This window comes from Lytechinus variegatus, chromosome 18 (assembly GCF_018143015.1).
Source record: "Lytechinus variegatus isolate NC3 chromosome 18, Lvar_3.0, whole genome shotgun sequence".
Classification (NCBI taxonomy): domain Eukaryota; kingdom Metazoa; phylum Echinodermata; class Echinoidea; order Temnopleuroida; family Toxopneustidae; genus Lytechinus; species Lytechinus variegatus.
Genome location: NC_054757.1, coordinates 1,395,150 through 1,524,751, shown reverse-complemented (window position 1 = coordinate 1,524,751; position 129,602 = coordinate 1,395,150). Strand labels below are relative to the sequence as shown.

Here is a 129,602-nt window from a genome sequence, read left to right as displayed (position 1 = left end):
ACTGGGATATGAGATTTGTGATCTTTCGTAATTTTTCTCTCAAATCACCCCCGCATTCCTTCTACTTGCACCCACATAGTCCTTCTTTCAATAGAAACTTGTTAGTTCGTAATCTCATCGGGAGATCATGTATACATTGGTGAGTATTTTCCCCCACCTTCTAAAATATTCATATATACAAACGTTGGAATCGGGGATGGGGGAGCATTGCTGAACATAGTCTGTAAGCATGCTCAGATGCAAACTTGACCCCAAAATTCGTGTATATATAGAGTGAAGACTGACTCCGAATTGAAAAAAGGGTCTAAGCCTGCACGCCCTATAGACTAAGTGCAGAGTGTGCTGAAGCATTATTGAGCGACCCCCCCCCCCTTTTCTGAATCAAAATCACATTCATTTTGGTTTGAAAACTGTGTTTAGTTTTGTATTGGTCGTTCATTATTTCCGACCAAAATCACCTTCATTCCGCATCCCCTCTTTAAAAATCGTTATGATTTCATGTAATAACACAAGAAAAAGGGAAGTGGGTATGTGACATCATCAGTCCACCTAATGAATATTCATGATTTAAATTAACTTTTTTTAATTAATGATTTTTTAACTTTAAAATTCAATAACGTTTTATTTGTCATCCGATTTTGATTAAATTTTCAGCATTTTGCTTTGTAAATTTTACTCTTTTATTTAGATATAAAAATTTTCAGTCCGGAGTACCCCTTTAACACAGGATAGTTATTGATACGTTGTACCTCTTGTTTATGTTTTATTTTCGCCTGTTTGCTTTGCTTTGTTTTGTTTTGTAATTCGTTGTATCATATCATACGAATCATATTTCCTTTTATGATTTGTTATATCAATTTATCTTGTACTTGCCCCATGGAAGACCAACAACAACAATTATATAGTTGCAGTTGAATATGGGCAACCAGCCGTAACTTTTACCTTATTTTGTAACTTTATATGTTTTGTTTTTTAATATTACGGAAATAAAAACAACCCATCACATCATGACCAAGTCATTATAAATTCCGAGAAATGAGCACATTTTCATTCCATTTTCAAAACTGAAAACATAAGGACCAAAAGAACTTCTTGTTGTTACCATATGATATTTGTTTACGTAATCAAGCTACATGTATTTACATTATATGACAATATCAAATTTGGAAATATATTCCTTTTGACTTAAGTCATTCTCATTCTCACCTTACTTCTTGAGAAACAGTGAAGATTATCATGACGTAGTATTCTTCGAAAGTCAAAGAATCTATGTTATCATCTTATCATGTTGTTTTTATTACTCCCAGATATCATCGAATTTGATATTTTAGTCTCTTTTCAGATAAAAATGCTCTGACAAGATGGTATAGCTAAGAAATAATGACGTCATCAAAGATACACTCGACCAGGCAAGTCCCTCTCAACAAACCCGTTGTCTTGGTAACGGCATAGTTTCGTGAAAGTTTAGACTCGTTGTCTGTCGTTTTCATAGTTTTAGGAAACCTGATGGAATACGTTTAGATTCTGTGATGGAAAGAGAACATGACTGAAATACATTCATGAACAAGTTGAGGGATGAAGAAAATACAATATCAGAGAGAGGGGGGATATAAATGAATTATGCATATTGATAAATTACGCCCAAATTATCTGCATAATAAAAACAACAGCAGCAAACCAAGATTAAAGGAGATATTTGTTAAAAAAACGGATGAGAAAGACTTGGATATCAGATTGTGGTCAAGTGGTCACGACTCTCATCTTTCAAAGAGAAGGTGGGTTCGAATCCCAGTCATGACCTCCTTTCCTACAGAAAGAAAATCTTTCATCTCGACCCAGGTGACGTAAATGGGAACCCAGTACAAGAGGTGGAGAGAGGAATCTAATAAGTGGGAGGGGAGGGACATTAGGAATACTCTATTTGAATTTTTTTATGGAAATAGTAACTGAATAATAATTTTTAAAATATTTTTTTTAATTGTCGTTATAATGTCCATTGTACTATCTGAATCACAACACAATAAAATAACAAATAAACTAATGATAAATTTGGTAAAAAGTTTGGGTTTTTAAGACCATCAGTATATACGGCATGCTGATATGAATTTTGGTCCGACCGTCTATTCTCATCTGTGCCGAAAAGGGGGGTCAAAAGGCAGAAAGATGTCATAAATCATCTTGGAAATATAAAGAAAGAGCAGATTAAGAGGAAAAAGACAAAGAGTCTTATTTACATGGGTTTTCGATGATCAACTTGTATTCTGTTCCGATTTAAAGAGGAATCCTGCCTTGATAAAACAAAAAAGACAAATTGTTTTTCAAAGCAGAAAAATATGAAAGCAGAATGGAAGTTTGAAGGATTATTAAGTCTGAAAAGTGAGATCACTAGAAGCAAATAGTTTTCGAATTGGCACATTAATAATGAAGAGTATACGTTCTAGCAATAATCGATAATCTTCGTTAATCGTTCATCATCGCAAATGCTAAATAATCTCTTTCCTGGCTTAAAAGGCAATTTTTTTAATATAAAAATGTGTACAATATACATATATTTTTTAGCAAACAATATCAAGTTTTAAAAAGGGAAGCGAAATAGTTATTTCTTCCCAGATGTTTTATAGACTGCTTTGGGATGCGACATATGATATCAATATTATTATTTAATTTGTTTCCAACAAGGTATAGTCTTCTCTTTATTTTCATGCTTATTTAACTTCTTGACATGTCAACTGTAATTTTTCTGCTAATCCACCATAAAACGCACCGCAAATCAATTATCCCTTGAATAAAGAAGAACAATAATTTGATGAGACTTTATTTAGCGAACAATGTTGGTAGATAATGTACTAACAGGTCATGTACAGTCGTGATATCCAGAGTTTTCCTGACATACAGGTGGGTGTTTCTGCTCGTATAACGACTGGTGATCCTTTCTTGTCGTAAATTTTTCAAACCGAATTTTCGTTAGTGTTGATTTAGTTCCTGAGAAATGATCACCAGTTATTCGTAAAGTTTCTCGGAACTTACGAACAGCTTTATGATCAGTTAATGCAAAAGGAGTTCCGTTTTAAACAGAATTGTTACACATAGCACAATTCCCTAAAACGCGCTTTTGCTTGCGTTGAATTTCATATTGCGATTGATCATTGTAGTTGCGTTTGATCGCAAGTACTTCTGCAACCGGACCTCGGATTAATATGTGGTGTAGCACTCTGTCGCGGTAGGACCCAACCCGGTACCCCATATATCTGGGCACCGTCTTGTGTTGCAATTGATCCGATCAAACTCAAATATGGATGGCCAGCAACGTCACATTCCAATATGCAAATTTGTTCAAAATACTTATGATACAGTCATGGTTCTCCTGAAGATGAATGTGATTCTCTTTGTTTACTAAGGAGATATCCTCACTTGTTCTTTTGTATTTTATTACATGAAATTAGGTTTATTCAATTTTTTTCACAAGAACTGAAAATTTGGTATTTATTGCTGCAACTTATTTCATTATAAAGGAACATATTTTTCAAACATGTATGAAAAGTTGAAATCAATATAGCTTTATGTTATAACACAAGAAAATAAAAGTTGGGATGTGACATCATCAGCCAACCTAATGGATATTCATGATGACGAGAATATAAATATTTTCACAAAATATTGCTTAACTTTAAAATTCAATAACTTTGTTTTTTGTTGTCCTATTTTGATGGAATTTTCAGCATTTTGTGAATTTTTATTTAGATATAAATACTTTCAGCCCGATACCCCTTTAAAATAATCCTTGAAATAACGCATAAATGATTTGTATTCATTAAAAAAAATAATGTTCATGCTTTATTTTGGAACATACTATATTACTCAATGTAGATTTTATAAATATTTTGTTTTAAGTTACTGATTCCTCCAAAACCACGTTGATCCATTTATCTAAAAAACACGTGAGAACGCTGATATGGCACCCGATAAGCTCACCTGTTTAAATGCCACTATACAGTGCGTCCCACAAAAAAGAAAACCCGTTTTCAGAGATAGATTTCACAAAATGAAACCTTTTGGGCTTGTGTGGAGACAGAAAAATAAAAGAAGAAGAACAAGGAAAGTTTGAGAACAATCGGACAAATAATGATAAAGTTATGAGCATTTGAATATTGCGATCACTATATGCTATGGGGATCCTCCCATTGGCAATGTTGGCAATGTGGCAAAGATGTGTGGTGTCACATGTGAACAACTTTCCCTTTAATTGATGGACTATAAGATACCCCCCAAAATGTCTCTTTTTGTTCTTTCTTATGGTGATACAAACTCTTTATCCATAATGTATTCTTTGAAAATCTGTATTAATGCCCTCATATAGAAATATAGAATACATGATCTACTGATAGATGTGATAAAAGAGGCAGTTTAAGTGAAATATATACTAAAGTAATGGGAAAGTTGTTCACAGTAACATTACACATCTTCGTCGCATTGCCAATTAGAGGATCTCCATAGCATTAGTGATCGCAATATTCAAATGCTCATAACTTTTTTTCATTATATGTCTCAAATATTTTTCTCAAACTTTTTCGTTGATCTGTTTCTTTGATTTTTCTGTTTCCACACAAGCTTTCTTGTTCCACAGCTTTAATTTTCATTTAAACATGTTTTTACAAACTTATGGTAACATTGGAATCTAAACTTTAATTTGAGACCAGCAGCAAATCATTCAAACATGACAGATTACAAATATTGAGGCCTATCAGAAACGATTTGCGCAAAAATTCACGTGTGAATTTGAAATTTGAATTCACTCTCATTTCCAGGGATTAGTGAGAGAAACACAAAAGAAATGCCAATGAGCCAATCGTCGAATAAGCACGGTTGTCGTATCCCAAACCAATCTCGTAAAATTTGTCTGCGCGACCTGATTTTGACGTTAAAATTTCAAGCTCGTCTGATGCGTGAAGTGATCGTCACATTATAAGGTATCAAAATGTAGAGAAGTGATTAAATTGTATGATGATCATGATAAACATGAAATATTATTATTTTGCCTTTGAAAAAAAGAAGATGTGGGAATCCAGGTTTCCTTTTTTATGGGACACACTGTATAATCAATGAATTAACAGGTGATGTCTGTCTGATAGGGTGAGATTACTTTCCTAGAAACACTTGGTATTTTTAGTCAATTTTAATGTCAGATCTATATCAATTTGCCTCCGTCTATCGTACATATAATTATTATATTGATATTGAAGGCAGGAATTGTAATCTGATTCGAAGAAGGCATAGGAAAATTTAAACCAAAAAGAATGATTGATTAAAGAGAAATAAATGGAATATTACTGAAATAAATAAATATTAAGATATAATAAATATTTAAATTAATAAACACACCATATAATAATTAAAGCGGAAGATGATGAATGAATGAATGAATGAATATGATAAGATAGATCAGGGAAGTGTTCCCTGGATAGATAGATAGATCGACAGATAGATAGATAAATAACAAATAAATAAACAAATTAATAAATAGATCAATAGATACTTTTAAAACTCCACAGCCCCAATAGATAAATGTACCCATTCTTTTTACGAAACGTTGAAAATTCAGAATCGAGAGAGAGGGGGGGGGGGTATGCTTGAAGTCTCAATATGTATCGACTTTTATAGACTTCCTCGTCCATTTCCCTAGTGTACAAAGCATAATCTGAAACTGTCACGGTTGAACAATTTACAATGGCGTGGTATGACTCAAATTATAAACCATTGCAACGAGACGGCCAATTCAATAAATAGATAAATCAATATCCTCAACCATGTAAACCGTTTGCTGAATATTTCACCGAATGCATCCTATAATTTGTTTGTTCTGAGCGAAACTGAAGTCAAAATTATCGAGGGATGTTACGATAGAGGAACGATTAGGACATCTGTTGCCATGACAATGAGATTACAATTTACAAATCTATGTGTCTGTCATATAAATTTGTGTTTTATTCTCATTCAAAAGAAAGTATTTAAAAGATGTAAAATCGTATAAGTCATGACATTGATTGTCAGAAAGTTCAAGGTCGGTGGGAGCTTTTCCTTATAAGGGTAATGGGTATGGCCATCGATATAGATGTGTGTGTACATGTATATGTGAAGAGCTCAGTTGCAAAAGGGGTTAGGTCCATTTTTTAAAAATCAAATTTGATTTTGTTTTGGGGTCTCAATGTCTAGATTTTTAGAAGCTCTATAAGATGATGCCAAAGAAAAGTTGAAATTCCCATTAAAAAGTGAACAAAAATTGTAAAGAAAAATATCTTTTTTTCAATATGGGTTAGGTCCACAATTGTAGTTTTTGAAAAAAATATATAGAAAGAAATAGAAGACAGGTAGATTTATTTGATACCCAATTTTATGTTGACATGATAGGGTAGTACATCATGGCAAATTAGAGTCTCATAAGAATATTGCAATAAGTGAGAATAAAAAAAACATGTTTTTTTTCGGAATGGTCCAAAGTGGACATAACCCCCTTTTGCAACCAAACTCTCGTTGCTTGTTGCCGCATACACGACCTTGAAGCTATATACATCAAAAGTTTTATTACACAATATTAACAGGATATGGGACCATTCTGACACGTAAGACACAACACGCACAAAGAAGAGGGGGGGGGGGGGGTCAAACAATGTGCGAGCTTCACCTTTTGGAGTACCTTTGAAAGTCAAGTCCATCCCAGAAAAATGCTAATTTGAATAAAGCATACTTAACGATGAAAATTTCATCAAATTCGGATGTACAATAAGAAAAATATGACAAGTTTCGCTTATTTTATCACAAAGCAGTAATATGCACAATTCAGTGACATGCAAATGAGACAGTCGATGATGTCCTTCACTCACTATTTATTTTGTTTTTTATTGTATGAATTATGCAATATTTCATTTTTTTCATATTTGACAATAAGGACCAACTTGACTGAACCATGAAGTATTAAACAATGTTTATTTCACACGTTCAGGAAGGAATTAATCGTTGTTTTACTTGACAATGAGGAGAAAATTTTAATATTTCATATTCCATTTAATAAAATACAAAGGAAATAGTGAGTGGATGACGTCATCAATCTCCTCATTTGCATACCGACCAGGATGTGCATATAACTGTTTTGTGAAATTCAGCAAAACTTTAAAATGTCATAATTTTCTTATCTTGCAACCGATTTTGATGAAATTTTCAGTGTTATGCTTGTTGGATTTTTCTATTTTTATTCAAAACATTTTTTTGTTGGGGTGGACATAGCGCTGGAGCTCTATCCATTTTGTTAAAAATGTCGATTGTTATGACTTTTCAACCGCTCTTAGTATTTTTTCGAGCATTTTATGGAAAAAGAGGAGACACTAGGAAAGAAAGTAGAAATAAAGGTAAGAGACTGGAAAATAACCACCAATGAGATAAGTAAATAGGCCTGAAGGCCATGTCACCCTGAAATTCATCAAAATCTTTCAATTTCCCCCTCCACGGCCCCATCCATATCAGGATTATACGTTACACATTCTTATCCAAGCGTAACATTCGAACATCGAAAATTCGGAAGAGGGTTTGATATCTGACCTTGTCGTCAATTGATGACCTAAGGTTAAACTGTCATCATTCCCTTTAATTATCCATAGATTTGTGGATTAACGAATATAAAAATTGTTTGGAGTGGAATTTAGGATTAAATGTTTTTAATCCCAAAGTTAGTAGTTACATGACTGTCTAAGAATCGCAAATTGATTCGACCAAGGAGAAATTCCCCCAAATTGGCGGAAAACTGCGGGGCTAGGAAAGGATCATTCTCATCGCTACAACTATTCTATTGGTCAACACATACAAAGAGGAACAAAGACTCACCGACTGTGTGCGCATGCGTACAATGTGCGATACAGTCATCAAAAGTTCTGTCTCCCTCTCGTTCTCCTCTCCAGGTTTTTTCCCATGCACAACCCCTCTCATACCACGAGCGGTGCGAGATACGCAACGGACACACATAAAAACGGTAGCTCGCATCAAATAAAGTTGTGGGTACTTTCGAAACGATTAGCAGAAGAAGATTGTAATATCGACGGTGAAGTACTGGCTTAGGATGCTACTATACGACACTCATTCCGTAATCTCTTATGGGACTATACACACAATCGTCACCATCTTGACTTCGTAACAGGGTGATTAAACAACAAAACACGAGTTTACTCTCCTACTATTCATTGCATCGTGGTGAACTTGAACATTTTTTCCGTGAATGTTTTACAGCCCCATTCAAGCGCCCATGTTGGAACTTTACTGATTTTTTTTTTCGTGTTTCGGTGTTTGGAATATTAATCGATCGAGGATGGAGTCGCTGGGTAAGTTGGAATGAGTTTGACAGACATTCGTAGCACCATTGATGATGGATGGGCTGTGGGATAAGGGACTGGGTTTGTGGTCGACCTTTTTGTTCTCTGTAATTGTTTCAGTTTTGTTCCAGTCAGAATTGGTGATTAGACATGTTAGAAGTTGAACAATGATAAATCCATTTCATTTGCTTCCGAAATATTCCCCGGAAATATTATATATGATTTTACATGGACCACATATTCAGGACTAGTAATAATTCAGTCACTGTCATAAATAATTTATTACGAGTCCATCTGAAGAAAAATTCAGTAATTACTTTACATTGGAGTATAAAAGACTACCATTTTATTGCCTATCTTTACACCATTGATGGTAATATGGGCTTTATATACTTATTACTTATACTAGATTGTCATGATGATTATTATGATGATGATCTTGATCATGACTAGTCGTTGTTACCATCATCGGTATTATCATAATAGTTGCCTTTGGCATTACTCCTCCTGTGGTCTATTTAGCACTATGTGTTTATTGGGTATCGCCACGAAAAAGAGAGAAAATAGCCAAAATAGAAATTACAAACTCATTAATGCAAGTGGATGCATTATATTGTTTTGTCTTTTTAAAGAAAAACACGTTTTTCCTACAATGAAAAAAATCATTGGGCCCGTTCTTCCTCTCTTCCTGTATGGTAACACAGTAAAAGTAAGTGATAAGGCGTTAGTGTTTACTATTGCACGTTACCATGTGAATTAGGGTATTTCCGCTTTGTTTGAAACGTCAATTGACAATCACTATTGCCCTTTCTTTTTATCAATGAACGAGTCGATACCCGGTTTTCCCACGTTATAAAGTAACATATCCCAGTTAGCCGAATAGAGCTTGAATTAATGCGGCGCCGATGCCCTTTGGTATTATTTTAGTTATCTAGGAGGAAAAAATGGTCTTGCTATACTTATTTTAGAAGTCCATAGATATAGGCCTACAGAGCAGAACGCTGTTAAAAATTTTAAACAATGATGTTTACTTTATGTTACTATGCAGTATTTGTTTGACAGTTCAAACATCATGCTTTAATAATCTATTGAAGATTGAATATCAAAATCAAACTTTGTTTGAGATTTTCAACAGTTGTTTAACCTGCTGTACTGTAACATGTCTATAAACATTTCAAACATTTACCGTTTACATTAATGGCCTATTGCACTAAAATGTGTTTTTAAACATCTCTCTTCTTCCAGTTTTTGTGCACGGTTTTAAAAAAAGTGGGGATTGGGGGCTCCCCCCCCGATTCCTCGACCCGTGTCTTTAATAATCTGGGTAAAACTATATTTTAATCGTCGAAAGTTCGAAACATCCTCCAGAAATCTCTCTTAAAATGACGACTGTCCACTTATTTAAACTCGATCGAGGTACGTTCATCCCGTAGGATCTATAAGGATGTTGTATTGCAAACAGGACCTGGCTCGAGTTCAGCTCAAAATGAAGTTATTAATAATTTCCAAGGTCTGTATGACGAGCGTGAATTGGCAAGTTTGGGTTTGACGAGCTTACTTCGGTTGTATAAGGATATACCTGTCCAATTTGTGCACATCTGTTTCCCCAGAACCCCCCCCCCCCCTCTCTCTCCCTCTCTTTTACAACCTCCTAAACTTTACATTATTCTTATATCTTACCTTCAAATTTTCAGATTGTATTCAATAAGCAGTGTTAAAATATCATTTCCAAATTTACCCAAATGTATATATTGGCATTTGGCAACGACATTGGTCGTTTCCCGAAACCTCCGACACCTATTTTTTTTCGTACAACGTTCTAAGTAATTAGCATTATGATATTACGGCTACTTTTTAATTGTAACGATATGCCTTATGAGTTTATACCTTATATACGAAGTCGACATACCTGATGTTGGAAACTAAATGTCCACATCTGATAATTTCTGTTCCGATTTTATATTGAAATGGGGGTACATAATGTTTATAAAAGCTCATGTGAAGCATTTCACTCACATTGGCGGGATTACTCGCCATATCTCGAGGTATCGACGTATGGAAAGCAAAGCAATAGTGAGTTGGGGGTTCACGGAACGATCGGGATATCTTGAAAACTGGAAGATATCCCAAGATGTGATTATGTCACGCCTACTGCCCTCAACTTGACATTAACATGAGCATTGTTCTTTTCCTGACAATCCATTGTTCAACTACACTTGGAATCAGGTTGCGGCAGGAGATGTATACCTCTATAGTTAGGGTCGAAACATTTTTCACCCGCTCTGCCACACGCGATTTCAAAATAATTCGCTGAGATCCAGAGCTTTCGACTGTCAACATGGCCAAGTAAAAGCCAGGTCTCGGGAATGTCCCAAAGATTCATGGCGCAGAAGTGCATGGTTAAAATATATTTATTTTCTTCCACACACGTGTGTTTATTTAACGCACATCAATGTGCGCATTCCTTTATTTCAACGCCCTTGACATTGTATCCAAGACCGGGATCCAAGATTGATGTCAAAAAGTCTATTCCTGAGACTCTTCAAAATCTGAAACTTAATCAAATATGAATAGTGGTGAGAGTGACTAGTTTTTTCAGAGCACTTGATTGCCAGAATTACTCATTTATGCATTTACTCCTTATTCACGATGCATCGCCATCAAATTTTCGGGACAGGCGGTCGGGGGCACATCACTGGATCCCCCTTCCCCTTCTTTTCCCCGAAGCATAGCGATTAGTTTTAATTATGATAATAAGATGGTTTGTCTGAAGAGAACGCGCATTTATATCGCGTAGACTGGACAAATCATCGCTCAATTCAGAAGCAATCATCCTCCAATAACTCTCCAAAAGTTTGAATAGTTCGTCCGATGAGTAATAATGTTTCCCATATAGTGAAACATGAACATGGTGAAATTGGCAAAGACATTAGACCTGTCTGTTTTGATGTAGGATCGTCTCATGCTTGCACATTTTCTAATGCACCGTCAATTATTTACAAAGATCACATTTTCTATGCATCCACCGAATTTGTGTCCCTTGTGGACAAAAAATCGAGATTGATATTGGCAGATTTGATGGAAGAATCATCTGGTTTGCATTGGGGGTCAGTCTTGACAGAAATAAGTGACATTTCAAATTCCCAGACAATAAAAGAATAAATCATATCCCATCCGCAGTGTCAAGGTTAGGAAGAATGACTGCGAAACTCGTCATTTTCTAATTTCATGTCATGGATATGACAAAAGCATATCACTCTTGCTGGCTGAGGCGTCACAACCTCGTATCTCAAAATAGTCTAATGTTCACAATGCGCATTTTGTGATTGATTTCCTGACAAGTTTCGTTTGATGTTCGATAGCAAATCATTCTGCAGACTTCGAGAGAGTGAAAATGAATGATTACCACCATATTCTCTCAATAATAACGGATATTTTTAGTCAATCCTTTGACATTATCTTTTCACGTGGTATCGTAAATTTATGTTTCAAATAAAGAGCTTGGTTTTGAACAAGACATCGATTGGTTGATTGATTGATTGATTGATTGATCGATCGATCGATGATTTAGTGATTAAATAAAAGTATGTAGTTTCTCAATTTTGCGATATGAATGTTGTCCATCCCTGACCATGCTGACATCGGGCCGTCACGCGTAGCCGATGAGATCTCTGCACTGGTATTACTGCTTTGGTCCCTCGGCTATGTCGGCTGGCTCAGGATTCAGTGTAGCCAAAACTAACGAACGGTGCAGGTTTTTGTATTGAAATATCATTCCTGGGTCCGTTCTTCTCTAAACGTATCGTTCTTTTATTTCTAATTCGTATGAGGTCAATAAAGAATCAAATAACATTTTTTATGGATCGAACGTAAGCAGACTTAAAAGTTGAAACTAAGCTTTATACCAATCATTTTTCACGGCAGGGCATACATATACTAGTGGAGGGGGAATCTGGCCCCCAAAGTTCCACGACCAAGAAAACGGAAGGAGAAAATGAAAGAAAAGGGAAGAAGAGTAGTGAGATTTTATGTTATTAGTTGAATATTATTTCAAAAATCTGTCACAAAATTATATTTTCATTTGAAAAAGGCCAAAAATGTTCGCTCGTTCGCCACTATTTAGAAAAACATCATGTTGTACCCCCTCAAAGTTCTGGGCTCACTGTGCAACTGCGTAAGTAGGCCTCAATCAACTTTCTAAATAATAATAATTAAGGAGACAAACATTATGATTCACATACTCGTCGATATAATTCATCCACATTATCTAATCAATTTGTACACCTAAATATCTGCACATTTCCAACCACGCATGTACTGATAAACCTGATAAATGTTTATGTGGGCGAGCTTGACCATTGTCTGGGTGGGTTTTTTAATAGTAGCAAGTAATATTCACTCTGTCTGGTTAGATGATAATGTACAGACATACACAAACAAGCAAATAACAGACCGATCACAATTATTACGTTGATTTGAATGACATACTATCGATCGTTTTTGAATGATTTCCATTGGTATGACTGTGCTATAGTGAGTCACGTCACTGATGCAATATGCCCCTGAACTCGCATGGGGGAATCGCTTTTGCAGATGAACTCCTGTTAAAATCCAATTCGTATGATGTATATCATTCAGTCAATAAGTGTTATATATACAACGTAGTTTCGCGTAGATTGTAATTTCCACAATTAGAGAAAATCAACTGGCTTATATACATTACATTGCATCCGTTTATTGGCAAAACCTATTTATTAGGTAACTAGGCCTACATCTAAAGAACGATATTTCTAATTCGCGTCTTCTCTGTGCAAGCTTTTTACTCCGATTGTAAGAAAGATTATGAGAAAACATTAATAATGACTACTATAACAGAAATTGTGGTGATGCGATGATGATGATCTTAAAAGTAATAGTGGAAATAATAACAATAACAATATTATACAACTTCTACCACTACTATAAACGGATGATTATGATGATGATGATGATAATGATAATAATGATTATAATTATATTAATGATGATAATCAAAATGATAGTCGCAATAACAAAAAACGATAATATCAAATATGACGAAAACAAAGATTTCTCCTACGCCATTTTCGTCATATTCATATCATTTTCATAATTATCGTCTAGGAAGTTTTAATTCTGTTTTGTTTCCTAATGCCTTCATTTTTAAGGACTAGATTAAGGTATATTGAAGTTGACTATCATGACTATGAAATTATATATATGCCTTCATTTAATTTTCCCAATAGTTCTCCCATTAAACTATTATCCAAAGATTTCTTTTTCAAAATAGTCATATGTACATCCAAGGAAATTCTGAATACACGTATATATCTTTTTTTTATAATTATGTCAGCAACATACAATTTTGACCAACATGACGCAGTACAAAGCTACATTGTAATACTATTGACATATTATATGTAATTTATTTTCTTCTTAAGGGCCTTTACCTTTCCCTTTTTCGTTTTAGTGGTTAATAAATATGTAAAATTGACAACATAGTTTAGAGTTCTGATCTGTGATCTTTGGGGTTTACAAGTATTATTTTATGTGATTTAGTTGTATTTGTCGAAATAATTGTTACATTATATAAAACTGTTTATACAGATAATGAAATAAATGTTAGTGAATTAAGATAGAAATGAAAAAAAATATGGAGTTTGGTTTGGGCAAGATTAGCTGGAAAGTGCATTGATAATTGGACATTTTTACCGCAACAAATTCTTTTATATTACATCACGCAAATAGAAAGAAAACAGTGTGTATGAAAAGTACAACGCCAAGTTGAAAAATGGAAGCCAGAGAGAAAAAAAGTGCAATCTATTCCCAAGGCGTTGAGTATTATTATATATAGGAAAGGAAACATTACAAAGGAATTATCTCATTATTATGAAAGTTGCTCCGCGCGACCAAATCCTACTTTCACACCGGAATAATATTAATTTACCCTATAGCAATTTTTCGCGCCAGCCCAAATCAGGCGCAAATTATGCCATTGCAAATCGCTTCGTCACCGTTGCTTTTGGGGGCTAAACTTTTCCATATCCTAGTGCACATGGTTTAGACTATTTGGACATCGAGGGATACCTTTCACGTGTGTTGTATACGCGGCGATCCGGGGGTTGGGGAGGGGGTCGAGGACCTACGTGCCCCCCCCTCGAATTTTGTACTGCAGCTTACACGGGAGAGGGCGTCCCCCCACACCCGAAGAAATTTCACAAAATCGCCTCGGATGAATGTTAATATCATATCAGTTGAAGTTATTGCATACCATTATGACCATGAGAAAAGTGGGATACGTGTCTTCACCTATATTCCGTTCCAAATCCAGCCCAGTTCCGCCCTAACACCGCTGTACTTTTCTCGTACACTCCGAAGCTGTTTCTGTGATGACAGACTCAAATACCGAGATACTTCAGCCCTGAAATAGACGTAAACGGAAAATTTGTATTTTAGTTTTCTCAAGGAGCTCCTTGCTTTGCTGTACTTGCGTGAATATATCCGCCACCTAGCTGTGCAAGACACGTTCATACCCCCACCTGCCTAATTAAAACACAAGACAAGCTGATATAACAAAACATCAATTGTATTTCGAGTTTGCGTCATTATGACGACAACTTAATAAGAAAAAAAGTAGAAGAAGTAGATGGAAAATCACTTAATCCGCTTCTTACACCCTGTAAAAACAAAGAGTAAAAATTGCCCAATATTGGGTAGAAAGGGAACATTTCGTCAGAATTTGCGTACGCATGATATTTTTTATTATCAGTTCCTTGTGTTTTCATTTTGATCTATCTTTGCTTTTAAGATTGATTTAAAATATGCAAAGATCGAACATAATTTCTGAGGCATTTAGGAATAGATATTTAGAAGGTAAACTGGATGAAAAGGGCCAATTCCGATCTTGTTTATTCTTTTGAAAGAGCAACGGTGCATCTATTTAACGATTAGACGGAATCTTTTCCGGTCAAACAACGGAAGTTCTATTCAGGGTGAAGGATAAATTGAAATTAATTAATCGAACATGAGTGAGGGGGAGAAAAGGAAATAGACGGACAGCAAAAAAAAAATGGCTTAGATTAGAAGATCGAATCCCGCGATCAATATGGGAAACGTTTACTTTAAGGACAAATGTTTGAGTATCCGTATGAGAGCACATACGATCGTTGCTTACGATGTAAAATTGATCAATTGTAAGTATTAAAAAATATTTAATTTGTATTTTGTAATGCTCTTCAAAATCGTCGAGGGTGATATCCGATATAACTTTCATGACTTTCAAATAGAATTTTGGTGTTGGGAACTCGGGTGTCAATATGCAGGGTGTTTTCCTGTTTTTCTTCACTGTGTTTGTTTTTGTTTTATTTTGTGAGTGTGGGGCTGATATAGAACACGGATTTGATCCCAGTATTTTGGTCATTTGTTAGCGGTAGGTAAAACAACGAAACATTTTGCAAGAGTATAAAAATCCAATTAGGGCGAGCTTTCCGTCGTAATGCCCCCAATCCCTAACGGATCGCAACCCCCGGAGCTCTGGGTGAGATGAGCCCTTGCTAACACCCATTGAGTCATCGCATTACCGAAAGGTGTAAACATAGCTTTAGAAAATCTCTTTCTTTTATAGATATTTTTTTCCTTGAGTAAAGAAGCTTAGCCGCAAAAGGAAGTTACACCGTCTTTAATATTCTTACTCTCAAAGTCAAATAGCATGATAAGTTAACCACTGTTTTGGTAACGAAATCATTTCTAAGATGATTTTATTTGTATGTCGTTACGTTAGTGTGTATGAACGATGCCTGAGATGGAGCGAACGATATCTGCGGTTGGTTAAAATCTTGACTGACATTATTCAATTAGCAAAAAATAAAGTCAGTATGTAGTAGGATTTTATTTTGAAACCGTAATTACCGATAATTGAAATAAAAAACACTTAAACCAGCAACCATTAGCCCTAAATGTATATATATATATATATGTGGAATATACGAAATACGAATTAATATATGCATGAGTTGCGAAAACTCATATTATTAATATCAAAACCTTGCTGAAAGTAATTTCATTTTCAAGGCGAAACCGTTAACGATGGCCTGTAGGAATTACGAGTATATTTAGTGTTTTTTTTATCAGTGATAATACTGTAATCATTTTTATCATTATTATTTATCGAATTATCATTTTCTATTCATTAAGTTTTATCTTTGGATTATTTATTTTATTCATTGATCTATTTATTTATCCACTCATATATTTTATTAGTTACTTGTCTATTTACTTATATATTTATTTCCATTTTCAATAATTAACTTATACATATTTTTCTCTTTTTTGGGAGCACGATCACTCCACCAGTAATTTTTGCTGATTGCTGATATATGCAACCCTTTAACCTGTCAAAATGCGAATTATCCAATTTTCCACTACTTGTTCGCGACACCGCAAAACCACCCCTCAGAAGTCAAAATCACACAACCAGTAAGTCTGTATGTCTTTCAGATGATGTATGTGGCCAACCAGACCGTGTTTTGGGTATATCACAACGATTATATTCAAACAAAAGACGAATACCAATAAGTCAATGAATCGTTGCATTGTTCTCTTTCTTGTCCCTATTGTTAATCGGTTTGGCCAGTCCAGTCAATACCGTCGCATTGTCATATTTCGGAAGTCTTTAGGATTACCGATTTTGTTCTTATTGATGAGCGATGACTTATGAGAGATACTCGTGTCTTTTGGGAGGAACACACTCGATTTCTCCCAATACATAAGACAACTCCTTCACACTGAAATGATCTCATTGTTAGCTCTTCTTTCATTCTATTGTATTCATCTATTCCCTCTTGTTCTCAAGTGGATGAAAGCTTCCGAATAGAAAGCAGAGTAGGAGGTCGATTTGTAAGACTTTTGTGAAGACAGTTAACGGTCCTGTGCGGTTGCTGGTACCCCCATCTATGCAATGATCAACCAATGTTATGAAAATCAGACTTTGCTTACTGAGTAATTTCTGTGTCGAAAACACTATAAAATGGTTACATGACATATTCTTCGAGTTGCTATACTCTCTAAGATATCGATTGAATAATAATAATAGATATGATTTGTAATTCCTCACGTCATTCATGTGAAAAGAGGGTTTAACGTTTTCCGAAATTTTCCCCCAACTTTTTATCTTCAGAGAACACTAATTTCAAGTTCATATTTCGCTATTAAAATAAGTGACACGTCAGAGGAAGTTAACATGTACGTACATAATGCAGTATCCATTAATTCCTTTTAAGGAGAGAGAGAGACAGACTAAGAGCAACATTTATGTTACCAAGGTAATGTCTGTACATACACTCAAAATCGGTGGCGTCATGCGATAGACACAGGCTCTATGGTCACGTGACCAGTTACATACTCCAATCAGAACCTTCGCAAGGCCTTATTGTTTCATGCAATGTCACGATAACGGCCTGATTAAGCCTTGATATCAATCACGGTCCTGGTTGCAAACAGAGTAGGGTACATATTTGACTTGTTTAGTATCATATGAAGACCTTAATTAATGACTACGAGAAGTATTCGCAAGCTCATGGCTGTCATTTCGTCTTTCGACTCGTGTGATGATATCATTTCTCTGCGCCATCCCAGTTAAATCAGAAACTTTTTTGCAATAGCTGTATACATATCGCTAAGTGTATTGTGCTCAACATTTCCATTTTTCTAAGGTAGGGGTCTAGTGGTTTTCTCGTAGTCTTGAGAAAATACGACGGCAATGGAAACATTCTTCTGTGTCTTCTCGTCTGAGTCACGATCTAATGTGAAATCTCGGCCTCAAATCCTGATTAATGCCAGTCCGGAGTGCTACCTATTCCTATTGTCTTCCACCCAGCCGCTCTTGCCCCCAACAATTAATAGGTGGTCCCACATATTTAATCCGGTGTTCCGATGAGACGGTTTGGATTATACAGGCTTAAAGCTCGGCAAAGGAGAGGAAGATTAACATGTCCAGACCGCCCCACTGAAGTAGTTTTTTCAAGGATCGGTAAAGATGATAGACAGTGATTAGACGGTGATGATACATTAATAAAGCTTCAACAATCATTAACACATTTAACTCTTGCAGAGCAGGGGGAAGGTGTTAGGAGCACGGATAGCGAAGCCAGGTATAAGTTTCGTTTTGTCGGGAACCCTAATCTCAGAGAGGGGGGGGGGGGGGGGGAGAAAGGGAGTGATAATGATGATCTTACTAAATTGAAATGCTAGGAGGCGAGCGTTTTATCAGTTCCGAATTAATCTCAAGTTCTCAACACATCTTTACTTCTGCATTTCTTTTTCCTTTACTGTATTCTTTTATCTTTCATAAGTTGGAATAAGATCCTGTTCGTGATTTGCGCCGTTTTTACACATACAAATCATTGCCAATGGTTCCGCGAACCGAGGACGTCCTCGGTGTGCTGTGTGTTCGAATACAAAATTATTTGTCACCGTTTCAATACACCATGGATACGTGGACGCACTCACACACACACACATCATATAAACCCACACATGTTATATCATATCGCAGCATATTGAAATAAATTTTATAACTGCCCCCTAGGCTATACATCGAGATGGGGGATCTATAAAGATGTCGGAAAATTTCAATGGTATTGGCGCCTTCCTTGAACTAAGAATTCTCCTGATTTCAGATCGCTATGATTCATTTTCTACAGGACCAGGCGGAAACCCTTGCTCATTTTTTTTCTCTCATTTATGTCTTAAAATTCGTTGACCTTCAGTCTTACTAATTTGCGCAAGCCTGTATTGGTTCTGCAGTTTCAAAAGTATCGACAGTAGTTATATAAGTCCTTGAAACTTTACAGGATGATGGAGCCGGTCATCATTAATGTAGATTTATGTCTCTCATCAATTGTCGTTTATCAGTTTGGTCTCGGCGTCAAATGGAACAAAAATAATTATCATTAAAAGTGACGCAAAAAAATAAACGGGCTTTCATAAACCCCTTCCCCCTTAGATATCACAATTACATGTATATTTATTTTAATTTCACAAATCCCTTTTTTTTTGTATGATGCGACGAGTTTGGACATTTCTAAAGAATGTTATGTTATATGGGAGGCGATTGAATTGGGATAAAACATGTGGGAAGATTTGGTGATATTAAGCACATTTTCGAGGCCATTCCATTGAATGAGTCGTGAATTTCGGATTTTGTCGAATCAATTTATCATTGTAATAAAAAAGAAATTGATTGGGTTTGTCACTTTTAGCAATCAAGTATCACACATTTTATTCAACATATTGATCAACAATGACAGTATCTGAATAGAGACAGGATTTATGATGAAAATGGATTTAAAAAGAAAGATCTTTTACACAAAACATATTAGGATATGACAGGAAATAAGCATATACCTCGACTTGTTGACTTTTTCACCCTATGGTTTTGTGCTCTTATAGAACACCATACTTTATTTAGCCTCGAAAAAGTCTTACTCTTAAGCACCGTATGAATCAAATCAATTGAATATTGTTATTCCACATATCTTCTTCTGTCTATTATCTATATTTCTTCGTTATTTATTCATTTATTTATTGCAATCCTGCTTGCTTTCTTTTCGTCATTATTATGGTTAATAATACGCCCTAAAGGAGGAAGAGGGGTGAATATGGTAACATAGGAGAAGAAGGGAGATGCAGATAGAGTGAGAGAGAAAATGAGAGGGAGAGAAAGGTATAAAAGGGTAGGTTGAGATTCTATATTGGGGTTAAGTGATGCCTCTTGAACAATTAACTTTGCAACCCTTTCGACGCCTTTGACCAAATAATGTTATCCCGATTTTATGGAAGGACACAGCTTAGGGTTTTCTTCCAATGCATGGCAGGGAATTGTTAGTACATAAGGGTAAGAACTCGTATCCCTTGCTGAAAGAAAACGAAAAAAGTTTGAGAAGGGGTGAGATGAGTACCCCTCATGACATGTATTTATGTAGGATCATAAGCTGATCTACGATTTAGAGTAAACTGTGTCTTTGCCTTTACATCGATGATAGCTTCTGATCACCTAGAGGTGTCAGCGAAGACAGTTTGATTTTCATCCTGGAATGGATTCGTTTCACAATCGGCGAGGAATGATACACCTTTCATGCCTCAGCTCCTTCATGTCCTTTCCCCCAGTCAAGAAGTCGGATTAGTGAATGGATAATACGATTGTGATCATTCGCTTTAACTTCGGTAAATCGTTACGGAGTTTCAACCACTGTTGAGGGGTAATCTCCCATGTCCCGATAGATTAACTTCGTCAGGTTGGTCTGGGGATAAGAATGAAAAGAAAAGGGGGTAAAACTTGTTAAATGCTCGGCTGATCAGTATGGAGTTATCACGCTCTATTCAATGCCGGTGCTGGGAAAGTGAAAGTATTATAGAAAAGAATTAACATGGAACTGTAAATAGACAGAAAGAGAGAGAGAGAGATAGAGAAAGGGGCAGGGGGCGCCATGACACATTGATGGTGATGATGAAACGAGTAAGACTCAAAGGTGTGTAGTCGATTGGAAAATGAAAAATTGTTTTGAAAATTTCAAGAGTTAGATTTTAAACGACTTTTAATTCAGTAGAGGTAAGAGAGGCATATACAGACTTGACAGAGGAGGGGGGGTTCAGATATATTACTATTATTATCACGTTCTTGTATCAACATCCTCTCCAAGTTTGAACATAAACCTCAGAACAGTGTCGGTTAAACCAGGGAGTTGGAAGGGATCTCCACAGTTATACTGACAGATCCTCACGGACTCGTGCACTTCAAAATAAAACTTTGAAGAAAAATTACAATTCATATTTAATTCCAAATGGTGCCAATAGACGATGAGTAATCATGGCCATTATTCTACACACACCCTTTATAAATGTACGTTACGTAACACTACGGATGTACCCACTTTGACTTCAGAACCGGTTTCCAGAACTCGACCTCTTCTGTTATCCGGATACAACATCACGTTGGCTTGCTACCTCCTCGTTATCTGAGCATGGTGAAATCTTTCTCCAGGATCTGAATTAGGAAATGGTAAAGATTTTAAGAGGAAAGTATTCATAGAAACTGGTATCCACGTTGACTGGAAAATTCGATCCTATGTCTATGGATTTCAAGCCGGATCCCCGGATGGTATCCGCTGTTCCAGGTAATCATGATGACAATTGGGTCGCTAGGATACAGCAGCATTAACAAAGATGAGAAAATCGGGGTCCTATATCAAAATAAATCAAACCTGTAATTTTGCTTTTTATTTATTTTCAATTTTATTGCTTCAAAGTGATCAGATAATCATGAAAACCCAATAATTCCTTTTAAGATCAAATACAAAGCAAACCTACTCAACTTTCCAATAAAATCAAATTTAGTTCTTCTGATTACGCCTATTCGTTGTTACTTAATTTTATAGAGTCTACTAATAAACACCTATGCTTTCTGTGTGCATTATTCTATCACTGCATGAAAAACTTTATGAACTGGAAAAGAAATCTTTATATAAAAAGTGGGACAGATCATATGATATCATTTCAGCTCTGAATAAAGTATTCGCTTTGACCGAATTCCTCGCCAGCGATTGTGCGGGGGTTTACTCATATCCATCATCCATTTTTGACAATCTATTTATTTTTCTTTGATCAGGGCTAAAATCCCCGTAGCCCCCAAAACATAACAAAATATGTCTATTGAACTTGAGATTTTTAGCTCAGCATCACCTGTCGCGCTCCGCATCAACAGCCTTGGCCTTGGCAAAGGAAAATGAAATCGGGGTTCTTATATCAGCCGATAATCTCTTCACATCTAAGGGAGAAGAAGAAAAATGTATCCTTTGCCCGAGGGAGTCGGACAGCATCGAAGGTGTTGTGTGATGTCAGACGACACGACGTGTAAACATACTGGAAGTAGGAAAGAGGGAAGAGTTTGCGTTTCGTTGCGCGCTGGAGTGAAAGGTTGCAAAAGTGATGACAAAATTTATTCCGTGGTACACGTATGCAGCATGCAGAATGACTTTGAAATAATTGCTTTTGTAACATTAGTGTCGTCGCCATTATATCTTATTGGCCCCCCTCTTTTTGTCTTCTTAATCATATGGGAAATAATAGGGATGTATCAGTGTTGGTCTTATTGTGGAGTGGGGCGCTTTGTTTTTGGGTGTTTTTTGTGGGCGGTGGGGACGGGGGGAGGGGTCAATCTCCCAATAGAGAATTTGTGATTCGCACGTCCACCATTCACTTACATTGAACTGGTACAAAATCTGATTTATGTTCACGGCACCCAAAGCTAGTGCAGTTAAGCACCGCAATACTCTGTGTATCTGTCCACTATCTAAGTCGTCTTCACGAACGGTTGGTATGTCAGGCAACGTTATTAATGTTTGCGCATGCTCAGTGACCCGAGTTGCTTCATGCTACCGACATCGTATACCGTTAACACAAATCAGATGACGTACGAAATAAGCATCATGCGTTTAACCATGGTTTAACCAGGACCGTGCCCTCTAATTTTCAAGAACATCTAAATAATCTTGGTTCTTTCTTTTCCTCAACCATTTTTTTAAACAAACGGCCATGCAATTCAGCGCTCTGTAATAGAAAGGAAAAGGTGCTATATTTGTGCATACACTTTCAGCCCTTCGTAAGCCTTGGCCTTTATTCACCATTCTTCCTTTAAAACATCGCGTGTTTGATGTTCATTTCAATACCAGAATATCTTGTCTCCGTTGATTTCCTTTCTTCACCAATCCATATTTTGACCTTGACTTTTAGCGACGCTCTTGGGGATTTCTTTGTTTCTCTTCTTTTCCTCTTGAAACTTGTGAGGGATCCCATCCTTCATACGTTCTTAAAAACATAAAAATTACCCAAGGTCTGCCGGGTGAATTCGACGTCTTTGAAGAACTGTCTATGGCGTGGGAAGTGGATGACAGAAAAGATTGACAACTACCCATTGGAAATGGTACAGATCATAGATTAAAAACTTTACCTCATTTGCATTTTGTGCTACTGTTCAGATATAACCACATTTTTATAAATTCCATGATATATTATAGCGTAAAGAGCTCCGTGTAGAATTTTGGTAGATTTAAGTTTAGAAGTAGTCACTTGGAAGTAACACTTGGAAGTAACTTATAGAAGTAACTTCTTTGGCAAATAAATGTGATTAATTTTTTTATCGAATTGAAGGGAAAAATAATCATTGTAGTTTAGACATTCTTAGATACGAATGCCTTCCGGTTCGATTACTTCCGAATATATCCCTCATGAAATCTATAAGAAAAGAGGACGAACTCGTCCTCATTAATCGATTAAAGTTCACGCCGCGCCCACAGGTTGAACCCCATATTACGCCACCTCCCTGCCGCGCGAATGGTGTGTGGACTTTCTCCTATCAGCGTGTTCACACTAGTGGTAAAAGCAGGAAATTGTGGGTTAAGCACTAAAAGCAGCGTGATAACACGCACTTTGACAACTGAATGTTTAGTAATTCTCCCCATCACAGACGTCGATACACAGGATCATGCTGACTCTTGCTGAGATATCGCATTTTTAACTGTATGCCCTTTAATGACATTAAACTTACGCACCATAAAACTATAAAACAGTATTTGAGCAGATAGGATGCATGCAGTGGCTAGTAATGATAGTAATATTTCTTGAATAGATAGCATCCGCGCGTCTTTATCGGTCGATAGATATTACTATCTTCAGGAGACAACCGTGGTATATATGTTTATAATCAAGCCCGTGTATGTACAGGCACTTGCTTTCTCGGTTTTCAAAAGCATCTGCTATTCATTGTCGCTCCCTATCCCTCTGTCTTCCACTCTCCATATTCCTCCTTCTTTTACCCACACGCGCGCACACACACACACCCTCACACACTCTCCACCCACATGCACCAAACATGCGGAGGAAATGGGACCAAATTCCCTACCATCCCATCCTCAACCGTGACTTTGCAAAAAAAAAATGTATCCACATTAACGTGTCACGCAATCAATCCTATTCCAATTAACCATAACACCAATAAGCTAGAGCTCTCAAAGGAATCTGCCTACATCATTTTGTAATGATTTTTTTAAGGAAGCAATAAGCTTCGTACCAGCAGTACTGAATATGGATCCTGTATCCAGATTTCTATCTACAGTAGACATAGACATGTCATTTTACGATCATTGTTTTATAAAGTATACTAAGTTGTCTTTGCAATAAATCCCTTTTATTTCTTCAATTTACAAGTAAAATATACACTGTTCCTGTGCAATATGTATTCTGTAATTTGCAATTTTGCAACAGGAAATGATCATGCAAGTCAATAATGTTGTTACGTAACCATGATAACCAACAACTCAAGTAGGTCAAACGGTAACATCATAACTTTTGTATATGTATTATCAAAATAGCCGTCGTTACCTGGAATATTATATAAAATGAGACGAACAATCGTCTTGCTAGTATCGAAGATTTCTTATATCATAATATATTTTCATCTTGCGATTAATTATCATGTTTTTCTCGTTTGATTTAGGGAATGCCTTCAAGTCCATGTACCATACGTTAAGCAGGACGTGTAACATAGTAGATTGCTGTTCTGGAGTTAGGTCGTGCAACCAGTTTGTATTCCCCTGCATCAGATGCTGTTCCTATGGCAACAGAAGAGTATTTTACAATTACGACGGAACGGAAACGGTACAACCCCTTGTCGATTACTTCAGACCTACCAACAAACTCTCCAGGACAAATCTTGTTAAAGGTAAGTTTATTTTTTTATCTTTTGTAATGTCAGTTATTAAAAAGGAATCATCGACATACAATCTTTAATGTGATAAAACACTTCAGGGGTATGAAGAATTGGCCCACAGAATTTTCCTACCGCAAGCAAGGTGTTGGTTAGAACTTCTGTTTGTGGGATATCGCAGTCTGCTGGAGGAAATGCTGGAAGCATGCATTCTGATAGTCCCAGGGTTCAAGAGTGCAGAAAATAATAGCAAGTACCATGTTTCATATTAGTGCCTTACTACAACATGACTCAGGAACTTTCGCGCCAAAATTCATCCCGTCATGCATTGCGTACCCTTTCCTAGTCACCCGTACTTTTAATCCCTTTCAGGGGAAGTCGGGGATAGGCCTCAAAGGCATCCCCCTCTTCACACTTCTTGAAGCATCCTCCGATCCTCACCACATAATTAGCCAAGATGAGTGTATCTCCAGCAAAATCTGGACGTCTTTTTTGATGTTTGATGTCTAACCGCAGCGAAGAGGCGGGTCTGTGTGCCAAACCATCAATATGAAAAGTTGGGTCTAACTTACAAAGCAGTCATTGCGAGTCAGGGAAGAAGTTCTGTGATTTCAGCAGAAGACTGTTCGGTGCGTAGGACAGGATGGCGCAGAAAGGAAGGCAGGGCGAGCTTACGCGTCTTTGACGGCTGTTATTGACAAACACCAAAGCGGTATTGACACTTTGTAGGAAAGAACATCGATAGGAATCTTCGTGCCCTAACCGGAGACGGGTGTCGGAAATAGAAAACGATAGGTTAGGGAATTGAAATATTTCGAGGCTGCTTTTTCTCGTCAGGGAGAAAACGAGGAAGCTGTAGTTTGCTACATTAAACATCTTGAAATTGTACTTCGAGGCTGTCTGTTTCAGATCATCATGTTATAAACTTACTTTCTAATATTGGGTTGCCTCTGGTTTTCCGTGTTGAGCTAAAGAAATGACGAATGAACTTCCAGTCGAAGATGCATTCCCCCAAAATTATGATATCTCTAGTTTCTGTTCTCATGGTTCTTGTTATTATAATCTGATAATTGAAAATAATACCTGCAGTGATCCATCGAATGTACATGAAATCAGGAAGTTGGGAGGAGACTCCTTGATGAAACCAAAGTCAGTTCTTCTATCGTCAGAAAAGCGAATTTAACCATTGATCAAAGCAGTGAATCCAGCCATGCTTGCATCATCTGCTGTGCTTTGTGATAGGTAAACAAATCATCATAATCCCTGTGTAATTGGTTAATTAACAAAGTTCTCAGAGATGAGGGTTGGGAGTTTCATGGAGAAAGAACAAACTGAGGGGGAAATAGGCGGGATTGCATTGTGGCGGCTACTGTAAATAACACCATAATAAGAACGTCAAACACTCCTATAATAATTAAAAGCGGAAGTCAATGGATTTAGACCAATGTAGTAGCCAATAATACATAAGTGCTGTTACCTCTGCAATAATTGTTTTCTGTATGTCATTGAGAAAGAGCAGAGAGGGTTGTGATTTCGGAGGGTTCTTTTGATTCAACAGTGGTCTTTCTGCAAAAAGCCACAAATCCACCGCGATCGATTTCGCGTTTCCTAGGAGCCTTTAAGCAATGTTTGAACAGCGAACATAAAAACAATCAACTTCTCACTGCAGAAACATAAAAAATGGAGGAAATATGTTTCAAATGTGAAATGAAATCTGATATGAAGTACATCAACAAATGCCAATCTTAGGGGAGACATGAAAGTACAGAAAACATGGGAGCACGCTTTTCTCAAAATGTTAAGCATCGTCTATTATAAATGATTTTTGAGAGGTAATAACTAGTTTCACATGATTTATACATCTTTATGGCAATCTTGCTCGTATTCTTGATTGATTGATTGATGGTCCATTTATACTGACAGCTTTTAACGTCTAACACACCAGTGATCCGCCATGAATCCATGCCAAATTTCTAATGATCTCTATCCCTATTTTCTTTCTCCCGCTTCTATTTCTGTCTTCTCTCTTTTTATCTGTTCTTCACTCACTTTTGCCTTTTCTCCTTTTTAAGTTATAGAAACGTTCAGCCACCCCACCCACACACACATATAGATTCACTCACAAGCAATCACCTTCCCCCATCATTTCTCCACCCTACCAAATCATTGCTCTTTGTTTTTTCTACTTCTCCCATTCACCACCCCCCCCCCCCTATCGTTCCTCTTTCCCTCCCCCTTAGTCCCATTTCTACATATCCCTTGTGGATGGGAAGCCTAGTTTTATTACGACCTTGACATCATTTTCATGTTACCCCAGAGATGGCATCCCTCCCTTGCGTATAGACGATGGCAGGAAACCAAGATCAAGGCCAGATTTTAGTTCTATCTTCGCCCTTTCATCAAAGAAACCCGAAACCAGCATCTAATTTGTTTCAGCGTCATTTCTCTTTCCCTTTATCACGAAAATTTAAATTACAACCCTTTTTTTTAAACAATTTTTTGCAGTAGCAATGAAAGAAAACACGAGCAGACGGAAGGAAAACAAACCCGGCAAACAAGTCCATACTTCGAATTTAACCTAGTTACCTGAAAAGTGATATTTCGAGGATTTCTAAGGGATAAATCTCATGGACGCATTTAGACAATTCGAAAATGAGAAGAATATTACAAAGACTTATTTTTGTTTGTGCTTGCATTGTTGTTTTCAGAAGAAAACGTTCAGCAATGTAAATATTATTTTCGTGGGCATCGGTTATTTTAGGCAGGTATGTGGCGAGTATTATCTTGGTGGTTGTTTTTGACGCCATTTTTATCCTTTTGGGAATAGGATTGACGATCGACAATCCGATAGCAACCCTACCGACATCTCAGACTACAATTACAATTGGTTTCACCATCTACTCTTAGAGCAATGTGTCCAGCACTTTGCCATTCAAGAAAACATGCTCAAAACTTGAATGTGCATGTTGAATTATATTTGGAAGTAACCCGATAAATACAAGCACTTTCTGTTTACCCCCCCCCCCCACCTCTCACTCTTGGAAATGAGTCTAACCAACGGTAATCATGCATGTCTATATTATAGGTAGGCCTAAACGTTTCATCCATAAACATATACATATAATATGTTGTAGTAAGTAGTAAGAGGTCTTATGATAAATGAAAATCGCTTAGTTGCTAATAAAATCTGGAGGAAATGTCTGTATTGCGAACACGTCTTCATTAGATAAAGACATGTTGTAACAATGTAACCTGCTTCATTGCATACACTAAGAGCCCTTGCATTCAGTTATTGTAACTTATCTTTCCATAACAGATCTCTGAGACTTATACAGGCCAACCAATTCAGTCTGTCCTAAGAGCAGCCTTGCTATCTTTACCAAACAGGCACGTACTACTTTTTAGGTCTATGGGAGGGACGGAAAAATTAGAAATGTCTTTGAAAGTGAAGAGTGCAAGATAATACCACAGCGGCGTCTTAATGCGGAACACACGGTGACAAGAAATGCATTTTGCCTGCAGCAGTAGCACATCTGTTTGCAGAATTCATCCTCCTTTTTCTCGAGCCCGTTTTACACTTCACCATGGAGCTAATTTTTACATCCACTTCACCATGCTGGACGAACGTTCTTCAAAGTTTTTTATCCATTGACATGTTTGGGAGATGATTTCATTTAAGCGCCTTAACTGAAACTCTCTCAATTTTCAATGTCCATATGATGGAAATTCCATGCTACTTCTGCCTCTTTGACATCTAGTTGACATTTCGACATATTTTTCCTGCCCTCAAGTTCAATGTATGGTGAGGCTGAGTTACACACGTGGTTACACATCATTTGTAACAAGGCACCCGATAGACCTCCTCCACTGATACGGAATACCATAGAGGAATGACATTGTCAGATATTCAGATTTCAAGCTAATTAATCGCACGCTCATTTTACGCCACCAGGCACAAGCACAAAAATGTGAAAGTGCATTTTCCGAATTTGTAAATTCTGGTACATTATCATGACATTAATATCAATGGGACGAAACATTGGATATCTTTTATACAGAATATACATTAGGTAACAAGAAGAACATACGGAATGGTAATAATAATATTTATAATAATAAGAGTATTCATTACTATTATTCGTATTTAAGAGCACGCCGTTGACAGACGCTCTCATCGGAGGGCCCAGCATAAAATCGCTCGTACACAAATAAATAAATCATCTACAAATTAAACGTTAAAGTTCACTTTTATGCAGAAGTTATTATACGACACTCTAGGCGATGATTTTTTTTTATTGGGTGTATAACTCAAATTGTCTTTCTCCATTCTTGCAACGAAACTTTAATTTCGATCACCAGCAACAAAAAAACACAACTATAGAGAACATGTACACACACCATTCTCTGGACGTACTACCTCAAGGGCACACTAAATTGCTCGTTAAGTACAGATCCAGGAGCGCTTTTCCAGGGCACGGGAATACATAGTCTGGTCCTCACTCAACTAAAGTACTTTGAACTAGGATCCAACGATTTCCTCGGAGAGAGGGGGGGAGGGAACCAATTTAGGAAAACTGTTTTCTGGATAGCATACCGTGATAAAACCTTCACTCTAGGTAGGCCTATATACACTTGAATAATTACGGATGACGATTACGATGAGTACATGGCATATGACGTGCGAACGATGAAATAAATACAGTGGCTGACTAAAGTAATTTATATTAAAGGTGATTAATTGATAACATGCCTCTACGATTCAGAGTGAAGAAAAGGAGAATGTAGGTATTTCGGTATCATTCCTTTTAACTATCGAGAGCTACTAAGGCCTATTTCGAATGTTTTAACGCGTGTTAACGCATGGATTTTTGTTAATGACCCTAGTCATGCTAGTTGTTGCATGGAACTATTCCATGGTTGTTGGGAATTCATCATGGACTACAGCTATGCTCAAGAGATTCTCTCTCTCTTTCTTTTATAGCTACAGTCACAACCACGAAACCGACTACAGAGCATCCAGGGGCCCGTTGTAGAAAGAGTTGCAATCAATTGCAACTCTAAAAATCATGCGCAACTTGATTTTCAACCTATCAACAGTGCACATTTGGGACTTGCGTTTAAACGCAATTCTTTCTGCAACAGGCCCCAGACTGACCAACGATTTTAAGTTGAAAGACTATCGGTCATGGTGTGACAGAACATAAAGGTTGTTTTTTTTGCTGGTAAGGATTGTGGCGATTCCTTTGTTGATTGTGGTGATTTCGCGTAAAAGAATAAGGATTTTCACCAACACACCCATGAGACAACGGCTTCTTGAGTTAGCAGGTACTCAGTGATGTGAGAGATATTATTTTGAATTTCATGGAAAGAGGTACCTTTGGCATCAGGCCAACATTGTTCGGTACTTCCCGTGACAATGAGAACATTTTCTTCTAGCCTTTACCTTGAAGACGCAGGAGTCGAGAAAAGTACTTTCTTTCCACTTTCCAACACCTTCGTACAACCAGTCAACGAATGATAAAGAGATACACAACACGAACTGTGCATCTGTAACGCCCCTGTCATATCGCCAAAACTGAGTCAAGACTGACTGAATATTTGTCTCGTTGTTATGAATGTACCATGACCAGGGTCCGTTACACACAGCTTTGCAATCATTGTAGAATACACATGTATTTTACAATTGATTGCATTGACTACAAAGTACAATTAATTTTGAAAACCAAGCGTATCGATTAATCGCCAACCTTTATGTGACTGGATCCAGATGGCCTCTGTGTTCCTTATACTAGTAGGTGGTATACATTATAATAGGTTTGTAGGGTTTGGATTAATGTTTCATAACATTCCCAGTGATAGGCGACATAGGCCTTTATACCAAAGAGACGTTCATAATTGGAAGAAAATATAATCAATATCACCCTTTATGAATATTGTGATAAAGTCAAGTTGGGAATACGTTTCCGAATGTTTCCAGAAATAAAAACGTGACCTTTATGTATTCCATTGTTATTGCTACAGGCAGATAATAGCAAGGTCATGCAATGTCAGGTTTATTAATAATTAATGTCACTAGAATCGAAAAAGTACAGAGGGGTATATAGGGCCTATATATAGATTATATGCCTTTTATATTCGAAATTTTACTTTGACTAGAGTCAACGAAGTCTTTATTGCTGGGATAGATAATTTACGAGATCAGTCGTTACCGAGCTCTTAAGATAAATAGCTCTTCCCAAACACTTACCGAATATGTTTATAATATGCGGGGCGGTGACTCGGGATTTAATCTTAAAATGTTTTTATCAGACGAAAACTACTTCTGAGTGTTAATGTCACCTTGATATGATTGGTCATAAATATTCATTGTTAGAGATTTCTGTTGATATTTCCAATGTTTTATTTCGTTGTCCCGATCATCTCTAGGGGACGTGATCTTCAATCGAAAGAGATGAAAAGAAATGACTGAAATGCATGGGTTTTGAATTTTAGTCACATGGCCAACACAAGAACGCAGATGACAACCATATGAATACCCTAAATAAAAATATCGCAGTAAAGAAGTAATGGCGTCTGTGAATTTAAATATATTTTCCCCCTGTGTTTCATTGAAACAGCGGCATTAATATTCAAATATCTATCGTCCGACTAATGTACAACGTTGAAAACACCTACACATCTGCACGTTTCTTAAGCATGCTAAGGTGAAAAGGAAGCTATAGGATAATTGCCATTAAAACTATTAAAAAGTGGCCGCTTATTCATTCAATTCTGCTTTGTAATTTATGTAAGGTATTTCAAATTTTATCAACGGTCAATCTCCATGACTTCTGCTGCAGCTTTCCACAAAGAATGTCACGCAGATTGCATATACTCACACGGAAATCCTGTTGGTTCTACGAGTGACTTCGTGCCAGATCAAATGTGCTCATTTTACACATTTTAGCCATTTCTGGTCCAATTTTGCTGAAATAAAATGTCACCAGTGTTTGCATTTTAACATTCATATATGTAGCAGTTTCATTCTTGATGGAGGTGTTCAGTAGGTTGTAGCTCTAAAGCCCTTACTGTTCCACTTTCGAACAATAATCATACATTAAAGTCCGTATAGCGGTTGAATTTCCCTGATTAATTCTTTTAATTGTGATATATCAGCATATGTATAAGGTGAGATTAAATTCAACCTGCAGTTCATACAGAGTCAGAAAATGTCGAACAAAAGGAACTTCTCAAAAATTCATGTTAAAAATTACAGTTGGTGCCATATTATTTGAAGACCACATCTTCGATCATGAGATATGATGATTGTTCGATTTGAAAGTCGATTATGTGAACAGTTTTGGAAGACTCCCACGTGGTACTGACGTGCTCCCAACGTGGTCTCTTTCGACCCAGAGAAGAACCATCTTCCACTCTTGACACCCATCTCACAAATCTTCACGCTTTTATTTTCTATTGAGTCTTGACTGTAAACGTCGCAGTTTACAATGGTTGCTTGGATGCCAAATTCAAGGTAAATCTAATGACAAAGTGAAGATGTTTCACCTCTGTGTGGCCCTCGACATTCCTAGTCGCAAATCTTAGCGCTACTTGAGAATGTCTCGTTTACAATTGCTTAGGGAGCCTGAATCTCTCATCCAATATATTCCACTCTGCCATATGAATGAATATCCTAAGGGGTCATTTTATTACGCTCATGAAAGGGTTTGTCGGATTTTTTATCCGACAAAGTCCGTTTTATCAGACAGTTATTATAGTAATAGCGCTTCTCAGCCGGGGAAAGTTTTCAGATCTAACATCAAGTCGGATGACACATGTCCTGACGTCAAACATGTCAAATACAAGATTACGGAACCTCAAAACACTCGGCCCTTCACGTGTTGGTTGTAGGTCTAGTGTCCCTTTCTTTAACCCCTTCCTGAACAAAAAAATGTCTTTTTATAACATTGTATGAATATTTATTGATTTATTCATCATCATGTTTTAGAAAAAAGCATTAATCTCAGTCTGTCGAATCGTCAACCTTGCTACTTGGCATCTTGACCATGAGTCCTCAGTTTGGTTTCAGGACTCCCCAGAAAGCCGTCCATTGCCAGACCGATGACGTACTAATTAGGGGGTGATTGGATATCGCACTGAACCTTGGCTGTTCATTTACGCTTTGTCTGGACGCTAAGGACTCCATGGAGAGTCAAGCAAGGACTTAATGGACGCATAAACATCATACAACTGGGTGATCTTGTTAGCAAACATGAGATAAATGCTTTGAAGCGCCATGCTTGGCCACACGCTACGTTCTAAGGTCATAACTATGTGTCTTCGGAATATCCCATAACTGTAGACAAACAATTTGTGGTGATAGCACTTCGAGGTATTTTCATGTATGCTGAACATCATTGACTATCGCGGGAGGTGGTGGGGGCTGGGCAATGGTAGATAAATACCAATTCACATACAATGTACATGAAGAAAGACGAGATTTATTCCACGAGAGAAACCCCATGAACACATCAATAAACCTGACAAACATACCCAATTAAAAGGCGGTATCAAAAGCAGATTATTGCAAGGGATTCAACAGATGCTTCTCTTAATGTGGCTAATGATTATCAGGGGTTCTGGGTCTCACCTTGAATTAAGTCGAGTTCCAGACAATCCACCGATACACTTCAGAGTGTGCCATTTGTCAAACGTTAACATGGATAATGCACATTAAAGGGATTGTTTAACTTTGTGAGCAGCCGATTTAAAAAATTCTCAAACCAAGATGAAACATGTGTACAAGTGCATGTAGTAGAACTAATAAACCCTGAAAACAACCATTATTGAGAATGAAAAGCTAAAACTACAAGGCAAACCCTGTTTTTGTAAATAGGTGTCTTATAGACGCCTAAATAGTACACATAAGTGTATGGGATGAGATTAAGATGTTGTTTACGGTCACTTTATATTTCAATTTTTGAAGCACTAAATAATGATTTTCGGACGCAATTTTTTCTGGGCTTCATTTTTGTAACATATCACAGACACAGGTGACAAGTGTGACCTTATAGCTCAGATTTTTTAAAAGTCAAACCAATGTTAACCAATCACTTTAACATCTTGGTTTAAGCCTCCGTTTTCTAAATAGTTAATATTTGATTTTGATAATGTCTCGTGACAACTGTACCATTATAGGGTATAGAGTCCAATGAATAAATATCTCTCTATATTGATATTTCTTTTTTTTTCATTATAAGAACTTTCTTCTTTACTACAAATTACAACTTAATTGTCGTATCATTATATATTAGCTTATTGCATTCTGTCGCTACACATCCTGTCCCAATAGCCTGGAAGCCACCGCTGTCAGAGCGTCCACATTACGGCTTGTTCTTTCAGTGAGTTTAAAGCTCCTCGTTCCATCGCATTTCTCATTTGCTGCAGCTTGCACGCTAACGAAGGTGATATTTTCAAACGAGCTTTTTAACATTCTCAGTCCAAGATCTTTTAAAGAAATTTTCATTGGAGAAGAGATTTGGTACACCATTTAGGATGATTTACAGTAAGTCGGTGAGAGACTGAAATATCGGATGGTATATACATGTACATTAAATACGAAAAGAATCTGGATCCTGTTTCATTTTATTAATTCTGAAAACAATATATTTTTAAAATCTTTTCTAGGCATGTCGTTACCGAAGGAGCGTTTGAGAATAGGTCTAACAGCAGTAGAACAAATTGCTGAGGTGGTGAGGTACGCGTACGACAACGACCTCAGGTTACGGGCAGTTGGATCGGGAGCCTCCTGGTCTAAGCTCACCAACGTTCGAGATATCCTTATTGGTAAGAGAGAAACAATAAATAAATTAATGGTGTTTTCTTTTCTTCCTGCAATGAAAGCCACCAATGATTAATGATAGTTATACTTCTAGTTTACCATTTTCTTGTTACGTTTACACTTCTTTTCAGAGACACCAACTGGTGTCCGTTTCTTAACAACCCACTTTTTAGAATGGAGGTTGATGGTAATTGGGTTTTTGTGCTACCTCAATTGAGATATTACACTGTAAAACATGATAAAAATGATAGTACAGCTCAAACCATATGGTCAATGAAATATAAAGTACATGAACCAATCTAAGAGTTAGAAATTATAAAACTTATTCTCAAGACCGTCATGAAGCATAACATGGGTTTCTTTATTTATTTGGCTTGATTTTCTTTTCAAAAAGATATGAGGGATCTGACGCGGATAGTCCGAGCCAAACCTCAGAACGACGAAGGAACCATCTACCACATCGAGGTCCAAGGTGGCAAGATCTTACACGACCTCGTCAGGGAGATCGACTCCAAATACGGCATGAGCTTACCGTGCATGGGAAACTATGCAGGTCAGACAATTGCAGGAATCATCAGTACTTCAACACATGGTACCGGCCAGGACTACCCAACCATGGTAAGATTTCTTCACATTATAGGTTCTGTATGCAGTCAATCTGTACTCGGGAGCTTTTAGATATGAGGAAGCACGGTAGGTGTATCGACGGAGAAAAAAATGTCACTATTGAATGAATACATTCTGTGTACTCCACCGTACCGCCGCCGTTGTTCTGGAAGTTCCTTTTCACCATAATTTTGAGCATACTGATAGTGGTCATACTGTCAATACAGAAATCACTTTCTTCCGACCAGTGTGCAACTAGATTACCGTGCACTTAAAAAATGATACCTCAGAATGTGTGAGGTGTCATCATCTGACATATTTATACTGATGACAAAATGTATCTTAAATTCATATACATGAAAGACCTCTGTCTTTTCCATGAATATTGTACGGTTCATCTTGACCTATGATTCGACCTATGATTCTTCTTGACCTTTTCGTATTGAATAGATTTCGTCATAACCTAGTAATTCTTTTCGTTCTTTTTACATTCCTCAGTCAAATTTCGTCATCGAGGTCCACATGGTTGTCGCCAGGGGGATCCAGATCAAGGTCAGATTACCGAAGAATGGCGAAGCAGAAGAAGACTTCGAATCGGTGAGGCGGCGGGTCGAAGCTGCAAAGTTTGGCGATCCGCCTCTGGAGATCCAAAGTACAGAGGTATTCCGAGCGGTTGCTGTTGGGTTCGGTTCGTTAGGCGTCATCTATTCCGTTACACTCGAGTGCATACCAGTCTTCAACATCGCCGAAACTCGGCATTACATTGACATTGAGTGGCCGGAGAAAACCGAGGAATTCCGAATTCCCGAAGAGCTTCGTGTGCTTTCGGAAGGACATGGAAAGTTCTTTTCTTTTTTCGTGAACCCATTCCCAAGGGACGGTGATAAGAGTGAAAATGGCCACAGGACGCTAAAAGCGGTGTATTTGTCAGGAGAAAAGACTCTGGAAACAGGAACTTGTCAGTGTAATATGTGTATGGATATGCAGTGCTTCACGTGTACGGGATGCAGAGGACAAAGTGCGTGTCAGATTGTGCAGGTAAGTCTAGGATCATACGCAAGGACTGTATGCTCATATGCATCTTGCTACAAATAAAACATCTCCCATCATAATCTACTCATTGTTTTCTTCATTAGAAATCACATATCTCTCTATGTCTCAGTTCCTTCTGTAGAATCAAGAGTGTACTGTTTGATAATTCAACTTTTCATGCATCGGGCACTGCAGAGTTCTTCTAATCGTGCGCTTGAATCATCTCTGCAATTTCTTCCTTTTTCGTTTTAATCTCAATTCCTGTTTACTGTATTTGAAAAAAAAAATCAAAATCAAAATGGCACATCTCAGTTCAGTGTCCTTCTGTATTTTCTTTCCAATTACTGTGCCTTGATTTCCTAAAGGACTGTTCCTTAAATTGCATGATTACAAAGACAGAGGCGGACCAAAAGACAATGTCATATACGTTGTATGGGGGTTGGTTTATTCTGGGTTTGCTTGATACGTTGTTTTAATCCGATTCGTAGAAAAAAAACTGTTGTTGGTATGAGTTACATGATTTGTAATGTGAAGAAAGTAGAAAGATTAGTCGAAAGGAGCATGCAACAATTGACCTCTTATCAAATAAACTAGTTTACCCAAATGATCAGCCTCATGTTAAAACTCAGTCTAGCAAGAAATGAAAGAAGGGATTGAAAATGGAGAACATCTGAAAACTGGCATCACACGTTTCGGTAACCATAAACCTAAATTTTCCCTCGTTTTTTTTTTCTTCGGGGTGTTAATTTCAAAGCTGATCCGTGTAAGTCCGTTTGTAAGCCTAAACCTTTCAGTCTGAAATACAAGGCTGACTGTGTTTGTGTAAAATCTCCCGTAAAAGACACTCGGTTTAGCCCTGTGGGGGAAAGTGTGTGATTCCACAATCAAAGTTTGGGATGGTATCTCCAACTCCTCTTTTTTCCAAAGGTCACGTTAACACTCTTAAGTTAGTCACTTAAGATAGCCATGTCTTTGTCATTTGTTAATGTTTCTTTAATTAACAGAACTAATTCTCAATACCGATTATTGGGATAGTCAATAGCAATTCCAATATCACGTTTAGACGCAGACGCCTTCTATCAATAGTAAAAAATCAAGCCACGACCACAAGTTATTATTTAAAAAAATCGAGAGAGTCGATATCATCTGGTCTGGTGTGAAGTTTTTGAAATCCCCGGCGGCAGTTTGTTCTATTGGCGCAGTATTATGCCATGGTGGTTTATTGAAGAAAAAAGTACAAGCAACAAGTGTTGGTACAAAAGCCTCACCGCTCCACCGGATCCAGGTCTTGTTGCTTTAACGTGACATGGCGTAAAGAATCAGCGAAAGTGGCCCCGTCGATACACCAACTACCCTCCAACTTACCGCCATCTTGAAAGGTCAAAAGGTCATTAACGAGAGCGATTGATGCCTGCCTTTGGCGATCATTAGGAGGAATGGAATAAAATATATATCGTTGACTTATGAAACATTCTGAAATACATCTCTCACGGCAATCAGAGGTTTCATGGGCGCGGATTCATGAGTTTCAGATTTTAGAGATGTTGCAAACATGATATCGCAAGTAGTTATCTTATATAATAGAATGCGAGCGATGCTAGATATAATTTGATAAAACTAACATAAAGCATGACTATTTCACTCTTTCTGATTTTAGACGGATTGTTCAGCAAGCTGTTTTCAGATGATCACGCGGTTTTTGCCCTGCAGTTTGGCGTATTTTGCTGACTGTGGCCTAGAGCAGTTTGCAAGGGGGAAGATCTACATCCAGAGGTGGTACAACGTGCTCACATTCACCAATGGCAATATCCAGTAAGCTACTCTCCAAAATAAACAAACACAACCATCATATATTCATCTCAATAAAAACACCCCTCGAGAGATCTAGAGATTTTCTTTTCACCATTCGTTCACATGTTACCCAACTGAAGATAATAAAGCTTGGCGAACAGTTAAACCTCATCGTCATTTGAAAAAAACAAAATCAGTGTTCAGACAAATAATGTGTTATTGATTCAATAACGCAATTGCATGTTTTTTGTTTCATTTTTTTAAATATAAAAGCCATTATTTTGAATGTACACATGGCTTATGTGGATTTTTTTTCTTGATAGTGTAAAGACGGCGGAGTACTGCGTCCCTCTGTCGAACTTAGATGGCGCCCTTCACGATATCCTCAAGATCATGCAGCAGTATGGCGAGATGTTCGGTTCGTACACGCTGCTTCCGGTCTATGTACGAATGGTCAAGGCGGATGATCTGTACCTTAGTCCCGCAAATAGAAAGAAGATGGATGGTTCTACGTCAGATCGATTCTGTTTCATTGAGGTAAGAGATGAATATTTTCGAATCCCTTTGGGTGGTTAGAAGATGTTGAAGAATAATTGTTACTGGAATGGTGAAGTTTTGCTTTCCAGAAATTCCATCCATCTGTTGTGAACTGTGTCGTCACAGTCACACCCATGAAGTCGACTCCAGACCGACCAAAGCCATTGTAATTTTTCCAATGACATACCATGGGCCAGTCTGTATATTATGGTTTTATTGGTGTGACTCTACCGGATGGTTCTTGTTAAAAGCCTTTAGAAATAGCAGAAGATGTGTCTTGTATCAAATAAACTGAAGGAACACCTCCGATATATCAAATTCATTTTTCTAAAATTATGTTACAGACATATTTCATGCAAATGTTGATAGTCTTCTAGGAATATTCACAGAGGGGTTATGCGAAAATTTTGCTGCTCACTCTTGTAAATAAAGTCAAGCGATTGAAATGTGCCACCACTATGGATATTGCAAAATAAGATGAGCAGCGAAATCTACATTAAAGCAAACTTAAGCAGCCATCAGGGAACGTTATGGAGCATGTCAATAGTTCACTTCAATACATATAGGACCGTGCCTCTCTTTCTTTGCTCTCATAACAGCGGAACATTTACCAACTTCTACAAAGAAAACCGACTTCAAGAGGAGAAGATTGTTGGTTGAAAAGTCGAGTTTTTTAGTGAGAAAGAAAAAAATGTGTTCTGTGTCGAGAAAGAATATCAGAAAATATCACAAACATTAACCGCAAAATAAACTGAATAGAGTCGTCTCAATTATGGGGCGCCGAGGGCGAAAACTTTCCGTGACAATTCGCGAGAAATGCCGCCGTCAGGTCCTGACAGCTTATGCGGACCCTCAGGCATAGTCGCCTGCCTCAACATTTGAAACAGATTTTCCAGCAAATTCTTTTACTCTCTTCCCCAGACGTAAAAAGGAAAAAGAATGAACAGATTTTTTCTTAAAAGTCAACCTTGTTTTCAATTCTTATTTTTCACCACGTACCCTTCATATCAACAAATCCCACAACTATCACGATTACTGTTGATTTGGTCTCTGAACGTAGTTTTGAAAAGTCGCTTTATTTCAAAATGTGCAGATTTTTTTTTTGTCTCTACATTCGATGTCAGATGAAACAAAACAGATAATTTTTTTTTCTATTCAAGATTTTGTTCCAAGGCCTTCCTATAATAATTATACTTGCTTGTATAATACTGAACACTAGTTCATCAGAAGCTTGTAAACGGTATACAGTAATGCAGCAAAATGTGACGTTCCAAACTTCCTATTCAATGAAACCTCTCTTTTCATAGACGAACAAAAAAAATCAATGGACAGCAATAAAGTCCCGTCAAATAGTGATTTTTCGCTTCGCGTAAGATGTCTGAAGTTTTGAACTTTTCGTTAACAAGAGAATATTATGAAGAAAAAATCCCACCCTGGATTATTGCAAGTCAGCGTTCCCATTAGTCACATCTCCCGAAGACTGGAGCAAGGAGAGCAAAATAATGAGACGCAGATGAATCCTTGGCAGCTACAAAGAACGGAAGAGGGCGTCTCAAATGAGAAAATGGAACAGAGAATGTGTATAAGCCAAGGGAGGAAATGGAAAGAAAGAGTGTGTCGGGGCTGTCATGGTCAAGGCCACCCCGAAATACTTCAAGGGAGCCCACCAAGACAAGGAACACTTCTTGAGTTGCGGGCTGAAAGAAAAAAGTGCATTGATATTTGGAGAGTGCAGCTTTCTTTAGAGGGAGAGGAAATGATTGGATTGCGTGACACATGGATGAAGGGGTGGGGCATGTGTTATGGGATGTCTTGAGAAGTGGTTTTGTATGCATGAGATGGTTGCCAACACAGTGTTACCATAACGGTTGTCAGAGCCATTCAGCATGTAGAAACATACGGAGGCGATAAGACTAGTCAAAGAGCGCAACTAGGAACAGGATTTCTCATGCACAGTCGAGTTTAATTGAACTAAATATTCTCCTCATTTTATACTTGACTCACTGCGTCCATGTAATAATCAAATATTCCAGTTCAAAGGGATGAAAAATGGGGGGGGGGTACATCCAGAATTGAATCATCAGGAGGAAAATTTGCTTTTAAAAAAATGACAAGCAAAAAAATGAATAAATGAAATAGTCATCACTACTCTTGTAGAGCATTTTCCGTGAAGTGCTTTAAAAGCAAAAGCAGAAAAAATGGTGGTAATGGAAATATTGTTTTTTTAAATATTGGTAATTTTTCTATAAATATTTTACTTGCATTGAGGACAAGGCAAAAGCAAGCTCCCAAACGTAAAATACAAGTGTCAGTAAATTGGATTGCATTGGTCTTATCATGAGCCTACATTTACAATAAACATAACTAACATAAATATCATCAGGAGTAAAAACCTTAAGAATGTATGTTTATTGATTTTGAATGGCATCCCTGTCCAGTGAGCGGAAAATATGGGGTACAGGTCACACACCGCAAGTTATAAATGGGTGGGAAAGATCGACATGAGACAAATTAAGAATAATTTGGATCAAGCCCAGACAGGGTTTAGTTCATCGAAACGACCTACTTGACGAGTGTGATTATATCATGAAGAAATATTTTTGTGAGGCTTTTCCAACTAAAAAATGCATCATGGAAATTTCGTTGGTTGAAATAAACTAACAAGATATACACCTGCACCCTACCAACACAAATTCCTATATGACACAGAAATGGTCCGGTTTTTTTTAACTTCTTAAACATATTATTTTATTCTTAAGTATAATTTTTTTCATGAATTATTAAGATACGTTTTTTCCTCGGGTTGAAATAAGGAAATACACAATAATAGATTTTAAATAGTTTTGACTTTATCTTACCCATTCCACATTATTTGATATTCATTATTTGTTGATTTTTTATGGGGAAATCAAAGACAAATTAAGGATTTACAAACAGATGAAACGAAGAAAAAACAATAAAATATATCTAGTTGGTTAGCCTGTAGAAAACTGTCAAATTTTTGACAATTCAGTAACAAATATGATTTTAGATTGGCAACATACATAGCAGGGCGCTGTCGGGAATATTTTGATGGGGGAGGCAAGACGACATGAGAGATGACGTCAAATATTTCTCAATCGAATGACGGATATATTTTCTTACACTAAAAACGCTCTATTTCTGGCACTCCTCTAAGTTTTGTTATCATTTTCAATTCTTTTTAAATATTTTTAAGTACTTTGAAATCACAGGGGCGGTCGAGCCCAGCTCACCCCCCCCCCCTTGATCGTTAGATCCAACCCCAGCACCCATATGAATGGTCCTCTCCCTCCAATCATTCACACCAATATCTTCAGGGCCTTCCCAACCTGAAAACCTAGATCTTTTTAGGACGTGACACATCCTTTAAAAAAATGATTTTAATATCCACCTGATCCTCTTTGATGGTGACAAATTCAAACGACTTGGGAAAAATAATTCAGTTTACTCACCGCTTCGATCGCATCGGCATTGGTATCCAATCCCGATGGACAGTGACTGACCTTTCTTGTCATGATACGGTCAATTGAGTTTTCAATGTGATCTGTCTAAACGATAAAGTGTGCCATCAAGTGCTTCCGTTGTCCCAACTCTGCTACCAAGAAGTTGCCTCAATTGTTTAGGCCCTGGGCATGAAACTTCGTTCATGATGAAAAAGTAACTCTCGTGAGATCAAACAGGACAATTTCTTAATAAAAGTGTTTGCTTCATTTTCCGTACAATCACGAAAATAGAAACATTGCATATTATATTTTTTTTAGTTTGTCATCTGAATCGCAGGAAAATATTTGTAACCACTTTTTCACTTATTATGTGGTTACCCACAAAGCAATAAAATATGATTCTTTTTTGTTGTAAAAATATAGTAAAAGGATTTCATTTCGTGACAAGTTACTTATGTACGATATTTTGTTCACTTTCAAACATCGTTAGTCTGTCATCCGTACACTCATCGTAAACGGCACCGCTAGACCATCGCAATGAAACTGTAATGAAGCTACGCGTATCATACAATCGTCGTTGGATTTCGGAAGATATTAGGAGTAAAATCAAATTGTTCGGAGATTTCTGCACACTTACCATGCAGATTCTTCACAAAAGTTGTAAAATTTATGTAAAATATCGTATGATCAATTTGTTTGTTTAGGGCGAAATTTTCGAATTGGGTTGTCATGTTTGTTAAGATTGTTTATTTCCTTTAATTCATGTGTTTTTGTTTACTCTTGCATCTTTGTTCTGCAGGTCCCTTTCTTACCAGGAGCCTATGGTATAGATGAGTTTCACAAGAAGATTGAGGATCATCTTTATACACATTATAAGGCCCGTCCACACTGGAGTAAGAATAACTTCCTTAACCATAAGAGAGTGCAGCAACTCTACCCCGAACTCGAGAAATGGAAACAGGTCTATCTACTGTTCAATCGAGATGGGACATTCGACAACGAGTTCACCAGGAAATGTGGTTTTGAGGATTTCCACGCAACGGACGATGAAATCGTGAACGAGCACGTGGTGAGAGGTGGACATGGAAATCCTTGCGTCTGCCAGAGGTTAGGCTCTCGGGTAAATACGAGAGACGCTAACGTCGACAATGACTCGCGGGATGGTGGTAGGGACTCGAGTTCGGATCTCAGTTCGGAAGCCGGAAGTAGGACAGTAGAAGTTGTGGTTGAGGGTGATAGGACAGACTTATGGGTGAGGAGAGACTCGGGGAGACATGTAAGTCCGTGTTCATGCGACGACTCCACGCTGGGTATCCCCATGGGCAAGTCGGGTGCAATAGTGCATCAACCCAGCAGATCGTCGCTAACACCTTTCTTCGCCGAAAGAACTCCGCTAGCATCTGACACTAAGGAGGTCGTCGAGAGCGCAGCGCGGCACGGGTGCGGTGCCGCGACGCAGCGGGGAAGTGACACATACCCCCACCCCTTGCCCACGGTGAAATCCACCATGGTTTGAAAGAAAATACCCAAAAGGGAAAGGACACTCTTTTGCTCACAGTTTGTTCTTGGACGCATTACCAAACGATCGGTTTGTCCCATTTGATTGTTTAGAATTGTGGTTGGAACGCGAATTCCAAAACAGTTCAAGTATAGACATAACAAGAATTCAGCAAGGCATTGAGAAAATAATTAATGCAAGATGCCATGGAGTCTTCAAGATCTGAGTCAACAGCAGATATTGGTCTTTACCGCAAGATATCTTCCTCGTCAACCACTAGATCGCTTGGGTAATGGATAGCTTGATGTGTTAATTGACACTGCTACATCACTTGAGAAAACTTAGGAAGAGAAGTGGTGTTTACATGAGGACCAATGAACATTGGTTTGCTGCCAGGAGTTCACGCTGCTTCTAGTTTGACCCCTAAAGGAACGACGGGTCAAGATGCGGTTAGTCTCTCTTACCAGGGGTTATATCCGATGAATCATTTAAAAAGTTTTGTGTTAATACCATACTGTCAGTCACTAAAAACATAAGTATTTACTTTTTTAATGGGATAATTGAGGCATCTTTATACAACTTCACAAAAAAGTGATGTTTTGCGGCCATGTAAGAAACAATTCTAAATTATAGATCCATGGTGAAATACGGGGTGAAAATACAGCATTTCAAATATTCATTAAGCCAATTATGACATTTCAAACTCATTGTTATTATGTCCCGGGAGCTTTGAAACCAAGTTAATCTCAACATCACGGTGATGTTAATAAATAGATGAATAAAATATGGATAACACTAAAAATATTGGTTTTTTTAATTTTTGCTACTGTATGTTTTAATCTTTGTCAGGAAACTATGATCTGCATGATTAGTGTTCTGCAAAATGATAGAGTCGATGATGATACATTCATTACTTTTTCAGATTATGTATGTATTCATTTATTCAAAATGTCAGATATTTTGGATTTCTTAGTAATTTTATTAGTATTTTATAAGAATAAGCTCTTGTATTACAATAAAGTTGTTCTGATAATGTAGTGACATTATACTCAACATTCTCTGGAGGGGAGTCAAAACATGATTAACTTTATCGGAAAATGTAAACATTTAAAATGTTATACTGTTTTGGGAAAAAAATATCATCGGATCCTTTTCTTTAACTTTCAATGTAAAACGTGGAAATTTCATGACTTTCTTACTTTTACGTACAATGTTGATTGAGTTTTCAAAATCAGGCCTGTTTAATTTCACCCTTTTTTCAATGAACTTTGTATTGGGGAGGCTGGATTTTAATTAATAAATAAATAAATAAATTAATAATAAATAATAATAATAAATTAATAATTTTATATAAATTAATTTATATAAAATATATTATCATTGAGGTATCATATTAATCAGTTTACTGTTATAGTTGACACGACTGGTCACATAACGTCATATAAACAATGGAATCGTTGGTAATGTTTGGGGATATGATGTTGTTTATGGAGAGCATTTATAAAAACTAAATATTAAGACACAAGGAAATCTCTTTCTTGAAAGTCATAATCGTCAAATCAATTTAATAATTTGTAAAAACGTGGTTTTCTAATTCCAAGCAATATTTCACATTCCTCATATTCGGAGAAATCATATGAACACGAAATTCAGATATAAATGGGTAGCGAATTGAACATAAATTTTGTCTACGAAAAAAGTCCAAACATCCCATCATGCAACATTAGTTTACAGTGAAGTTAATTTGAAGGGTTTTGCTTTCAAAACTTACCGCCAAAGATTTCCCAAAATTGCAAGATCAAACTTAAGAATAGCCACAACTAAAAGCATGGACCCTGATACTAATAGAATGAAAGGCACAAGGCAAAATGGTTTGAGGGAAGAGGGAAATGGTTGAGCGTGTTCGAGAGAAAGTGAAAGAATGGGAAAGAAAGCGAGTAAGACGATTAGAAGTGAGAATGAGACGGGGAATGAGAGTATGAAAGAGAGAAAATAAGGGGACTACAGAAAGAGCGTCGGGGACAGGGAGGGGGGGTGTTGGTTTGGTACAAAAATAGCACAAAAGAACGAACTGCAGGTGATAATATGAAAGTAGGCATTTATTATTTCCGAGAGAATGCCGGAGGTAACTTAGGAAGTGAAGGTTAAAGTGGGCAATAATATGATTTTTATTTATTTTGACTCAAGCTCAAGAACTGTTGTATCAACTTCATTGAATTATGTGAATGTTTTTACATGGTCTTGGTTCTACCACCAAGTTATTTATCCTTCTGATATTTGTTTTGTCAATGAGAGTTAATTCGTGCTAGTTGTTGATTCAGAAGTACTGCTTTATTGCTGGATATTATAATTTCGTTTAGAAACTTAGTACTACGAAATTTATTTTGAAACAGGGAATTTAATGCTTCCTTTGTTTACAATTCTTTGTCGATTTGCCTATTTATCAAATTTACTATTACTACCAATGTGGCTTGAAGTTTATTCAAGAACTGACGAACCGTCGAAAAAAAGCAGAACAAATTAATTGATCATGAGCTGGGGCCGATTTGTGGATGACTCACATTCTCTTTGTATTCAAATATATACCATGTTTATGAACGTATGAATCAAATATTATTTCTTGTTAAGACAAGACTTTCGTGAACTGTTTGAAAGAAGCTGAATCAGAATGACAATAGACAAACTCGTCTTAAAAAAGGTTTATTCATTCAAAAGTGTTGAAGTTTATCAAGACTTATGAAGTCATTATAAATATTCTATTGTATGTGGAGTAATTATTTGCTCATTTTATATAGCATGTTTTTTACAAAGGTAAAGACTAAATGTACTCTTCGTGTTTCATATTGTCTGTACTAACTAATACACATTGTTCGTTTTGTTAAAATAATTTATGTACAGAATGATTTTTAAGAACTCTCCCGTACATCTGTGTGAGTTAGCAGTCACACAAATGAAAGTGACTCCAAATCGATCGACAGCATGTCATTCAAAAATAACACAATATGTTTGATCGGTCTGGGATCGGATTTATTGGTGTGACAATACACCTGTAAAGGACCAAAATTTGTCCATTTAATTTATTTCAAAATAATTATTACTTTATATAGATATTGTACATAATGTATAAACATATTCTTTCGTGAATCTTATTTAAAATATTTATTTATATAGAGAGAGGAGAGGAGACAATTGAAGGAAGGAATTCATGTTGAATGATAGATGTGGTTATAGCAATATCCTGTTTTATCTTTAAAGTCTTTTTTTTACAAAATGCACCAAAATAAAGGCATCAGCACCTGCGCTAAAGGAGCCTATGAGGCAATTAGCGCATGCGCTAATCTAGCATATGGATGTAATTTGTACATGCGCTAATTGGACCTATTTGGCTGTTATTGCATTGGTTATGGAATTATTTGCTTTGTTCATTTTAGAGCCGATTTTAAAATTTCATGCTGAATTGCTCCGTCAACAGGCACGTTGAATTTTTAGACTGTTAGCACTGTGGTGCGTCAATCCTTAATAATTATTTCAAGCACAACTGGTAACATGGCGAATTCAAGAAATGCATTCTATCCCTTGTTATATTTGCTATCAAACTTCAAAGTTTTCGCCATCATGTTGCAATGTCTCACATCGTGTAGTTAAATACATCGAGTGGCATTCAAAATATATAGCTTTCATACATTCTTAGGAAGTATTCTAGGATTAATGTATTCTTAATAAAGTAATCGTTTCCCTAAAACTGGATTAAAATGAAACAAAATGGAAACATTTTGGTTTCTTGCGTTTCCTCATTGACAACTCATGTTCCGTCCTCTAATTTCATCATAATTGTTCAACTCTATGATTTTGATTCAAAAGCCTTAAAGTTTTCTTAAGTTGTTCCAAAAAACAACGACGACCATACCCCCCCCCCCCACTTCCCCCACCTATTTATAAATAATACATACAGATTCGTCTTCCAAGTAAACTAGTAAGTGCCTTTTTGTAAGACATCATGTTGCCATATAGTAGCAAATATTCATTTTTCGCTCAAATCTATTTATGTGAAACATTTTTATCATTAAATGAAATGTGCTATTTATGAAATATTTTGAACAATTTTCAATAAAACTATTATTTGTACATATGAAATACAATTTATCGTGATTGCAATAGTAGTTTATGATGATTGGCTGTTTTCCGGAAGACCGAGTTTGAGAGAAATGAACAGAGAGAGAGAAAGAGTGGAAGAGAGAAAGAATGAGAAGGGAAGGAATAGAGAGATGTGAGGATGGATGGGAGGATGGATGGATGGATGGATGGGAGGGTGGATGGATGGGAGGATGGATGGATGACTGGATGGTTGGATGGATGGTTAGATGGGTGGGTGGATGGATGGATTGGAGGATGGATGGATGGATGGATAGGAGGATGGATAGGAGGATGGATGGATGGATAGTTGGGGATGGATGGATGGATGAATGTATGACTGGATGGTTGGATGGATGGAAGGTTGGATGGATGAGAGGATGGATGGATGGAATGAAGGATGGGAGGATGCATGGTTGGATGGGAGGATAGATGGATGGATGGATAGATGAATAGATGGATGGCAGGATGGATGGAAGGATGGTTGGGTGGATGGATGGGAGGATGGATGGGAGGATGGATGGATGGGAGGATGGATGGATGAGAGGATGGATGGATGGAATGAAGGATGGGAGGATGCATGGTTGGATGGGAGGAAAGATGGATGGATAGATGAATAGATGGATGGAAGGATGGATGGAATGATGGTTGGGTGGATGGATGGAAGGATGGATGGATGGGTGGGGAGATAATGGGAAGAGGGGTTGAATTAATGAATGATATGAAATGGGGAGGAGTAAAGGAGCTGAGAGTGTTGAGTTTGACAAGATACAAGTGAATAACATGCGTTTAGGCAGGGAGATGGGTTAAGGCTTCCATTCAGATTCGATTCGAAACAAACTGAGGGATGATACACTCTTAACTCTCCCTATTCGCTCCTTTTTTTTCTCTCTCTCTCTCTTTCTAACTCTTTCTAACATTTAACTCTCTATATATCTCTCTATACACACGTATTTATCATCTCACCCTAACCTTCCCTCTTCCGTCTCTCCTCCTCTCTTCTTCTCTATCCATAAATCTATTTAATATCTTTCTTTCTCCAACTCTCCCTCTCTTCGCTACATATATCACCCTCTCTCTCCTTCTATACACTCTCTTTCTCCACCTCTCATCCTCCCTCTCTCACTCTGTCTCTCAGCTTGCGGCCTCTGTCATAGAAAGAAGGTGACCCCTTCAAGAACTCTTATGCGGAGCCTGGCAATCGGACATTTCATTAAGATATTTTCTTCTTTTTATCCCCAGTTTGAAAGGTGATCCTCCATTTTCACCACTTTGGGGGATAATAAAAGAGTTATGACTTCAGTGTTTGTTCGTTGAACAAAAGCTAAAAATATTAAGGTGTGAAATCCGACAGAGGGTTTGCGAAGTTCAGGAGCATTTCCTCACCCTAATCTGACCACGATCAGAGCTCTCAGGTTCCCTCAAAGACCAAAATTGTTGAAATAAATTGACATTGAGGATTAGATTTCACAAGGTGTGCTTATTGGAGGGCCATCCACATCAGGATGGTGTTTCATAAAGCTGTCCCTAAGTTACGAGTGACTTTACGAACAATTTGTAGTTCTTAAGCTGTTATTTCTTATGCGCTATAAATATACATCAATGAAAATATGGCTTACCACAAGAAAGGAATACCAGTGGTCCTGAAAGTCGTTCATAACTAAAGGGGCTTTTACAATTGCTCGTGCGATCGTTTATGATCATTATTTTGGTCACAATATACCCTGATATATTTTGCTGCACCGTTGCTGCACACAATAGCAACGGTTGTAAGCAGTCACATCACCAATTGTGAAAGGGGCTTTACGAGCAGCTTTATAAAACACCTTTGTTGATTAACACACCTGTCTCCATCTCAGATATTCTTTGTGGTCTAGTGGTTTTGACCCATATCTTTGGAACAGAGGGTCATGGGTTCGAATCCTAGGCATGTTTCGTCGATGTTATACTGTTCATAGCATCAGTTGGTAGAGCAATCGAATGCCATATCAAATGGAAGTGCCTTGGCCAAGTGGTCTATGGTGCCTTTCTAGGCATATGAAAGACCGAGGTTCGACCCCCGGCCACGGCACTTGAATATGCTTGTGAGAAAGTCACTGTGCTTTTATTCTGCATTCAAGTAAACGGAAATTGTTATACGCATTATCAGTAACTGAGTGTGGACTTGCTTTAAAAAAACAGTGTTAGCTCTTCATAAGCAGATTGGGAACTCCTTTGCTACCAGACCACTTTCATAAGTCTGGAGGTAAACCCAATGCTCCGACTCAGTCACAGATTCCACAAACGCGCATCATAACGTCCCTTCCTCACTTCATTTGGGAGTTTCGCATTGCAACGACGCAGGACGGATTCTAGAACGCAGTAAATGTATTGAAAATTCCCATAAAATGACAAAGAACAGCTGGGAAGACTTTGTCGAAGAAAGGGGAAAATGTTGTTTGTTCAGAGTCCAGGACGAAACTGCATTTTTATTCACAAATAAATTCCGACAAAGACTCAATTTTTTACATTCTTCAATCCTTTCGTCGTCGCCGTGCGAAAACGTCTTTATCAGCATGTAAAACGTGCAATATTGCATATTTACCCAAATACTTGAAATATATATATGTGAGAGAGGGACCGGAATTAGATCTGCAAGAAACTCGAATAGCACAAATTAGACTTGACAACTTCAATCCGCTTTGGAACATTGCCTGCTCGTCATCGTATTATTTTTCTTACCATTTTTGTGTATTTTTGCTTACCATATCAACCAGAGTCGTCTGCATTCAATTGGTTCTGACAAGCCACTCGAATTTCGACAAATGTTATTTGGAAATTATCAAATAATCTTGCAGTCTGAATGAAATGATCAAAAAATCCAAAACACGGTTATCCACTTCATTCCAATGTTCGTGTCGACCGAGTAATTTTAGAAGTTGACTTCTGTCATGAATTTTTGTTTTTGTTCAATGTTTATTTACTTACGGAAAAAAGATTTTCGATTAAAACTATGCTAAATCCCCCGCCTCACTCTGAAAGAAATTTTGGTTTTGGCACATGGTATTGAAAATGACATCAGATTAAAAAATTCTATCAACTGAATTTATTAAACTATTTTTTTCTTATCAGAATCCACAAACTTTAGTTGATGTTATTAATTCTGAACTTATTAATGTTACTGAGTGGATAAGAGCCAATCGATTATCTTTGAACCATAACAAAACAAAATACATGTTATTTAGTAATTCCATAGACAAGTTACCGATGAACATTATGTTTGATAATACCCCATTAGAAATGGTACCTTACACCAAATTTCTTGGAATAACAGTTGACATTAAACTTTCTTGGAAAAATCATATTGAAAATATATCCAAAATAATTTCACGAAATATTGGTATTATTAATAGGCTTAAATATTGCATTCCCTCCACATCATCAATCATGCTCTACTCATCCTTAATCTTGCCTTATTTAAACTATGGGATTCTTATTTGGGGGTGATACCCATCAATATTTATTAGATAAATTGTTGCTTTTGCAAAAGAAAGAACTTCGTATTATTCATAGTACATGTTTCCGTTCTCATACGGACCCACTTTTTCTAGAAAGTAAACTGTTGAAAGTCAAAGACCTGTATTCACTACAGTTAGGGCACTTCATGTATAGTTATAATAATAATGCACTTCCTCATATTTTTGATGCCATGTTCCCTAAAAATCAATGTTATCATAACTACCCCACGAGACACTCTGACGAACTTCACATTCCACTTTACAGAACTTTACTGGCCAAAAATACATTCCTATTCAATGGTCCGAAATTCTGGAACTCACTCGCTAATGATCTTAAAGACAGTGTCTCCTTGAATTCATTCAAACGTAAACTCAAACTTATCCTGCTTAATTCCTATAATTCTTTGCAACGGAACTAATACTTCATTATCTTGATTATAATCCTTACATTTTTCAATTTCATTCATTGTCCAGTCATATCTTTGTTATTTCACCAGATCAAGCTGGTTCATGGTCAGCCCTTTCCCATTCTTAGTTTTACTCCTTTTTAAAAAAATAGTTGTCTTGTACTGTCCTGTCTCTTGCTTTGTCTTGTCTTCTACGTCTTGTCACCCCCTCTCTCTGTTTTTGTTTTCTTCTGTCTTGCGCAACATATCCTTTACAACGAAGACCTCTTTGTGTGAAAAGCTTTGCATTTGTTCAGTAATTATGTTTCCATCAATATGATTTCTTTTTCTTTTTTATTTCCTGTAATACATGTTTGCATGTACGCATATAGTAAGTCGACTATAATTTCTTCATTTCCAAGGGGGATCCACAATTTTACAAGCTTTGCTTTTTAGTGGATCCCCTCATTTCCATTTATGCTCTATATTATTCTGTTTTTTTTTTTTACGAAGTAAGAATGCCCTTCTGTAAAATTGTACTTGATTTGTATTGTTTTATATTACTTTGTATTATGTTTTGAATGGAAATGAAATAAAAGAACTGAATTGAATTGAATGTCATATCGACGATACCCCCCCCCCCTTCAATCATTACTAGTGCCTCATAGAAACTCCCCTTCCTACTCAATTTGAGTTCTCACAATCATAACAGTTATTTCTCTCTCAAACCTTGCCAACTTTCTTAATCATCCCTTTGTGATCCTACAACGATGTCCCCTCTCGCCCCTTGAGACCCCCCCGTCAACAATACTCTTCGCTCCATCAAGTTAATTCTCTTCTAAACAACCATGTGTCCTCACAACATTACGCTCTGTACACCGTGTATCATATATAGACGATCAGTCTTAGCATCGCTTTTTGTCCCCACATGCAAAAATGCACTTTTATTCTGCACCCTTCCCTTCTCAATTAATCACAGTGTGTCCTCACAACATTACACACTTCACATCGTCCATTCTAACCGTTGTTTTTGTCCTCACATAGATAAGCCTTCTGCATCCCCACCTTCTCAACCAAACTCTTGTGTCCTCACACACACACACATACCCTAACACACACCCTGTTTAACGGCCCCTCTTTTTCTCTCTCCCTCTCTGTCTCGCCACACCTTCATTCGAATTCACCCCTCTCTCAACCGCCCTTATTTTCTTCTCTAATCTTATTTGTGTTCTCACATTCGTTCAATGTTTGACTGCCAGTAATGCCGATTTACGCACCTACGTGTTGAGCCAAAAGAAAAGACAAAAATGTGTTCAAAATTTAGGCCAGCAACCATACACTTTATTTACACATTCTACACTACCTGTTGATAGAATAATTAATAACTCTAATTTTCCTGGGATAGCCACTTAAGCAGTAAGCTGTTCTTCCAGCGGGCCCTGCATAACGTAACCTGTTATTATTACCCTTCTCCACCATGTCCACTGCCATACGTCGAGCTCCGGGCAAGAAGGCAGGAATGTCTCATTTTTCTATGTCTTTGGTATGATTCCTCTGGGGATCGAACCCACGACCTCCTGTTCATGAGGCTGGCGGGCGCTCTACCACTGAGCCACCATGTACAGCATATTGATAATCGAGTCATAAAACATGACAGAAGATTTTATTGAAGCGATGTGTCGATCTTATCAACTCTTCCGACAATGTCTGCAAAAATGTGATACTTGTAGTACACCATTTACGTCTACCATGTCTATACGTATAGTGATGACTTAATTTACATATTATATTCAACATGAAGATCTTTTTCTGGGAGCTCTTTTTACTGAGAGCTACAACTCAAGTTCTTATGAACTTTTCAGTAGTTTTCCTTTTTTTCTCTTTTACATTCTTGTATATATTGTATATTGTATTTTATATTGGTGAGAAAATAAATAAATTGATTTTGAACTTGAATATTCTCTGTTAAACCTCATGCTCATTCTGGGGAAATCTAATTTCATTTCACGTGCACTCACTCGTCTGTTTCCCATCTCTTTGACCCCCCCCCCCCCCGCATGTCTCATCAACTTTATTCTGTTGATGTTTCCAGAACCATATCCCTGGACCTCCCCCGGATAAATGACCAAAGGGTAATCGCCTACTAGGACCATTTCGCCATCGGACAATACCTTTCCTCATTAGGACAACCACCCTACATGACAAATGCCCCTAAGTGATGATTACCTACGAGCATGATTACCCCGTAGCTTATGACCCTAGCCCTGCGATCGGCACTCTCCAGGCCATCAATACCAGGACAACTAGCCTAAACAATTATCCTCTGGGACAGCCACTCTATCATGTCTAAGTAAGTAAACAAGTAAACTAATAACTAAAATGATCATGATGATGATAATGATAGTGATGATACAACTAGCAATAATAAAGATGGCAATCGTGAGAACAACCCATGTTGGCTCGTATGTATAGGACATGGAGGAGGAAGGCAATTTCCCTGGTGGTAGTGACTGTCCTCTGTACCAGTTTTCTCGAGCTCATTTGACCATGGGGTCCTTGTCCAGGAGAGCGTACTTCATCAATATTTCTGTCATCTACAAGATAATTTTGATTGGCCGAAAAGGGCACGTGTCTGACTGTTACTACGGTTACTCTCAGAAAAACAAACTTTGTTGGATCACACGTCGGACAAGTCCTTTCATGTAAACATAAAGCATTCAGGGTGCCAATGGGGAACACACCAAGAATTCTGTTGAACAGAATTAAAATAGGACACAAACAATAATAGCGTAATAGGAGGGGTAATTTGATTTTTAAACGACATTATATAGTCATGTCGTGGAATTTATCGGATCATGAAAGGTCTATAGTATAAGATTTCAAGTTTTGATGGGAATGTTTTGTATATTCTAATTTCTATATTTACAAATCATGTAATGTTTGTATATTAGATGTTAGACTTTTCGCATGCATATTTAATGTTCTTTTATATCTATGTATACAAACGTCTGTTTGTTTGTTTTTTCTCCGAAGTTCATATTCAAGGATAGATCACCTGACATGTGACGTCATGTGACGTGTCAGGTGATGTCTCTCTCGGAATGTCTCCTTACACACCTTGCAACGAAGGGTTTTCTCATCACCAGTTTTGTCTCCATCTTGCTTGTCATCTTTCTCTGTGACGTTGCCGCCACTGCTGACTGCAGCTTCGTCCACTGTACCGCTACCACCTGTTGTCAGGTTCTCCCTCTTGTGGTATGTTCGCATGTGGTAGACGAGATCACTGGTCATGCGGAAACTTGTCTTACAGCGAGCGCACCAGTTCTCAGAAGGCATGGTCAACATCCCAAGAGAGGGCGGTTGCCACAGAGATGGACTAGTCGCAGCAAGCATCAATCCTGGTAACGCCATGTAGGGTTGAATATTATTCGGTGCGCTCAGGTGTTGGTTCCTACTGTTATCGCTGGCATTCCCATGGTATCGTCCGAATGGCATGAACTGGGTTGCTTTCATGCTGTTTAAATGATGACTGTCCACTCTTCCTTCGAGCAGATTTTGCCGGAGCGAACGATAAGGTCCTAGGCGTAAGGTTTGTGGCCATGTTTGGCTTGTCCCGTTGGCAGAAAGTTGCGCCAAAGTGAGATGCCGTGTACGGGATTCTTGTAGTGGCTGGCTGATGGGCTGCGTCTGGTTTGGAATATTGCTTTTGTTGACAGTGTTGGTTCCAGCCTTGCCATCGGTATTGGTTCTGACATCAATGTCACTGAGTCCTGCGAACGGCTTTCCCACCTTTGGTCTTACACCAGTGGGTCCATAGAGCTGCTCGTTTAGCAGCCTCGGACGAAGCGGTAGAAGTTGCGGACTGAACGGTGTCGATGGTTTTTCTTTGCATACCTCACGGAATGCGCTCCTTCCCAGAGGAAAATCCCGATGGGTTTGAGGGAACCGTTGCTTAAACAATCTGGCCAGACTGTCTCCTGGTTCTATATTTCTCTGCAGGAGTCTCTCTTGATCATTCAGCCCTCCAAACAGTCCTGGTGCCACCGTAGTGGAGAGCCTAGCTACATTCAAGCGCGAGAGCGAATCCACGTCTTCGCGCTCACCAACAAGTCCTGGTGAAAGGAGAGATGAAGATAAGCTGTTTGAGTCATGGTGGGGTGGTGTAACTTCTGTGCTATTTGAAGTAATTCCTGAAGGAAGTATGATTGACTTTGTATGCCTGTCTCCTTGGACAGTATCACTCCCTAAGGAATCCGAGGAGCAAACAGCTTTCTTTGCGCCTTCCATACGCCGAGTTTTCGCCACAATCTCGTCATCAAATCCAGTGTCACTTTTTCGTTTCATTTTCATGCTTATATAAGGGTCTGTTTCTATTTCTGGTGATTTCATCCCGAGTTGTGAATTCGATTGGTTTGTTTCTAGGTCCGGCGATTTCATCCTATGTCAACTCCCTTGGTTTGGGTGGATTACGTAATCTGTAAAAATAAAGAGAAAAGCAGATAGGGAAGAATTGTTAGTTCGTTTCATGAAGAACATCATACACTTTATTCGAGTTTTATTTCCTCAGATTGTTCCCATAATAATTCCAATCATGGAACTATTTTGATATCAGTAAAATGGTAAGTAATGGGTAAAAAGCGTGTAAGATAATATCGGCATCTATTAGTGTGTTAGATTTGTAGATGGAATATAGACCAAGATGTCCTTTCATGAAAAGTTTTGTCAGTGTTTTTTACTGACTAATGTGCTGTCAACCAATCAGGTTCAAGGATTTCAGTAGCTTATAATAACAACAGTCGATGAAAATCACTGATTATTTGTTTCATAAAGTTACCCCATGATAATTGATCATTACTTCCTAGACGATCCGTGACCATGATAAATATCTTATAATAACCTCCGAGAGGAAATAGATTATGATTAATAAAATTGGATTTAAAGACACATAATAGCATTTCAGATATAATTACTCTTACGTGACGAAATAATATTAGAGTGACGAAAATGTTCTTAAATGAAAATGTCGTATTTTAAGATTCAAACGGTTCTTATGTGCAGATATTGATATTTGAGAAGCAATGGCATTCAAATTTTGAAATAATACATGATTGAGTATCATTTTCTTTTTGCAGTAACAAGTTAAGGTGTGGCTTATGTTCTTACGCGACAAAATAATATTTGATAAAAAAACCCGTTCTTAACTGACCCAAATATTATTGACACAGAAATGTTTTTAGAGACAAAATATCACGTGAGAGGCAAAATGGGTATTGACTAATCAGTGACAATATATTTGAGTAACAAAATGGTCACTGAAAACGAAATGGTATTTGACAATAGAATGGTTCTCGAGCATGTCGAATGACGCAATACTTGACGAACAATATGGTCATTTAAAAGAGATGGCTCTACAGTGACAAAATATGCTTTGAGTAACAAGATGGGAGTCAAGGTACGAAATACTATTTGAGAAACAAAACGGTTCCCTTGTGGAGAATTGATACTTGAATAAAATTCTGAGGAGACGAAATAAGACTGAAAACCAGAATGCTTCGTTAATGACTAAATATTATCTGATTATGTGAAACAGAATGATTCTCGAGTGACAAAACGGTATATGAGAAACAAAACGGTTATTGTTATTGGTTGACGAAATACAATTTAGGAACCAACATGGGGTTTAAATTATATACGAGTAACCATGGTAACTGACAACAGCCTCAGATCCAGAATTTACCCCAAAAGGGAAAGTGTCGGGTTTTTTTCATAAAAAAATGTCAGCACAAACAAGGGAAAACAAACTTTACCACTCGACATGCAATGACATACTTTCAAAACTAAAGTTAAAAAACGTGATATTTCGTATGAAGGTTAAAGGTCATGTCCACCCAAGACAAATGTTGATTTGAATAAATAGAGAAAATCAAACTAGCAAAACGCTGAAAAAAATCATCAAAATCGGATGTAAAATAAGAAAGTTATGACATTTTCAAGTTTTGCTTATTTTTCACAAAACAGTGATATGCACAACTCAAATGACACAGTCGATGATGTCCCTCACTCACACTTTCTTTTTTTTATTGTTTGAATAAACAATATTTCCTTTTTATAGATTTTACAAAAAGGACCAACTTGACTGAATCATAAGGTACTAAATAATGCTCAAGGGAGGAATCAACCGTTGTTTCACTTGACAATGAGGAGAAAAATAAAATATTCCATATTTCATATGATATAAGAAAGAAATATTGAGTAGATACTGACCAGTGGCGTAACTACGGGGGCATGGGGGGCACGTGCCCCCCCCCCCATCGGCTGACAAAAAAAACGGGGAAAAGGAGAAAAAGAGGGAGAAAGGAAGAGTAACGTAGTGGGAAAGAAGAAATTATTATTCATTATAATGGTATATTACATTATAATCATGTTATGCTATATTACATAGGAAACATTTTTATCATAACTCTATGAAACATAATTTGCTCAGGGCCTATGTTGTCATTGTTCCTGGTGCTCGCATTGTCTGTTTAGAGAGAAATATAAACCTGTTGTACGAAAAACTCCCGTTTCAAGTCAAGATACACCAAATATATTATTGTTTTTATGTAGTGACATATGGTTCTTTTTTAATGACTACTTAAAATGATTGCCCCATGTTAAGGTATTAATATAAAACATTTCCTGTCCGCGATTACGTTCGTATCAGTGGATTGGTGAGATAAGTCTGCTCTCCGTGAATTCCTAAAATCAGTCCTTAAAATGTCCCTTTTTCTGATCTGAATATCAAAAATTTTCAGATCGCGCTTCACGCTCGCATCATTTGGTTAGTGAAAAACGTATGGTCTTAGTGAATTCCTACAAGCAAGCCTTAGAATGCCCCGCTTCAGGTCTGAATTATCTAAATTTTCAGCTCGCGCTCGCAATATTTTATTAGTGAGATGCGTATGGTAATCATGATTACAATGACTACACAAAGTGCTTCATGTGTTCAGATGTAATTCTAACAAAATTAGCAAGCGCTTGGCACTCGCATTAGATGACTATGGTGAGATATGTATACTATTAAGGGATTCCTAAAATATAGTCATTAAGATCTCCATGTTTGGGGTCAATATATACAAAATTTTCGGCTCGCGCTTCGCACTCGCATTGTTTAGCTAGTCAGGTACGTATCATGATTACAAAATCGATTATAATGTCCCTTCTTAGGTCTGTATATCAAAAATTTTCAGCTCGCGCTTCGCGCTCGCATTATTTGATTGCTGAGATGCGTATTTTTATTTGTGATTACAATGACTACAAGTGCTTCCTTAAAATGTCTATATTAGGTCAGTATACCTGACAACTGAGCGCGCTTCGCGCGCTCACTAAGTGACTCAAATTTTTTGCTGGTGCCCCCCCAATGCCGTGACCCACGGTACGCCACTGATACTAACCAAGTGTGCATATAACTATTTTGTTAAATTAAGCAAAACTTTAAATTTCATAACTTTCTTATCTTACATCCGAATTTGATAAAAATTTTCTGTGTTATACTTGTTGGATTTTTCTCTTTCCATTCAGATCAACTTTTTGATGGGGTGGATTTGTCCTCTAAGGATCAAATTTTTAGTGGAAGTTTAAGGTGGCGTCTGCATCTATGCGCATTTTTGTTTGATTTCCTTCACTCGGCCGTATTTTCATCCTTCATTACCTGAATATCAATATGAATTATAAGTACTTCAAATGATCTTTAGCGTTAGACATGTTAGAGTTAAGATCGCTACGTTTCCTAACACGAAAGCGATGATTAGTGATGACTATATGAGTTTCTTTTACTTCACAGGCCTTTTTCCATTTATTTATGTCATTGTCTAAATCTCGAAATTCAATCTTTCACATAAATTCTGATAACCCCTTTATGAACTATTCATTTCCCTTATCAAAGTTATTTGATCATGTTGATGGTGGCGGTAAAGCAAAAGGCTGAAAAGAAAAATCGTGTGTATATTTTCATTCAGGAATTCTTTTATTCAAAGCTTGAAACAGCTAATGTTGATTTTTCTTTTCTTCACTCTTCCGTTCCCACGAATATTCTGAAGTGTACCATTTGAATAAAAAGAAAGAAAAAGTTTCAGTAAATTCATTCATCGGGTTATCCATTTATTCATTCATCAATCGGAACCCTCCCAGGAATTGATTGCCCAATCTTTTCCTCCTAAACCGTGCTCAATCATAGCAAAGTTTTCATTATTGCTGTTCAGTCAAGTTCAGAAGGTCAGGCGAGGCGGATCTGATTTCGACACAACCTTCAAACAATCGCCCCCATTCTTTTGGGACACTTTTACTTCTTTCCCTGTGTATTTAAGGTAACTGTTTAGCAATGGACGTTTGCAGTGGTGTAATGAGCAAAAACATATATAAAAATAAATTATGTATAAAAGACTTGGGTTATTGTATAGATCATTATTCTTTAATTATGAGGAAGCGAAGCGAGCCAGTCCATATGTGCTACTTCTCATTGTTCTATCATAGATTGGTCATTCAAAAATATGTCAAATCGGCTTGTAGGTCTTATTAAATCCTAATTGACCTCTAAGATAGCAGAAAACAGTCTATCGATAGAAGGAAACATTCAGGGAAAATTAACCTTGCTTTACCCCCCCCCCCCATGCTCCGTGTCTTGATGATTGAATTACCTTTGTTATTGGGTATATTGAGTATATATATATATTTACTTTCCTCTTCCGAGGTACTTTATTTTATGAAATCAAATGACATTATAATTACATGTAGACATAATTAGTCAATAGAAGAAAAAGGGTAAATATACACAGAATAGGTAAACATTTTTAGGAAAGAAACATATCAAGATTTTCTAATACATCTTTCTTATTTTTGTAACTCCGCATAAAATCTGACTATTAAACATTTTATTTCTGAAACGATTTAACATGGACATCTTGTAAACTACTTACTAAGCATAATCTAATGGTAAGTTATTCAAAGTAAATTTAGTTTTACTGACGTTGAAACCAATAGCACTAACCTTTTCTTGGAAATGAATATCTATTGAAACCAATATAAAACTAATTTACGAATCCTTTACCAAAAATCTGCTATATTTTAACAATATGTGAGTAAATGATTATTCAGGTCTATTGCAAAATGAGCAAGCAATATTTGACGGAATCTTCAATTTAAAAAGATTATCTTTAAAAGGCAAAATATTGTGCATGTTCTGTAGAAGTTATTTGAAGAAATGTATTCCACGTAGTACTTCGATTTCCTTCAATCTATACCTTATTTTGACAAAATCTGAAGATCATGTCTAAGTTGCGAAGAGATAATGATGATGGTGGAGGCGATGTCATGATGGTGGCAGACATCACGCCGAGTAGAAGCTTTCCCGGGACGACCTTGGCGTCTCAAAGCAGACGACCAAATTTATGTCTAATTTTCACATCTGTCCTGTTCGCGCCATGGGTCGTAGATTGGCTAATGCACAACGTTCAAAACATGTCCCTTTCCGCATCTCTTTCCAACAAAATGTGTTTTCAGACAGGTTTGTTTTGTCCCAAAAGTAAATCAATCCGAAATCATAAAACTTTGGCGGTTTTATATTGGAATTATGAGCTCAAGTTCAGCCTCTGTGTGTGGATTTTTCATCAAATTTGGTTCTGAACTGTCTCAGCATCAATAACTTAGCATCCGTAATTGTAACAACTAAAAACTATCGAGGATTAGTCAATTTTATCAAATTAATGTAGATAACAACATTACCTATCAACTTTTAGTCTCTCTAGCCTTCTAAACGAAACATTTAGAGAGACGTTTAAATTATATGAACCAAATCATACCGTGAATGAAATTACTGAATACTTTTCAATAACAATGAAATTCAATTTTTCCTGGTTCATTAATGAACATATTTCGATTGATCTGTTTGGTAATATGAATAAAATCACATATTTTGTCGTTTATTTTATAATCTATTCATTTAAAAATAGATCTAAATTAAACTTTGAGGAGTACGTGAGAATTGTGCTCTCGGGTACTTCTCTCGATCGATAGAATCCGACCAACTAGGTTAAAGTTGTTTTTTTCTTTGTACCTTGTAGGCCTATACATCTGGAGTCGCGGATGAAGTGTTGGTGAGACACATCCGAATTGAAAAAAAGATGTGTAAATTCAATAAAATGCATGTATACAGAGTATATCATGTATATCAGTTACGCCTTAATCATTTTCTTATTCGGTATACGAAGTTTACTTTTGAAGAGCACCAATTTATCTCTTTCATGACCAAGAGCTGGCGCTAGCTAACAATCAATATAGAAATTATGGTGTATTCAAAGGTCAAGTCCACCCCAGAAAATGTTGATTTGAATCAATGAAGAGGGAAAAAAACAAGCGTACAAATTAAGATTTCATCAAAATGGGATGTAAAATAAGAAAGTTATGTAATTTTTTCTCAGGAAATGCACAAATCAGTGATTTGCAAAATTAATGAGAGGCTCGATGATGTCCCTCACTCGCTTTTTCCTTTTTTTTTTATTTTATTATTATTATCATTTAACAGATTTGACAATTATGACAAACTTGACTACACCACATAATATTAAACCAATTGTAATTCCACATGAGAAGAATAAAACTTTGTTCCACATGACAATGAGAATAAAAGGAAAATGTTTCATGTTTGTAATGAAATCCAAAATAAATACACGGTAAAAAATATTGGGCAAAATTTTATCAAGCACGAGGGTAATTATGTATTCAACCAATTTGGGGCAGTATTTACCAAATGCGGGAAGCATATTATCCAGTAGGGTTAAAAAATAAGCAGCAGTTATTTTACAATGAGCAAAATTTTTATCACACTGGATAAATAAAAATGCCCAAAAGAAATGCCCATCGTTGGTTGGATACATAATTACCCTCATGGAGCATTTTTATCCAATATTTTTAAGAGTGTAGTGAATGATGTCATCAGTTCTCCCCCTCCCCATTTGTATACCGGCGAACAAGATGTGCGTATTACCCGTTTTGTAAAATTAATAGAAACTTCAAAACGTCACAATTTTCTTATTTAACATCCGATTTTGCTGAAATTTTCAGTGTTATGGGTTTTCTCTTTATATTCAAATCAACTTTATGTTGGCGTGGACTTGTCCTTTAAATTTGTTCTCGTCACGAAATTATAAGAAGAAGTGTATCTCAGGCTCGTAATAGGACCAAGTAGGCCTCATGATAAAAGATTGAGGTAAGTTACTGTTCATAATTTTCATTTTAACTCGAAGGGCGAATATAGTTTATAATAATAATATAACTGCTGCGATATATATTCCCTTGGTCAGCGTGTCCATTCCCTCCGGCATGCTCACCACAATTGCAAATGAAATTTTGCAATACGATATGCAACAAAAATGAGAGGTAAATTTTTTCCCCAATTAAATCACATCCAATGCATATATCCTTTAGCATATTTCTCTGAAGTATTTGACAGCTTATTTTCTTACTTCTTTACAAGGTGTCTTCTCTTGTCGTTATTTCCACGTTATCAAATCTGACAGGTTTAAAAGTTGTGCACTTTTCAAGGGCAAGGTGCTGCCCCGAGTCTGGAAAAAAAATGGACACTAAAAAGGACACTTAGGTTTCGTTAGCATTCAATAGTTCTGAAAGTGACATCAAAATAAATAACTATTCTCACAGGTATTGTTGATGAAAGTTTGGAAGGCAAGGATAAAAAGTGACAAAAGTCTTTGTTGAATTTTCCCTCTTTAACCTGGGAGAGGGACGGGGTCGGTTTTAAGCAGGGGCCGATCTCACTTTTCTCCATGAGGGGGGTTTGACCAGGACCCTGAGATCGATTTTTTTGGACAGGGGGAGCTGGTGTAAATTTGACAAAAAAAGGGGGATTCACTGAAAAAAAGAGGGCATTTTTCATCCAGAGAAATTTTAAAAGCACAAAAAGGGCTCCGGTAATTAGGCCATTACTTTTTTTTTTACTTGGCAGCCCAAGGGGAGGGGGTTAAATCCCCAACCATCCCCCCCCCCGTAGATCCGCCACCAATAAGGATCGCGCTGCATGAATATCTTTTAAAAGTGCAGTCTGACATTGAATCTAGAAAACAGACTGAAACACTCATCCTTAAAGAATTTTTTCCAAACCTTGCACTTTCGAAGGACAAAAAATGCCCGAAGCAAAATAAGAAGAGCAAAGAAATTGGAAAATTGATTCCCAAATTTGAGTGAAGCCCATAGCCGCCGGCGCCCTATAGTGTCAGTGAAATTGGTATCTTTATGAGTTTTGCTATACCACTAAACGGATCATCATATCCTTCTCATATTTCTCTGTTGAATTTTCATTTTATTTCATGTCTTTTCTACTTTCTCCTTTACTTTCTCCCTTACCAATTCTATGTTTAGATATATTTTCTCTTTAATACAATGCTTTAATTAGAAATTTATTATCACTTTGATATAAAAAAAAATGATTTGAAATCATTTTTTTCTATTATTATTTATGTTCTACTTTTTTTTAATATCTTTATATTTCTCACAATGTAATATCTTATTTCAAAATGAACAAGATTATTTGAAATGCAAATCAGTTGTAATCAATGATTTAAACAAATGTAAGACTTAACCCCTTTTTAGCTAAAGTTTTAAGTTTATTTTACAATTATTTTCCAATCAAAGAAAGCATTTTTTTCTCTCTCTCCTGGGGAGCGTTTCATCAATATTTTTCTCCGACAAGTTGTCAGACCTGACATCTTTCCTTGATTCTGATTGGCTGAGAGGTACTGTTACTATGGTAATTGTCGGATAAAACAGAACTTGTCGGACAAAAACCCTTCATGAAACGCTCCCCAGGATTGTGTATGTACGTATGCGTGTGTGCTTGTGTGTGTTATATATCTGTACTGTTTCAACTGTTTTTTTCATAGGTTTACACCTTTATTTCCAAACATGAATTAATTTTAGTGATGCACTCATCTGCATTTTATTCTCTCTCATTAAGCAAACTCATTCAGCTATGCTTATTCAGAGCTCTTCTTGTACACAGCAATTTGCTAATTAAAGAAATAGGTTTTCAATTTTGATTTCTTATGTCAATTGGCGGGCTGTTCCATGTTTTTTTTTGTTGGGGGCAGCAAGAGCAACTGCGCGATCGCCAAGGGTGACTTTGACGATCCTTGTCGACTCTTTGGACGGGTAAAGACGAAAAAGTTTGCCCGGAGACAGGGGTAATCAACACCCCGCTTTGCTGACCTGGGGGTACAGAAACTATTCAATAACTATCCAAATTGGTTGATACATCCTCATCTTATGCACCACGTCCTTTATCTTCCAAACCCTTCATAAGTTTCTGTTACACTACATGACTTTCAATGTCTTTGTGCAGTGTCAGTTCTGTGTGTGTGTGCGTGTGTGTGTGTGTGTGTGCCGTGGCCGAGTGGTCTAAGGCGCCTGGCTATACGTGGAAAGTCCGGGGTTCGATCCCCGGCCGCGGCACCTATATGCCCGTGAGCAAGGCATTTAATCCACAATGCTCGTTTATCCTGCTTTCAAATAAATGGAAATGCGATCTGCATTACTGGTAACTAGGTGTGCACTTGTTAAAAAAAAAAGTGTGAGGGTGTGGGTGTGGTGGACGTAAATGGGGCATGATTATGGTGAGTTCAATACGAGTTTATTGTAGAAGAAAGTATTTGTTCTTGATGTGTAAGTGAATTAGGAGTGTTTCATTGTGTGAGGGTGTGTGTGTGGGTGTGTGTGTGAACGTGCGAGTATGGATGTAGTGTAATGATGATTGTTTAGTTTCTTGTAGTGTATTGTGGTGTCTTTAATGCATTAATGATGAATTTAATTGTTTTGTAATAAGAGAAAGGGAGAGTGATCACTTGAAACGATCACAGAAATTGCGAAATTAATATTCGATATTATTGCTATCGAAAAACTGCATATCATCAAGACAAATAGTGTGAATAAATGTTTTACTATATTTTGCTTGACTGGAAAAGAAGGGCAGTCTAGACGTTGGAAGAAATACTATACTGTGTGAAACACTGAGCTACATAATTCAGTGGTTTGAAAATTAAAGTCATTCAGCCTAGACGCCTGTCACAAGGGGGCGCTACAGCACATATTCTTCTGGCTCTGATTTACTCTTTAGTGATTGCAGTTTGAGAACTCACTAGAGAGCCCACATTTTTATTTCATCACTAATAACCTAAATTGATCATTTTATACAGTGGTTGTCTTTCACTTACTATTTTTCATTCTTAATTTGTTTCTTTGTGATTTTTCTCTTGATGAATATTTCCTGGTGTTTTTTTTCAATGGCTAGCACAGCATGTTGCTTCTACAAAAATTAGAAAATCAGCTTTTGTAGACGTGACAGAGTGGTAAATGTTGGATTCAAAATTAAACTTAAACATTTTGGCTCTTTACATGAATTTATAAATATATTTCGAATCTGTTTAGCAAATTGCTTTGAGGTAAATTGATAATGTAATCTTTTCTCACGTTATTATGCATCAAGATTGATGCATAAAAGACAAACAACTGAATTACGCATATTTTGCTCATATTCAAATTCAAAAGGTTGTTCTTATATCAATATATTAGCAACTTTGAAAGCTTGCATGAGGCTTGTATGACAAGCACATCGACCTACGTCATACAAAGTAAGTTGATCTTAAGTATTGCAGTGTATTTATCTCAAAAATATCATTTGTAATACCAGGTCATCGTTATTACGTTTCCGGGAAAGCTACGTACATGAAGTTTTGCATGCCTTTAGATATGCCTTTAAATATGTATAACAAAAGATAATCATTGCACTGATCGACATAGCAACGCATCTGATTGATTTATTGATTGATTGATCTAAACAATTTATTTCATTTCAAATCTTAAACAAAATTGCAAAGTAATACGATTTATAATTAGGACATAATGATAATAATGCGTTCATTATTCAGATTCAAGATTCAATTTGTTTTATTTCCATTTTCAGATAATAACAACAAACATATTATACATACATAATATACAAAGCAGAATAAATTCAGTTACAATGATTAACATTTTACAAAAATAATCGGTAAATAAATAGGTCGTAATTTCAAACACATAATGAAATCATTGATAATTACAGGTCATGGTTTACATATGGAAAATGAAAATGAGGGACTTATCAAAAAGCAAGCAGAATAAGAAATTGTTGACAGTACCTTATAGCACACATTTTATTGTTGATTGTTTTTTCCTCAGTGTTATTGCTTTAATCATGCTAAGTGATGCGTGGACTATTTATTTATTTTTTCTTTCTAATATCAATCTTGTTTACAGCTCGGCAACCAAAACGGGGTCACAATGAGCAGCCTTCACCACCATGAACACCGTCCTTTGTATGCATCGACGTAGATGACAAATCATATATGAATAAAAATAGCGCCTGTAATTTCAAGCTTGACGGTAATTTTTGTGCAAATTCATATAGACCTATTTAAGAGAGCAATAATATTGGTAGGACATAGTAGGGAAAAACATGGAAAGGCGGAGATGTTGTTTGGAGGCGGGTATACCCGAGAGTTTCCCGGTGGTACTCTCGCTATTTCTGATGGCATGTTCTCAGGTTGGTACCATCAAATCTATCGGGATTTATCTTGAAGATATCTCATGGAGTCTCGGGACCACCTCGACAGATATCGGGATTGCCCTTGGACTGTTTACCGCCTTCAGTTACTTTCCAGGTAGGTGATAATTTTTAAAAGAATATCCGTGAATAACTTTGAACATACAGTAGGTGCATTTTCTGGACCTCTCCGATGATTTTCTTTTACAGAAGATCGAAGGCGTTGCCAGTATTATTAACATGTCCTAGAGATCCCACACAGACCAATTGTTTATCGAAAATATAAAGATAAAAAACATATCAATATGGGTCAATTCGTGTATGAATATGCTACCACCAATCTTTGATTCTTCATTTAACCAAAACAAAACTATTCATTATAGCCGACACGTCAATCCTACGAATTTCATTGGGCATCTACCCCGGACAATTCTTGCCAAATCACTATTCACTTTCGAAGGCCCGAGATTTTGGGGCACTCATGATAATACCATCTATAAGATTCCCCCCAAGACTAAATTCTTTTAGATTTAAGTTTCAAAAGTTTCTTCAAGATACTCGTCACTCTTCATCACTCAAACATAATTTTCTTTCTATTTGTTTTATGTAGCCTTTATGCGAACACTTATGAACATGGGCGGAAATCTGTCCCTCAAGGTAGAGGGAACAGGGTCTGGAAAATTTGACTAGCAAGCAAAAAACAAAAGTTTTCACCAAAAATGTAACGTCATTCAGTTCAAAATACATGTATTAATTCGATTGTGAATGATGTATTTTTCTCCATCATATAAGACCATAAATTGTAGAGGGCATTTGATGTTATGTCCCCCTACTATTTTTTGGTAGGGGAACGCGTCCCCCTGTCCCTCCTGGGATTTCCGCCCATGCTTGTGAACGCTGTGCCTGTTTATCCATGAGATTCCTTGTGAGTGTTAGAGCATGAATAAACTTGATAAAGTCACTGCCTTTTCTGGTCGAATTTTTATTACTCGGTGATCTCAATTGTAACATCTTAACAACAACAATTCTTTATCCAAAAGGCTAAATGAATTAGGGAGCTAATTCAACAACCAACCCGAGTGACACCAAATAATAGTACCCTAATTCCTTTGGTACACTCTAAAAACAAATCAGTCAAAATTGACTGGTTAATAGGGTCAGCTGGTTGCAACTGTTATCTAGTCAAATTTAACTGTTTTCTAGTCGTATTTTACTAGAACATAGTTATTTCTGACTAGAATATATGTCAGAAATGTGATTATCAGTGATTTCCATATCAGTTGCACGGCACCCAGCTGACTACTGGTCTAAGTCAATTTGACTGATGCGGAGTCCAATCGATTGGGTTCAGTGAGTTTCGGCCAGTACGTTCACGCCCAAAACCCCTCGTTTTAGATCTTTTCGTGCCTTTGACCATGAGAGTCTATGACTGGAGTTCCAACAGGCAAACATTTATTCAAGCAGTTATTCATTTCTAAAGAAGCACAAAAGAAAGAACGGCAGTAAAGGTTTTTTGATGTCCGCATTCGAAGCCGCCAGTTTCAGCGAAGAAATCAGAAGCGTGAAAATTTACGAATATCCCTCTGTCATGTCTGTATCAATTTTCCATCTTGCATACTAATAAACAAACTGAAATTTGAATGCATTACAAGACATCAATAACCAATCACTATACGCCGAGATATTTGCCCAGATTATATCAATTAACCTTTAATTAGTATTTGACCTTTACTGAAACCAGATTTTAACACTTTTCCGATCGTTTACGGCGGATGAAAATTTCAAATGTGGTCGGTAAAATATTGTTATTCATTATTGTATATGCCAGATGAGTGCCCGCACATGCCCAGTCGAGTAAATTTGAGTCCTATTTCAGGACATATTGCAGAGTTTATTTTCGCGTGACTCCGAATCATGTACTACACAGACCAAGATGCTTATATAGCGCACAGGTCCACCTTTCGGTGCTCATGGCGATTTAAATAATTAAATAATTTAAATAATTATCCACTGGGCCACAACGCTCATGCACTATCATTCTTTTTCTTTTTTAAGCTATGAACCTACATTTAACTGGATTTATGTTAAACTTTTTACCACGTTGTACTTGTGTTTTTGTTTATACGAATATCTCCATCTTAAATTTTTATAGAAGACTGCACTCTACAAGCTCCGCTTTTCAGCAGCCTCCTCTTATTTCCAACTTGTTTGATTGGTTATCTTGATTATTGTTATATAAATTTCCTTGTTCTACTGATTATGTTTCGAGATGTATGGAACAAAACATATCGTAGATGTTAGAAATCTGAATAAATAAAATCAAATTAGATTTTCTGTCCATGTTAATAGTACCAAAACAGAAAATTCAAGACATGTTAAGATCGATTAAATTGTCTAATGTTCTTATAGGACTTTAAATTAGACACGGATCATCAAATTGTATCAAGTTGTAAAGGGGCGTACCGAATGGACCTCCGACCAGAGCACCTCTGGTCACTACCCGCAGTGGACGCGTTCCTCCTTAAGTAACCTTTCAGCTCCTTTGATTCAAATGCCCCTCTAGGATGTTTAATCCTAAGCCTAAAAGTGTTCACATGACAACCATCCTCCAGCAGTCCTCCAGGAAAAACACCTCTCTGGAGAAGTATCCCAGACCACTACCACTAGGATAAATGGCTCCGAACCACCACCCCTGATAGAGTAATCAGCTTCAACATTAACGAACTACACAATTAGGACAAGACGGTTTGATAGGCGAATACAGTGCAAAGGTCCCATATCCGGAAGTAGACGAGTTCCTTTCCATTCCAACCCGGCAATTTTAGTCTAAAAACCCTCCTGTCTCTGACCGATTAGCGATTCCAACAATTATTATATGTTATACCGAGGTTTTTTACCTGACTGCTAAGAAAGCACGAATGCCTGTGAGCAACCAACCAGGGGACCAACGACTTAAGGTCCTCTCCGAGGGACCTGGTAATGAGGATAAATGCCTTACCAAAGGGCACTAGCGCACCACTTGGGAATCGAGCCCGGGTCACCGGAATCCGAACCCCCGCTCTACCGACTGAGCTATCGCGCCACCCTACATTATAAGGTAACATCTTAAAACAGCTAATTGCGATCGAAAACCTACAATTTTCAACTTTCAGCAGTGTCTGTGGTAAATTCTTTAAAGGTCAAGTCCACCTCAGGGAAATATTGATTTGAATCAAAAGAGAAAAATCAGACAAGCATAATGCTGAAAATTTCGTCAAAATCGGAGGTAAAATAAGAAAGATATGACATGTTAACATTTCACTTATTTTTCACAAAATAGCGATATGCACAATTCAGTGACATGCGAATGAGACAGTTGATGATGTCCTTCACTTACTATTTCTTTTGTTATTTACTGTTTAAATTATACAATATTCATTTTTTACACTATATTTTACAAGAAGGACCAATATAAATGAACCATACAGTATTGAACAATGAAAATAAAATCCCACATATTCGGAAAGGAATTAATCATTGCTTCACTTGACATTGAAGAGAGAATTAAAATATTTCATGTAATAAAATACCAAAGAAATGGAGATTTAGATTTAGATTTTTATTCATTTTCCGTTCACAAAACACAACAAAATCAAACAATACACAGTCAAATTTGAATTACATCAATAATGCATAAGAATTAGAAGGTATAAACAATGAGAACTAATGCGAACTAAAGTAACTTTGACTATAATAACTATATAAAACAAAACGGAGGTGCTTGCCAAGAAAAGCAAAGCTTGTATGGGGGGGCAAGCACCTGTAACTTAGTTTCAATACGTAGAGACAGCATTACATACTATAGTATAAAGGAGAGACGGAAGACAGTTTAAAAGGAGGCTACACAAAATATCGAAGGTAAGAGAGTGGATCACATCATCAGTCTCCGAATTTGCATACCAACCAGGATGTGCATAATAACTATTTTGTGAAATTAAGCAAAATTTTAAAATGTCATAACTTTCTCATTTTACGTCCGACTTTGATGAAATTTTCAGTGTTGTGCTTGTTAGATTTTTTTTTTTTTTATTATTCAAATCAACTTTTTGTTTGGGTGGACTTATCCTTTGAGACCGAGTAACGTACCTTAACGTACCTGTAGTATACAGACACGTATAGGTATCGTAAACGACAGAATAGAAATGCCTTATCGTCGTTCGAATGAATCCATTTTAATTTCATTGCGATTTTTATTTTATTTTCTGCTTAAATATAGCTCCTTTGATTGTCGCTCTCTACCGTTTGAAGGCCATTCGTCGAATTATGCTGATCTGTGGAGCTTGTTTGATATCTCTGGGTGTCATTCTTACAGCCCTGGCTCCTAACAACGTTATGATAGCTGTTTTCTTGGCCTTGGCTGGTAAGATATAGATATTGGGGGTTTCGTAAAGGTTTTTCAATTGTACAAATTCAGAAAAAAAATCATTCTTACAAATTCCTCTTTAAGAAGACCTACCGCTGAGGGTAAGAGGTCCTGTAAAGACACATGGTATCCAATTTTCAGATATTTTTTGTTTTGTTTATCATGTTTATTTCGCTATTAATCTACAGTAACGTTTTTTTTGCGGGGAAAGGGTCAATCTATAATTTAAATCAACTGAGAAAACATAATTGATTGTGAAAGATATCAACAGAATATTTGATTCTTAAAAAGTATGTTCTCATTGGTAGTATACAGGTCACCTATATTTATTGGTTACAATACAATGAAGCTTAGATTTTTCATATGCCTTGCTTCCCCCTTGAAGTTATAATGGATGTATTTTTCAGTTAATTGACATTTTGATGACATCAAATCGTGTTGTTCCTTTCATAATCAACAGGCATTGGTCATTGCTTGCTGGCGATATCCTTAACGATTGCCTTAGACCAACTTGCAGACAAGAAGAACTTCGATATCTTATACGGTGTAGGTATGAGTGGATTCGGTTTTGGAATGGTACTTCTACCCTACCTGGCGGATATCTTTGGAAAGCTTTATGGTTGGAGAAGTGGCCTCCTTATGCTAGGAGGTCTTATGGCCAATCTGATCCCATGTGTCGTTTCCATACGAGTCAATAAATCAACTATTGAGGACATGAGTAGGGACCATTGTAAGAATATTGATGACTTCCTGGAAAATCGTCCTGCTGATCAAAGATTCTACGATTGTTTAACGACGTCTGACGAAGATGTTACGCCGTTATGTCGTGCTAGGAGTTCCGTTTCCAGCTCTTACCATCAACCTACACACACTTCTGCAGTAAATCAGATCAGGGACCAACTGCATCAGCAAAATCAAACTTTAAAACAGCTTCTCGATAACATTCGGCATTCTAGTTTTTACAAGGACCCGTCGGTGAATATAATGTTTATAGTTGCTATCTTGGATGGTTTGGTATATTGTGGCTGGCATGCTTTTCTGGTCCCTCGTGCCATCCAGAGAGGTTACTCCATTGACGCTACAATTGTCATGACATTATTTGCCTCTTTGGGTAACTTTTTCGCAAGACTCTTGTCTGGCGCCCTCTCCGGTCGTTTATCGAACCCAATTTTCCTGTACATTGGTGTAACCTTGGTGAATGCTTCAGCTCTGCTTTGCGATGTCTTTATTCACCAATACTATGCAATGTTCGTAACAGCGTGTGTGTCTGCTATTGGTATAGCTGGCGTGTCTATTCTAGGACCGCTGGTGGTCAGAAGAAGAGTGTGTGCGGAAAACTTCGACATTGCATACGCAATCTTCGAACTATGTTTTGGCTCAGGCACATTCATTGGCGGTTGTCTGTCAGGTAAGAACCTAAACGGTGACATATTATTTTGGAAATAGTTTTTTACGTCCTTCATTTATTACTATTTTTGAATACACATCATTGATAGCATTTGTAAGGGTTATACACATGATGGAAAAGGTACCTGTTAAATATTGCATGCAGTTAGCCATGAAGACGTTACATATTTTAAAAATCAAATAATGAGAGCGCGAAGCGCGAGCGGAAAATTTCAAGATTTAGACCTACTGAACGAGACACTCTATTCATGTTTTGTAAATCATGAATAGGATGAGTTACCCCCCCCCCTCAACGAATATCGCGAATGCGCCGAGGTGCAAAATTTGGTGACTGCGCGTCGCTTTTCAACTTTTCATTTTAAAGTCTTGTAAACATGATAAAAGTCTCTCACATTCATGTCTTGTCATGTACATAAATTGATGTTTCATATATATTACTGGTATACTGATACGTAGGAAGTCATTAAGTATTGTCATCATTGTGTGCCATGTTTGTACGTATTCATACCACTGGAATGACATTTTAGAAAAAAAAAGTAAAAATTTCATCATTTCATTTTGTATATGCTATTTACCATTTTGAATTTTTCGAATGTAACAAATTTTTATTCATATTCATGTTATCAATAATTTTCTTTGTTATTAAACTTTAATTGAATACGGCTAATGAATAAGGTAACTCTACCTGATTATTTATTTATTTATTCATTTACTTAGTATTCATTTATTCAATTTTTTTATTCATTACAACCATCACAGTTAAATTATCTGACCATCCAATTGGAATAAATATTTGTGATGACTCAGAAGATAAAAACCCCTAGGTGTTGAAGGAACTGATTAATAAATAAGACATTTTTAGTAAGTTATTAATAAGTTATTTTTATAGCAATTTCAAATCCGTTTTCACTGTTTTTTCTTGTTTTGTCCGCAGGTATTGTAGGTGGACACTTTGCATCGTACGATGCGAGTTTTACTCTTCTAGCTGGTGTTGAATTAGTGGTTTGTTTACTGATGCTACCGATATTATTGATGAAACAACCCAATCACAAGTAGTTATCATGGGTGTAAATCGATCCCAGGGGATGGGGAATTATTTGATTTATTTATTTCTGCATTCTATCAGAATTACAAAATACATATATACAATATACAAAGGTAATACATAAAACAAAATAATATTAGTCGTATAGTATAAATATTGTAAATGAAAATCAACAAGATGTATTATACGTTTTTCAAAACAAGATTATTTATAGGAATGCAGGAGACCGCCATCTAGGCTTGATGATGATGGACATGATGGAGGCCTCGTAAAAGGTACATACTACAGGGCGTATCAAAAAAAGTTTACACTTAGAAAAAGTCCTGTAAAATTATACATTTGTTATATCCTGAAGATTTTTCCACATTTTAACATTGGTACAGATCCATTTAAGCTATTACGATACAACTGTCGAAAAATATTTCCGCTTGAGTGAGCACCACTTACTTTTGAAAAGTTAGTGAAAAATTATTTGCGCAGAACTTTGAAATAGTTATGCGAATAAAAGTAGACCTCAATCACGAAGAACACATGGAATTATAGGCGAGTAAAATCAATTTGACGATATCTTTTACCTTTTTTAACTTGTTTCCTTGCCCAAAACACTTCGAAGGGTGCATTGCGCCCCACCCACTCCCCCGCACACCAAGGCCATTGTGACGATACTTGCTTTTAAATTACACTGAGCTGTGATTTACATAAAATGGTTTAGGCTTGATTTTCATTTTGTTAATCATTGTCAAGCTTGCAAAAAGTGTGGATAAACAAGTATTGAATGAAAAATGAAATGTAAACCCACTTTAAATGATAAAACCTTAGTGAAAAATGCTGGAGATGTCTGATAAAAACTTTTGTTCAGATTCAGTTATGTCCTCAGATCCAGCTGGCACAAAAATGGTAAAGGTTGTGCTTACAATGTGTTGAAATTTCAATTTTGGTGACAAAAATTGTTACAAAATGTTTGAATGTATCCGTTTTATTCAACTGACTAAAAGTGCAAGGGAAATGTATGAGATATGTTTCGCAGGGTAAGTTTGATTTCGCCCTTTCCCTTTGACACAGCGTGAAAACGAGCATTTCTGCGCAAACAGATTTCTGCGAGCTTTACAAAAATGGACAGTGCTCACTCAAGTGTAACATTCTGTCAAAACTTTTACTATCATTGGATAGACGAGACCCAATCCCAAGATTATATGTTAAAAAAATACCAACATGTTGTATATTTTTGAATGCTTATGTTCGTGCATTGAATAGTAAAAATATACTATTCGGTACTATTCGGTAAGCTATGGACGAAACCTGTTCAAACACTTATGCCTCGTAAAATAGAAGAATCAAACTTTTACCTAATATATTTGGTACCACTGCACACTCGGGCATTATATTAGATGATACATGGGGTTCTTCGTTGCAAGGATTCCGAGATGACGTACGTATTTCAATTTATTAACGCGCACTTTTGGACGGGATATCCTCCTAGCATATAGTGTTCACCAACAAGACACTCGTTGTGATTAATCACCAACACCCTCTGCGGATCACATTTTGTTGTAAGACGTAATGCAGGATAAAATAAACATAGAAGCCTTATTTCACGAGGATTTCAAACCCAATCAATCTAATAACGCAGTCACTCAACCAACTCTAAACCGACCGATGGTATATTGGAAATAACGTTATAGTTTTGATTGAGCTGGATTCGGATTCGTTGGTGTGACTGTGTCCTCAACTTACGATCAGAGCTAATTAACATAAATGGTACCCAATAGGGTTTATTTAGTCAGATTACGCCTCATGAATATTCATAGCGACACGAAACATGATTTGGTTCCAGCGCATCGCTCAAGTCGACTGATGTGGCGCGATCTGTAGAACGACGCGCTATTTTATTGACGCAGATTCGAGTCTCGATTTGAACGATGTTTCAAAGTTCTCTTTTTTTGTTTAGAAATGAGGCAAGACTCTGAAAAATCCATGACTTGTAGTCTGATTCAAAGCCTCCAAAACAGATTTAGCCCTTATCGTAGCACTTATCGTAAAAATTAGCCTGCAGCAGAGTGGGTTCATAAGAATGCACTGCCCTCTGATCAATAGTGTGACAATATTCATCGTGGCATCAGTTTCAGTTTTATCTTTTCTCATTTCCAACAAAACAGTATACAAAATCCATAAAAAATACAGTTATAACTATTGAAATGTAATACAGAAACATGTAACGGAAATATACATATATTAAGTTTAGAATGTATAATTACGATGAATATATATATATATATATATATATTCATTTTAATTGTACATTCGAAACTTAATATGGATCATTAAATAATTGTAGCTGAGAATAACATGCTTGAAATGGAAAGGTCCACTGAGAAGCTGTGGTTGTATGTCATTATTCATTAATATTCAATGATACTGGCCAAAAATGAGGAAGAAAGAGTGGAATAAACAACAACATAATGCATGAAATGAGTAATGTACGAAAAATAACGAGGAGAGACGATGAGGAGAATATTTCTGCAATGTGGAATAATTATTTTTTAATGTTTCACAGAACTTCTGTGTTTGTGTGCGCGCTTTATGTTTTAGTTTGGTATTTTCACTCACGGTGGAAATAAAGTTGGATTATCTATAAAGTATGTTTCTACACAAAGTCTGAAACGAAAGTGTAATGAATAGTAATGACTTCATTGGGTTGCGCATCTTTAAGACCTACTTTAATAATTTCAAAGTGCATGTCCAACCACAAATAAAAATTCAATGCAACTTAACCAAATTCATGAAGTGTTATGTCTTTTTGTTTACTGATTGTCCTTTTTCATACCAACCGGAGTAAAAGTAACATTTTCATATTATAACCTTTCATTTCTGGCTGTAATCTTTTCAGCGCTCTGATAAATTAGCAATCAGCAAATTCGTAAGAAAGATTTTCGAAAATATTTATATTATTTTGTGTACACTATCTCCTTAAAAGAAAAAAATGTCTTTAAAAATATTTTAAAGAATTACTTTTTGTCGTGTTGTGTTTCTGGCTTGAATTCACCTTATATTAAACTTTAGGCACCTTCTACTTAGCGGCGATGGGTTGTTCTTATTTACAATGATTAGTCTGTGTCATCTGTTGTTACGCAGACAGAACACCCCATCTTCTCCATCTTGCTATCATCAGAGCGCTGACAGTTACGACGCCGAAGATCCTGGCGTGTGTCACTCTCAAAACCTGTCTGGCAATCTCTAAATCTCCCGTGATCCCAATAGTGCGAACTCCGTTCACATCTACTTGAGATTTCGATTACCTTAACGCCATCACAAACCTCTTATTGATCAATTTAATCTCGAGTCTCTTGAATTTTCGCCATTCTATAAGGATTACGGATAAATATATGACATTCAAATACAAACTTCATTTTGTTGTGTATTTGTGTTTCTAAAAACACCATACTGATCGATACATCTGAGAATAATTGTTTTCTAATCATTATTGATTGAATAACTCCATCCACGTACCCACAAACTTGACCAGGTGACTTATTTAGCTCACTCATTAGGTCCATGGCTCACTACACATGCACACATTCGATAGAGTCGATTACAACTTAGTTGGTTGTGATGCAGTATATAGCTCCATGTGATCATTTATATTTTTATGTCGTAGTCATTTTTAGTCAATCACCTTAGAATTATAGAACAATAAAATGTGCTTGCGGCGGCATGATTATGCTCACGCTGATTTAGAGTGTTCTACAAACCAGTTTAGAGTAATGAAGACGATATCAATCAAAATTCATAATTGGCCGTTTACCAAAGCTTCACAAAAACCTTTAAAATACTGCTTCAAAGCAGTCGAATAAGTTTGTTGATTTTTTAGAGGGGTATGTACTTAAGTTCGCTATTATGTAAGATCATGATATAAATATTCTTTATATGTCATTCACCAGTGATGCAGGCCTTAGGGTTATGTCTATGGTAAGATCATTTGGAAAAGCCATTTCAAAATATTATTAACATATTTTGAGAAAACGTTACGAGACGAATTAATCAAGACAATTTCGGGATTATTTTTGTTTATCGATAACTGTTAGTCTTAAAATAAATGGAAACATAATCAATGTCTATCCAGTTGCATATTTACAACTTTTACACATGCAACATACAGCAATAACATTAAAAGATATTCAAAACAAATACCACGTGTCGATGTAATCACCATGTTGTCTTTCAATACAGGAAGTTTGACATGCTTGGGGCAAGGTGTAGTTCTAATTTGCGTCGATCCATCTTCCCCCAAAGTCGTATCAATTATTGTTCTTGTCAGAAGTTGGCAGACCTTGAGTCCGATATGTCTAACTTTACCCCCTCTGCAAAAGCAAACGTGTTTCTGACTTTTAGTTCAACCCGGATAGGATAGGAAATAATAGGTAAACATCCCCAGGAATCAAGCGATCTGTCAGCTATGATACAATATCACCTCACCATGGCGGGAAGGCGCTATCCCACTGCTGCCACCATTTAATTCAAGCACCATTTCTCATCAGCGTGAGATGATGCGCATCGTGTACATTTTGTGCCGGGCGCGGGGAAACGTGCAAACCTTTTGACTGCCGCTCGGTGAGATCTAATCGAAATTTGGCCAATGTGAACGGCCTTTTAAGAAAACTGCGCCTTGTTTATCCAACTTGATCGGACAAGCATCTTTACAAATTGCTTTTCATTCTTGACGGAGATGAGGTTCTTGTTTCTTGATCTCCCTTATGTCACTCCCGCCCGTTCTTGTCGCCCATCACCCTCTCCTTGGCAGCTTGATGTGTATGTTGCGCGTGACGGCGGCGCCACCTTCCCGCCTCCCCGGAAGCTTTATACGCGAAGACAATCAACCAAAATGCCCTCTCTTTCAGGCCATCTCAACTTGTCCAAGTCAAAACATACCATTCCCTACCCATTCCCCTTCTCTCGATATCTCTCCATCTTTTTTTCTTAATTCCTGTCCCCTTTACCTTTGCTAGGTTGTAATGTCAAGGATTTCATATTTCAAGGTCAAAGTCAAGGGATGTTTCTCGGCGCGTTTGTTATCACTTCAGGCGCTGGGATTGGGTATACCTGTCGCTCCTGTGTTTAGAATCTCAACATCATCTCTTGCAGAGTTTACAACGTACAAGAAGGAATATGTAATGGACTTTTTAATTTTTTATAATGATTTAACAAGCAAAAAAGGGGATTGCTACTCTGAACACCACCAATGTCTCGCTCGCTCCTCCCATCATATCCATGCATTTGGTTTTGTGGATGAGGAACCCCGAAATGTGCTGTCAGATGGGAAGACATTTTTCTTTTATCCATTATGGAATGATATTTTATCATTTTTGATAAATAAAGGGAAATATAATTTTGCTCTCATGAAGTGCTTTTGGTGCATTTATTTACAATCAAATCAAAATGTTTAACTTTGGCAGAATATCACAAATAATGTTGTTTAATTTCAAGTCCGATTTCAGATGTCCACCTTTCATGCCTTACATGGTTTAGAAATCATCCATTGACCCAACACGGATATCATTTAAGTTGATTGTTGATTGTGCTCAAGAGGCTATTCAAGCACTATGACATATGTATGAGGGGAATTAAGAAGAATCATAAGAATTGTTCTGAAAGTGTTTTTTTTTAAGTTTCAGAAGTTAAATCCTTAATTACTTCAGGAAGACAGTTCCATACATAATTATTTTAGGGGATAAGCGGACAAATAGTCTTGAGATTTTTTGATTGCATTATTTTATACTTTCTATTATATATGGCTGTTGAATCGTGATTATTTAATACAGTCATCTTATGTCATGCTAAATAATATATGTCCTTTCTTCATGTTCTTTCTCTATTCGCCTCTTCGCTTCTAACTCTTTTCTTTTCACCTATCTTCCTTTCCTTTCCCTTCTCTTATCCTTTTCGATTGTTTTTTATTCGTATATTTTTGCAAGTGTAAACCGATACAAGCCCCTGCTTTCTAGATTTCACGCCTTCTTTCGTAATTCAAATATTGTATTTATAGCCATTGTTTTGTACTTTATTTGGGATTTGTATGCTTCACGTGAAAATGGATTGTCAATTCATATACAAAAAATGTTAACCTGAATTGAATTCAGATAAATTGGAAATTTGTTGAATTCGTTTCTAGGCCCAATTGTAATTGTAAGAAATAAAATTTTTAAAATTCAGGGAGAAATGTCAACGTCTGTAAGTTTGTAAGATGGATTGAAAGAGTTAGGAATCGTCATTGACATATAGCAAACTAGCGATGAATATTTCCTTTTCTTATGACGAAATCATATTACAAGAAGATGAATTACATCTGAAATGTTTATATTGACAATACCGGCAAATTCAATTAATTTCTACTGATTTTTTCAAAGAGATACAGGTATGGCAGTCAAAAGCTTGAAACATGTGTACAATTCATATAGATATAAACAGTAAACGAAATGTAACTTAATATTACATACATGAAGTTACATTAATACAAAATAATTACAACACGTCCTGACAATATCACAAGGCGTTTTATTTAGCAGGCGAAATTCGCACCAAGTGGATGTCGTGATCATGGACATGATGATCGAGGAGGGAGATGGAGGAGGCTGATCGCGGTAGTAGTCATCGAGGTCGTGATGGTGCATGGGTATAATTGTGATGAACGTTTTCGTTAATTTGGGGCTTATTTCGGTACTTGTTCAGAGAGGAAAGCAGGATGCTTAAAGAAAAGGTCCGGGCTGAAAATATTTATGTCTTAATACATAGAGTAGAATCTACTGAGCAGAATGCCGAAAATTTCATCAAAATCGGATAACAAATAATAAAGTTATTGAAGTTCAAAGTTTAGTAATATTTTGTGAAAACATCATTAGGTGGGCTGATGATGTACAAAAACATAAAGGCTATTTGTGCTGATATAATTATCAGCTTCGAATGGTCTGTTGTTTCAAAGAAACTCTGAGTTTTTAACGTCATGTTTTCGATGATACAATTACTGTGATCACAGCTAGCGGAGGGATGGGGTGGTATGTTGGGAATCCCTTCCCCCACAAACACACGCACAATAAAGTTCCAAGTCTGACTAAACAAAAAAAAGGAAATTGTTACAAAAGAGTAAAATATGAAATTAATTCTAAACTTCATATTAAATCTGTCATAAAAATCTTATTTTTGTTTTTAATAAAGTGACATTTTGCTCACTCGCTTCGCCATCTCGAAAAGATAAAGAAAAGTTACACGGAAGCCATCTTCTGCCCTCTGAAAACTTGAACTCATTACACGATTGCAGTGTTGTAGTTAAGGCTCAAACCTCCAAGGCCAAGGCTTTCATACCCAAGGCCAAGGCTTCAAAAACCAAGGCTGAGGCCAAGGCATGGAAACCCAAGGCCAAGGCCTGAAAACCTCAAGGCCAAGGCATTTTCAAACTTTCAATATATCTAACAATCAGACAACAATTCTTAGGCGGCAGACATGACGCACAAGACAAAGTGTATAAAAGGTGTGCATGAGCGAAGGAAACTCTTGACCCTTGTACATAAATAAAAATAATTTCATGATAGATTTAGACATATATTATTAAAATAATAATATAGTTACCTTTGTTCATTTAATACATTATTTTTCGAGGCGATTTACATTGCAATGATTATTATTACCAAGGTGATCTGATCCTGGCATGACCAATCTCAACATATGTCTTTCTCTACTCCCTGAGACAGGGGAGGCAGAACATATTTTTGTTGGGGGGGGTCAAAGCTAAAAAAAATAGCATTTGGTGCAAACAGATATTTTCAAATGAGATTAACAACTGCATGAAGAAGTTGTGTGTTTTGTAGAATTTCAGTTCAGCAAAGCCTTTTAAGGTGATTTCTAATTGATAGGACAGATATTTTGACTTAGGCTTTACTTTTCTGCAAGAAAGCATAGCGAGCAAGCGGTTTTGATAAATACAAATCAATTCTGAAGTTGTAAAACTCGATTTTGGGTCAATTATGGCGCTAATCACTGTTAAAGGGGCAGCCTTGCGAGACATTGCCAGAACAAATCACAAGCTCAAACTTCTGGACATTTCGTGTAATTAAAAAGCTTTCGTAGCGCGTGCCATTCTAATAGTATAAGGGTGAAAAATTGTGCTCGCTTCAATCGCTTTCAACTTTTTTGGGGGCAGAAATGTTGCTCTAGATGCCATGCTTAGCCCCTCAAAATTTTTGCTCATCATGCCATTGACATAGCCCATTTGAAAATGACAAAATTGAAGATTGTGTTCAAGTTTACCAAATCTTTTCACATAATCATTAAGACTTAAAACATTCTTGTTGGTCAAAGAAAATAATACAAGGAAAATCCAAATGGATATCAACCGTGTTATCATTCTTTAGAGTTAGCTATCTTTAAAGTCTGAAAATTGTTGTCGAAATTGCAGTCAGATCTGTTACAATTATTCCTGTCATAAAATCACTATAATCTTTATCATAATCATTATTATCAGTGTTATTGATATTGTCATTATCATCTTTAGTCATGATATTACCAATAAATAATGTTATTTCCATCACTTCTCTTTGTTTTATAATTATATGATGATAAATCTTGATAATGGTGATAATCACAATTGATGGCTCTGCTAGTACATTTACTACTACAGCTGCTACTACTGCTGACTGGTTGTATTGACCATTAGATATACAGAACAATTGAAACATTTATAATTACTTTTATAAAAGCAAATAAAAGTACAAAATACAAAATGACTTGAAAAAGCCTTGAAAATGCCTTGAAATTTCAAGGCTCAAAATCCTCAAAGCCTAGGCTTGAATCTTCAAGGCCAAGGCTGTGAAAAGGTAGGCCTTAAGGCGCCTTAAGGTCAAGGCCGAGCATCAAGGCACTTCAACACGAAATTCAGACACAATCTTTTGTTTTATCTGAAAATGTTTTTAAACATAAGAAAATCCTCAAGTAGAATTTTGTCATATTTATGATAGCGGATATATTTGTGGTGCACGTTTTCGTTAATTTGGGGCTTATTTCGGTACTTGTTCAGAGAGGAATGCAGGATGCCAAAAGGGATGGTCCGGGTTTTAATACATAGAGTAGAATCCACTGAGCAAAATGCTGAAAATTTCATCAAAATCGGATAACAAATAATAAAGTTATTGAATTATTATTATTATTACTTTCCGTTTTCTAATGTTCTTACATAAAATAACATTTTTTCATTATTTTATACTTGTGTGAATAATACGTCTCCCTTATAATGAAATAAGTTGCAGAATAATGCACTGTATCAGTTGTCAATCCAATTTGTCTAGTTCTTGGAGAATTCTTTTGGAATAACCCTAATTTCATATAACAAAATAGAAAGGAACAAGTGGGGATGTGACATCATCAGCCTACCTAATGACTATACATGACGACTGTTTTTACAGAATATTGCTAAACTTTAGAATAAATTCAATAACTTTGTTATTTGTTATCCAATTTTTTTGAAATTTTCTGCATTTTGCTCAGTGAATTCTACTGTATTTATTAAGCTATAAATACTTTCAGCCTGGACCATCCCTTTAATGACTAATCGCTAAAAAGCGATCGCATGTTTTAAAATTAGGTGTATCTAGGAGTATCTGATCGTGTCAAAAATTGAAATCAATTTTGTTGCGGTCATCAATCTATCAATCAATCATAAAAAAATATCGTGATTTTCATTTCCTTTGCTTTATTGACGCTTTGCAGCAAAAAAATGGTGATAACGAAAGCTTGATGAAAGTAATCACAAATAATAAAAAATTACGGAAGTTACACTCACCAGTTAATGTATTACTATCAGGAAAACACCACTTAGGGAGAACTCCATCCACTTTACAATAAAATCGTTAATTTAACATTCCAAGTTCACAACCAAAAGAAATAAATCACAGTAAGGTAGGTTTGGAAAACAAGCGCAGATTCCCGCTATGCCGGTAAAACATACACTGGCTCAAAGTGAAGGCAGGTGATATTGATATTTTCGTTCCCGCCTAATTGCGCATGACCGCCAGAAGATAGACGCATGCGTGACGCCGACTGTCGTGGTCACGTCACTGCATGCAGTTGCTGTCCGTACGTGCGAGTTGAGTTGCGCATCTGTACGATGACGTCACGCGCGGCGGGAAACGTACACCTCGGAGCACGCAGACGATAATTGAAACGTACGCAGAGAACACCTGAACAGATGTCAAAGAAAAATACGCGGCGGAGAACAAGACTGCGTGACCATGTTGCGCAGAACGATAGGATCAAGATTATTCATTACATTCACAGTAGGAATTCTTCGGACGACATTATGGCAAGGAAAAACCTTTCACCGAGCAGAGCTGCCTGTCCGATAGGCGATGTAACTTTATCCCTGCGCCTATCAGGTAATTCATTATGGCATGATGTTTCGATGGATGCGCTGGGCAGAGAGAAGATTGAAAATGAGCGCATTTCGACCCGACATGGCTTCATGCGTATATGGAAGATTGTGATGAGCATCAAATTATGCTCACCAATTTGAGTCGAAAATGAAAACAAATCAGACGCTTTGCCTCAGGATGGTTGACACGTGGTCTAAAAACTAAAATCACGCCGTACGTCAGTGATTTTTTTGTACTGCCTTTTCCCATTGTTCTATCACGAACTATCCAATATTTAGACATCTACTACAGAGTTAACTAAAGAAGCATATGCATAAATCAACAAATTGTTCAATCAACAATATGATGGATGCATTCGTAGAGAAAAGGTACTCCAGATTTTAACAAAGTGCCCCACTTCACTGCAAGTACAATGTTATTTTTCGGCTCTTCTCTCGGAAGCATGCACGAGAAGATTGATATACTAGTATATGGCAGTGTGAACGAACCCGCTGCCACCATCACATCGCGAGGCGCCACGAAGGATCCCGCTTGCGCGCGCGTTGAAAGCATATGCCCATTTTCATTACTCCCGCTCAGTTTGGTAGCTAATTCATCCCAGGAATACCCCTGTATATCATCATCTACGAGTCTTCACGCCTCTCTGATCCTTTGTTCAGCTAATTGATCTAGTCTTCGGGGTGTTTTGGTTTCTTTCGGGTGCCCTTAAGTGGTGGGAAATCGATGAGTTCAGGTATGGCCATCTGGTGTCGTGATATGTAGAGTGGTAAGCTGACGGAGTGATACTCTCCGCTATACCATGGCCACACTAATTTGTATTCTCTGTTTAAAGAGATATACACAAACAATTAGAATTGTATCTAACGAGTGACATATCTTTAATCCTTCACCGTCACTAAAAAAACCCCGATGATCTCAAAAGTTTAGCCTCCCTATTAGTTCGGAATTTTTTTTGGGGAAAATGAAAATGAAATAAATCGTTAATACGCCTTAACAAGCGATCATTTTTTATAAATGGATTTCACATGTCATTTTGCATTTCAAATCGAAAACCATTTATCAATCAACGATAGCGTCAGAGCTACTGAAAGGGGTCACTTTTCAAGATTTAAAGACTAGTACAGATGGAGGGCTTTAGGGGCATCCCCCTTTCCTCCAAGAAAAAAAAGTTTCACGACCAACGTAAAAAAAAGGAAAAATGGAAATAGAAAGAGTGAAACATCACATGATTTTTTTTTTTATTTTACGAGGAATCTATTTAAAAAAAAATGTTCGCTATACGCTAGCTCCTATCTATTTCGAACTTTTGCTCCATCCGCCATATCTGCCCCCCTCAAATGACGCCTATGAAAGCAATTTAAGAAATCCCCATAAAAACAGCTACCTACGGAGCCTTTAAAGTGCCATCGACTTGACGACATGGCAAGATACGTTATCTCGCCAAGTCGACTTATAAAATGTTATATGCCAAGTTGACTTATGAAATGTTATATGTCAACATAGCAATATATTTTATCTTGCCAAGTTGACTTATAAAACATTATATGTCGACATGGCAAGATATGAAGTGTCCAAGGCCTTGCGACAATCCAAATATTTTGCCAAGTTGACATATACTTTTTATAAGTCGTCTTAGCAAGATAACGTATCTCGCCATGTCGACAAAAGTCGTTTTGGCGAAATAACGTATCTCGCCATGTCGACATATAACTTTTTAGAAGTCGACTTGGCGAGATAACGTATCTCCCCCTGTCGTCATAAAGCAACGGTCCTGAACCCATTTGCAGTGCCTTTATTGGTTTTTTGAACCCCCCCCCCTGTTGTGGCCATGCAGGCGCTTAGCCAGGGGGTGGTCGCCCCCCAAAAAAAATAATAATAATAAATAATAAATAAATGAATAATAATGATAATAAAAACAACAATAAACGCTCCCAAAAAGAAAAAAATGGGGAAAAGGAGAAAAGGATGAAAAGGGGAGCAAGGTATAGCTTGTGTTGTTTTTCCTTCCTTTTTGGTCAAAAGAATAAAAACCTAAACAAGACTCTCTTCTCTCTTCCGGGAAAATTATCAAAATTGCCATTCCCTTTTGTTTCCCACACCTTCTTTTTACCCTTCCCGGCCGTGGGAATCGAATATTCTTGCCAAAAATTATAAAGCATACATGGGTGTAAAGATTACTATAATGCATTGACACAAAATTTGGGCTCTTCTGTTCGGAGCGGGTAAACATCACTCCCCGAGTCCCCTGATGCTATTCCGCTTTTCAGCAAGTAATTTTTGGCAAAGGGGGGAGGAATTAAATTCCTGCCTTTCTATATGCAAAAGTATGTACGATATTAAACTTTGTTCTGTATCTCTGCACATCGATCTCCTGTTTTGTTTTGTGCCATTGATTTGAAATTTTGAATATCACTGAACCTTCTTAATCAAACAAAAAGAGGCGCTTAATATTAACGATTTTTTTTCTTCCAAAATAAATCACAAAGGTTTCAGTGCTTCGCGAGCATGGGAAAGGAAAAGTCCCTCTTATATCTTGCATCATCCCTTTTACATTTGAGCTCGTTTTTCTTCTTGATCGAGTTATATATAATCTAAGAAAGACAAAATTATAACAGATTAAAGTTTCAAATAAATTAAGAAAAAGTTACAGCTTCAACGCCATTCGCGGGAACAAATAGACCAGTTCGTAGTTACTTCATGGACGATTTGGGTCAAATGACCTTTCATTTCTGTCGTTTTGATAGGCAGATTTAAAAGCAAGATATTACGTATGCATGCCTTACATTTAGCAGGATGAAGAAATTGAATAGACCAGGTGACTAGAATAGCACACCAGTGAACACTCCATGAAGGTATTTGTTGTATTTCTACTTTGAATGAATATTATAGCATACTCTACAATGTACTTGACAAACTGTAAAATATCAGTCGTTCTTGGACTCATTGTTGCACTTTGTGGATGTGAATGAAAAACACAAATTCAAAAGAATATATGAATAATCAGGACCTCAAAGTTGGTGCTTATCTCATTAGATTTTAAACCACCATACACTTACCGCCCCTGTACCGCCCCATCCCAAATTAAATCTTGGCTACGCGTATGGTTATGACCGCTATCTGAATCAGATTCATCTATCTACTATCCAAAACATGAGCAAGTGCCATTACTCCTTCAGACTGATGTTAAATAAACAAGTCTCCAAAGTTAGGGGGACCAGGGGCTGAAAAATTTGACAGGCAAAAAAAAGGTTATCACCTAATAAGTACGGTCATCTCGTCCAAACACATGCTATTTCTTTCTTTCCATCATAAAAGATGATCGAAAATAGTAGGGGGACATTTGATATTGTGTCCCCCTACTATTTTGAGTAGGGGGACTCGTCCACCCTGTCCCCCTGGGATATCCGCCCATGAAATCGTCCCGTATTTTGCTCCTTTGTCCCGGCGTCCCGACAAACCCTTCCCGGGACGCCTATTTGTCCCGTATTTAAGAAAATTGAACAAAATGTAGTTAATACATTTAAAAGTGACGAATTTTCTTTAAATAACCAACAGATGACAAAGCAGAGACAACAATAAAATCGATAACTAAACATTTGGAAGTTCTGCGGTGATTTTCTTGCTAAATTGTACCCAATACATTGCAAACTAGCTGGCCTCCTGCCTGTGTTTGGCAGGTATTGACTAGGCAATTAGGATCGGAGCAGGTTCTCAATGATGCAAACAATGACATGATAAATAGTTTTTCCACCAAAATAATCACAAAATCGGCGGGAAATTTGTATAATTATATTATGGATTCTCAGGTTACCGATTTGGAGATGTAATCGGAGAAACAAGTTATGAGTTTTCATAACTAGATCTAGTTGTTTCAGCTTCCGTTATTTATCATGCCGCGATGTCTTCGAAATTTTATTCATTTCTGAAACATTTTTTATTTTTTTAAATATACTAAAAAACAAAGAATGATAGAAACCTTTTTTTCTCTTTTATTCTTCTTTTATTCTAACTTCTTTTTTTTCTTCATTTCCCCTTCATTGTTTCTTTCTTCTCAATTCATCTCTTTTCTTTCGTCTTTTCTTTCTCTCGTTCATTCTTTCGTTCACCCTCCCTTCCAATTAATTAAATTTTTTCACAAGTCTAACACTGTGTAGTCTTCTTTGTTGATCTTATTTTGTCGATTGTCCCGTATTTCATTTTGTGAAATCTGGTCACCCTGCATAAAATAGACCCGTCGCGACATTTATCTTTTGGACATTTTTCAAATTAATGTCAAATTATACACAATGCACATTCTAGGGCATGGAGCCATGTTCTAGGGCAGCGCATCTCAAACGGTGGGCCGCGAAGCTCTCCCAGGTGGGCCGCGAGAAACTCAAGAGGAAGAAAAAATGGGAAAAAACTATAGTATGTTTCACAGACCGAGACTTCTCCGACAGCCCGAATATGTTGTTTGATCGGTCTACGTGGACATGGTAAAACAAAGCTAAAGTATGCTTTATGCATGTTGCAATTATGCATGATGGTTTCGATCTAACTTTGATGTGAACCTCATCATGCATCGGCGGATCCAGGGGGGTGCGCAGGGTGCGCGCCCCCCCCCTAATATTTATAGCTCGGTCCGTTTACTCTATCGTTTTTATTTTTTTTTCAAAAATATGTTCGAGTCTTGCCCCCCTCGAGATGTTATCCTACATTTTGAAAGGAATATTTGACAGGGTCAGACTTTACCCCTTTTTCAACATTTTCTTTTATGGCGCCGGTGAAGTGCAAAAATATGTGCGCAGTGCCCCCCCCCCTTTCGCCAAAAGCTGGATCATGTATGCATATTGTGTAGAATTTAGTTAATTTTCTCCCATTTACCGGACCTTTGCGAATGCAGTTAGTTCTTGAACTGTTTGCTTCGGACGTGCTTCAGGGCTTTGTGTTCAAAATTCACGAAAACACATTTTCATCAAAGTGGACCCTTTTAAAACGATTTAAAAATTTCGAGGGAGGAAACAAATTGAAAAGTCTCCGAATGTAACTGTAAGAAAATATGACCCTGAATACACGAAATTTGGATTCATCATGACTGGCAGTGATGCAAAGCCATATTTAAGCAATGTGTGTCGAATGTTGAAGGTATTCAGCATTCTCGTTAAGTTGTTATGTTGTAAATGCTGTATATGTTTATAGGAGGGGCTCAAAGGCCGGGCTACTGAAATTCATGCGCACTTATATGCTCATTATTATTGTCTATCTTTGAGTCGAGACAAGAAGTCATATTGCTTTCTTAAAATTTTGGTAGGTGGGCCTCGAAAAAATCTGAGAGTCAAAGTGGTCCTCGAGTAAAAAAAAGGTTGAGAAGAGCTGTTCTAGGGTGTAAGCAAGAATTGTCCTAACGGGGCACCACTATAGCTGTTCTATAACACCTGGGTCAACAAAGCCAAGGGCGTTTGGACTGTTTCAAAGGTTACGAGAGTGAGTAATTATTATAATGCCTCAGCAAAATGGTGTATATTAATATGTGTTTCTATACTATCAATAACATATATGATTTCCGTCTCTTTCCAACTGAATGAGATATTTCCAATAAAATAGAGGATATAGTTACCAAGAATGTAGATCTATAGTCCTATTCATCATTAATGACAACCATGTGGCTTGTGACCCATGAGCCACAGCGTTCAGAATAAGAAGTTTCATGACCAAGAAAGAAAATAAAAACATAGAGAAAAGGAAAGGGAAATTGGTTGTGTAAGTCAAAATCTATCACAAAATAAAACTTTCATATAAAGAAGATCGAAAATTTCGCTCGCTACTTTTTCTAAATTTTTAAGCATACGCCGTGTTGTGCCTCTTAATTTTTTTTGCTCATTACTCCTCCATAACCACTGCCTTGAAAATTATGAATAGATACGTACATTCTCCTTCACTAGTATATATCGTTTCCTAACTTATTGTGAGGTGAAGTGTTTATAAAATGGCGATCCATATATTGACCGAAATTCAAAAGTAGCACGTCTCTTGATTCCAGCTAAAATATAAAAATATAAAAGCATATTGCTCCCAATCCCCACTTGTGCAATGGACTAATTATTTCTCATAAAATAAAAGGTTTTATTCAGAAGGATAGATGGAGTGGAAGTAATGTTTTAAGTGGGTTGACATAAGTGCTCCATTCGCTTCGAGAAAAGTTGTCGAATCGGGTTTCAATTGACATTAGCACTCATTTGGTTTATCCAATGGACCGCAAAATAGCTTAGATCATATTGTAGTTCATCTCTTTAACAATACCTAATAAAACCACTAGGCAATCATGCTATACTCTATTAGTATATTGTATACAATAGTATAGCAGTTTGACTTATTTAAAAATATATACAGCAGTAGTAGAACAGCGCGTATACACACTGTAAAAACTATGGTGTTTAAACTGACACCAATTGGTGTTAATAGAGGACCACACCCCGAGGTGTTAAAATAACACCCTAGAGATTGAACACAACACCAAAGAGTGTAAATGTAACAACCATAGGTGTTGTAATAACACCTATAGGTGTAAAACTAACACCACCAATTTAACACCGGTGTAGAATAACTGGTGTGGTCCTCTATGTACACCGGTTAACACCACAGTTTTTGCTGTGCAGAGCCGAAATTGGGGGAGGGGGGGGGTAAACATACATAAAACCATAGTTTACAATGGTATTTTCCATGTGTCTGTATACGTTAATACTACGTACATGAATCGATTTCTTTAAAACTGAGAGGGAATTCTAAATCTTTCTCTTAGCTGATGATGACACGGAAACTTCATGCTATACCCAAATCATCCCAATTACTTCAGCTTGGGGTAAACTCTAAAAGCTGTTCTGTTTGCTCTGCCATATTTCCCGGAGACAATTAACCTGGACAAACGCACGGCGATAGCTGGCCAATCTCGATGGGGTGAGAGATGATAATATTAGATTAATCTCCACCATTTGCTCATTCATCATCTACTCTGTCTACATTTATTAAGCGAAGTCAACAATCACTTTTTGTGTGTGTAGAATATAATATTTCGCCGCGGAACGCTCTTCAAATATGCGGGGGTTTTACGCGCCCTTTTTTGTAATGAGATCGCCTGAAATGTTAAATGGAGCAATGTAGTGATTGTGTGGAGATGATAAGCGTATATTCCGCGATTCTTTGGTTTTGTTTATATTTTGGTTTAGAATTATCTTTTTTATCAAGTAAGAAATGGTTAACCTCATGAGTCAGAAAAAAAAAAAATCCTCACAAATCACCAATTTAAGATGATTAGTGAAATAAAATTTGCAGTAAATGCTATTGCAAGCCCATTTTCAGTGAATTGAAATTGGAGAGAAAGTTTATATAAAAAAAACAATGATCATGTTACTAAATAGGTTCATTATTGCGGATTGAAATAATCGCTAGAGGGTATATTCATTTGTCCGTGAACACTTTTTGCGAGAGTGATCACGAATTTCCTTGTTGACCATAGTAGATTGCGAGACAAATGAATACCCTCTAGCAATTATCATGTTAATATATAAGTGTTTGAAATTAATGTTAATGCAACTGATTTAGGATTATGATTTCATTGTCATCTGGATTCATTGATTTTAATCCTGCATTAGTTTGGTACGATCATAGAGATTATGGATACAATTAAAAATTTATATCACATCAAAGAATGCTTACTGATTATCCAAGCGCAAACAATTCTAATCAATCAATATGATAACAGTTATCCGAAGGCTTCACATTAAACCTGTAGTAAATTGTATTCAATAATTGGGAGAAAATACTCGTTAAGGCCATATATAGGGGTGAATTATGTGTTCATGACACACTTTCAGATTTGTGATTTATGAGTTATAACGGTGTTTCCTACTCACATTGTATAATAATAATCAGATAAAGAGAAGTGACTTGATCGATATCGTTTGATTGATATCGATGCACAAAATTTTCATCCGAATTGTTACACTGCTACAGAAAGTTTGATTTAGTTTGTCGGTCATGATGCATTTCTACCAGAAATTTCTACTGGTATTCAAATGACGTTGAACACCTCATTGACCTATTTATTCTTTATGATTGATTCTTATTCATGGAAATTTCTCGTCTTTTTCTCCATACATTATTTTTTGCTTTTAAGGAGTGACAATATCGAATGGGTTGTCAAAATCTCAACAGCACATTTAGTATAACGCTTAATTAAAAACAATAATTTCCACTTCAATTTTTACAAAGCAAAGCTGCAGCCCTAGCTTAATTGGAATTTGTTTATTTCCCTCTCCACGTCTGTATTAGATTTTCATGATATTTGTATTTCTCCTACTTCTCTTTATTAATACCCCCCTCAAAGAACCTCTTTTTAATCAAGAAGGTACGATTGGAATGCGAGGCCCGAACGGCACCCATTTCAACTCATCTGTACAAGATCACTCTTAATCCCAAATTTCATATTTCACTTGACTGATTTCATCCGATAAAGGATTAACTTTTCAATCTGTTTTGATGACCGAGAAAACTATAATCAAGACATGTGAAGCCCGATCTAATAAACAGGATAAACCACTGATTGGATGAGGTAATACAGTTATTAAGGTTTTAGTAAAAGGTAGACAAAATTCATCATTCTTGCAGGGGCATAGAAACACCTTTTGGTCTGCCCCCCCCCCTAACAGATCCGAGCTCTGCCAAAGATATGCAGTCTTATGACCCAAGATGAAGAAGAAGAAGAGATGAATATGAAGAAGAAGAAAGAAAAGAAGGGGCATAGCCCCGATTTGCAGACCGATCAACACCTTGAGTTTTCCGACAGATTTCTTGATGATGCCATCGCTGCGGTGCTAATAATGCTATACAGTCAGACGAATGAAACAGAATCGAAACCAATCAAAGCTATTATGGCCGCATATCCGTTTGGAGTCTGGTTCGTTGGTCTGTTTTCATGTATTCTTAAAAAAAATATTGGGCAACATACTCCCCAAACAACAATTGGTTAAAACTTTATCTAATTTTGGGTAGTTTTAAACTATAATGTGTGCTTTGGGTGAAAACTAAATAGTATTGGTTGAAAACTACCCAGAGTTTGATAAATTTTTAACCAATAATTGTTGTGTGGACAGTATGTTGCCCAACATTTTAAGAGTGTGGCATAAGAAGTCTTGTACCCCACTCTTCATGTTTACACGCAAGGCATTGATGTTCAAACATTTTGTGAGCGAGCGAAGCTATACCGGGCCCCAAAACGCACATTTTTGTATGAATTTAAAATAAGTTTAGAGGATAACAGATCAATAAACCAGATGACGAGTGATACCATGCGCGACCAAGGGGTCTCGAAAAGCACCCTAAACACGTATTTTCCATAATCTGAAAATGCACTCCTTCACAATTATTGGCGTGTGAAACCCTACCCTTAACAAGTATTTGAAACAACGATACTGTTAAATAATGTTAATTACACATGTTCAGAGAGAAATAAAACTTTTTTTTCACTGGACAAAGAATATTTCATATGTCATATAATAAAATACAAAAGAACTATTGAGTGAGTGAGTGAGTGATGTTATCACTTCCCTCATTTGCATACCGCCCGGGATGTGCATACAACTGTTTTGTGAAATTAAGCGAAATTTAAAAATGTCATAACTTTCTTATTTTACATCCGATTTTGATGAAATCTTCAGTGTTATGCTGGTTTGATTTTTTTCTTTTTATTCAAGTCAACTTTTGTTGGGGTGGACTTGTCCTCTCTTTTGCCCCCCCCCCCCAATGTGCCCCCCTAAAAGTAGAAAAATGATATCATTTAAAGGGGAAGTTCACCCTGAAGAAAACTTTGTTGTAAAAATAGCAGAAAAATAGTAAAAAATATTGGTGAAGGTTTGAGGAAAATCTGTTAAAGAGTAAGAAAGTTATTAGAGTTCAAAATTTGGGATTTGTGACGTCATAAACGAGCAGCTGCCCCATGTGTTATGTAATATAAAATGTATGAATTTCAAATTTTGTATGGTTCCTGATGACTTAATTTTGTTTTCTTTTCATGATCGGGTGTGAAATGATTTGTCTATTGATATACAAAAGTTACAATGAAAACCATTTTCAATTTTCTGAGAAAATGACATTTCATTGATTTTTTACCATTCGCTATGTAGGAATGCTGCTCGCATATGACGTCACAAATCAAATAATTGAAATTCTAATAACTTTTTAATTATTTGATGAATTTTTCTCAAACCTTCGGCAATATTTTTTATTATTTTTTCTGCTATTTTTACAATAAACTTTTTGTCAGGGTGAACTTCCCCTTTAAGGAAAAAAGTAAACGATGACGGCACTTTTCTGCCTAAGAATTGTCATTTCTTTTGTCAAAAATGAAAAAATTTCGCCCCTGACGGGGCAATTACACATCAAAGTAAGCCTTGCGTCTTTTGACGAACATGTCCCTCTGTGAAACATACCTTTGATAAGCCCCTTTTCCATCTTATTACAGTGTGATAACGTTTAACCTTTTAATGAATACATTTCAGACTAAAACCGAATGGCAAATTGAAAGTGGTTCACCAATGCATGCTGGCTGTGCATGTCGGCTAACAAACGCGCGGTCGCCCAGAAACGCTCAGACCGGGGTGGTGTTTCATCAATATTTTCGTCCGACAAGTTGTAAGATCTGACAACTTTCCTGTATTCTGATTGGTTGAGAAGCATTGTTACCATAGTAACTGTTGGATAAAACAGGACTCGTCGGATAAAACGTCCTACAAGTCCTTTCATGAAACGCTCCCCGGACCCGATATCACCAACGCGCGTGAATGCTAGTTACTCGAGCAACATATGGAATCTGAAAATAGCTGTAAAACCGAAAAGTTTAAAGAGTTATAAAGGATTGAGTAGTTGCTTATTGGATAAATGAGAAGATGCTCGCTTGAGTCGGCGAATGGAGTGCAGAGCAGGAGTACTCATTTATCAACTAATCAAGCCTCTTCAAGTCTTCAACCTTTTCTGGTTTACTGTCTTTATCAGGACTACGCTCATTTGAACAAAAAATTACTCGACTATCAACTGTCTACTTCCTCCTGTCAATTTCACTTCTTCCTCTATCCACTTTTTCGAAAACTCCACATGGTGTACCGTCAACCACATCCGCTGTTGGAATGTAATTGTTTTCTTCTAAATAATGTTACATAATGCCGTAGTTTGTTAATTCATGATTATTTACAAATGAATATTTCCTGGAATTTGATATTCATTATTTCCTAGTTATGGTCACAATTTCCCCAGAAAATATGTAAAGAAAAAAGAAGATTTTGAAGGGGTCATCCAAAAGTGCTTCCCAGCCATACAAAACATGCCAAAGGAAACGCATGAATCGAGTAATGTTTTAAACTTTCAGAAAAGTTTTCAATTGTTAGACAATAATTTAGCAGGTCATATTTCTTTTTCCTCCAGTTACAAAATATGAAACGTTTTGCCTATGCATGGATAATCAGGGACTCTCGATCTCCAATGCTGAGGTCAGAAATGATTTAAATAGAATGGGGATTTATTAAAAGCGCTTATCGTCGTCTGCCACGTCAGAACAGTATGACATTTTGAATTTAAAAGACATTCATTAGAATGTATTTTGTTTCTGTTGTTACGCTTCTTCTGCTTAATACACTCCTTGAAACTTATGATAACTGCTCTCTCGCGTCGTCTGTGTATATAAATGTACATAAATAAATATTTCTGAAAGGATATTGCATGAAAATGTAATTGCTAGTATTTTGAGTCAATATAAGCGTATTAGGTAATTTAATTGATCAGACACGAAAACCACATTTCGAATTAAGCGATCGTTTTGCGCGTAGATTTCATAGGTTCTCATAAACTCTGAGTATAGTCTTTCGTAGTGAATTCTATGTTTAATTCTCAAGAAATTTATTTTTGAATTCTCTTAGAAACGTAACTTTTAAACTACATTTTTACACAAAGTCCCTACCGTGGGGGGGGGGGGTTCCCACGCCCTCTCCCGCTCGATCGCTTCGATATCTCACGCTGTCAAAAATATTGTGCCCCCTTCGGGATTTTGCCCCCCCAAAACTGAAAGTGTTCCGGCGCGCCTGCATGTAGCTTCTGAAACCTATTCATGTTAAAAACAATATGGCGCTACCTGCATACCGTTGCGAATAGGACCTATATAGGTAACCAAACAACACCTCGTCTGAGCACTTCTACTGAAAGCCTTGGACATGTCGGACAGAACAAGATTCAGCTGATCCAAAACTGGATGGATTTGAAGTTAATTATTCAAGCATTTTGACTCGAGAAAACACTTCCAGGTTTCGAAGGTCATTAACTTTTACCTTAGGATTTTTTATACTCTATTCAGATCATTTTACAATCAGAATTAAAGTAACCAAGTCAAAATAGAATGAATGTGATTTGTAATTATTGTTAAAAAATTTTTTAAAAAATTTAATCGAAGATCCGGATAGTAACACAGTCTGTTTATATTCTCCTTTTAGCAATTCGTGAGTTTATACCAGAAACTTTATTCTTGTTGACCGCCTTGCTCTAGCACTGTGGACATGGTGGTGCTGCTAAATGTTTGCAGACCTAGTAATGACATTAATGCGTTTATGTTTTAATTCTACAGAATGGCGGCACCAATCGCCAATGTGGAAATTTCTAACTTTCGTCTCATCATGTCTGTTAGTAGTTTTGACGTTGAAAAAACTAATCCAATTAACAGATGCATTATATGTCTTCCCATTGATCACACAATACCCTTTCACTTTCTCCTCCAGTTTATCTCTCTCTCTCTCTCATGTTCAACCCAATATTTCTCAGAAGAAAAAGCCGTCTGGGATGATTGCTTCTTCGGCATATTTTCTCTCCATGAAACATCAAATAAACCGTCCTAATTCTGCTCTGCATTCGACGTGCTCAGCATCTCCAAGGAGTTAGATTTCGAAAAGCGTTCGTCTCCAGTCGTCATCGCCCGCCCCGTTTTTGTACGCGATGAGGCGAAGGCCTGTTTGCCTCTCAAATGAAATGACCAATTAAGAGAATTTGCCAGAGTGTTTTGGCGCGCAGTCTTGATCAATCAATCTTGCGTGCAGATGCCTTGGGACTTTTAAATCTCTGTTTATCTAAAGAAAAAAATACATGATTGATTAGCAAAAACACCGTGTAAATACGCCTACATGTACGGTCATCATCTAGCTGTCTAGTGGAAAAGAATGCGTATTATGTTTTTAAAAATATCTAAAGAAACGGTTTCAAAGGTTAGGACGAAAAATTCTGGAGTTCGAAGATATTCGTAGATGGGGCATAGATTATTGTGGTCTTCTTATGAACAACTTAAGACCTTCTTTTCATAGACAAACCAATCTTATCACTTTTAGTTCCGAATGAAAACATTTTCAACCATAAGGAAGTATATATATTACAAAAATATATACTGGTCTAAAGCTAGATGGTCAGATATAAAGTGGATTTATAGACGCCCATTTAATATCAAAGGCTCGATAGACCAATTCTTTGTCAAAATCAAAATACGATATAGATTGAGTCGGCACCGAGTCAGCATCGAGTATAAGGCACCAAGTAGGCACCGAGTGGACATTGAGTCGGCATCGAGTGGGCAACGATTAGACACCGAGTTGACACCGAGTCAGCACCGAGTCGGCACCGAGAAGGCACCAAGTGGACGTCAAGTCGGCATCGACTCGGCACCGAGTCGACACCGATTCGGCTTCGAGTCGGCATCGAGTCGGCGTCGAGTCAGCACCGATTCAGCTTCTAGTCAGCACTGAGTGGGCATAAATCCTCTGGGCTTAGTAATTACCAGTTCCATTATGAAAATACAACCGATAATTACCAAACCCAGATGATTGATTTTATTAGAATGTTTTAGTTATTATCAGTCTGTATGGACTGTAGCATCATTCATGGATCAAAATAGATTCTAAAGCTTGAAGATCGATCCAGGCGAACAACGGCTAATAAATCAACAAAGTGAATATAATCCAATTTTTACGTTAATCGTTTCAACCTTTATTTATATCTTGAAACTGAAAAAAACTGTAATCTATTCAATTATTATTACGATCATTCGTTGCATTAATCTTCTGATTGGATAGTATCAATTTACCATATATTTATTCTTCCCATCTCTGTTTGATGACATTTTCACAGAAGAGAGAAATTATTTAGCTTTGTTGTGTTAATTGCCATGTCGTGGTCTAGTGTTTCTAACTCTCGCCTTTCAAACAGAGGGTCGTGGGTTCGAATCCTAGCTATGGCGTGTTTTCCTTCAGTAAGAAATGTATCCACACTGTGCTACACTCGACCCAGGTGAGGTAAATGGGTACCGGCAGGAAATAATTCCTCAAAAAGTTGTGCGCACCCCAATCGGTAGACTAGTTTAGCCGGGGTAATATATGACCGCCTTGAGCACCTAGCAAAGTGGATACGTGCACTATACAAATCCTATATATTATGTTGACAATTTTGATTTTATTGTGTCCTTGGTTTTGGAAAACCAATTAAAAAATGAAAAGTTTTTTATGTGTATGTATTATTTGGTGGTTCCGACGCGGTGGTGGTTAGTCTGCAATCACAGGCTTAAATTTGACACTTTAACCAATAAAATGTCTAAGAGTTAAGACTAGACTCCACAGTATCTGTGTAAAATACGCAATGCATATAGTAAATCTAGTCTCATTACCTCAGACTATGCATTATGAGAATTAAAAAACGAAAGGTATGATGTATAGACTAGTGGTGGTGATGTGTATGGTGGTGCCGTTTCTGAGACAAGTGACTACCGAAATGGAGAGTCTGAGGTTCGATTTCCGGCACGGCACTTATAGGGCCTTATAGGGCCGATGCTATGACCAAGGAGATATCACTCATTGCTATGACTATCCGATAAAATGAAAACCCTGGTTGGTATTATTGGTTCCAACTTGTGCAGGGGTTTTAAAAATGTGTGTGGAATGGGTGTTTGTGTGATTCTGTTTCAAAAAAATATTCTACCACCTTTAAGTCAAGAGATATATCTCCCTGATTTTATTTGTCATACGAATCATTGCAATCATTCCCAGCTCGATGATCAGAAGAGACAGAGCAGACAGTTTAATTTTCAGCGCTAATCCTTCACAGCGTCCCGCTCAAATCCAACCAAGAAGCGTTGTGCGTGATAGATTTGCTTGAGTAACGTGCCGCAAAATACTTTCTTGATCCCTGTCCTAGATTTTGAACGAAGAAATGCAGAAAGAGGGCCATGATTCATGCCAATTTCACCAGATTGACCCTTTGTGTGTGTGCGTGGGGGAGTGTGTGGTGGGTGGGTGTAGGTGTAATTTGCTCATGCTCATAACATTCGATCAAGGAGATATCTCCTTGATTTCTTTCTATATACATGTACCTCTATGGTTCGATTGACCTTCAGTGCGCGCGCGTGCGTGTTAGGGTGTGTGTAAGAGGGTGAGGGTGTATGCGTGTGTGGGGGGGTATGGGAGTAATCTGTTTACAATATAATCAATTCGCTCTTTGCGTGTGGGCGCGTATGCATGTCTGTCGGTGTAATATTGTTCATGCAGCTGATATAACATTCAAATGACCATTTGTGTGCAGAGGTGTAGAGAGGGTGTGAGTGTGTGTGTGTTTTGGGGGCGTATGGGTTGTGAGTGGGTTAATTTATAGCTAGAGTTTGTATTTTTTAGAATTTTGTGATATTACTATTATAATGATTATTAATCGTCCCTGTATTTTTTCATAATATCAATGTCGTCTATCTCTTTCACGATTTTCTACTTCCCTCACTCGCTGACAATATATATTATTCAAAGTTAAGCCCTATATGTTTACGAGGATATTTTTATAAATTGAAATCAAAGGAAATGTTGAACTATTTTGGTTGGATTCCTTGTTTAAAGGTCAAGTCCACCTCAGAAAAATGTTGATTTAAATCAATAGAGAAAAATTAAAAAACGCACAATGCTGAACATTTCATCAAAATCGGATGTAAAATAAGAAAGTTATGACATATCAAAGTTTCGCTTATTTTCAACAAAATAGTTATATGAACGAGCCAGTTACATCCAAATGAGAGAGTCGATGATGTCACTCACTCACTACTTCTTTTGTTTTTAATTGTTTGAATTATACAATATTTCAATTTTTACGAATTTGACGATTAGGACCTCCTTGCCTGGAACACAAAATGTTAAAGTAATAGAATTCCAAGTGTTCAGGGAGGAATGAAACTTCATTTCACATGACAATGACGAGAAAATAAAAATATTTCATATTTCATATAATACAATACAAAAGAAAGAGTGAGTGAGTGATGTCATCAACTCTCTCATTTGGATGTAACTGGCTCGTTCATATAACTATTTTGTTGAAAATAAGCGAAATTTTAAAATGCCATAACTTTCTTATTTTACATCCGATTTTGATGAAATTTTCAGTGTTATGCTTGTTGAATTTTTCTCTTTTTATTCAAATCAAGTTTTTGTTGGGGTGGACTTGTCCTTTAAATTAAATGGGAGAGGACTGTGAAAACCCGGAGGATTATCAGAGACTATCTGTCCAGGGGCTTAACAGGAGTCGGTGGCCGGGGGGAGGGGGGGGGGGGCAAGAGCCAAAAACTTCCCGGTCATATCTTGGTATGAAACAGGATTTTTGTATGATTGTGCCCGAGCATTATAGGGCGAAGCAGATCATTGCTTGATAAGTACAAAAAAGAAGGGGCACAGCATGACGCACGCGGCAAAAAGCTGCTTAGTATAAGTCCCGAGCGAGCGAAGCGAGCGAGAAAAAGTATCTTTTCATGAGAATCTAACTATGAGATTAATTTTGACAAGGTATTCAGAAAAAACATCATTAGATATTCTATTCTTTCATCTTTTCTATTTTGTTCATCGCCAGTGCTATGCGGATTGGGTCCGGGGCAGTGGCGGCACCAGGATTTTTAACCTAGGGGAGGCAAAAGAACATGGGGGAGGGGCCAAACTATTTTTTGGCCCTTTTCAAAATTCGAGCGAGAAGCGTGAGCTAATTTTTTCAATTTCGGCACTACTGACTTGAAAGGGACCTGTTAAGGAATAGTTGTTTGCATTGGATCATGCAGATTATATCTCACAAAATAAATAATGCAAGCCCGAAGCGCGAGCTGAAATTCGTTTATATCGTGATATGATAACTGGACGTTCTAAGCACTTCTATCATGGACTGAATGGATATCTAACTAAACAATTGATGCGAGCGCATAGCGCGAGCTGAATTTTTTTATTTATGAAAATTAGGGATACGCAGGATGTGTGTCTCGCTTAAAACGAATAATGAAAACTCTAATCGCGAGAAGCACGTTGACTTGAAGACTGGAATTTTACGCCCCATGTGAACAGATAATTTACTCAGTCAACAGTTACTGCGAGCTGGGAAATTTTGAATTTCATATAATGACCTGCAGGCGCGGATCCAGGAAGGGGCGGAGCCGGCCCCGGCCTCCCTATTTTTTTGACAACCTGCAGGAAAAGTGTACTCTTTATCTTGATAGAAACTACGAAAAACAGAAAGAAAAGTAAGAAAGAGGTATTATACCCATGATGTGTAATTTACAGCCTCGTAACGGCCCGCCCGACCCCGAAAGGAAACCAAAAAAAGGTGAGGGGAAGAATGGGAAAATAGGCTTAAATCACTTTATACAAAAAAATTCACTCGCGCTTCGCGCTCGCATTGCCTGTGTAATGAATCCCATTCAAGAGGATGAAATGACACTTCATATATTCCGTTCTGAAATCAATTTGCACACTGTTTTAGCTCGCACATCAAGCTTTCATTATTTTGTTTTTATTTACACAAATTGTTTTATCAAAATTTTCAGCTCGCGCTGCGCGCTCGCATTGTTTTATTTGTGAGATACCTATCCTCTTTGGAAATTCTTTCCAAAATGCTCCTTTATCATGTCAGTATATAAAAAAATAAGCTCGTGCTTCGTGCTCGCATTTAATTGTTTGAGACACACAGCTTGTTCTTTATTTAAATATAAAAACGCGCTTCGACTGTCTAGTTTTCGGGTCGGAATATAAAAAAAAATGAGCTCGCGATTCGCACTCTCATTATTTAATTGGTGATACTTGTATCCTCCTCATTAATCACTAAAAACAGTCCTAATTGAGTCTCTTTTCACGTTAGTATAATAAAATTTCGGCTCGCGCTTTGCGCTATAGCATTGTTTAGTTGGATACTTATCTTTGTTCATGATTATAAAAACTGCTCAGAATCTTCAGTTCTAAGGGCATAAAATTTTATTAAGACCAATAATAATAATAATAATATATTAACACCACATGAGATACCCTATCTTGTTTATAACAATAAAAACTATCATATTCTTAAAACTTCGGTCTTTAGTTAGGACTACCCCCTGAAAATCCAACCACAAAAAATCATATTATAGCGGCCAATCGAGAAGAATATTGATGAAAATATTTTTTCGGCCCCCCTATTGTCGAAAGCTGGATCCGCCCCTGACCTGAAAGATTTATGTTGACATATATTGTTGCAGCTAACAGTGAATGGATGAGAAAATTTTCAAAATTTAAAGAACGAAAAGCTGTTTAGGAGCCCTTTGCGGGTTTATTCGGATGCTTATGACAACATTTAATAACTACACATCTTTTTTTATTATTTTTCAAAATTTCGGGGGGGGGGCCAACTCATTAGGGGCAAATGCCCCGTGTTTCCCTCTTGGTGCCGTCACTGGTCCAACCCTCTTCTTCTACACAAGGCCATGACTTCGAACGCGGATTTCAAAGAGGGGGGACCAGAATTTCGGCAAAGATTGGCGGAGATAACAAGTTAGTCAAAGTTCATTTTAATTTTCAAAACAGCCAAACGAAACATTTTCTATCCAAATTATTGATGTTTTCCGCTTTCCAAAACATTGACCAAAAAGAATGACACTGATCCGAGGAAGGAGAGAATTGCCCCCAAATACCTGCCTGAAAGGGGAAGAAATTCTTATATAAAGGGCAAGCGATCGAAGCGAGCGAGCCAAAATGTTATCCCCTTAAAAACGAAAGTCAGTAGTAGATGTATAGGCCTACATGATATTCAGACAATACTACAGTATTTTTTCTTTGCTTTTCATGTTTTTTGTCGTTCGGGGTGCCATCCTTATTCTTACACCTTGAAACCTGTAGCCCAGGGGGGCCATTTACATTGACGAGTGGATACCATGAGCGACCAAAAAAACACGTAAAAAGGATGTCTTTTTCACGATAGGGCACGTTACGTACGTAACGTGATAAGGGTGTCAAAAACACAAAAATAATGGAAAAAGGGTATCTATTTCGCGAGGAAAATTACGTGTTTAGGGTCGAATTTGCGGGGATGATAAAACAAAATTAAAATGTTTTATAAAGGATGTCCTGTTTGCCCCAAAACTTCGTGTTTAGAGTCCGATTTGCGCGAGGTGTAGAAGGTGGGGTCGTACTAAACCAAATAAGGTAAAGCCGACGACCGAAGGACCCGTAACAATAAAACAGTTCCTGTACTTGTTTAGGGGTTCATTTCAGGGAATATTTGCCAAGAGTATCGTTTTGTTTCCAATACTTGTTAAGGGTAGGGTTTCACACGCCAATACTTGTTAAGGGGTGCATTTTCAGAATATGGAAATTACGTGTTTAGGGTGCTTTTTGAGACCCCATGGTCGCGCATGGTATCCACTTAGTCTACAAATGTAGACCCACATCTGCAGTGTGTGTACCTCAGCTGATTCAACGAGTCTGCATAGCAGACTAGGTCTACTGAGGCTCACCCTTTCAGGCTGGTTTGCTTCGCAAACCAGTAGCAGATCCCACCTCTCGAGCCATTCAGAGTCTGCATAGCAGACTAGTATCCACTCGTGAATGGAAGTGCCCCCCCCCCCGTGACCTGGAGGGAAGATTGTAGACAGCACCCCACTCCCCTCCCCAACCGGAAAGTTTGGGGATGATTTGACAAATCACCCCCAACCGAAAATTGTAGATGCACCCCACCCCTTGTTATTAAAACTATTTTTTCTTAAGAAATATCCCAAAGTCCAAAATCCTATATGTGAAGGGCGTGCGATCGTGCCAGAAGCTTTCGCCATAAGCAAGAGCGATTTGTCTGGAATTGCTAAGGTGGCGCTATTTATCACCCGATTTTATCCACATCAATTTTCTGCACTCATTCGAGTCGAGGTGAATATGTACTTGGACCTTCTAAAATGTGTACCACTTGATCTGCAGTGCCTACTCGCAGAATTTTGTTTTGGCGCCCATAATAGTGACATTAAAATATCATGTATCAAATCCTGAATCAAATACATTAGATAATTATACCATGTATTAAATGCGGTATTATCACGTATTACATACATGTACAGTAGAGTATAATACCGTATATGTAATACATTATTATAGCAGCTGCGCTATAAAGGGTGTTTCTTAAAAAAGGTAACCGAAGTTCAAAGGTCAGATAGATCAAGAATACATGATTTAATCTTGTGATTTCTATTCTACATGACTGAGTAATTCATCAACATTAATTTGAGACCTTCATTGCGTCATAATTGTCACGGTATACAGAGTTACTGTCCATCGAAGGTGAAGGGTACAAAACCCACTTTTTCCACTTTGAGGGTTTTTTTTATAATGTATATAAGCACAAAACCAAGATTGTTGTAAGATTTTGGTTTCATGAGCGATTATCCCTGCAATTATCCGGGATAAATTTTGTTGTCGAAATTTTATATCTATGATATTAATTGAGCAAAATTATATAAATTTATATAGATTTAAACTCTGTAACACGAATGAATATTACATGCAAATTACATATTGGCTTTAAAATAATCAACACTACCATGGATAAAGTATAGAGTTATTAGGATAATTGAACAAATCGGTAAAAATTCAGGACAATCTTTTTTACGAGTAATTTTAATCGATTCAGATTAGCTGCCTATTTTATTATTCTGTCCAGAGAATTCCAGATTTTGGGTTCTGTGAAAAATACAGTTTTGCTGAAAAAAATACTGTTCTGCTTTAAGGTAAATGATAGTCATTTGACTGTCTATATGAGTGCAAATTATTAATTATCACAATTTTGTTTGTAATTTTGTAATGTTTCGCAAATATTGTTAATAAGTTATGTGCATTCCACGAATTGTTATAAGACCTAATAATTTTGTTATCCCTTCTTTAATTTCAGTATTATCTTAAAGTATTTGATACGGCAGATGTTTCAATTAATGACTAAAAAGCATGTGGTTTATTTTTGCAGATTCAATATTGTTAGGGCTTTTAGTTTGCTACTTTTTTAACTTCTGTTTTCATGGTACTCACAGGCATGACAGGGGAATGAGGATCATAATGTCATCAGCAAAGAGAATAAATTAGAGAACATGAGATGAATTTTTCAAATCATTTACATAAAGTAAAAAAAGACAGAGGGCGCACAGGCAACTGGTCTTTTTTGATATTCCGATTCATTTACGCTAAGTAACAAACTGAATTCTATCAGTAAGATAACTCCTAAACCATTGTAAACATGGTCAAGCTGTCCCTCTGATACCGTAATTTGTTAGCTTATATAAATGTATTATTATTATTATTTTTATTATTATTATCATTATTATAATTAATATTATTATCATTAGCATTATTGGTACTTGTAGTGGTAAGAATATTCTTAAAATATGAATAGAAAGGACATACTGTATCATTAAAGTATGTAGAACCTATACCTATTTTTTTTTTAGTTAAAAGGAATGATGAAGAGCCAGATAACGAATGTCCATGTAAAGCAAAATAGAAAATGCTATAAACGCAAGTGAGAATTATATGAGCAATTGAGAATTATAGGGTAAGGAAAAAATAGAATTGAGAATCGTCACCGGAGTGTCATGGAGAGAGATAATGGCAGTGCTTTTGGTATGTTTACCAAGTAAAAGAAACGTGCTGAATGACATTCTTACACTAAATAATACAATATCATCACGAGAAGAAAAATGGGATTGGAAGAGGAAGAAAAATGAGGGGAAAAGAAAAGGATGAAGAAAACATGTAGGAAGAAGAAAATTGAGGGGGGAATTAGGAAGAATAGAAAAAGAAGAGAAAGAAAGGGAAAACTGAGGGGAAGAAGAAAAGAGGAAAATTGAGGGGAAGAAGGGGAAAAAGGAAGAAAATTGAGAAAAAGAATAAAGCAGAAGTGATAAAAAGGGAAGAGCTGAGGGGTGTAAGAAAGGTCGACAATAAACAAAAAAACAATAAGAAAGGTACTTGTCTAACGTGTGTGCTGAACATAATATATACATGTATATATTTCTAATAATATTATTTGTTTAAAAGGAATTAATGTACCAAGATTTGTGTGACCTCGTACTATTAACTTTCAGTACGAGATTTAGCAACACTAGAGCTTGGCAAGTTGATCTTGTACTTTCCATCCCAACAAGCAGTTTATGAAAACTGGTCACTTCTTGGCCTCCCAAAACATTCTAACCAATTTGCAACGACTGTTAGCAGACGCCTACTTACAACTGATGCGACTGGCAGTAGTTCTTAGGAAAGGAGGCTCAGTGAACGTAATAACTACTTGTTGAAATCGAACGTTTAACACTAACAATACACGTTGAAATATTACACCCATACCCTACACATATTTAAACATGTAGGACCATGAGGAATACTCAAGGCATACCGTGCGAGATTAGTACGTCAAATCCGACCGACTTCGCTATAGAGGGTAGTCCAGCTTTTTGCGCACTTGACACAACGTAAGTAAACTTGAAGTTTGTAGAAAGCCAGATGAAAAACTACAAACAATGCACAAATTTACAAATAACAAACCATAGGGTTAGAAAATGCGATCCGCCATGACCGCAATATCCTCTATCACTTAGCTAGCTTTGCCTTTCGCTTTTCTTTCTAGCTAGCTAGCTTTGCATGCGCCTTATGCATGCTATCACCGGCCGGCCACGCACGTACGTGTACGTACACATAAATAGCTATTATAGCACCACTGATCTCTCTGAGATCAGTGTATAGCACTTCCAAATACATGTACACAATATGTAAAATTTCTTCTTCTTAGCGCGTATAGCTTAGCTTACGTCCGGGGGGGGGGGGGGGCACTTCCATCCACGAGTGGATACCATGGTCTCGAAAAGCACCATACCCTACACACGTAATTTCCATTTTCTTTAACAAGTATTGGCGTTTGAAACCCTACCCTTAAAGGGGAAGTTCACCCTGAAGAAAACTTTGTTGTAAAAATAGCAGAAAAATAGTAAAAAAATATTGGTGAAGGTTTGAGGAAAATCCGTTAAAGAGTAAGAAAGTTATTAGAGTTCAAAGTTTTGGATTTGTGACGTCATAAACGAGCAGCTGCACCATGTGTTATGTAATATAAAATGCATGAATTTCAAATTTTTTATGGTTCCTGATAACTTAATTTCGTTTTCTATTCATGATCGGGTGTGAAATGATATACAAAAGGTACAATGAAAACCATTCTCAATTTTCTGAGAAAATGACATCTCATCGATTTTTTACCATTCGCTATGTAGGAATGCTGCTCGCATATGACGTCACAAATCAAATAATTGAAATTCTAATAACTTTTTCATTATTTGATGAATTTATCTCAAACCTTCGGCAATATTTTTTATTATTTTTTCTGCTATTTTTACAATAAACTTTTTCTCAGGGTGAACTTCCCCTTTAACAAGTATTGGAAACAAAACGATACTCTTGGCAAATGTTCCCTGAAATGAACCCCTAAACAAGTAAAGGAATGTTTTATTGTTACGGGTCCTTCGGTCGTCGGCTTTACCTTATTTGGTTTAGTACGACCCCACCTTCTACACCTCGCGCAAATCGGACCCTAAACACGAAGTGTTGGGGCAAAAAAGACTTCCTTTATAAAACATTCTATCTTTGTTTTATCATCCCCGCAAATTCGACCCTAAACACGTAATTTTCCTAGCGAAATAGATACCCTTTTTTCATTATTTTTGTGTTTTTGACACCCTTATCACGTTACGTACGTAACGCGGCCCTATCGTGAAAAAGACATCCTTTTTACGTGTTTTTTGGTCGCGCATAGTATCCACTCGTCAATGTAAGTGCCCCCCCCCCCCCGGGGCTTACGTACGTTTCACTCATAGAGATTATTAGTATACATCTCTATGGTTTCACTTCACTTCCCACATAATGATATTATTACCAATAATGATGTATACATATATGAAATATTTTTTTGTGCATCCTTCTAATATAAAAAAAATGATTATAGTATATAAAAAGGTTTATCGTATTGTCAAGATGGCATATAAACAAACAAATCTTCACCAAAAACAAGCCACTATCTTCAACCCAGTTCCAATTCCTTGCGCTTGCCCCGCCCTTTCAAAGATGCAATCAGACCGGTCAGCACGGTACATTGTGCCGATTTTTCGGACATAAAAGGCCGAAGTCACCCATGCATAGACGAGGGGGCGCTCGTGTACCTGTGCTTACGGATGGGTTAAACATTAAAATAATTTGTGTTTTTTTTAAACAACAACAACAAGGCGAAAACGCTTGTGGGCTTGGTTAGTTATTAAACTTATTGTATATATTATGTAATAATATAATAATAATAATAATAATAATAGCCAATTTTTATAAAGCGCTTTTCCCAGAATGGCCCAAAGCGCGTTACATCATATTATTACCCCGGTCATTGGATTCATTTCAATCAAGCACGAAAAGTGCACAATTTCCACTCCCTGGAAGCATTCCTTGCATTCGTCGCAGCCACATTATGGCGCTGGCAAAATCAAACATACAATATCTTTCGCATCCTACCGGGTACCCATTTAGCACCTGGGTCGAGAGTGGCAAAGTGTGGATTAACGCCTTGCCAAAGGACGCTAGACCGCGGTGGGATTCGAACACACGACCCTCTGTTTACAAGGCGAGAGTCAGAACCACTACACCACGGCTCTTCCACAATGTATATACATTTTTTCACATTAGACTTATACAAGCATATCTTTTCATATTCTTACAAACAATACAATATAATAATAGAACATCACTCCTTACTAAAACGTTTCGTTCTTGAAACAAAACGTAAAAATTCTTTCATTTGATCATCTTTTTTTTTTAACTCCATTATTTGTCCTGGCTGCATGTGATTCATATCTGCAAGGGCCGTTAATTGATTATTCAATTATAATTTTGGACAATGTAAAATATAAAAGCGCCCAATTATTATAAGGTCCAAATGGAAACAAATGACTATAAAATTCGCGTGATATATATTTTTATTCATGTTTTTATTAATGAATTCCATATACTTAGCTGATAACCGAAATAGACAGACTAAGTATTCAAATTTTACAAAGTATTAGTCGTTATGTAGAAAAAGCATGTGATCTTCAAGGGCGGATCCAGCTTCCGCCAATAGGAGGGCTGATTTTTGTTTCACCCATATTTTCCCCGATCGGCCGCTCAAAATTGATTTTTTTTTCTTTGAAGGAGTTGTCCAAATGGCGTTATGATCCCAAACTTTGGATGGGGCTCGATGTGGCGTATTGCATAAAATCAATAAAAAGTTGCGAGCGAACAAAAATGTTGATATTTTTATTACAAAAATCAAAGTTTGTGATAGATTTTTGACATAACTTGGAAAATGATGCGCCTATTTCATCATTATCATTTTCTCTTTTTTTCTTGGTCGTGAAAAATGGGGGGGGGCAAAACGCCTATGTATGTCCTAATTTCTTAGTTTTATTCTTATAAAACAACATAAAACATTTTTGGAATTTCATGTATTTTGTCCTGCCACGGGTAATTGCTGCTAGTTTATATATTAAGCCTAATAAGTGAGTGAAATTTGTTGACATTGAGTCCTGAAAACTGGATATTGTAAGATCATGCAGGATTCATGAGTTGATATATTTTTGACAATGTGAGCGCAAAAATGAGACGAAATTTTGGATAAATTGTCATAGAAGAGGGATTTTGTTATAAAATTAATATACAAAGAATCTTACGGAATAAACAAACTCAAAATGTAGGCCTACTTGGCAAATCAAATAACATGAGCGCACAGCGCAAAAAGCTGCAAATGATATTCATACCATAAAACGGACATTTTACAGAGCACTTTTTAAAAAAATGTAAATCAAACAAAACAATGAAAGCTCGATGTCCGAGCTGAAATATGTTTTGTATATTGACTTCAAAACTTGATATTTTTCAGCTTCATATTAGCCTAGCTATTGAGCAAAATGTATTTCATCGAACAGGCTATGCGAGCGTGAAGCGCGAGCGAAAATTTGATATAGAAACATGATTTTTTTTTTCTTTTTCCAAGTCTTCCCTGACCTTATTTTATTCACTCGTTTCCCTCCTCTTATTTTTCCTTCTTTTTCCCTCCTTTTCCCCCCTTTTTTCATAGTTTTTTGCTCCGCCAGTAGGGTGGCCCTGGGCCCATCAGCCCCCTATCCGCCTATGATCTTTAACCATGGGCAGAACACCTGTACCTTTCGCATTGGCATGCAATGCAAAGGCGGATCCAGGGGGAGAGCCCCCCCCCCCCCCTTATTGGCGGAAAAAAAGGAAAAGAAAGGAAACAAGGAAAAGAAAGGGAAAAGAGAGGAGAAATAAAGAAGGGGAAACATAAGAGGAGGAAGACAAGAGAATAAGATGAGGGAAGATTGGAATATAATAACAAAAAAATATTTCATGTCACTATATAAAATTTTCGCTCGCATCGCCTTTTATGTGATTTACATATCTTGCTCAATATGATGCTTAAAATATGAAATTTTGAAATCAATATCTAAAACAAATTTAAGCTCAGAAATCGAACTTTATTACTTTGTTTGATTTACAAATTGATTTTTAAAAAGTGCTCTAAAAATTGTTGTTCTGAATGTTAACATTTTCTACTCGCGCTGCGCGCTCGCAATATTTGATTTGTCAGGTACCATTATTTTCCTGTATTCCATAAAGTTCTAAAGATATCCCTATTCAAGTCACGTATCAGCTAGCGCTGCACGCTCGCATTCTGATCAATGAGGTATATCTCAATATTATTTCTATAACAAACTACTTGAAATCCCCATAAACAAAATTCGGCTCGCAATTTGCGCTCGCATTGATTGTTGAAAATACCTCAAATATATTCTCATGCATCTTGTTCTCAATTAAAAAAGTGCTTTAAATGTCCAGTTTTTAGGCTATATACATATTTCGCGCTCTCATTATAGGCTATTAGATTAATAAATACGATATAATCAATTTTTGTAAGAATGGAATATCGACAAGTTTCATATCGCGCTTAGGATGAGAAATAGGAAGCTAATTATATACTCTCATTTTTCATATGATGACACAATGTTCTTAGAATCTCCCGGTCCTATGTCAAAATTCAAAGTAATATAATAATAATAAAACATAATAGCTTTTTTAAAGTGTGATCCATGTCCACCTCACTATTTTCCTACAAAGTGCTTGAAAAAGCTTAAATTAGCCCTTTTTCAGATCGGAATATCAAATATTTAAACTTGCGCTTCGCGCTTGCCTTATTGATTTCATGATAAAAAAGTATTTAGAATGCCCAGATTCTAAGTCGAAATCTGAAACACGCATGCGCATGTTTATTCAGATACGCAGCTTGTTCTCTATCTAAATGATTATCCAGTTTCAGATCACAACATCAAACATTTTCTGCCCGCACTTTGCACTCGCATTATTAATGAAGGAATAGTTCCAATTACTCATCCTTTTCATGATTTACAAAACATGAATAGAGTGACCCATTTTTAGGTGTAAATCTCGAATTCTTCCACTCGCGCTTCTCGCTCGCATCAATATACCTATCCTTTTCACGATTACAGAAAGTGCGTAGAAAATCCATTCTTCAGGTAGAAATGTAAAAACTTTCAACTCGCTCTTCGCACTCGCATTATTTGATTGTTGAAATAACGTAACTTCTTCATTGCTAACTGCAAGCAGTCCTTAACAGATCCTTTCTTGATCAGATCAAAACGTGTATTGAAAACTTTTACAGAGCTCGAAAGTAATTGTTTTGTTGAATGCGTACACATCTCGTTTAGGATCATATACATTGCCCAGAATATTTAAATTTTAGGACAAAATACATGAAATAAAAATTAACTTGCGCTTCGCGCTCGCACACTTAAATAAGGCTTATGATATTATTATATGTTTATGTTGATTTATGAGAATAAGTGGCTATAGGACTAACCCCTTCAAAGTAAAAAAACCCCACAAAAATCCACTTCAAGCGGCCGATCGGGGAAAATGTGGCTAACCCCCCCCCCCATTGGCGAAGGCTGGATCCACTCCTGCAATGGTGTTTTTTTCGCCCTTGGAAGTCATTGTGAAGAGTGCAAGCAAAAAGAAACCCCCAAACAAACAAAACAAAACAAAAGTCATCATTTTCAAGGGGGCACAGGCCGGATGTGCCCCCCCCCCCCCGGATCCGCCACTGATGGCCATCATAACTCAAAGTCAAATAAAAATTCACACGAAATTCGAACATCACTGATCAACAGAATATATTAAAAGATTTATATGATTTACGGCAATTTCGGCAACCCTTTATTAAGATCGATTTGGCGCCCCAATGTCAAAGTTGGTGCCCCCTAATATCAAGACCAATTTGGCACCCATCATTTTCGCTACAACTTGATGCCCACTCCATAATTCAACATAAATTCGGTGCCCCCAAGAATAATTATCATTGACAGGCCTAGGCCTATCTATATACCAAGGGCCGCGGAACGGTTTTCAAAGGGGGGGGGGGGGCTGACCATGCAAAAAATCACAATCATGTGATATTTTTTCCGGTTTTTATACGGTTTTGGGAAAAAGTGGGGGGCTGCATAAATAATTTACTGTCCTGGGTCTCGTTATATTAATCCCGCAGTCAGTGCAAATATAGACCTACCCTATTCTCGTTTCCGTGATTTGGGGGCTTATATTTCTTATTTTGGAGGGCTTTGGTGGGACGTACTCTATTCATTTCCGCTCATTTCGCGCTATACCCCCCCCCAAACGATTTGCCAGGATGCTGTTGTTTTGATATGTTTTTCCTTCTGTTTTCGTTTTTGTTTAATTTGTGACTGTTTATTGTTAGAAATGTTAATTTATCATTGTAACTTATGTTCTGATTCCTTGAAACTAGATCCAATTTGTTCCCCCAACTTGACCGGGAAGATGTGGTGCTTCCAGATAAAAAACATTGCGCACTTACCTAATCTACGTGGCCACACTGAATTTTGAAATTATAGTTTGGCTCCCTGTAGGTCAATTGGCGCCCCTTATTCAATATAGAACTTTAGGTCAAAGCCATATTTACCTAATTTTAACCTCCTACCCCCATAAAAATAGCCACACCCCCTCTTTCCCTCTCTCTCTCTCGATCTTTGGGGTTTTTCCTACAATTTGATGCCTCGATATTAACACATCATGCAGTTTGGCATCCCTCCCGTGCACATCAATATACACTCGACGCCGCTATTTGAGTCTCCCACCCATTGAAGGCGGAAGCCAAAAATTTTAGGAGGGGACAACCCAAGAAAGAAATTTGACAAGCAAAAAAAAAAAAAAAAAAAAAAGGTTCTCAACCTAAAAATTTTAGGGGGGACGCGTAGGAAAATTAATTGACAAGCAAAAAAAAAAAAAAAAAAAAAAAAAAAAAAAAAAAAAATTAATCAACTACAAATTTAGGGGGGGGCCGTCCCCCCTCCCCGCTTCCGCCGCCTATGCTCCCACCCCCCTTGTCTTCCTTTGACCGAGGCTCCTGCACCCGCTCATTATTTTTCCCTCCTGTTATTCCCAAGCCCAAGCCAATCCCCAAGCTGAAATTTTTGTATATATTGACCCCAAACAGGAACATTTAAAGGACTATTTTTTGAAGGAACCCATTAAGAGTACACATTTCTCACCATAGTCATCTAATGCGAGTGCCAAGCGCATGCTGATTTTATTAGGATTACATCTAAACACAAATGCTTTTGTAGTCTTTGTAATCATGATTATAGTATACGCATCTCACTAATCAAATTTTACGAGCGCGAAGCGCGAGCTGAAAATTTTGGAAAGTTTACCTGAAGAGGGGCATTCTAATGCTTTTTTGTAGGAATTCACGAAGACCATGCCTATTTCACTAACCAAATGACGCGAGCGCGAAGCACAAGCTGATTTTTTTTATATTCAGATCAGAAAAAGGGACATTTTATGGACTGACTTTATAGAATTTATGAAGAGTAGACATATCTCACCAATCCACTAATGCGAACGTAAGCACGGGCAGGAATTAAATGTTTTATATTAAGACCTTGAAATGGGGCAGTCACTTTAAGCAGTCATGAAAAAGAAGCATATATGTCACTACATAAAACAATAATAATTCGAAGGGCGAGGAAATATATTTGGCTTATATTGACTTGAAAACGGAAAGTTTTAGTACAACAGGATTATATATTTCGTTAAACAGACAATGCGAGCACCAGGAATAATGAAGACATAGGCCTGGGTAAATCATGTTTCATAAAGTTATAATTGTTTTTAAATTTTTATGTAATATATAACAGAACATGATTATAATATTATATAATAAACACTAATGTCTTCTTTCCCACTACGTTTCTCTCCCTTTTCCATCATTTTCTCCTTTTCCCCGTTTTTTTTCTTTTTGGCCAGCCGATTGGAGGGGGGGCACGTCCCCCCCCCCCCCGTAGTTACGCCACTGGGCACTGTAATGGGGTCCAACCCCGGGATCCAACTTATCATGCACAAAAGTGCTATATATCCGCGACGCTAACTAAATACTGAATTTCTAGTTATATATTTTCCTCTTTGTTCTTTTTTTGGGGGGTCGCCATGGGGGGATTCCCGCTTCGCCCCTGGATCGAACCGACCGCCCATCCCCGGTCTAGTCCCCACCCGGGTCCCACCCGAACCCCGCAACTTTTTTTGTTAATTTTGTGAGAATTTAATCGCTATATAGCATTGAAGCATTCCATGATTCTGTCAAAATTATTATTGATTTATGAGCTCCTATCAGTTTCTTCCTTCGACTTCACAAATAACGTGCCCATATGCACCACTGCACTGAGATTGTGCATGGATATCCTTGCCTGTCGACTATACCGTTCTGCATTGTGAGAATCACATCCAATCACCAGTCTGTATTCAAGTCAGGTGACAGGCACAACACAGCTAAATGGTCGCGCGATTCATTGGCAGTCCTCTTTCACACGATAGCCTTCACCGGGAGAGGACACGCTCGCGCTACTTCTTTTTACCACAACAACAAGCCCTCTTGTTATTATAACGAAAATGGCTCAAGAAAATCATGTTTCATCTGTAGCTGAGGGAGACACCTTTCTCTTCACATCAGAATCCGTTGGAGAGGGACATCCAGGTAAGTGAGCCACCAAAACTCAAATATTTTTTTCATTAGCTGATTTGCGCTGGAGCTTGGAAAATTGGTCATCCAAATTTCCCGGCTGGATACAGGAGAGACGCGGTTGCAACAATGGCCTGGCGCCGGTCGCTTCCCGGGGACGGACGTGTGATTGCAATCGGCCTTGCGGATTGCCTGGCCTTGAAATTATAGGCTTTGCTTGGTTTAAATTTCATCCAGATTTGTGCAGATTGTTTTAAATTAGTAATGCTTTATCAGCGTGATCAGGTGTACTTTGTCCATGTTGTCAGGAATGCTTCAATTTGTCAATCTGCATTCTGGTCCTGGATTCCCATCATGAATCATTTGTCATGTTTTCAGACTTTCACTTCGTCACACTGCACTCATTCAATGAACAAAGGTTATGAAACAATGTAACAGCCGCAAGCCAGGTCAGTGGTCAGTATTGGGCTGGGGGGGGGGTCAAGAGTCGGGTAGGCCGAATGCCGAACAAGCATGACAAGTTAGATCTAGATTCAATCTAACTTTTATAATGCTTTGTTGCAACATTTCTTATTCTATCTTACTCCTTAGTCGTACATGTAGTTTCACAAAATAATTTTTCAGCAATAGAATTGTTTGCCTAATTTTGATTTAATTTTGCCATGCCATGTTGAGTTATTTACTAACTTTTAATAAATTATTTTATTAGATCTAGAATGTACACTGTAGACCTGGACTAAATTATCATGTTCATTGCCATATTTCTTGCCCTTGATTTGATGTGCACCGCCCTTTATTTGACGTTTACCCTGCCCTTTATTCATCATTGCTGTGTTCAAAGTCGATGCCTTTTGTCTTGGTTTTCAGTTAATTCCCACGATCATTACATTTGTTATTATGGCATGTATGGCAAGTGAACTTTAAGATTAACTTGACCTGAAGATCTTTGCTGGGACTGGTAGATGCAATATACCGGGTGAACACCCTACTCTTTGACAAATAGTGTATTGGTTTTAAACGAGCAGAGGTTGTGACTGGCCTAGAGGACTACATGTATGTGGTGATATTTTTTAATGATTTTTTGATATTGTCATTACATCACAGAGCCTAGACACGCATATGGGACTGTGCCTATTGAAGTTAATACACAAGAAGGGAATTCCCTTCATATCACATTGTAACCAACAAATTCTTATTAACTAAAATTTTATGAAATAACATACCTTTATACACCTAATGCGTATAAAGGTACGACAGTTCCTCCCCCCAAAAAAAAAAAAGAAAAGAAAAATGAGGTTGCTTACCAGACATCTCTCGTGTATCTATTCGTAAACACTGCAAATACAATAGGCTTGACCCTTGAACCACTTTGAAATGACGTAGCTTCGATGATAATTAAGTGCCGTTTTGAAGAACAATTAATGGATTAAATTATTTTTCATTAAATAATAAAATTTTAATTTCAATTTTTAAGCAATTGTTAATGCAGGATTAGTTCTAATGTGGAAAAGAAACATGAGTTTGTACATGCTGCTCTGATTGAGATGGAATGTGTAATAACATGCTCCACCCCACACACAGATTCATTCATTCATCAGAAGTTATTACAAATAAAAAAATCTGATATTTTCACTCATAAGGTGTTGCACTATGCCCTACTTTTTTTTTTAATTGCCACTGTAAAATAAAGTCATGTGACATTTTCATTTTAAGAAAGGTGATTTTCTATTGCTAAAGCTATAAATATTTTTGGAGTTTATTTTTTGACAACACAAATGGGATGAGTTCAAACATGGCTTAATGGACTTTTGGCAGAACTGCCCTAGGATCTCCCATAATAGTAGGCTTTGAGTAGATAAGCAAACACAGTGAATGATCATTGTTTGCTGCTGCAATGATGGCAAGATAAATCAATCTGGTTTAAAGCAGTTCTAAGTGACCCTTGACCCCTTAATCATGTGTCTGAAATCAACAATACAGCACATTTTAATCCACATTTATGCTTTGAATTCATGCTGGAGGCCTCTAGCACAAAGACACCTTCTACCCAGTTCAAACACAACATCTGCGCATTGTTTTTAGCTGGGGTTACTTATTAGGATCAAAATGATAACATGTCCTTCCAAAATTTTGCTGGCTCAGCAGAAATGTACATCTGTTTGTTTTGTGGTTAGTAAAGTTTGCAGCATACCAAGTACTTTTTATCGAAAAGTGGGTGGTTTATTTGCAGATTGTGACTGAAATTATGCAAGATGAACTCGTGTTGGCCTCCTTAGAAAGAAAGAAGTTAATCAAGCGGCTGTCAGTGTCACACCTGGGTCCCATTGTATTTATCATTCGATGGTAACTACCATGACAACAATGCTCAACAACCAATCAAAATCAAGCATTCCATGGAAAGATACTATTGGATTCAAAGATAATATATTATACATGTAGTAATCTTTATTCAACAGGGCCCAGGTGATTTTATCCAGTGTATGTCGATGTACAAGTAGTTTCCTCATTATCCTCTTTCTTGATATCTAGCATTCTATTCTTGATGGCTGTCGCCGGTGTCAAGAAATCCTTTTTTTGTTGGCAAAAGACATACTTGTTATCAGTTGATAGAGTAAAATAAGAAAACTGCTAATAGTAGGTCCTCAAACCCTGGCTTAAACATTCAGACCATATTGAAGCCTATGTTGGAGGACATCACCTTAGGATTTAGATTAGAAAGATCTCCCTCTTTGTGTACACTCTATATTGGTTTTGAACATGTACTTTCATTCATTCAATAAAAGCAACCAGACCCATTGTACTTGTAATAGAGAGAGTTCAGCCAACCAGGTTTCAAAGGGAATACCAACATGGCGCAATTTCTTGTGAATTGGACTTGCCTAACAAAACATTATGCGTCTTGTTGGTAACCTATTGAAACCAGGTTGGCCCAAATTCTGAAAGCAACATATCTCCAGCTTTAGTAACCTCTATTGGACTGCATACCAATGAAGGTAGAGGTACATGTAGAACAGGGATGAGGATCAATTTGCTATTGCTGTCATAAGACAGTGACCAATTTCGTCCGTCCATTACAAATCAATATCTTTGCTATTAAATGATGTGAACCTTCATCATGTGGAGCGTTGTGGCCCAGTGGATTAGTCTCCGGACTTTGAAACAGAGGGTCATGGGTTCGAATCTCAGGCATTGCGTAGTATCCTTCGGCAAGAAATTTATCCACATTTTGCTGCACTCGACCCAGGTGAGGTGATAGGGTACCCGTTATGATTTATTCCTTGAACGCTTTAGCGCCTATTGATATGGCGGCTTGGCTACAGCCGGGGTAATAATATGATACCAAGTATCAAAGCGCAGTTGAGTATATGCACATAGTAGTAACTATATAAATGGACATATTATTATTCATGAATTCACTCTTTTCATCTTCGAATACAACAGTTATGGTCTTTAGGGTCGCATGCATCGTTGAGCTCTTCTCTGCTTTTGATGGCCATCTGCCAAGTTGGCATTGAAAATATGTCAAAATTGTTCCTTTGATCTGTACAAATGAGTTGAGCCCTTAAAAGGAGCAGTGTGTAGAAAATACAAATATGATCCATAAACTTTTTAATAGCCACTCCAACATGGACATTGGACCTACTACGTTCAAGAAATGCTGAGTAAGCGAAGTCATGCATTGTTTCAAAAGCTTCTTTTTTTTTAATCTTGTGTAGTTGTATTGGTTTCTCTGCAGATAGTATTGACAGTTTGACTTATTAAGTGAATATAAAAGATGTTTTATTTTAATGTTTCCCATGCATCCATCATTCCTAAATCACTTTTGGACATGTATGTCAATATAATAATCGGAAAGTCAACACCACTGGTATATTGAATATCTTGCCTCTAAATCACATGTAATTGGACTATATATTGAAAACATACACTATGGGAGGCTGCCAGGTGCATTGTATTTATTTGATGGTGTTAGATTAGTGGATAAATTTCATAAAAGCAAAAAAAAAATAACAGGCGAGTGTAAAGATTTTGACAAAGGAAAGGTAAAAAGATAAATTACTTCAGAAGAATTGAAATTAAATTTAGCCAGGCATTCATACATGTATGTATGGATCTAGTATAGAAACATCTTGTGGGTTTTTCAGGTTCCAACTGTCAAGGAATGACATTGGAATTTGAATACTCCAAGGGACTCGAATACTGCACTGGGAGTTAATACAATGGGTAAATAGGAGGCATGGCAAGGGAGGATCTTGTGTACACAAAGGTTTCCACTGTTTGATGCAAATCTGCATACACCTCCATGTATTTACATTTTCTTTTCGTACTGATTATTCCACCAAATTGTGGAGTCATTGTTTAAGTTCTATCTTGCATAGTAGAGTGACTATGTAGCTTACCATTACATGGCAGTTTCTACTCTATTCAGTCAACTACCGGAAATGAACTACATCTACATGTAAATGTAACTGAATTAGTGGCATGAAGTCTTGTAATTTAGGCCTACATACACTATAAAGTTGCTTTTTTACAATTCCGTTCAATAATTTACCATGGAATTTCTATGTATGTGCTGGTAACTGATTGTGATTTTGTCCTTTTTAAGTTAAACTTGAAGAATTAAAAACTGAATGTGTGATGCTTTGATAAGTTTGATTAATAAGGCTGCTGTGTTGATGTCTTTAAGCAAGCACAGGGATAGTTCCAAAATAATTTTGACATTGAGATTGATTTGAAAGTTTTAGCATAATTTTTTTTGTGCTTCAATGTATTAACCATTTGGCAATTTGACCCCAAATGAAATGAAGGCCAATAATGTCCCAATTACCTGTGTGCTCGTCTCCTTGAGTACTTGATAAGGAGCTTCGTCTTTCTGGAACTTAACTTCCAATTGACCTCTCCTGCCAGGCCTCCACATAAGCAGTATGCTGCTGCTAATGAACTTTCCAGATACTCCCACCATTGAGAAGCCATGATTAGCTCGGCAATTACATGCTTCACTCTGAGCATAGTGGTCATAAGATAAAGAAAACATTTTAACTAACCAGTGGACTGTTTCTTTTTAAACATCACTTTGACCAATCAGGCTATTTTTTATGTCTTGCCAACCAGGGGCCCTGAACAAAAAGCTTAGTGATCATCATAGAACATACTTATATGATTTATGGCATTGACTATAATGTACAATTAATCATGAAAATCTTAATTACTAAACTTTGTGTTATGGGACTTAGAAGTGGAAGGAGGGATCCAAATGTTATCCATCGTATTATGTGCTTGCCTAACTCCACTTCAAATGATAACTTTGATCTCGGGCTTTATTCCTTGATACCCAAACAGTGCAATCATACATATAGACTAGGGAAGAACAATGTTTAATTTCCACTTTAATTCATCAGTTGAAACAATAAAACCTTCAGTTCTACATGTTTTTTTGTTTTCCTTTTGTTTTTTGCAGACAAAATCTGTGATCAAGTGAGTGATGCAGTTCTTGACGCTCATCTTGCTATTGACCCTAACGCAAAGGTCGCCTGTGGTAAGTAATACTTAATTTACAAAGTGACTATTTGTTAACAAAATATGACAGGATTGCAAAAGTTGAAAAGGGCAATTATAAGGTATGAAGGCTGAAAACAGATTAGGAAAAAAGAGGGGGAGGGGAAGAGCTACATGTTAATAACTTCTTAATATTGTATGTACCTGAAGAGTAAAATAGTTAATATCTGTGCTGTAAGAGAGTGTGGTCTGTGAATTATGATACTAACAACTGTAAAAACAATCGATTGAGACATAAGTTCAAGTGGCCTAACATGTTTGGAAGTGCAAATTGAAATTTGGGGTAAAAAGGTGAGTATTTAATGCCCTGAATAGAATGCTCCAGCTCTATTTTCCTGCACACTTCAGTGCATCCGCTAGGATTTGGTGGTATGCCTGTCTGGTTTTTCACAATAGATGTGTTCCAAGTCAATACGTTTGAGTGTACATGTACTTGCACCAGTTAATATTCTAAGAGCTCTACACTTCCAACAAATGAATTAAATTCACATTATGCAGTGGAACTCAAGCAGTACATGTTATCATTATGCTCCAAATTAGTGCTGCAGCCGAACCGCCGAACCGAACGGAAGTTCGCCGAACTTGGCACTTCCGAACCGGACCGAACCGAACCGAACTCAAAGGCCTGGTTCGGAAGTTCGGTAAAAAAAAAATGTATGCAATGCATGAACGCGATGACTACATAGATTTAAGTATAAAATTAACAAAATATATATTGGTTAGTGATTGTGCACAAAGAGAATTCCACTCATATATTTTTAAAATCCACTATGATAGCTCCCATCTCGTCTTTGATTGAACTGTTATCAACTTAAGAATATTTTATTAACATAAATATATTTTTTCTTGATAAAATGAGGGGGCATTTTGAAGCTAAACTCGGTATAAAAGTGTGGTGTATTTACGTATTGCCGTAATCGATCGTGATCGTAATCGGACCTAATCATTTTGTATTTAATAAAGAAAAAGAACCAGACATAAATTCATTCCTCGTAAATGACAAAGTATGACAGTTTCGGTCTCGTGTTTGATTAAATTTTTATCATTTTCAATTTTTTTTATAAACATGAATAGGCCTGGGAGTAAACATCGATTGATCGAATGGTTCGATTGGCATGCCGCCAATCACCAATCGATTAGCAAAATATACACTAATCGAATGTTCGGCAGATCCCGATTATGACGTTGGCATAACTCTAATACCCAAGTAATAATAATAAAATGACAAGAAAACAATGATGACAGCTGTTTTTTACAGGTTTAAAACTTATGTTACCGAGGTAATGTTTCAAAAATTATCAATGATTGTATCACATTCACAGTTACATACCAACATGATAGCGCTCCGAAAATGTTAATCCCACCCGACCTTGCCCTCATACACAAAATAAGTCATTGTGTGCGTGCACAATAATAAGTAAACACATAACCAGCTCACTTGAGCTGATTGGACCTTCGGATAGCCAATGAAACTTTGGGAAACAAAGAAGCGGAAGGCAGGTGGTTCCCTTTATTATCAGGAAAGGTCATGACTTCAGAAATAAATTGACCCCTCCCCCATCTGTGTGTGTGTGTGCGTGTGAGGGAAAGAGAGAGGGAAGGATAGGGGGTGGGAGCCGGAGAATTTCTTTCATGTTTCAGAACAATGCAACCTTTTTTATATCCCCCTCAACCAATGAAAACTACATTCCAACACGCGCCCGCCTTCACCAGTACTTTCTCGACTAGTCTCCAAAAATAGACCCAGTTATACATGTGGGTTCAAATGATAAAAATCGTAATTTTGAAAGGTATTTCAAATAAATTTTTTTTTAATACATGTGTAGCATCGTGGGCAGTGCCACAAGTGGAGGCGGGGACATGGTGTGGGCAAGGGATGAATTTTTTAAGTGAAATGCTCCACCTGGGCTCAGTCTCAAAGAATATACTTCATGAATGAGTTGTTTACGTCTTTGGACTCGGAGGGGCTGATTCATTTATATGCAGGGGTGTGGCACTTGGAGGGATGCATGCATAATACCAGGGTACCAGTATTGATTTAGGAAAGATTTTCATTGGAACAATAAACTGAAAGATTTAATCTCATTTCATGAAGTTTCTTTTGATATAAAAAATCATGGAGAAGGGGGAAAAGGGCCTCATTTATGCTAAACATGTGACTTTGATGGAGATTTCTTCATGGGGGGTCACCATAAAGTAGGTCAACTATTGTGACTTAAAAGACGTGATTCCCGACGAACAATCGAATCATTCAATTATTTTTCCAGGAAATAATCGAATGGTAATAATAACAATCGTCCCAGGCCTAAACATGAATATATTTTTTCCTTATAAAATGTGGGGACATTTTAAGCTTAACTCAGTTAAAAAGTGTAGTTGAATTACGTATTGCTGTAATCGGATGTACATTTAATTGAAAAGACATAAATTAATTCCTTGTGACTGACAAAGTAATGGTAAAGTATATATATTCCACCTTCTGAAATTTCCATATTAATATAAAAGATAAATAAGAGATGAAGGAATGAGGGTGAAAAAAACAAAAAAGATAAAAATTCAAACCAAATCAACGCATGTTCCCTGATCGATGTTCCGGAAATGGTTGGTAAGGAAAGTTGAAACAGGAAGTCCAAACAACCTGCTCTCGGTTGCTATTATACAGGTAAAATTCGTATTCCAAACTTGAAACGTTTTTCCATTGTCAATATTTTCTTAAAAGTGGTTTAATCTGGCCAATTACTGAAAAATGAAAATGAAATGATAAATTATCAGTTCAGTCTTAGTTCTGACGATCAACGCCGAGTGATTTCACAACACTAAAATACGCAGTACAGTCCCATGTACTCATTTTCGTGTTAGAAATATGTTTGAAGTCACGTAGCGTCGATCTTTCTGGACCAAGAATGGACTGATATTTTATCTTTTTAAAGTAATTCATTGACCAGATTTTACCACTTTTCAGGAAATAGGGACTTTCTAAAACACTCATATTCTTTGGAATGTGAATTTTACCGGTATAATAACAGTTGAGTGGAGGTTGTTTGTCTACTATTTCGACATTCCCGATCAACACTTTCCAATTTGAGAAGCTGCGTTGGCAATGACATCGTAATCGATCATGATCATAGCTACATGAAATAATCGTGAAAAAAATATTCTGATCTTTGTAATTCTATTTCTGTCCTGATTCTCTCGTTATCAATATTTTTTTCTTTTGATTTTTTTTTTCATTTTAAAAATGAAAGTAGAAATGACTTATTTTTTGTTTTTTAAAACAAAAGAAAGTTCAACAATTATCTTAACTATTCTTTTTAGAAACAAAATTTATTATTAATACATGACAGTTCATCCAAGAGATTACTTGTTTGTAGGTCGGCGATCTTTATTTTTTAATGTTAAATTTAATTTGGCATTTATTGCCGAACCCCGAACCGAACCAAAGTTCGGAAAAAAATTGCCGAACCCTGCCGAACCGAACCGAACCCGAACATGCCGCCTGACTTGCAGCACTACTCCAAATTAAATCCACAATATTAGCAACAGCTGTTGCACTCACGAGAGCATTATAGATAAATTTATCATACATAGATAGTTTAGCAGATAAATGAATAAATAACTTTAGAGCGAATTCTTAGAAGAGTCCTTCCCACCAAACATTGTATTTGTTGACATCCAAATACTGTGGATGATAGAATTATATGACAATTTGCCAAGTCATGCAATGCATGTTGACCAGTGCTAATACCATTCAAGTAAATATTGTTCCAATATGTAATATTTGCGCTATACTAAATTGCAATGTCATGTCTGTGAACTCCAGTTTTCTATTAAATGTTTACTCATTTACTAGGCTTTTCACATTTTTTTTCCTTATTCTGTAATATCCTTTGTCAATTTCACTTTCTCACATGTACAGGTGTATGCATGTAGATATGTTAGTCCTGTTCGAACAGCATTATTAAGTGCAATGATAAGAAATTTCACTTTTTTTTTCCATTTGAGCATACCTTGGCTTGGATGCGGGCTATTCAATATGTCATGAATACTGAAGCTTGGATGTTGCATTTATGCCTTTGTTTTCTCTGCTTCCCACTAGCCCTGTTCTTTTTCTTTGCATTTCACGCTGTCCGCTTTGCACCGTCATTGTGGTGCTAGCCCCCATCCCCTCAACCCCTTCATGTTTCCCAGGATTAAACAAGATTTTGCCCGTCTGAAAACCATGCTGGGTGTTTATTTTTCTATTAAAGGACATGTCCACCCCAACAAAAACTTGATTTGAATAAAAAGAGAAAAATTCAACAAGCATAAAACTGAAAATTTCATCAAAATCGGATGTAAAATAAGAAAGTTATGACATTTCAAAATTTCACTTCATTTCATAAAAACAGTTGTATGAATGAGCCAGCTACATCCAAATGAGTCGATGTCATTCACTCACTATTTCTTTTGTTTTTTATTGTTTGAAATATTTTGATTTTCTCGTCATTGTCATGTGACATGAAGTTTCATTCCTCCCTGAACACGTTGAAATTGAAATATTGTATAATTCAAACAATAAAAAACAAAAGAAATAGTGAGTGAGTGACATCAACTCTCTCATTTGGATGTAACTGGCTCGTTTATAGAACTATTTTGTTAAAAATAAGCGAAACTTTGAAATGTCATAACTTTCTTATTTAACATCGGATTTTGATGAAATCTTCAGCATTGTGCTTGTCTGATTTTTCTCTATTGATTCAAATCAACATTTTTCTGAGGTGGACTTGACCTTTAATATCAAGCAGTGATTGATCACTTATTAAGGTCATGACATACATCTAGATTTTTTCACAGATTAATACTTTATACTGGGTGTAGTAATGGCAACATATGGTTCGCCAGATGGTAGGATTCCTTGCCCCCATGTAATACTGATTTCGTCATCTTTCAAAATATTGTTTACAGTAGATTCTGAATGCTGATGCAATGTCTGATCCTTGTTCATGTTTTCCACATGGAGTACATTAAAAAATTGTAGTATATTTGTTTAAATTTTGAACATGGCTTTCATTACTTTCTTGGATTTCAGGTTGGCTTTCATGCCTTATCTACATGTATGACAAAATTATAATAATTAACATTTGTCTAGCTTCCCATTTTTTGCTCTCATTTGGAGTTCATGTTATTCTAGTGAGGATCTAGCTGTGTTTCATGTAACGTATCAGTGAATTTCACTTGCAAATTTGCCCTGGGCCAATCAGATGCAAGAATTTCATCTCTTATGATAGATATTCAGTGAATATCAGTATTTGTTTTGTGAATATGTCAATAGGGATGAGACACTCCCCAGAACAAAAACACAGAAATTGACTGAAGAAATTCTAGGTTTTGCAATGATTCAGCATTTATCAAAAGAAGAAAGAAAAGATTGCATTTGATTATTGGTGGGTCATCTCTATAATTTTTGAAAACTACATGTAGTGCCCTCAAACATGGCTCTAATCCAGACGGGGTGGTGCATTGATTAATAGATACATGTATGTCAGAATAATTAAAATAATTATGTGAATTCATAAAAGCTGCAAATAAATACACTAGTAAAAATGCTCAGTGTGAATATTCTGAATGACTATTTAAGTGTGTGATGTGTGAAAAATGTTATAATTTTTTCTTTCAATTTATTTTGTTTAGAATGTGCCTCAAAGACCGGTATGATCATGGTGTTTGGTGAGGTGACGTCTAATGCCCATGTAGACTACCAATCGTGTGTAAGGAATGCTATTAAAGCCATAGGATATGATGACTCGTCTCAAGGTAAGATATAGAATACTACTACTGGATATCAAATTTAAAAACAAAACATAAATCTATTTGATAAGGAAAAAATACTCTTTATTACTATTGTTAGCAGCTGTAATTGCTCAAGTGTTGATTGATGTGAATGAATTTCTTTAATGAGAATGAAAATCCTTGGATCAAGTTAGCTTTTATGATACAAGAACATTCAAAGAATAAGATTGATGAAAGGTAAAGAACAATACGAAAGTAAAGAGCATCGGCATTAAAATCATATGATTGTTACATGTATGTTGATCTCCCATTGGCAAAGCGACCAAAATTTGTCATTTAACAGAATTACATCTCTCCCAATTGTACACTGAAAACATACCCCAAAACATCTATTTTTCCTCATTTATATTATAGTACACACCCTTTGTCCATGATATATGTCATGGAAGCCCTAAAACATCTTATATGAAAAAAACGTTTTCTATAGGCTTGATATAAGTCACAGTATAAATAAGATATGAAGGCAAGTATTTGTAGAGTTTAACCGCTGCATGTTGGTTGCATTGCAAGTGGGAGGATGTCTACATTGATAGTGATGTTAACACACTTATTTGTTAAAGTTTTCTTAGGCTCTCTTTGATCTTTTATTTCTGTTTTCTAATCAGCTAACTTGTTCTCAATATTTCATTCTCCTTTGATATTCAGAAATTTTGTGTTTTTTTTTCTCAAGTCCTTTTACAATTTTGACTGTTAAGAAGTGTAACATAGAAAGCATTATACATGTAGTGGTAAATGTCTGGACAGAAGGAAAATATTGTTGCAAGAAAAACTGTCAAAAAGGATTATATTTGAGTCATTTCGTGCATAGGAGCATATGGAGAAGTTGCCATTCAACATGATATTGTACATGAAGCCAATTAAACCCAAATTTGTTTGGTTTGTCCCATCAGGTTTTGACTATGATACCTGTAATGTGTTAGTGGCTATTGAGCAGCAAGTACCCGAGATTGCACAATCAGTTCACGTAGGAAAGGCTGAAGATGATATAGGTGCCGGTGATCAGGTAATAACACAAAGTTTCATAAATTTTGGGGTGCTCAGTCAGTGATTTATAGGGTAATTAAATTGGTCCTGCAAGGGGGGTCGTAGCTGGATAGGTATCCAAGTTTAATTTTCACGGATGTGAAAAAAAAACAGTGGTTGTTTTAGTGAATCTATTTAATTTGTCTTTGAATTATCAATTGGCATGAAACATATTTTATGCTTGTAAGATTTGTAATTTGTGTTGGCTTCAGAATGTGAGTCTGTCCCACATATAGAAATTAATGTCGGTAGTCTAACATGAGAAGTGAATGTCTAGAGATTGTTCTGTCAGAGATGAGAATAGAACAGTCTTCATTTTCATGGACACATGGACAGTGAAAATAGCAATTTGTTGATGTGAATGTTGAGAAATAATTGTTTTTTGTGGAAGATTATTCATTTAATCCTTTTATTTTCAGGGATTGATGTTTGGTTATGCCACTGATGAGACGGAAGAGTGTATGCCCCTGACTGTAGTGTTAGCCCATGCTCTTACGCGTAAAATGGCTGAAATCAGACATGGAGGAGACAGAAGGCTTCGACCAGACTGTAAATCACAGGTAAGTAGAAAACTAGTCATTTATTGGTCAGTTTGACTTTGCTGTTTAATTTACACCTGATTGCTCTACTTTCTATTTGATCTCGTCCCACATTTTCTAATCCAACATTGTGTACAACTTGTTCAGTCCACTAACCATTAAGCCTAATTGCCATTAAGCCCATCTTCCATTTTGTCTAATACTCACTTGGTCTAACACCACTTACTATATGGTGAGATAATTTATGATCCAAACTTTAATTTGACAAAGTGAAAAATAATAAGTAGACAAACTGGAAATGTAGTGTAGACCGAATGGGTTAAATCCATGTTGTATTAGACTATCTAAGAAGTATACAAACAGAATAAACTAGTGAACAGCTTGGGAGAATAAAGTGCCCATGA

The 129,602-nt window shown here is 36.9% G+C and overlaps 5 protein-coding genes across 5 annotated transcripts in view; 3 read left to right on the top strand and 2 right to left on the bottom strand.

The window, feature by feature from the left end:
• Nucleotides 1-7,948: 7,948 nt before the first annotated feature.
• LOC121431826 (L-gulono-1,4-lactone dehydrogenase-like) lies at nt 7,949-45,183 on the top strand. The gene is made up of 8 exons (XM_041629580.1): nt 7,949-8,363; nt 24,922-25,146; nt 34,798-34,956; nt 35,346-35,569; nt 36,056-36,595; nt 38,247-38,401; nt 38,704-38,917; nt 43,181-45,183. The coding sequence occupies exons 1-8, from the start codon at nt 8,351-8,353 to the stop codon at nt 43,895-43,897; spliced, it is 2,247 nt and encodes a 748-aa protein (XP_041485514.1). The 5' UTR covers nt 7,949-8,350; the 3' UTR covers nt 43,898-45,183.
• Nucleotides 45,184-54,628: 9,445 nt separating this feature from the next.
• Nucleotides 54,629-55,332, bottom strand: LOC121431602 (zinc finger protein 488-like). The gene has a single exon (XM_041629164.1). It carries the CDS (start codon nt 55,302-55,304, stop codon nt 54,945-54,947), a length of 360 nt encoding a protein of 119 aa, XP_041485098.1. The 5' UTR covers nt 55,305-55,332; the 3' UTR covers nt 54,629-54,944.
• On the bottom strand, nt 55,318-84,829 carry LOC121432135. The gene is made up of 3 exons (XM_041629990.1): nt 84,196-84,829; nt 55,362-56,368; nt 55,318-55,329 (listed from the first exon to the last, which is right to left on the bottom strand). The coding sequence occupies exons 2-3, from the start codon at nt 56,328-56,330 to the stop codon at nt 55,318-55,320; spliced, it is 981 nt and encodes a 326-aa protein (XP_041485924.1). The 5' UTR covers nt 56,331-56,368; nt 84,196-84,829.
• LOC121431583 (monocarboxylate transporter 14-like) lies at nt 67,431-74,389 on the top strand. The gene is made up of 4 exons (XM_041629130.1): nt 67,431-67,636; nt 71,774-71,917; nt 72,381-73,328; nt 74,262-74,389. Exons 1-4 carry the CDS (start codon nt 67,432-67,434, stop codon nt 74,381-74,383), a joined length of 1,419 nt encoding a protein of 472 aa, XP_041485064.1. The 5' UTR covers nt 67,431; the 3' UTR covers nt 74,384-74,389.
• A 31,252-nt stretch (nt 84,830-116,081) lies between the features above and the next one.
• The window catches only part of LOC121432020 (S-adenosylmethionine synthase-like), a 21,118-nt gene continuing 7,597 nt past the window's right edge, over nt 116,082-129,602 (top strand). The window contains exons 1-5 of the mRNA XM_041629833.1: nt 116,082-116,266; nt 121,710-121,787; nt 127,478-127,600; nt 128,527-128,639; nt 129,079-129,219. Coding sequence (XP_041485767.1) covers nt 116,182-116,266; nt 121,710-121,787; nt 127,478-127,600; nt 128,527-128,639; nt 129,079-129,219 — 540 coding nt within the window. The 5' untranslated portion in view covers nt 116,082-116,181. The remainder of the gene's footprint in view (nt 116,267-121,709; nt 121,788-127,477; nt 127,601-128,526; nt 128,640-129,078; nt 129,220-129,602) is intronic.

Bases quoted from the DNA above. Each gene is read 5' to 3' on its own strand.
- LOC121431826 (XM_041629580.1), top strand. The intron at 36,596-38,246 runs GTAAGTCTAGGA...TTCTGATTTTAG, and splicing joins GTGCGTGTCAGATTGTGCAG to ACGGATTGTTCAGCAAGCTG. The intron at 38,402-38,703 runs GTAAGCTACTCT...TTTTCTTGATAG, and splicing joins TTCACCAATGGCAATATCCA to TGTAAAGACGGCGGAGTACT.
- LOC121431602 (XM_041629164.1), bottom strand. From the start codon at position 55,304: ATGGCGTTACCAGGATTGATGCTTGCTGCGACTAGTCCATCTCTGTGG.
- LOC121432135 (XM_041629990.1), bottom strand. From the start codon at position 56,330: ATGAAATCGCCGGACCTAGAAACAAACCAATCGAATTCACAACTCGGG.
- LOC121431583 (XM_041629130.1), top strand. From the start codon at position 67,432: ATGGAAAGGCGGAGATGTTGTTTGGAGGCGGGTATACCCGAGAGTTTC. The intron at 71,918-72,380 runs GTAAGATATAGA...CATAATCAACAG, and splicing joins TGTTTTCTTGGCCTTGGCTG to GCATTGGTCATTGCTTGCTG. The intron at 73,329-74,261 runs GTAAGAACCTAA...TTTTGTCCGCAG, and splicing joins CATTGGCGGTTGTCTGTCAG to GTATTGTAGGTGGACACTTT.